Raw genomic sequence first — 144,179 nt, 5'->3', positions numbered from 1 at the left:
GCTTATTTAATTTAAAAAAAAAAAAAGTTAAATTTATTCCAATCTTAGCCAGTCCTGACTACATATAAAATTCCTTTCTAAAGATTCCTTTCTATAAACCTTCTACAACTTTTAAAATTTTGCCCTATGTTGTTTTTCCCTCTTTCTCATTTTGAAATAACCAATCTCATTTTAGGACAAAAATTTTTTTTTCTCAACAAAAATGTAGCTCCATTCTTCATATTTTATTTTATCAAAACACACATTCTATTTTGCTTATATGCAGAGTTGATTACCTTATTATTTCTAGTAGCTTTCACCACTTATACTAGGTAGAATATATAACCCTTAATGGGAAACCTTGGAAACCTTAATTTCTAGTGAAAACTAAGTGAAAACTGTTACATTAGTATTCTTTATATTGGCAAATTTATGAATACATTTCATAATTTTTAGAAACATATACTTATTCACAGTACAATCTTTCAACATGCACACGTTTGCTAACAGGCCCAAATATCCCCAATTCTCCTAATAAGAAGTCAAAAGTAGATAAACCTATGTTCAGTAATTAATGTTTCATTATATTATCTTATTCAGAAATGATCTGGATAGTCAATGAATTTAACTTAACTCAGCATTTAACTTAACTTAGGAAAACTTTAAGGTTTCAGGTTACCAAAACTATTTGAAGAAACTATTTTTTTTTAATTTACCTAAATTTTTTAAATCCTATTTACATCTATTTAATTTACTTGTTCTTAATATGTTTAGATTACCCAAAAAAACTTCATGAGACATTAGACAAAGTCAATCGCTGTCTCAAGCTTTTTTTTTTCCTGACAAATTTTTACATAACATTGACACATTTTAATTTTTGTAAGCCAAGGTAGAATAAAAGTTGCATGTCTGCACTATTTTTAATGTTGATAGCTCTGAAGATATGTCTATTTTTATTAAACCAACAAGCTTTATTTTTTTTAAGTTCATTTATTTATTTGAGAGAGACAGAGACAGTCCGAGTGGGGAAGGGGCAGAGAGAGAGAATCCTAAGCAGGCTCACATTGCCAGCACAGAGCCTGACGTGCAGCTCGAAACCCACAAAGCCATGAGTTCATGACCTGAGCTGAAACCAAGATTCAGACGCTTAACTGACTAGGCTAACCAGGCGCCCCTAAACAAACTTTATATTAGCTTTAATACCAAATATTTTCCCTGAAATTCATTTGGGTTAGTCTCTATTACATTTTTGAGAATTTACTTTATATAAGCACTTAATATTCTTTAAGCCAATTAAATAGGGCTCTTTCATAAATTAGTTTTTGCAATTCCTTCTGGAGGTAGAAAATACTATCACACATCTAAAACCCTATATATAGACACACATGAACATGCAGACACAAACAGAGACCTTATAGTTTTTGTGACTGAAGCTTTTTATTGCTAATATTTGTGGAGAAAACTCTTAAGATTTGTATTTGTCCTTCAAAAGTAATCTTATGGAGGCTGTGAAGCAGTTTGTATTTTTCTTAATTCTTTTTTTTTAATGTTTATTTAATTTTGAAGGAGAGACAGACAATCTCGAGCAGGGCAGGGGCACAGAGAGAGGGGGAGACACAGAATCTGAAGCAGGCTCCAGGCTCTGAGCCGTCAGCACAGAGCCCTATGCGGGGCTCGAACCCACAAACCATGAGATCATGACCTGAGCTGAAGTCGATGCTTAATCGACTGAGTCACCCAGGCATCCCATGTATTTTTTTTTAATAAATAAAAAATAGTCCCTACATCTCACCTTTTTTCTTTTTTAGTCTTAGGAATTGGGGATGGTCTAGATAAGGGTTCTCACAGGGATCAGATAGAAAGAATGCAAGTTTCTCTAAGAAGAACTTTGGTTTCCCAAGGCCAACAAGCCTGTTGAGATAAAAAGGGGAGGTTTGGGGAATGGTAAAAAGGAATAGGCCAACTTTGAATCACCTCTAAAGCCACATTTCAGGGAGCCTGGGTGGCTCAGTCGGTTAAGCGTCCGAATTTGGCTCAGGTCATGATCTCACAGTCTGTGGGTTCAAGCCCCGCATCGGGCTCTGTGCTGACAGCTCAGAGCCTGGAGCCGGCTTTGGATTCTGTGTCTCCCTCCCTCTCTGCCCCTCCCCTGCTCGTGCTCTGTCTCTCTCTGTCGCAAAAATAAATAAAAACATTAAAATAAATAAATAAAGCTACGTTTCTAGTTTGGCAGAGATTTTTTGAGATAAGAACAGTTGCTCTCAATCCTTCAAAGAATTCAGCTGCACCTTAAATGATGTCACAGGTTGAGCAGCCCACCTAATTACGTTATCTGTTTTAGTAAATACTGGTACAAAGACTTCAGATTTTCTTTTCTCTCTGGGCACATAGTTTCATTTTAAGTTAGGGGAGGAGGCCTAACAAAATTCCTATTAGTCTCTGAATGCCAGCTTCCTAGTTGGCTGACTGTTGACTACAGAGCTACTTAAAAATTTCCCATAAATACCGGGGCACCTGGGTGGCTCAGTCGGGTAAGCATCCAACTTCAGCTCAGGTCATGATCTTGCAGTTTGTGAGTTCATGATCTCACAGTTTTTGAGTTCGAGCCCCGCATCCGGCTCCGTGCTGACAGCTCAGAGCCTGGAGCCTGCCTCAGATTCTGTATCTCCCCCTCTCTCTGCCCCTTCCCTGCTCATGTTCAGTGTCTCTCTGTCTCTCAATAATAAATAAATGTTAAAAAAAAATTTTTTTTCTTGTAAATACCTTGTCAGTTCTCAGCCCAGACAAACAGCAAACATTTCTGGCAGTATTGAATACTTCCCGCCTCGGATGTAAGAAGGCTCCCCAAAAGGGTGCAAAAGATAATTTATTTTTATCTCTCCCCTGGGTATTATCGGCAGAGATCTGGGAGAGCTGACTCTGGAAGAATCCTCACCTTTAGCTGACTTCTGACAGTTTTTCCAGAATCCCATCTTGTATAGGTTCTGAGTGGATTTGAAGCAGAGTGTAGCTTCAATATTTACCTGAATTTGCAAAGTTTTGTGTTTTTTTTTTTTTAATTTTAATTTTTGTTTCCCCTTGGCTGTTTAAGGGAATAATACAGTAGTTTACCAGAAAATTCCTCAGGGTCTTTTCAACTCTGGGTGGGCTCCCTTTGGGGGCACTCCCTTGAAAGTAGATATGGGGGTATCTGTGAGGCCTCAGTGGACTTTTATTTATGGTATAAAGTTGATTCAAATAGGGGATTGCTAGAATGAGAGCTCAGATAAAGGAGGATAGAGAGGAGAAGCAGGAGTTGGGTCCATCTTATAGTTTTATGTTTTAGGTACCCTTTGTGTCTTTACTAATCCTTTGCAGTGAATCTTTAATAAAGCTATTTTTGAATTTTGAAGCCTTTTTGGGGCTTCTGCATGTCAATTAAAGTAGGCATGTCCATCCTGTTTGCTTAATTTGGGAACTGTTACTTCTTTCAAGTGCGCTTCTCAAATGACCTTATCTTAATTGAAATGGTTTCCATTGTGGTCACTATAGCTCGCTGAGGGCTGGCAACAGTTTGGGAAGACACTTAGGTGGGAATGGGATTTAACCCACATTTCTGTACAGCCATCTCTGGCCTCAAATGGGGTGGCACCCCACATTTCTGTTCAGCTATATTTTGGGGCCCCCAACCTGATGATTACCAAGCTAAGTTCTCAGGACACAAAACAACAATCTCATCTAATTTCAGGCTATTTTTAGTAAGATTTTGCCATTTGTATAGATGTCTACAGCTTCTAGGACTACAGTTTTGGGACATAAAATGAGCAGGTGTGCTAAAAGGTGGCATGCTTAACTTGTTGGATTTTAAGGATCCCATTTTTTTTATGTTTATTTATTTTTGAGAAAGAGAGCGCAAGCAGGGGAGGAGCAGAGAGAGAGGGAGACACAGAATCCGAAGCAGGCTCCAGGCTGAGCTGTCAGCACAGAACCCAATGTGGGGCTCAAACTCACAGACCACAAGATCATGACCTGAGCTGAAGTCGGACGCTTAACCAACTGAGCCACCCAGGTGCCCCTTAAAAATCCCATTTTTATTATTATTCTTTTTGGGTGTTTTCAAGTTAAGAGTCTCAGTCTCTTGGAGCCAAACAAATACCTAAAAGGGATGTGCCCTTAACATACCAGCAGTAAACAAGAGATATTACTGAGACTGGCCAAAAGAAGGATGTATGCACCACCAGGAATTCCCAGCATGAACTAAACCCGGTAAGTGAAGACTTAAGACTGGAACCGAGGAAAGAGACTCCAAATAACCAAGGAATTGCAGACTGAACCAAGGGCTAGGGACTCAGGTTTCAGAGGGAACCGTCTATCAGTTCAAGCTGGCTCACTAAGCCCTAGACTAGAAAGCCAATTAGATTGGGAGCTCAGTGAAAAGACAGTGGAGCTCAGAACAAAGAGGAACAGTGAGAAACAATGAGAAAGACGATGAACTGAAAAAGGGGTTCACCAGTACTACACCTGGGTTTCTCATTGTCCCCAAGTGTCATCAAAATTTCACTTCAGATCCCATACAATTATGAGAGAAAATTATGAAAAACAATATGTCAACAAATTAGACAACCTAGAAGAAATGGATACATTCCTAGAAACATATAAGCTACCAAACTGAAACAGGAAGAAATAGAAAATTTGAACAGACCACTAACCAGCAAAGAAATTGAATCGGTTATCAAAAACTCCCCAAAGCAGAAGTCCAGGGCCAGATGGCCTCACAAGCAAATTCTACCAAAAAGTACCTATTCTTCTCCAACTGTTCGAAAAAATATAAGAGGAAGGAAAACTTCCAAACTCATCCTATGAGGCCAGCATTACTCTGATACCAAAACTAGATAGAGACTCCACAGAAAAAAAAAAAAAAAAAGGGAACTATAAGCCAATATCCCTAATAAACAGGGATGCAAAAATTCTCAATAAAATACTAGCAAATGAAATCCAACAATACCTTTAAAAAATCATTCAGGGCGCCTGGGTGGCTTGGTCGGTTGAATGTCTGACTTCGGCTCAGGTCATGATCTCACAGTCCGTGGGTTCGAGCCCCGCGTCGGGCTCTGTGCTGACAGCTCAGAGCCTGGAGCCTGTTTCAGATTCTGTGTCTCCCTCTCTCTCTGCCCCTCCCCTGTTCATGCTCTGTCTCTCTCTGTCTCAAAAATAAATAAACGTTAAAAAAAAAATTAAAAAAAAAATCATTCACTACGATCAAGTAAAATTTATTCCAAGGTTGCAAGTGTGGTTCAATATTCACAAATCATGGGGCGCCTGGGTGGCTCAGTTGGTTAAGCGTCTGACTTGGACTCAGGTTGTGGTCACTCCACCTGTGAGTTCGAGCCCTGCATCGGGCTCTGTGCTGACTGCTGGGAGCCTGAAGCCTGCTTTGGATTCTGTGTCTCCCTCTCTCTCTGTCCCTCCCCTGCTCACATTCTGTCTCTCTCTCTCTCTCTCTCTCTCTCAAAATAATAAACACTAAAAAAAAAAATTTTAACAAATCAATCTACATGATACATCACATTAATAAAAGAAAGGATAAGAAACATATGATCATTTCAATAGATGTAGGAAAAGTGTTTGATGAAGTACAACATCCATTCATGATAAAAAAAAAAACTCTCAACAAAGTAGGTTTAGAGGGAACATATCTCAACCTAATACAAGCCATCTATGAAAAACCCATAGCTAATATCATCCTAAATTGGGGAAAAACTGAGGGTTTCTCCCCTAAGTTCAGAAACAAGATAGGGATATCCACTCCCACCACTTCTAGTACTAGAAGTCCTAGCCACAGCCATCAGACAACTAAAAGAAATAAAGTGCATCCAAACTGGCAAGGAAGAAGTCAAACTTTCATTATTTGCAGATGACATGATATTAAATACAGGAAACCCAAAGACTCCACCAAAGAATCAATCCCATTTACAATTGCACCAAAAACAGTAAGACATCTAGGAATAAACCTAACCAAAGAGGTGAAAGACCCGTACTCTGAAAACTATAAAACACGGATGAAAGAAACTGAAGAGGGCACAAAGAAATGGAAAGATATTCCATGCTCATGGATTGAAGGACAAATAATGTTAAAATGGCTACCCCAAACAATCTACATATTTAATGCAATCCCTATCAAAATACCAACAGCATTTTTCACAGAGCCAGAACAAACAATCCTCAAATTTATATGGAACCACAAGAGACCCTGAATAGCCAAAGCAACCCTGAAAAAGAAAAGCAAAATTGGAAGCATCACAATTCCAGACTTCAAGTTCCATTACAGGGACGCCTGCCTGGGCATGCAACTCTTGATTTCAGGATTGTGGGTTCGAGTCCCACATTGGGTGTAGAGATTACTTAGAAATAAAATATTTTTTAAGTTATATTACAAAGCCATCGTGATTAAAACAGTATGGTACTGGCACAAAAATAGATGCATGGATCAATAGAACAGAATAGAAAACCCAGAAATGAACCCATAATTAATTAATCTTTGACAAAGCAGGAAAGAATATCCAATGGGAAGAAGACAGTCTCTTTTAACAACCGGTGTTGGGAAAACTGGACAGCAACTTGCAAAAGAATAAAATTGGACCACTTTCTTACACCATACACAAAAATAGATTCAAAATGGATGTAAGACCTAAATGTGAGACCTGAAACCATAAAAATCCTAGAGGAGAAAATAGGCAGTAACTTCTTTGACATCGGCCGTAGCAACTTCTTTCTAGATATGTCTCCTGATGCAAGGGAAACAAAAGCAAAAATAAACTATTGGGACCTCATCAAAATAAAAAGCTTCTGCACAGTGAAGGAAACAATCAACAAAGCTAAAATGCAACCTACAGAATGGGAGAAGATATTTGCAAATGACATATCTGATAAAGGTATGATAAAGGGTTAGTATCCAAAATGTTTTAAAACTTGACACCCCCAAAAATGAATAATCCAATTTAAAAATGGGCAGAAAACATGAATACACATTTTTCCAAAGAAAACATACAGATAGCCAGCAGACACATGAAAAGATGCTTACCATCACTGATCACCAGGGAAATACAAATCAAAACTACAATAAGATGTCACCTCACACCTGTCAGAATGGCTAAAATCAAAAACACAAGGAACAATGGGTGCTGGTGAGCACATGGGGAAGGAGGAACCCTCTTGCAGTGTTGGTGGGAATGCAAACAGGTGCAGCCACTCTGGAAAACAGGATGGAGTTTCTTCAAAAAGTTAAAAATAGAACTACCCTAAGATCCAGCAATTGCACTACTATTTACCCAAAGGATACAAAAATACTGATTCAAAGGGATACATGCACCCTGATGTTTATAGCAGTATTATCAATAGCCAGATTATGGAAACGGCCCAAGTGTCCATCAATTGATAAACGGATAAAGAAGACGTGGTATATATACACAGTGGAATATTATTCAGCCATAAAAAAAAGAAGGAAATCTTGCCATTGGCAATGACATGGATAGAGCTAGAGTGTATTGTGCTAAGCAAAATAAGTCAGTCAGAGAAAGAAAAAGACCATATGATTTCACTCATATGTGGAATTTAAGAAATAAAGCAAATGGGCAAAGGGAAAAGGAGAGAGAGGCAAACCTAGAAATGGACTCTTAACTACAGAGAACAAACAGATGATTACCAGAGGGGAGGGGAGTGAGGGAAATGGGTTAAATAGGTGATGGAGATTAAGGAGTGCACTTGTGATCAGCACCAGGTGATGTTTGGAAGTGTTGAATCACTATATTGTACACCTGAAACCAATATTACACTGTATGTTAACGAACTGGAATTTAAATAAAAACTTTTTTTTTTAAGTTCACTTCAGATCCCAGCAGGGCCATCAAGTCTGTTAAACAACAAAATTCAGCTGAGTACATTTAAAGATCAGATTGGCTTTATCCCAGGATTGATGAATTGGACAGCAACCCACCTAGCAAACAGAAATGAGTTCTGCCAAGCTGTAGAAAGGGAAAAGTTTTTAAAGGCAGAAAGGGGGCAGAAAAAGGAAATTATTAGCAAGAATGCATTGCTTCAGGCAAGATCACCCTCCTGAGGGGAACAGAAGTATCTGTCAGATGGATTACCTCACTAGTGCTGACCAGGTAATTCCATGTTGACTGGTTAAAGGTCACATTTCTAGGGGGGTTGACACTGTAATTGGAGTTGGTATTAAGTCTTGGTTTGCTGACATGGTATTTAGCACAAGCGATTCCATTTGGGGCCTGCTGTCTCCTTTTTAACATTATAAAGCAATAAATTGGCATTTGAGTGTCTATCTCAAACTTTCTGGGAGTCAGGGAAGGATTGAGGCAACGTGAGGACTGATGAGATAGAAGTGAGGCAATCAGCCACCAAAGAGAGATGTGGGGGTAGGAGAGAGGTGACCAAGGGGTGTTTGACTGTAGTCTGTTTTGCAGTTTACAGAATTAGCCCCCACCCCATGGTTTCACCAACTCATCAGTAAAAGCCGTATCACTTGCTAATCATCTGGGGAGTCCTACTGACTTTTGGGGGAGGTGACCAAATGCGGTGTCCTGCTCCAGGGTGTACCTAGACAAGATTCAGTCGGGGTTCTCACCTAAAGTTTAATGTGCTCCATTCAAAGGGCTGCCTTTATTCTTAGATTGTGTCCTTCCTATCTTTCATGATGATGGGATATTGTTTTCATGTCCTTACTTGAAAAAATATACATTTTAACCTAGTGTTAAATATACACATTTAACCTAGTGTTAATAGAAAAGAAGACTTTTCTATTGGTCCTTGAAATCCTAATATCCGACCTAAAGTCACACTCTGAAGGTCCTGTGTCTCACACAAATCTTACTGAGGTCAGAAGTGCCTCTTCCAATGGGAGTGATCTCTCTTGCATAAAGCTTCTGGCTGCTTCTGCATCAGCAGGTGCGGCTTTACTACTCACTGTAACATCAGGAAGGCCGTTGCAGTCTTTGAATCAATGAAAACAGCCCTTGCAAACAACAAATGAAGGTTTTAAGGACACTTTATGTCCTTGGGCAAACTTCTTGGTTTTTTCCTGAATAGGCATTAGACTTTGAAGGCACACATATTTTAATGTTCAGTTCACAATATCAAAATTTTTCCTCAGTCGTGCTTAAATACTGGTTCATCTTTATTATGCATCATGAGGGAAAAAAACTTTCCAGGGTCTCTTGTAGTCTTTCTATATCCCTGTCATGAAGTTTGGTGGCCGTGATCACTCCTCATCCTACAAACGTGTCCGTGTCCCCAGGCTCCACCTGCTCCTGGGATCTCCTCCTTCCTCTCTGACTACACCCTGATGAAGTGCTTCTTGCATGGTTTGCCCTTGACTCTGTTCTCTTTATTCACCAGAGGTCCTCAAAGTGTCATCCGGACCCAGATTCAATCCACCTCCTGTGGGGCTGAGGGGACTGAGAACAGGCTCAAGCAGACTTAAATGACACAAAGCCACCCGGTGACCAATTTCCCCCTGCTAGGTCAGACCAAGGTTTAGTGGGTGACCATCTAGGACAGGGTTTCTAGTGGCACATCTCTCCTAGGTTTCCTATCACGATCTTTTAGGAAGGCTCCTACCAGCCAATATGTGCCGTGCCCTCTGTTCCCTTCTCCCTCCTCTACGATCAGTGACATCATCTCTCTGCATGGTTGGCCTTGACCTTCACAGCTCTTAGGTATTTAGGCACCTGTGCCCCAAGGTCACCGGGAAGGAACACACGGCCCCACCTCTCTGTGTCTGCGGGCAGAGAGTGAACATGGGGTCAGGTGGGCCAACACTCACCAGTGATGACCATCCTACCGCTCTCTCATTCTTGCCAACACTTAGTATTACTCACCTTCTCTTTTGGCCAATGGACCATGTATGCAGTAATTTTTCATTGTTGTTCTAATTTGCATATCTTTGATTACTAATGTGGTTCGAGCATCCTCTCAAACACTCCTTAGTGCAAAACAAAAAGTTTTCTACTCAGTAAATTGTCTGGTCATTGTCCTTTGCCCATTCTTCAGTGGGCTGCATCTTAGCTGCTTGACTTGGCCCAGGGGCCCTGGGGAGGGGAAAATCAGCCCAGCCCAGAGTTACCTCCACCCACAAAAACAGCTTCCATCGGAGGGAGCTGCAGCCCTGTTTGGACACTCGGCTTCCTGAACTTTCTCACCCACATGTGCTTAGAAAAGTAAGTAGCTCTAAGCCAGGATAAAGGATATTTAAGACCCAGAAGCTCGATAACCAAGGTACTACATTAGGGAACAGTTTCTCTGGTGGGTGGGCTTCCTGGGAGGAAAGAGGCCAAATTCCAGAGTTTATTTAGCCCCTGTCAGGAAAGGCTTAAGGATTATTCTGGGAGACACCAAGGTGGGAGTGGAAAGGGTCGTAGAAAGGCCTTGAGTACCAAAGGCTCCTTGTGTCTGCACAGGCCCCTCACCTATGGAATGAGGTGGATTATGAGAGGATATTTACCACCCTGCAGAATACAGGCTACACTTCCCTTACCTGTGCTGGCAGGATTGAACCTTCAAAGATGGAGCTTCCACACCAAGGAGGATCAGGGACTGTGAAGCCTTTCACACAAAACCCATAGCTGTTCCTCTGCACTTTTGGAGCACAAACAATGCACATGTGCACAGGCATGCCTCATTCTAGTATGCTTTGCTTAATTACACTTTGCAGATGTGGCAATTTCTACAAATGGAAGGTTTGCAGCAACCCTACTGCTGTTTTTCCAACAGCATTTGCTAACTTTGTGTCTCTGTGTCACATCTTGGTAACTCACAAAATTCCACTTTCTGATCATTATTCTATTTGTTATGGTGATCTGTGGTCAGTGATTACAACTTGCTGAAAGTTCAGATGATGGTTAGCGTTTTGAACAATGAAGTATTTTTTAATTAAGTCATGTGCATTCTCTTTTTAGACATAATGCTATTGCGTGCTTAATAGACGACAGCACAGTGTAAACATAACTTATATGCACTGAGAAACTGAAAACCTCATTCAACTCACTTTATTGCTATGTTTACTTTATTGCCATGGTCTGGAACCGAACCCACAATATTTCTGAGATATGCCTATAGACGTGTGTGTTTTGTGGGACATTTAATGTTAATTATCTTATGTGTGTGTATACCCCCATGTACTTGTGTGTGGATTAGTGTGTGTGTGTGTGTGTGTGTGTGTGTGTGTGTGTATCTGCTAATATACACATAAGTGTCTGAGTGAACATGATTGAGCACAAGTGCTAGTGTGCACATGTATGCACAATTCTTATACAGGACATAGCCTCGAGGCACAACGTACTGTGAAAAATGAAGAATAAAGAGAGTTCTCAAGAAAAAAAAGAAAAAGGGGCACCTGGGTGGCTCAGTAGGTTAAGCATCGGACTTCAACTCAGGTCATGATCTCATGGTTCATGAGTTTGAGCCCCACATCAGGCTTGCTGCTGTCAGCACAGAGCCCCCTTCAGATCCTCTGTCTCCCTCTCTCTCTGCCCCTCCCCTGCTGGTTCTCTCTCTCTCTCTGCCTCTCAAAATACATAAATAAACTTTAAAAGAAAAAAAAGGAATTGCTACGGGCCAAAAGTTTGTGTCCCCCATAATTCATATGTTGAAATCTGACCCTCCAAAGGGATGATATTAGGATATGAGACCTCTGGGGTGATTCGATCATGAGGGTGGAACCCTCATGAATGGGATTAGTGCCTTATCCAAGAGACCGCAAAGAGATCCCTTGCACCTTCCACCATGTGAGGACACAGAGAAAAGATGGTTGTCTTTGAACCAGGAAGCAGGCCCTCACCAGATCAGGTGGATCTCGGACTTCCCAGCCTCCAGAACCATGAGAAATAGTTGTTGTTTAAGCCATTCAACCTATGGTATTTTTGTCATAGCAGCCAGAGCTAGGACAGGAACTGAAAGAATTAAAATTGGGTCTCTGCTTTCTCCTCTTCTTCAGTGGTTCCTTCTCTGACTTTCAGCACATGGGAACTCAAGAAGCTTTGAAAAATCTCAGAGTTGGAAAGAGCCATCTAATATTGGAAGCCCTTCTGCAGTATCCCCAGCAAGAAACTGTCGTCTCTCTAAACACTCCTGATGCGGTCCTGGGCTCACTGCCACACCAGGGAATACAATCTCATCACCAGGTAGCTCTGGTCACTGGAAATACCTTCCTCATATCACCTGAAATCAGTATCCCTGTAAGTCCCACTCACTGATACAGCTTCTCTCTGACAGGTTTCTCAAAGTAAGTCTCTCTTCTCTGCGCCAGCCCTAGCGTGGTCTCTTGAAATACGAGCCCCGGGGCTGAACATGATTCTCCAGACTCAGCCAGAGCAGAGTAGGCAGGACAGATGAGAAGTATTTACCATGCCCAAAACGAGATAGAGATAGGAACTGATATCTAGAAAATTCTGAGAACCCCTGCAAATCAATACTATATATAGATAGATAGATATAGATAGATATAGTTATATAGATATATATAGTTATATAGATATATAGTTACATATAGTTATATAGATATATAGTTATATAGTTATATTACTATATACATATATTACTATATATCACAATAATAGAATAGGCAAAGGATAACAAGCAGACAACTCAGGAGGCTAGGGAATATTTGAAAAGATTTGCAACCCACATGAGTAATCAAATAAATACAAATTCAAATGACAATGCAAGATTACTTTATATGTGTTAGACTGGCAAAAAGAGAAGCTGAGTAACACCAAGTGGCAGCAGAGCTGTGGGAATGGTAGCTCGCCACTGGTAAGCATGTCAAACACTGAGCCCAGGTCAGATGCGGCCACGCTGCCCTCTGAGCCAGCAGACCCTTGCCTGGGTATACATCCCAAATGCATTCTCATACAGGTCTTTAGGTACACGTGCAGGGGCATTTATATAGTTGTTTTGTGATTGCAGGCAACGGGAGAGTGTGTTTCAGGTAGAGGACGCCACATACACAAAGCTCCCAAGGCTCCAGAGGGGGCTTGGCCTCTGCTCCTACAGTCTGGCCATTATTTTGAAGATAATGAAGAAAATGGCAAGTCCTGGAAAATGCAGCATATCCACCTCTGTGTGTGTTGGCTGTGAGTCCCCAGGAGGGCCCCGGAAGAGACGGAACGTGGCCAGCATACAAGGGACCGGCCATGGGAACTAACAAAAGCCAGAGGTATTTTCTTGTCAACCTTGAGCGGCAAGACAGCAGACATAGCAGAGAATAGCTAAAGCCGTTGCAAGAACGAATTTCCTTTGAAACAGCACAAATGAAAAACAAAATCCTCTTAACCCAGTGACGGCTCCTGATGGAATAAAGCGCTTTCTCTGAAACGACCCCCAAATTAGCAAAACCATAATTAGGATTACTAAATGAATACATCAGAATTCCATAGAGAAAATATTTACTCAGGCAAAACCTCCTCAATTCAATAGCTCTTTCAATTAATTTTTTTCTAAAGTTTTGGATTTCCACAGACTAATCTGCGGGTATTTAGAAGGATTTGTCAACCACTTGCCAAGTAGTTAAAAAGTGTGAAAAGTCTTTGCCAGGAAGCTCTTTGGGGACCTTTGCAAGAACATACAGAGGGGCGTGAGGTGTCCGAAAAGGCCTCCCTGCAGCCAGAAGGACACTTCTCTCTCCACCGCTGGTTCACCCCCCACTGGAATAGACCTGACTAACGGTCCTGAGTAGCCTAGGATTGTCCAACGCCTTGGAGGACGTGACAGCCCAAGTGCTGGTTGCCCCTGCAGGAGCCTTCCTGGCTATAGAACCTGGGGCTCCATTGGAGGGAGCTAATGAATGATTGGAGCTTACAGGGATTACACGATGAAGACGGACAGAGCTACGTTGCATTGAACATGATACTCAGTCAAGCCTGGGCCACATGCAGCACTGAGATCTACTGGATTACCCTAAGATTTTGATCAGAATATCTGGGAGAACCTCTGGTGTGGGAGGTAAGGAAGGCCCTACCCAGAGCCCTAACCCACTTACCAGCATCATCTCCCACCTCTCTGTTCCTCACCCCTCCCAACATCTCAGACATATTCCCCACCCACACGGGTCTCTCCCTCCCCTTCCAAACACATCTTTTGCCCTGGTTGTGCCCTTACTTTAAATGTTCTTTTCCTTAAAGAAGGGAATGGCCAGAATGGAGACCACAGCGTAGAGGTACCCAGGGCTCCCCGTAACCCTGAACCTGGGCCTGGCGCTCTCCCACTGGGAGCCTGTGGCCCACCCCTCACCAACCTTGCGTCACTCTCTCTCCAAAGAAAATCCACTGCACAAAGCATTGGAGTCACAAAGGCATTTTGTTCTGAAGTTTTGACAAGGGAGACAGAGGATCACATGACAGAGCACACAGCAAACTCGATGAAAATTTTAGTTAGACATGTCCACTCTCCCTGCAAGTTTCTTCTCGGCCACACACATTCCTCCCACCCACCACCGCACTTGACCTTTCTCCAGGAAGCTTCTGTCTCTGCTCCCACCACCTCCTATATGTACATATTTCCTTTTCTTTCTGCAGAGCAATTTAACCCGTCCCTGACTTGCTTCCAGTTTTGCAGGCCCCCTCCCGGGACCCCCTTGACAGTCTTTGTGCTCTATCTCCTTTTAGAAGGCAGGGGGCAGTTGTAAATAAAAAATGATACTTTCCCACATCACGCCTTTTCCCCTTGTGAACAAGTACCAGAACTCCATGAGGAGCACAGTTCGAGGCCTGGCTAAGGATGAGTGAACAGCTTTAGTGGGCTCTCGGGCCACGAGATCTTCCCAGAGCCAGCGGAGCTTTGCTCTCCAGGCAGACATGAAGCCGCCCTGAGGTCCTTCTGAAAACCTTAGCAGGGGCAGTTCTACCCAGAAGTGGGCTCATGCCTCACCAGACCATCAGAATCAGAGGCCCAGACTAAAGTAAGAAAGTGAAATGATTGATCTTCACAGGAAAAGATGCCCGTATGGCAATCACCTGAGGGCAGTTTCTGTAAAATCTAAAGTCACAGGACATTCCAACTGGGGGGTCACTGGGCTCCCACATGCCTTGGGAAAAGGAGACAACCACATCCTTCCTCTCCTCGTCAAGGTTTGCCTACCCATTTCCAGCTGGGAAAGCTGGGGTTGCCATGCCAATCCAAGTCAGGTTACACATTCCCCCCAAAATAGCTGTTTTCCACAGGGGTGGGCCTGAAAGCTGTCAGCGGTAGAACTGAGCTGAGTCTTCAGTATCTGTTTGTACCCACACGTGTTCCTGGGCAGGGGGATGGAAATAATTATCCCTCTCACTCGATGGAGCAAAGTAAAAAAAGCACATCCAATGCACTGGGGAAGCCCCAGCCAGATGTCTCATTTCAAAACCCCTAGGAGAGGCTCACCTTAATGGCACACGAATCTAAACCTGTGACTTGGGGTCCCCTGGGGCTGGGATGGGGGTGGGGAGCACTGGTTAGTGTCCTGGCTGGTGGGGAGTGGCTGTATTTCTGATGTGCCAGCAAGGGGCAGCAGTAAGCAGGAACCAGGAGTAGTTTGTAGGCTGCCTGCATCCCTGGAAACTGGAAACACCAACAGTGAAACCCTTGGAAGGATTGGACTTCCTGCTACTCAGATTGGTGGGGGTGTAGAGCCTTCATACATTGAGATATTTTTCTTTGGGAGCATTTTACCTGCAGACTCCACCAAGTGGGATGTTGTCAGATATGTATATAGATACTTACACTGATTAGGATATGCAGCTGACAGGTTGTACTTTCCAAAGATGGCCACCTCAATATCCCCCATCCCACACGTCCTTCTGTGGAGTAACCCTGCCACACCCCTATCAGGAGGTGGAGATTTTTTCCGTCTTGTATCTGAGCTGTCCAATGTCTGCCTCAACCAACAGAATACAGCAGAAGTGATGCCGTACCAGTTCTGGGCATAGCTTTTAACTGTCCTTGTAGTTTCTGCTTCCTGCCTCTCAGGACCATCACTCTTGAGATTATCCCTTTCAGAATGCAGCTTCTATATTGATTGTATTTTCTCGTTTTCTATATTCTGAATGCTCTGGCATTTGATCCTGGAGGGACTGCCCCTCCTAGGATTAGTTCATTTCTAGAGCCTCCATCATGAGTGTGGCTTTGATATACAAACCAAACTATCCAGAGCCCACACTTCCCCAACCACCCCATTTATCAAATTCCCACACACCAAGCCAATATTCCCCCTGCCCTAAGTCACCACAGAGCCAAGTATCAGACAACAAAGGACCACCCTTATAGCCAGAGACCGAAATTATTCAAAGTATCCAATCCTAAACTTACTCAGCATATCTACCCTGCCTTCCCGTGAAAGTCCCAGGAAAGGCTCTGGACCACACTCTCCTCTCCCTCCTTTCTGTCTCCCCACTGACCCTGGTGCTTTTTTGTGACTTTGCATGGCATGCTGTGCCTCCTGTTTCTAGGGATCTAGAGTGAGTGTAAACTCTTTCTTCCATGACAGTCATTTCCGTGTCTGCATGTCCTACCATATCTGACTAACACAAATCCTGGGTACGTTTTAGAATAGCCACCATTGCTGGGAGAAGCCCAAGCCACATGGAGAGGGCACGCAAAGGCCCCACCTGAGCTCCCTGACAAAAGCCTGTGTCGGCTGCCAACCACGTTAAGTGAGCCCTCTTGGACATTCAGCACAGAAAACCACAGCTCCAGCCAACTTCTGGCGGCAACTACAAAAGAGACCCCCAGTGGGAACCACTGAGCTGAGTCCAATCAACCCACAGAATGGTAAATGGTGTTTTGGATCACTCCGTTTTGAGGGTGATTTGATACATAGCAGTAGAGAACCAGGACATGCATGATACTCCTTCACCGAAGGATCAGTTCCTATAATAAGAAGTTCCCACGAATGGTACTGTAGCTCATTGCTACTCAGAGCTTGGGCACCGCCTAGAAGCCCATTACAAATGCAGAATTTCAACCCCATCTCAAATTTATGAAGCCAGAGTCTGCATTTTAACAAGAGCCCCTGATGAATCAAATGCACATTAAAGCTTAAGAAGCACTGCTGTGGCCAGTATTGACTATACTCTGCCTAGCTCTCCTTAAATCCTTTAAATAGTTCTCTGTGCCCTTCTCCCACCTTTCGTCTAGGTGTTTTTATTCCAAGACCTTGCTCTTGTGATCTTTAGACTATAGCCCTTGGGTTACTGCGGTTGCTTTGCCTATACATGCAGACAGCCAGAAGAGCCTGAGAATTTATGCCCCTGGATAGCCCACACAATGACTGACTAGTATGGCAGTATGAAAGCTCAGCTCTTTTGCCTCAAGGTGGAAAAAACTTTAAGGTATCATTTTCTCCAGAGCTGTCCGGGATTAGTATGGGACTTGGACTCTGCCTGAAATGTCAACCTTGCTCCACTTGCCCCTCTTCCTGTGCTGCTTCCCCCACTCCTTTTCCGATTTCTCTTAAGGACTCTTCCTTGATAAATCTTCTGCACGTGAACCCTCCTCTAGGATCTGCAACGGGTATCTAAGACAGCATTGCCCTATCACATCCTCGTCACACAGACAGTAGACATTGGCTAACGTATCAGGATAGGATTAGGTGGAGGGGAAAGGAAGGAAAAGGAGATGATGAGTATAGACAACTCTCTTGAAAAGCTTTGTGATAGAGAGGAACTAAAAAATGATGCTGTAATTGGAGAGATACGGAAGTTGTGTTAATTATATTTCTATATATATAACCATTATTCCAAAACTTAGCAGCTTAAAACAACAAACATTTGTTATCTCACACAGTTTCAGAGAGTCAGGAATTCCTCAGGGTGGTCCCACTCAGAGTCCATCATGAGACTGCAGTCATGATGTCGACGAGGGCTGCAGCCTCATCCGAAGGTTTGGTGAGGGCTGAAGGACCTGCTTCCAAACTCATTCACGTGGCTGCTGGCCAGTGGCTTCAATTCCTCTCTGCTTGGGCCCCTCCATAGAGTTGCTTATGGCATTGCTTCCCCTAGGGGGAGTGATGAGAGAGACAGGTATTTGTAAATGCACAGCACGGCTTGGCAAGGGCACACTGTTAACAGCTGGCAAAAATCCTTAACTCTTAGGAGGAGGATGGAGGAGCATAGGACTGTAGGGATGGTGAATACAGACTTCCACTTTATATATTTCTGAATTCCTTTTGTAATCTTAAAACATTAAAGGAGAAAGCTTAAGTGAATCACCAGTAGCTTGTAATGCATATAACTAAGCCTGTTGCAAAAATATCTACAAGAAGGAGAAATGAAAAGGAGAGAAAATTTGAACTGAGTCATAAAAAATATGTAAGTGGTAAAAAAAAATACAGATAATTTTAGAGGCATGTATCTGTCCTATGTAGGATTGCTGGAAGTGTGTAATAAGCTCTGGAATTGCTGCTGACCCCAGGTGGGTGGGAGTTCCTACCTCCACTAAGAAAGCCCAGAGCATTCTGGAAACCTTCTTTCCCTTTCCATTTGCTCTGCCCACCGTAGTGGGACAACAACTCTGACCGGCTCTACATGGCCCTCTTTCACCAGCTGCCTATCTGGGGCCTGACAATAGGCTTTCTGGTCTGATCTTAATGAACATTTCAAAATCAGTTATCTCCTGCTTCCTACAACATGCATGACCATTTGCTGTGGATGCAGCATCCTGACTCCTCCAGCAGAGACAAGTGAAACAATTCATCCCCGGTTCTAGCATCAGCCCCTAAGAGGAAGGACAGGTGAGCAGATTTCTTAACCCCAGAAATGCACCCGCCATGTGCAGGTGGCCCTGCCAGAGAAGTAGCCGTATCCTCCCAGTTCAAGGGGCAAATGAGCCTGACTCCCTCTCCCAACAGTCTCTGGAGCTGGAGAGGTCCTGGCTGTGTCAAATGCAACATCACACTCTCAGCACTGCCCTTGGCTCAGAAGCCTCTGCTCTAAGTATGTCTTTCAAGGTCCCTCATCATAAACCGATGGGGGTGACTCAGGGAGAAGCAGGGGCTGCAGAGGCTTGTGGAGGTGGAGAAACCCTTGGGGATCTGCACATGCGTCGGGACAATGAGAGAACAGAGGACTTGATGGCCTAACACGAGAGCCGCATGACAGAGGGGGAAGTACTCAAACCAAGGCTGAAAAAGACAGTGGGGTAGGATTCAGGCTGGTGGTTTCTGGTACCTTCTTAGAGGCCAGAGGGGTCCCTACCCCAGCTTCTGGGACTTTGAGCAGCGCGGTAAGAAGTGTGGTCTGTGGACTAGTGCCAGTCCACAAATGGTCTGTTACTGGAGTCTTAATGAGTTACACACAGAAACCGAGAGTAATTTTATATCTGTCGAATCTTTAAAACTTTAGCCTTGTATTTCGTATGGATTTTTTAAAATTCATTTTTCTAGTGATTTGTTTTTATTGGATTCGTACAAAAGAATTGGTCTGGATTGGATCGGAAAATTGAAAACCAATCATGCACCACAGCAAATTTGTGAAGTCCTCCCATAGAAGGTCCCACATATCATGAATACTCCAAAAATAAATTGATTAAGGAGCACACAGGATCTGTTGCTCAGCACTGGCTTAATGCAGCCTGCAGTCTAAACACCGGCTCCAGTGACGACACCGTTCAGGCCCTAGTGAAACACCACTCCTGGTCTTTTGCCCCATGCCCTCAACACAAAAAGCAACTGTTGTCTGAATGTCACAAAGGTTTCTGAGCTGTGCTTCTGCCAACAGTGGAGACAGACACAGCTTCAGAGTAAGAGGAAGGTTTGAGTGGCAGAAGCACTTAAGTAAGAAAAAAGACAAATTAATTAACTTGTCAAATCCTTTTTCTCAGATAGCATGAATGCAATAGTTTCTTAGAGAGTGCAGTAGCATTTCCCAGTAGGGTACACGTCCATTTTCATGCTTCTCTGTGTGTTCCAGTTCATGGTCCAGAGCGTACTCACAAATTAGTGTGGTATTGACAGGTGCATATGGTGGCTGAGGAACGTCTTGCCATATTAACACTTTACCTCTGTATAAACATAAATTTGGATATAGCGTGTGTAACTAATTCTTCACATCACAGCATCAATCTGGATATTACTTTAAGACCTGGTGAAATTTACAGTATAGGAGGTAGAAATTTATATTGTGAAATTTAAATATTTTGTGAGATTTGGGGCAATCGTGATCAATTGACCTTATGGAACTCCATTAACACATTGGAACAGGCTATGTACAATTCATGATTCGTTTCCAAATTTAAATGCTGGTTTTAAGATTTTTTTTTTTTTTTGGTGACAATATCCCACTTCTTTCTGAAGCTTTCTCTAAATAGAAATTAATTTTTTTAATTACCTAAGAATTATGACTCAGAAAAGATAATCTAATTTGGCCTCATCATCAAAGAACACAAATGGTGCAAAAATCTTGATTGTAACAATGTTGCAATAAGGAAGGCAAGAAAAATCAAGTTAATAAACGGATACATAATAATTTGTGAATTACGTGGATCTTGATTTTATTGCTCATTTACACATCAGCAGCCAATCAACAGAATATCAAAATATGTTCAAAAATAATTAAATTCTATCTCCTTTACTGCTTTGCCTACTTTTATTTATATAAAAATCATAATGTTACATTAAAAAATGTTTTCTTTTTTTTTTTTTTATCTCACGAGGGCATGTTTTTTAAGGCAGGAGGATAAAATATTTTTACCTAAGAGTTTATTGGCTTGGCTTATAACTTTAAATATTGACACACCGACTATGTGGGCCTCCATTTAGGGTAGAGGTCTGTTTAGAGCTGCCTTCCTAAGGTAAGCCAGGGCCCGTCCCGCCCTCCCCCCGACAGCTTACTGGAGTTTAGCAAGTTTCCCCCACATTTAAAAAAAATTTTTTTTAACATTTATTTATTATTAAGAGACAGAGCGTGGGCAGGGAAGGGCAGACAGAATCTGAAGCGGCTCCAGGCTCTGAGCTGTCAGCAGAGAGCCCCACGTGGAGCTCGAACTCACACACCGTCGTGATATAATGACCTGAGCCGAAGTCGGACGCTTAACCGACTGAGCCACCCAGGCGCCCCTCCCCCACATCTTAATTCACTTAAGACAGAGAGCCTCAGGTGGATGGAGATGTGGCTTGACCACAAACATCAGAAAGGAGACATGGTTTTTAGAAATAATTATTTGCAATTGATCCCTTCAATTAGTAGGAAATTTTTGCCAGACTTTGGCTTTAAAAAGCTACCGTAGGTGTGACTGGCAGCGAATGTAAGAGCCACCCTCGTGGTCCTCCTTTGTTGGTGTCCCTTCTTTGATCCTGAAGGCCCTGCCAAGAGGGGCTGTAGGAATGCCTCTGTCCCAGGTGATCACTTCTCCGAATTCTGCTGTGTAATCAGTGCTGCTGGCTACAGGCAGGAGGAACAGGGCTTCTAATCGTCCACAACTGCCTCCCAGTCCAGTGTCCCAGGTGGAGACATCCTATGGACTGAAAAGATTGCAGTTTACCCCAGGCCTCTGGACTATGAGCCCTAAGGGAGAGCACAGTCATTTACACCATTTCCTGCTGAGAAGCATTTGCTTTGTTTCCGGGCTGAGTGTCTGTGTGCGCACGTGTGTGTGTGTGTGTGTGTGTGTATCTGCACGCACACGCATCATGCATGCACCTCTACGATCAATGCTGCAATAAACACCCTTGTACACGAGCCTTTAGGTAGATGCTTTTATTTCTCTGGAATAGATTCCCAGGAGTGGGATTGCAAGGTCAAAGGGCATATGTATTTTTAATTTTAATGGATTTTTCCAGATTGATTTCCAAAATGGCTGTAATAATTTACATCTCCACCAGCAATGATTAAGAGCACACTTTTTCCCCCACATAAAATAGATGTAGAAGCTCTTTTTAATTTTTCCAGCCTGGAGGGTGCAAACTGGTATCTTATTATTACTTTAATTTACATTCTCCTGAATTCTAATGAATTTGAGCATCTTTCTATACAGTTGGATATTTTCCTTCTCTGAATTGCCTATTCATATCATTTTGTCTACTTCTCTATTGGGTTGTTTATCTTATCAATTGATAGCTCTTTGCATATTACAGCTTTTAACCTTTGTCTATCATCTGCATTGCAAATATTTCTTTGCCAAATCTATTGCTTGTCTTTTGACATTGCTTGAAGTATCTTTTGCCATAAAAATGCTTCCATATATATACGGAAACATCTATCACTTAGATCTCCAAAATTTCCAACTTTGGCTGAGAAGGTCTACAACCTTGTTTATATGAGACCTATCTGCCAAAATTTTTTATTGAAGTATAACATACTTATGAAATAGTGCCTATATTTTTATGGATCCATGATTTTTCACAACGATGAACACACTCATGTAGCCAGGACCCAGATCAAGAAACATAACATCTCCGGCATCCTAAGAGCTCCTTTGTGTCTCCTTCCAGTCACTCCCCTTCCAAAAAATTAACCTCTACCCTGACCTCTAACATCATAGGTTAATGTTTAAACTTTATTCAAATGAATCATCCGTATGTACCCATTTGTGTCTAGCTTCAACTCATATTATGTTTGTGAGATTCATTCATGTAATTCATTCATTCTCATTGCTCTGCTGTATTCCTTTATATAAGTATACCACACTTTGTTTTACTGGGTTGTTTGTTTTTTTTTTGTTTCACTATTTTTTAAATTTGTTTTGGGCATGTGGTTTGCTTCCAATTTGGGGCTATTACAAATACTGCTGCTATGAACATCCTCGCACATATTTTTGGTGAATTTATGTCTGTATTTCTGTTATATGGAATTTATGTCCATATTTCTGTTGTATATTTACCCAAGAGCATAATTTTGGGGACACAGGGTATGTGTATGCTCAGGTTTGTAGACACTGCCAGTTTTCCAAAGTGGATGTACCAATTACACTCACATCATAACGTAAGAAACATCTAGTTGCTCTATATCCACCCAGTACTTGGTAGCATCTGACTTTTTCACCAGGTATATGATAGTATTGCATCATGATTTGTCTTGCCAAATTTTTTAATATTTTATTTTTTACATTTTAAGCCCTTAGCCCATCTGGAATTTTATTTTTGTATATGATACAGTAGGAGTCCACTTTGACTCTCTCTATTCCAGACAATAGGCAGATATGTCAGATTAGATAATACATCCTTTGCCCTGATAACGCCTTGAGGTATAAGTAGTCAGGTGGAGAGTGGAGTGGGGCAAGCACTCCAGGCTGATGGAGCCATGTGAACAAAGGCACAAGGCATGAAGGAGCATAGATGTGGTTAAAATTAAAAGTGAAAGTGCCTGGCTGGCTCAGTCAGTAGAGCATGCGACTCTTGATCCCAAAGTTGTAAGTTCAAGCCCCATGTTGGGTGTAGAGATTACTTAAAAACACAATCTTCAAAAAAAGTGTATAGCAGCGAGTGACACAGGAGGGTAGGCAGAGCCAGATCTTACCATTCTCACACGAGTACATGGGTACAAGGTTGCTGTTGAATGGGCACACCAAAGGAAGAATGACCCTCTCGATTCTCATGTTTGGGGATGTTCTTTGAGATGTTCATTCTGAAAAGTGTGATTCTCAAACTCTTACTTTCAGGGGGATGTTGACTGAGGTACTTATTAAGATCCATTACATATATTATTTAATTTAATCCTCACAATAACGTCACAAGGTGGCCACCATTAACCTCGATTTATAGATGAGGGCATGAGGCTCAGAGAAATCAAGTGACTGGCCCTCAACCACACAGCTACTAAGTGGCAGAGCTCAGTTTGGAACCCAGGTCCGTCTCTTTCCTGAGTTCCTTCTCTTTCTCCCAGATCCACTGCTGGTGCTGCCAGTGGACAGTGAATCAAGCTTCCAGCCACTTCCTAAACAATGGAGCAGGTTACAAAGCAAAGACTTATCGTTACTTCAGCCTCGGCCAACAGAACCTGCTGGTGGCTGTTTTCTCTTCCCCAGTCATGCTGAGTGGTGGTTTCTTGAGAAACAGAGTCACTGTTCCAGGCAACAACGGCCTCTTCTGCTGAAAGGTTTGCAGAGTCAGACCAGGGTGGCTACTTTGGGGCCCATGGACAAGTTCATGGGTCTGTGGAGAGGAAGGGAGTAGCACCCCAGCAAAAGCAGATAGGGCAGGAGAGACAGAGAGTACGAGGTTGCTACTGTCCTCAATCCTTTTCTCATTAGCAGTGCTAGAAGGTCCAGCTGCTCTTCTTCTCCAACTGGGAGAGACCTCTGTGTCCCACATGAATCTCCTGGAAACCTGTGCCATTGTGAGCTCTCTGCTCCCCCTGCAGCCAAGGAGACATGAACACTCACCGGCATGGACACACGGGCACTCAAACATCTTGCACACAGACACACAGAAGGAACACACAAGCTCCACACTGACATAGAGCACAAACACCCACTTCCATAGAATCTGCCTCCTGGAATGTGAGATCCTGGGGAACCAAGCTAGCTCAAGAGTTTTCAAATTATGCCATGTGACTTACTCTGCAGAGGAAGGTCACATAAATAGTGAAGCAATTTCTCATCAAGGGGAAGATTTTTAACTGCTAGAGATAATTGTAGAAAAGCACACTGAAATGATGAGGGGCCATTTCCCTCTATCAGATCGACAAAGATTTAAAAGTCTGATAATACCCACTCCTGGTGGAGATGTAAAGATACGCCATTTGGCAGGGAAAAAATAAATGATTACAACTTTGGGGGAAGGTAACTTGGCAATATATATCAAAATGTTTAAATGCACCTGTCCTTCAACGCAGTGATTCCACTCCTAAAATTTTATAGACCAATAGATAGATATAGCTATATCAGGGCACCTGGGTGGCTTAGTTGGTTAAGTGTCCGACTTCGGCCCAGGTCATGATCTCATGGTTCATGAGTTCGAGCCCTGCATCGGGCTCTGTGCTAACAGCTCAGAGCCAGGAGCCCGCTTCGGATTCTGTGTGCCCCTCTCTCTCTGCCCCTCCCCTGCTCATGCCCTGTCTCTCTCTGTCTAAAAAAAAAAAAAAAAAAAAAAAAGATATAGATGTATCACCACACAAAAATACTGATTAAGGAAGCTCATGGAAGCATTTGTTTATAATACCAAAAAACTGGAAACAACTAAAAAATATCCATTAATAGAAAGCAGGCCAAATAAGTTGAAGGTAACTATACCATGGAATACTACTAAGCCACTTAAAATGATTAGGTGGGCCTCTATGTCCACAGTATACTTTTACTTGAAAAAAAAAAAAAAAAAGAAAAGAAAGTACAGAAGAGCAAATTGTTTTTATCTCATCTGTGTTTTAAAAACCACGTGTTTGTATATGTGAAGAGGGTGTCTTCTGAGGTATGCAAAAATCCTTCATAGCAGGTAGCTCTGGAATTGAAAGGAGAGAGGGAAAAGGGAGAAGAGAAGGAAGACTAATTTTTATTTAGTAACCTTCTGTACTTCCCCACAATTTTACAATGAGCATGTATTAACTGTATAGTAAAGGATTTTAACTGAGATTTAAAATGTATACATATACATGGCACAAAAACAGACACTAAGATCAATGGAACAGAATAGAGAACACAGGAATAGACCCAGAAACATATGGCCAGCTAATCTTTGACAAAGCAGGAAAGAATATCCAATGGAATAAAGACAGTCTCTTCAGCAACTGGTGCTGGGAAAACTGGAGAGCGACATGCACAAGAATGAACCTGGACCACTTTCTTACATCATACACAAAAATAAAATGCATAAAAGACCTGAACGTAAGACAGAAAGTCATCAAAATCCTTAAGGAGAAAGCAGGCAAAAACCTCTTTGACCTTGGCCTCAGCAACTTCTTACTCAACACGTCTCCGGAGGCAAGGGAAACCAAAGCAAAAATGAACTATTGGGACCTCATCAAAATAAAAAACTTCTGCACAGCAAAGGAAACAATCAGCAAAACTAAAAGGCAACTGACAGAATGGGAGAAGATATTTACAAACGACATATCAGATAAAGGGTTAATATCCAAAATCTATAAAGAATTTATCAAACTCAACACCCAAAAAACAAATAACCCAGTGAAGAAATGGGCAAAAGACATGAATAGACACTTCTCCAAAGAAGACATCCAGATGGCCAACCGACACATGAAAAAATGCTCAACATCACTCATCATCCAGGAAATACAAATCAAAACCACAATGAGATAGCGCCTCACACCTGTCAGAATGGCTAACATTAACAAGTCAGGCAACAACAGATGTTGGCGAGGATGCGGAGAAAGAGGATCTCTTTTGTGTTGCTGGTGGGAATGCAAACTGGTGCAGCCACTCTGGAAAACAGTATGGAGGTTCCTCAAAAAAACTAAAAATAGAACTACCCTATGACCCAGCAATTGCACTACTAGGTATTTATCCAAGGGATACAGGTATGCTGTTTTGAAGGGACACATGCACCCCAATGTTTATAGCAGCACTGTCAGCAATAGCCAAAGTATGGAAAGAGCCCAAATGTCCATCGATGGATGAATGGATAAAGAAGATGTGGTATATATATACACAATGGAGTATCACTCGACAATCATAAAGAATGCAGTCTTGCCATTTTGCAACTACATGGTTGGAACTAGAGGGTATTACGCTAAGCAAAATTAGAGAAAGACAAATATCATACGACTTCACTCATATGGGGACTTTAAGAGACAAAACAGATGAATATAAGAAAAGGGAAGCAAAAATAATATAAAAACAGAGAGGTGACAAAACATGAGACTTAAATATAGAGAACAAACAGGGTTGCTGGAGGGGATGTGGGTGGGGGGATGGGCTAAATGGGTAAGGGGCACTAAGGAATCTACTCCTGAAATCATTGTTGCACCATTTGCAAATTAACTTTAATGTAAATTATAAAAAATAAATTCTAGAAAGTAAAATATATATATATATACACATATATACATAAACACACACACACACACACACACACACACATGGATTTCCTGCAAGATTTCACTTAGAAAAAGAGCTGCACTTAGAAAAAGAGCTACTAAAAACTTTGAAACATATTTATGCAACCCAACCCTATTGTACAAATTGCCAGGAAAAAGTGTGAGAGATTTTTGAAATGGGGGTGGGGGAGGGGGAAATGCCCTGGTGAATACTGGGCTAGTGTGTCCTTCCAGGCTACCATCTCATTGTCTATGAGTCTATAAATTGTAGAAAACTGAAACTAATACAAATGATTCATGTTCATCGCAATGCAAATAAATTTTGTCCGGTGGAGGTGTAATTGATCCCCCGCCCCAGGGAAGGAGCCAATTTTGTATCAATTAACAAATTCGTTTCGTTATTCCTGATTGATGGTATGTGTGTCCGGCCTTTGTATTGTCCTTTGAACTGATTTTTCAACATACTATTCTCTCACTAACTAAGGAGTTAAAATCTGACACATGGTCATTTCATACTTTTATGAGAGATTTTCCATTTAAACCATTATCTTTTACCAAAGTGGCAATGAAGACCAGTTAAGGAAGAGATTTGCCCAAGGTTAGATGCCTATGGTTGCGAATATAGTATTAACCCCCAGCCCTCAGATTTCTTGGCTATTTTACCTATATCCTCAAGTAACAAGGATTAGAATCTTTTCCAGTTCCACTTGAATACTTACTCCATACATTGAGTTAATTTAGAAGATGCTTTCTCACAGTACGTGTACAGTCACACCGGCACAAACACGCAGCCGACAGGCTGCACAAACTCCCACAAAGACGCACAACGATTCCTCCCCCCCCCCCCCCCAACACACACGCACAATTGGCACGCCCCAATTGGGACCTTTAGCAAATTGGCTAAAGGGTGGGAGGTGCAGCATATACCCCTTCCGAGAACCTTTGCGCTCTGCGGGGAGAAGAGGTGGCTCCTTCGCTTCCAACGATGGGCCCGAGGCGAGTGGCGCTTGCGTGAGGCAATAAGGGGATCGAGTCCCGGTAGGGAAGCAAAGCGCCCATCCCCAGAGACAGCCAAACGCAGGAAGTGGTCCGCACACTCGCGGAAGCAGGCGCCGCCCGGGGCGCCACGCCTTTTGAGCCCTGGGGGAGTCCAGCAAGGCTCCCTGGAGGCGAAGCCTCCCCGCGGAGGTTTGAAAACCCTGGAGCCAAGACTTGGAGCTCAGGACCGCTGGACTGAGCGGGGAGGGGAAAAGCCAAGCGAGGACCTGTTAGGCTGCTGGCGTTTTTGTTGCACGGGAAAAGAAATCCCCCGAGATGAAGACCCAGCGTGGGTCCCGGCCGAACGCCGGGCGGCGCGTTCCTCCCTGGTGGCTCGGCGGCCCCGCCCCCCGCCGCTGCAGCTCGGGCAGTGGGCTCGCGGCGCCCCCTGCAGGCCCGGAGCCGTTCTCCCGGCGTGGCGTGGCTCCCTGGCCCTCGGCCTCCTGCAGGCGCCGGGGCGCTCCCGCAGGCGGGGCTCGGTTTTGTGCACCCCGGAGGCGCCGCATCCACGCGTCTCCATCACCAAGGGAATCCATCCCCGTTCCGCAGATGAGGAAATCAAGGTTCAAAGACAGAGCCTGTGCCACGCAGGGACAAGAGGTGACTCCTTCCATAGGCCCACCCTCATTCGTGCTCTCTTCTCCTGGGGACACCTCCCTTTGCCCTAGAGGGCTTAGATGGGACCACAGACTCAACGGCTTGCTGTGCACGCTACGCGCGCTCTACCCCAGGTTCCTCGGAGCCAGAACAGTTGTCTGGCGCGTACTTCCCGAAGCTGGCTGGGTGGGCTGCGGTGTGGATAGGAGTGCGTGTGGCATGGGGTTACTCAAGGGAAGCCTGAGAACTGCATCGGGCGTGCCCTTGGCTGTAGCCTTTCCACTTGTGTGACTGTCCTTAAGGAGACAAGTAAAGAAACAGAGATTTTGTGATGAGCATGTTCATCTCTCATTGTTTGTAATAGCCAAAACTCGTAACAGCCTCTCTACCCATAGGTTAAATAGTCTATGCAGCCATGAAAAATCATGTTAGATAAAAAATGTTGGTGATATATCCAAATGTTCAACTGTATTGTTTTTAGAAAGTTACCAGACAACATATATAATAATAAAATAACATTTCTGTGAAGATGTGTGTCTATGTGCACACATTAAAAAAAATCTGAAAGGGGCGCCTGGGTGGCTCTGTCGGTTAAGCGGCCGACTTCGGCTCAGGTCCGTGAGTTCGAGCCCCCCCGTGGGACTCTGTGCTGACAGCTCAGAGCCTGGAGCCTGCTTCACATTCTGTGTCTCCCTCTCTCTGACCCTCCCCCGTTCATGCTCTGTCTCTCTCTGTCTCAAAAATAAATAAAACGTTAAAAAAAAAAATTAAAAATAAATAAATAAATAAATAAAATCTGAAAGATGTACACCAAAAAACTAACATTGACCAGTAGGATCAAGGGTGATTTTTTTTTCTGAAGTTCACTTATTTTGAGAGAGAGAGAGAGAAAGCGTGCATTCACAAGTTGGGGAGGGGCAGAGAGAGAGGGAGAGAGAATCCCACGCAGGCTCCGCTGAGCGTGCAGAGATCCCATGACCCTGAGACCATGACCTGAACCAAAATCAGGGGTCGGAGGCTTAACCAACTTAGCCACCCAGGTGCCCAAAGGGTGATTTTTAAAACACTTCTATCTTTCTGTATTTTTTAAATGATACATACACACTGATCATGTCTTGTTTTTATGGTGTTGTTTTTTTTTTTTTTTAAAGCAGAAAAGGCCCAGTGTTCACTTATCCACCCCAGAAAGGACAGAGCAGCTTAAAAAGTTGGCTCAAGGCAGTAGGAAAGGGGATTTATTGGGGCTTTTCTTTTCCCTAACCCCACAGGAATCATGCTTCTGAAGAATAGGACAGTGATGATACATTTTCCAAAGTGTTGATTATAACACAAAGTTTGCAACATGACCCAACTGACGGATCATACATTTGGCTACGGATCAGAAGCTCTGGAAGAAAGATTGCTACTGGGTACTCACATCGTAATGGATAAAGTAACCGACTGATGTGCCAGATTTTTCTTCCAGAAAGTTCACAGACGTAAGTGATGTGGTTCCTTTCTTGTGCTAGCTTCATGCAAATTGACTGCAGCACATAAAGCAACACCTGAAATCCACAGCTCCATCGAAGAGGCAGGGGATTTATCTACTCCAACCAGGATTTGCAGCTCTAGGCTGTGCGTGGCGAGTAGGTGAAGCCATCATGTTGACAGATTCAGCTGTGACTGGGAGCAGCGATGACAAAGTAGGCTGTCAGAAAGGAGCACGTCCTCCAGACTCTCCCAGGCAAGGAGACAACATGGAAAACTCTGTTAGGCTTTTTCCTTTCGAAACTTGGCAAAGCAGAATTTGCTGAAAAGTAAGCAGTGCCGTCTGTTTTTAATTTCATTTCTCAAGAAAATCCAGCTAACTTTCATCATGATTTCTTAAGCTTGTGTCTTTTTGGAAATTAACTTGTTAATATAGCTTAACTAAAAATATGTAGATTTGGGGCATAAAAGTAAAATCTGTTTCTTGGAATAGTTTTTCAGTGAAGTGCTATCCACTTTTTATTTTAAAAGTTGCTCTCTATTGTTCTAAATGATAAATAGTGCCAAAAAAAACTAAAAATAAACAAACAAACCAAAAAATCATGCATTACAGTTTCAACATCAGAACTGACTTGTTTAAAGAAATCCATTTGCAATAAATGGTGATGAACTCTAATGCCCCTTTAAAAAAAGATTTAGAAATAAATGCTAGAAGTATTAATTCGTTTAAAAAAAAAAAACATAAGCATGAATGGGGATGGGGGAAATTAGTTGCCTGTTCTTTCTAGGAAGTAGGGAAGTACATGCTGGGACTTGTAAGCCCTGCCACTGCTGCTGGGACCAGTGACCCCAAGGGCTGACCACTTGGGATGTTAGCTGTCACTGGCCTGGGCACTGTGGTCGGAGTCTATGGTGTAAACAAGGACTACTGCTATAGAAGAACATAGAGATAACCAGCTTCATTCTGCCCTGCTTCCTGTCTCAGAATTTTTTAAAAACAGGGTGTCTTTATAAATCAGAGATTCACATCTCAGCACCCAATATCCCCCCCCACCACTACTACAAACTATGGAGTTTAGGGCATGCCACTTTATCTTTCCCAACCCAGTTTTTCATCTGTAAAATAGAGAGAACAATATCCATGTTATGCAGTTGCTGGGAGATTTAGTATTTTATTATTCAACAATGATTTGTTGATGCCAGGCTGTATTCTAGTCACTGACTAGGAACAGACAAGGGCTCTGTTTTCACGGAATTCATATTCTAATAGGGTGAGATCACAATACAGAAATTAATAAACAAATGAGAAAAATCAGCTGTTAGTAAGTTCTAGGCAGAAAATAACAGAGGGAGAGGTGGTAGAGACCCACCAGCTGGTGAGATTATATTGTTTGGTCAGAGCAGGCTGTATTTGAGCAGACATATTAGTGACAGAAAGTACCCAGGCATGCAAAGATCGAGGAGGAGAAACTGGGTAAAGGGTACAGGGAAACTCTGAACTATTTTTGCAACTTCCTGTGAATATGTAACTATTTCAAAATAAAAAGACTTTTCTAAAAAGCAACTATGGATACACACTGTAGCCTAAATGAATCAAAACAGTTATGCTAAGTGAAAAGAAACCAGATCAAAAAGAGTACATACTACATGATTTAATTTATATCATATTCTGAGAAGTGTAAACTGGTCTAGAGTGACAGAAAGCCAGTTATTGATTGCTTGGGTACAGAGGAGACAGGGGGGATGTTTGGGAAGGAAGGATTACAAAGGGACATGAGGAGTCTTTTGGGGGTGATGCATATATTTATTATCTTGATTGTAGTGATGGTCTCGGGTGTATATGGTAAACTTACCAAGTCATACGCTATAAATATTATACAGTTATTGTATGTCAACCTTACCTCTATAGAGGTATTAAGAAATATTATGTGGCTAGAAATAAGTCATGCTAAAGATGTGCAAAGCCTCTATACTAAAGTTGAATATGTTACTGTGAAACATTTAGGTGGATCTAAATATGAAGAGATCTACCATAGTCTTATATTGGACAACTCAGTTCTGTAAAGATGGCAATCCTCCCCAAACCGAAACGGATCAAAATCCTAACTGGTTTGTTTGTATATGATAAGTCAATTTGAAAATGTGTATGGGAATGGAAAAAGGCCAAGGATAGCCAAGACGCTCTTGAAAAATAAGGTAGATAGGGCACCTGGGTGGCTTAGTCGGTTGAGCATCTGACTTCAGCTCAGATCATGAGCTCGCAGTTAGTGAGTTCAAGTCCCACGTCAGGCTTGCTGCTGTCAGCCTGTCAGTGCAGAGCCGGCTTCAGATCCTCTGTTCCCCTCTCTCGCTGGCCCTCCCCCACTTGCATGCACATGCGTGAGTGTGTGTGTGTGTGTGTGTGTGTGTGTGTGTCTGTGCTCTCTCTCTCTCAAAAAATAAAACATTTTTTAAAAAGAAAGAAAAATAAGATACAAAGAACCTACATTATCAGATATCAAGATAACGAGGTGCTGGTACAAGGATGAATAAATAGATCCATGAAAGAGAATAAAGAGCCCCTAAAACCAGTCCAAACATATCTGGACACTTGATATTGGACAGAGATAGGAATGCAGGTCATTGAGAAATGGCTAGTAAAATACACCGGGTCAACTGAGTATCTATAAGGATTCCTCCCGTGATACACAAAAATCAACTCCAAAGTGGATTAACTCCCTAAACATGAAATGCAAAATCATACAGCTCTGAGAAGTATAAAGCTTCTCTAGTATAGTATAGGAGGATAGTATAGGAGAAGATCTTCATGACCCTGGGTAGGGAAAGATTTTTTTTTTTAAGCAAGTAACACAAAGCACTAATGATAATGGAAAAGGCAGCAAGAAAAAGGAACAAGTTACTAACAGCATTAAAATTAAGAACTTTATTCACTAAAGGTATTATAAGGAGAATGAAAACACAAGGGACAGGGGTAGAAGACAAAATATTTGCAACTAACAAAAATGTTGTCAAGACCACAATGAGACACCACTACACATCTTACAGAATGGCAAAGCTTTAAGAACCTGTTGGTGTGTATTGTGGAGCAACAGCCAGTCTCATATGCTGTGAGCTGGTGAGTGAGCTGGCATACCATTTTGGAAGGATGTCTGACATTATCTAGTAAAGTTGAGGACAGGTGTTTCATATGACCCAGAAATTTCACTCTTGGTGAACCTCTTTGACACCCTGATGAAAGTTAACATGCATGTGTGCAAGCAGTATGTACATAGCAATGTTGTACGTAACAGTAAAAACTTGGGGAAATTCCAAGTGTTCTACTTAGCATAAACTGGGCAAATAAATTATAGTATTTTTATTCAATGGAATATTACATAGATGCTGAACAACCAAAAAATAGAAAAGGCCACTGCACAGTGATCTATGTGGAGATGACTGTCCTCTTTATAGTGAGAAAATGGCAGACCAGCAGGGCTGAGAAGAAAATTAAATAGACTTCTTAGGAACCAATTGTAGCAATGGGAGGGAATGTTCTGTCATGTAGCAACATGTAGCAGACACTGTGCTAGGCTCTTTTAAGATATGTCTATCTCTCACAACCATTTGGTATGGTAGGAATTATTTTGCAGGCAAGGAAACTGAAGGTCAGAAAGGTTAAATGACTTGCCTGAGATGCACAGAGACTGGGTGGCAGAAATATTTAAAAACAGGCATCAAATCCCACATTCCTTCCACTGGAGTAGAGGTATTAATTGGCTTGCAACGGCTGTGGGTCAACTCTCCTTTCTTTCAGAACCCCGATTTTATCATGGCACACCCTCCCCTCTATGCCATCACCCTACAGATGGCAGAGCAAAAGATGGAGCAAGCCTGGGCCCCCGGTGGCTCCAGAGCAGCCCAGACATGCCATACCACTTGCATGTTTTTGCTTCCTTTTATTTTCTCCTTTATTTATTTTTGGAAAACAACTACTGGACTAAGTGGTCCTAGAATTGTTAGGGTTAGGGTTGCTGGGTGGCTCAGTAGGTTCAGCTCAGGTCATGATGTCATGAGTCGTGGGTTCAAGCCCCACGTCGGGCTCTGTGCTGACAGCTCAGAGCCTGGAGCCTGCTTCGGATTGTGTCTCCCTCTCTCTCTGTCCCTTCCCTGCTCACGCTCTGTCTCTCTGTCTCAAAAATAAATAAGCATTAATATGTATAGAATTGTTAGGGTTCTTGAAACAAGAAGGAAATATAGTTACGGGCGCTTGGGTGGCTCAGTTGGTTAAGCATCCAACTCTTGATTTCAGCTCAGGTCATGATCTCATGGTTTATGAGTTCCAGCACTGGGTATCAGCACAGAGCCTGCTTGGGATTCTCCCTGCCCCTCTCCCACTCTCTCTCTGAAAACAAATAAATAAACATTTTTTAAAAAGAGAGGAGATTCTTAAAAACTGAGAACAAACTGAGGATTGATGGGGGGTGGGAGGGAGGGGAGGGTGGGTGATGGGTATTGAGGAGGGCACCTTTTGGGATGAGCACTGGGTGTTGTATGGAAACCAATTTGACAATAAATTTCATATATTGAAAAAAAATAAAAAAATAAATGTTAAAAGAATTATAAATAAATAAATAAATAAATAAATAAAAAATAAAAAGAGAGGAAATGCAGTTAAAAGGCAAACTTTCCATTTCCTTCTAAACATACACGGCAAATATTACAGAACCCAGATCTGATGGCTGTATCATCCTCCAGGACCTACAGCAGGGCTGGTTTATACAGCCTGCAGAGGAGCACCAAGCTGGAGGGTCCCTAGTGTGAACAGGCTACAGCAGCCAGTGTGACAGCTATGTTCCAGAAGCATGCCTCACACGGCCCCCTTACACATTTGCCCTGTGAAGCTCATAGGCCCCTGCCAGATAGAAGCCCAGGCAGCTCTGCCCCTCCCACTTTCCCACGCTCAGCACTTCTTCCTGGCCCAGAGCAGTTAATCCCAAAGCCCAAAGAAATCCAGCGCCACCACACTGTTGCATCCCCACAAACTAAGAAGTTCTTTGCCCTAATCTATGCAGGAGGTCCTATTAATGTCCATGAGCTATCATGATTTGCAGCTGACATCATGTCACCTGGCTCCTATGCCTTTAACACTCTGCCTTTCCTTGTTCAGCAACCTATCCTCCTAGCTCTTCTAGTGCCCTCCTGATGGCAGATCAGGGAGGAGGGTGTCTGATTGCCCAGGGCTATGGCTGCAGACATAAAACTTTCTCTTTTCAGATCCTAGGATCCTTTATCCCTTCTCTTTTGTCTCCTTAGAGTTTTCTACAATCTTCAAAGCTGAGCTCTCACTCTGGCCTTTGGGTGTGGCCTGTGGTGGTCTGTGTCTCTGGCTTGAGCAAAGGCCTTGACACAGTGTGGACTTCGGAGAGCAGCTTGGATGAAACTCCACAGGCCTGCAACTGTGGAAAAGTGGGTTAGCCCAGCTTACATAAGGACTATTTGGTACCACTTTAGTTTCTGTTCCAGTGTGGGAACAAACTTGCTCCTTAAAACCCCTCTGATCACATGGGTGGTGTTGACTTGTGTTGTTGTCAAAGCCGAAGCTTCAGGCTAATTTGGGAACTGATAGCACTCTGCCAATTCCTTGTAGAAATATGGGATCTGCACCTTGGCCTTCCAGGTCAGGGTCTTGGGGGGGACACCTGGGGCCTCCATTTGCCTCTGAATTTTCTGGAACCAAATTGCTTTTTTTTTCTCATTTCAAGATCCTAAGAGAGAACCAACTGCAATAGGCCATGTCTGGAAGCAATTTGAGTGGGGGGAAGGGGTGTCTTGAGGCCTGCCCAGCCCCTTTTTCTTTGTTCAGCCTAGAGAATGGAGCCATGGCTGCCCATTCTGGGCTCTTTTGTATGATTGCCCCCAGAAATCTAACCTCTAGAAAAATTGCTTGCAATGCATTGCAGACTCTCTAAACAGATAAGATTATCAGAATCCAAAATGACTATTTTTCATTAAGGAAATATTTTAAGCGGGGTCGTAGCACCAAAAAATAGCTGAATGCTCACCCCCGAGCTCCTGATAAGTGAGAGGGAATTTAAGGCCACTGTGATTGTACAGGTGACCAGAAGTCACATCAGACTCTGCCACGACTGGCAAATGTAACTGGTATTCTTCCTATAGCTCCTGCTGCTGTTCTCAGTTGGAACTGAGGTCCACACTCTGGGCTCTTTGTCCAGCCCTGCCATCACCCACAACACAAACCTACACTGAGCGACCAACCAGCAAGAGCCCCAGAGCAGCCTCAACAATGGACAGATGGCTGCAGCCCACAGAGTACCGGCACCCCATGTGGACTTTTACATGAGAAATAAATCTCCATTTTATTCAAGCTGCTGTAGTTTTGTTTCTGTGGCTAAATCCAAAGTTCTAGTATAATGTATTTTTTTCTTTTTAATTTTTAACATGTATTTACTTTTGAGAGACAGAGAATGAGCAGGGAGGGGCACAGAGAGAGAGAGAGAGAGATAGAATCAATCTGAAGAAGATCCAGGCTCTGGGGTGTCAGCACAGAGCCCGACATGGGCTCAAACTCATGAACTGTGAGTTCATGACCTGAGCAGAAGTCAGATGCTGAGTGGACTGGGCCACCCAGGTGCCCCTAGTATCATGTATTTTAAAGCTGCTAAGAGAGTACAACTTAAATACAAAGAAACAAATGTTGTAACTATGCGAGGTAGTGATGTTAACTAAACTTATTATAATCATGGTGCAGTATATACATGTATCAAATCATTATGTTGGACACCTTACTTATACAGTGTTATAACTGACATGTCAATTATATCTTAATAAAACTGAGGGGTTAAGGGGGCAGGGGTAGTTCTGGCAAGCCTGGAAAGAAGCAGAAGCATTAGTTTCAAAGTGCTGGCAGTTCAGCAGCTACCTTGGGAGCCAGAAGGTAAAGCCCCAGGCAGCTTTTTTTCCACATGACTCTGGTGTGGAGCATTTCCCTGTATCTCTAGGACTGTCTGCTCCATGGTCCTCCCACAGTTTCCTGAGCGCCCCCAAAACTTCATCTTGGAAATATATTTAACTAACTCTATCTGACCATCAAGCCTATGTGACCTTGCGGGTCCAGAAAAGGAAAAGAAAAACAAACAAACACACCTAGCCACGGACTCTTGACTCTTGGTCCAAATTCTCAGTAGAGAGAAGTGTTCTGTGAGCTTTGTGCAGGGGCAGTATCATAGCCAATGAGGTTTATCTGAGGCAAAATTATTGCTAATTGAGAAGTGTTCTCTGCCATTGGTGGATTCCCTGCTTTTGAGTTAGGTGCTGGTCCAGTCATCTCTGGGATGGTAGGGAAACATGCCCACTGTGGGCCATGAGAGGGAATAGTTTCTCTAGGAACTGATTTGACACATCTCAGGAGAGAGAAGGGACAGGCAACTCTAGAGAAGACCGTTTTGTGGCTCCACGCAAATCTTACTGGCTCCTTGGCTTCTTTCTTTTCCTATAGCAGCCCAAATCTCTTCCTGTGTGAACATCTCCTTTGAAAAGGCTGCTACGATCAGGGATCAGGTGGGCTGGATGGGGTGAGCTAGAAGGTAGATGGCCAGGAGGGGGAAGAGCAGGTGATGTGGGGGTTGGGGAGTGTGGGAGGTGGGGGAATAAACCCTATAGCCCAAGATCAAAGCTAGGGAAATTAAGTTTCATTGCCAAGTCCAAAGGTCAGAGGCAGAGTGGAAAGTCGGACACAAAGCCAGTAAGGAGAAAAAATGGCAACAGGCCAGGGAAGAAGATCAGGAGGTACATGGTGGCCACTGAGAAGGAACTGGCAACAAGCCTAGCTTCACTGGTTTCAATGTGGGCTCGTAGAAAGAGGGCCCCAACGAGGAAGACAGGGCCTACCTGGGTTGAAGCCCTACTACCAAGGGAAAAGAAGAGAAACCAGTCTTTCTTAACCCAAGTCCATAACCTCCCTAACACAAGATTGTGTGCCTGTGTGCGTTTTTTCTGATATTGTTAAAGGGAACAGCGCCCCCCAGAGGGTTATCTTAAGGCTTGAATGTGATCATCCGTAGAGGAGGAACACTGCTGGCTCTCCCGTCTTGGAATGGGCCTCGAGTGGCCGAAGGCCTCGGCTACCCTCTAAAGGAGCAGAATCCCCTGCCACGCGCGCCCCAGGGGCTCGCTGCGGCGCTGCTGCCCTCTTAGCTAATTCCCCCCGGGAGGAAGAGGAATTGTTAAATCAGCGGTGGAGGATGGACACACGCGGAGGGATGGCTTAAAAGACGGGGAGTGTAACTGGTGTCCTTCCCGGCAAACGCAGGCGCTGCTCAAGCGGGGACACTGACCGGCTCAAAGATTAACGTGAGGTTGGCCCGCTTCTTCATAATCCGTCTGTTCCCTCGTATTGGAAAAACAAACGTGCCCTCGCCCCTCTGGTTTCGGGTCCGGGATGGCGCTGGGAGGTGGGGGGGACGCGCGGGGCCTGCCTGCCGGCTCCGCGTTCGGGCCTTTGTCCAACCTCCTACAGGGCCTCGCAACCGCGCCCCCCAGCGCCAGAGTTGGCACCAGCGGAGAGGCGCGGAGCCCCGCCCCCAGCCCGCCCCCGGGGGCCGCGGCGCACTGGCGTGACGTGGCGCGTGTGGACGTCGGCGCACGCCGAGACGGAAGAGGCGCGGGCCGGGAAAGGAGCTGTCTGGACGCTGCGGCGCCTCGGTCCCCATGGCGCTGTGGCGCGGCTCTGCGTACGCCGGCTTCCTGGCGCTGGCGGTGGGCTGTGTCCTCCTGCTGGAGCCGCAGCTGCCCGGCTCGGCGCTGCGCTCGCTGTGGAGCTCGCTACAGCTGGCGCCCGCGCCCCCGGGACCCGGCTCCCCTGAGGGCCGCTTGGCGGCCGCCTGGGACGCGCTCATTGTACGGCCGGCCCGGCGTTGGCGCCGCGTGGCCGTGGGGTGAGTGCCTGCGGGGCCTGAGTCTCAGGGTCTCTCCAAGGAGGTGCGGGCGCTCCGGGCCTCTTAGGGCCACATTGGCGGAGTTCGGGCGGCTGGGGAGCTGGGAGGTAGAGCCGCGCGGAAACAGGGGTTCCTAGATGTCTCCGGGAGGCCCCTCGGCGCTGGTGTCCACGCTGCCTCCTTGACGAGAAGCGTCAGACGTCTAGGACGAGCCCCGTTCGTCGCTGCTGCAAGGACTCACCAGACTGCTTTTTGCTCTCGGCTAGCCTCTGCATCCTTCTCTCGTCTTGGTAGGACCAGCCTAATAGCTTCTTGCAAATCCCGCGCAGCCTGACACCCTCATGTTCCAGTCTCTTTCATTCCTGTTTCGGCTCGTCTGCCTTTTTGCGGTCAAAGACACCTGGTCTTACGGCGCTCATCCTCTTGCTTCTGAACTTCTTGAGTGGCCTGGTCGCTGCCTTTAACTGCTGACTTTATTTCCCTTATTTTCGCTTCCTGAACGTCCGGGAGACCCCCACTCTACTGAAACTACTCTCTCAAAACTCACTGGTGACTTGTTGATTTTCCAGTTCAACTGCCTTTTTTTTTTTTTTTTTTTAAGTCTTCACTGCCAACTGTCTGCAGTCTTGCACGCGCTAAAGAGTTTCCCTTTTTGAAACTTTTTTCTTCCCTTGACTTCAGTGACATGGCATATATAAGGTTCTCCCAGCTCACAGCGCCTCCTTTCTTTGTGTTCCTCTCCAAAAAAAATGTATTTGTTCTCCTCACACAAACTTTAAACCCTGTCTCAGTTCGACTTAAATATCTTGTCTTCACCTTTAAAGCACCATACAAAAGCAGGCCATCTATGAAATATTCTGCTGGTTTTTGTGAGTGCTGGGGGAAGGCTAAGGTAGAGCCAAGTTATCCTGAAGGTTAGACAAAATAATCGTGTAATCTAGCATGCCTTCTGCTGTAAAGAGCACTCAAACGTTAGCTAGTTTTTTCGTTTTGTTTTGTTTTTTAATACCAGTGTATTGTTCCTTCAGATATATCCCCTTTTATCTCTTCTTTCAAGTTCAGGCCCTTTCACCAACTTCCTTATCAGCTTCTTAATTGTCCTCCCTGGTTTTATGCACATTCAACAAAAATCATCAACTGCATGGTATGTGTCAGGTCTGTGCTAGGTTCTGAGAATACAGAAATGGGTGAAGCAAGATCCCCGCCTCATTTGTTGAAAAGAGATATATTTATTATTAGTGCTCATGCTGCCATAACAGTATACCACAGACTGAGTGGCTCAAACAACAGAAATTTATTTTCTCAACAGTTCTAGATGCTGATAGTCTCAGATCAAGGTGAGGTGCTGGCAAGATTGGTTTCTACTGAGTCCTCTCTTTCTGACTTGCAGATGCCCCTTTCTCACCGTGTACCGATCTGGCCTTTTCTCTGTGCATGCACACTCCTGGTGTCTCTTAGCCCTGTTAGATTAAATAGTCCCTATCTCCAAAAACAGTCACATTTGTGGTAAATGCTTCAGCATATGAATTGGTGGGGGACAGGGGCACACAGCGCTCTCTGTAACAGTTATCAGAAGTGCTTTGCAGAACTAGGGCTAAAAACAAGGTAGCCTTGTGTCTCAAAGGATTACTAATTCTTCCCAGGATGAGGCTTTGGAAAATGCTCTGAGAAGGTGATGTTACATTTACTAAATCACAGATCACCCCAAAACTTGGTAGCTTTAGCACATGGTCATTTTATTATCTTTTCTGATTCTCAGGTTCAGTTAGGCTCTGCTAGGCAGTTCTCACTGGAGGGGCAGCTTCAGTCAGATGGTGTCTGGGACTGGAATCCTCTTGAAAGGTTGATTGTGGTTGTCAGCTACAGCCTCAGCTACATCCTGAGCACCTACAGGCGTTCTGTGCAGCTAGCTATGTAGGTTTCTCATAGCAGAGTAAATAGTATGTTCCAAGACGACCAGGCAGAAGCCTTAATGCCTTTTACGACCTAATCTTAAAAGCACAGCGTTACTTCTACCACAGTCCTAAGTCCAACTGGTTTCAAATGGATGGGACTTAGAGCACATCTTGATGGAAGGAGTGTCAACATCACATTGTAAAAAGGATGGAACATCTTGTGACCATCTTGGACAATATAATCTGCTATAGTGACTGCATGGGATAGGCCCTAGAGAAAAAATGGGATTTCTTCACAGAAGTGGGGTGGGGTGGGGTGGGGGGATAAGACCACCTAAGCAGAGAGAACCAAATGTGAAGTACACAGTTTAGGAACAGCAAGTTGGCCCTGTTTTGAGGGCAAGGACCTTATGGTAGAGAGAGGTGAGTAAATGATGCTGAGAAGGGCCTTTCATATCAGGGTAGGTGGTAGGAGGGCAGTAAAGGTTTATAAGCAGGTAAATAAGACTAAGTTCTTTGCTGAGAATAACTGGTAGGAACGTAAAGGGTGGGTTTTGAGCCATGGCTGTAACCTGATTGACAGTTTCACATCACTTTTGTGGGTAACAGACATCCGTTGGTAACATTTTTCATTATCCAAAGGGATTTTAGCCCTAAAGATGGTGATGTGCAAGGAGTAGGTGAGAGAAGTTGCAGTACTTGTCCTAGAATTTCATTTGGGGGAGGGGATGTTGTAGTTTGACTTCTCAGGAGAACACACACTTTCACTTGCACTCTGGATGCACAATGTAGTGTGGTTAATAAGGAGGAAAGTCTTGACATCCTGACCTTAGTTAAGAGGCCGTTGTAGGGTCTGGGTGAAGGGAGAGAAGAGCCTTTTTTCATTTGCAGTGTACTAAATGTGAAATTTGTTAACAGGTTGAGTGTGGTAAAGAAAGGCAGTCCAGAATGACAAGTTTTTAGCATCGGGCATTTTATAACCTTATGTACATAGATACAAATATTGTCATCCAGTTTTCATAGATAAGTAAACCAAAGCTTTAGAAATGTTGATTGGCCCAAGATTACACAGCTGTTAACTACCAGAGTCACAAGGTAAGCCGGTCTCTGGCTCCGATCTTGTTCATGCCACATTATTGCTATGAGACTAAGAAAAGAGATCAAGTTTGTGTTGAAAAGTAACAGGTTGGATTTCAGAGGAGGGGGCACTGTGCCTGCTTGTGGGATTTCAAATGAAACTGAGCCTTCAGCTGACAGGCTGAAGTTTAGGAGCATATTGAGGAGCAGGCTTGCAGGCTTTGGAGATGCCAATGGTTAAGTTGAGGTCAGAGACTGGATAGGATTGCCCTGGAAGAGAGCAAGAAAGGAAAGTAAATGGCAAGGGTGGAATTCTGGGAGGCACCAGCATGTAGGGGGCTGGTGGAAAGGACCCAGAGAAAAAACGGATAGGACATGTTTCAAGAAAGATGGTCAGTGGTGGGCACGCTACCACACCTTTCTAAAATGTGCCACCTCCTCTGCTCCAAAATCGGACTCTGGTGCCTGAGACCCATTGAGTGAATCATGAACCTAGTGTTCATTCCGCAATACCTGGCTTTTCCCTGACCTTTGAAGCCTGTCATACTCCACTCCTCTCTAACTAGATCCACATTCTTACTGTATCCACACGTAAAGTTAATCTCTTCATCTGCACCTGTGCTTGTGCACACTGCCTGCAAGGGCTTCAGTATCGGATAAATCTGGGTTTGAATTTAGCCTCCTCCATTTGTGGCCTTTGGAATGTCAGTCAGCCTCCAGCCTCAGCTTTTCTCAGCTGAAAGCAGTGAGAACTACTTGCCTATCTTACCGTGTTTTGCAAACTGGTGTGATCTCTCTGAAAACACCTGCCTCACATGCATTGCTTCAGAAATACCAGCCTTCTCTCTCTGACCAGAGCACCATCCAGAGTTCAGCGCAGGGACCACTGCCCCTGCACCTTTGGATCTCTCTTCTCTGCAGTTCTGCATCTTCTGGTGATTATGATTACCCATTGTAAATATCTCAGGTATAGGGTTAAGCTAGGAAGAACTTCAGGAAACATTTTACGGATAATGAAACAGAAGGGAGGTGATGAGAACCACCATCCTTGCCTTTAAAGAATTTACAGTCTAGAAGGGGAACTGTGCCCCCTTCCCCAGCCCCCCAACAAACCTCTGGCAGTAGGGCACGGAAGCCGAGGCTTCCCTGTCCTTCTAGTCCTTCCTCTTGTTTGGACATTCAGTATCTGTTGCCTTGCTTTAGTTTCCAGTTATTGCATCTGTGTCTTCCTTCAAACTCACATTACAATCTTTTATACCTTCTGTACTCAACTGTGAAATTCTGCCTGAAGTCAAACGAGCATAATTTTGTCTTCTGGTTCTTTTGCTCCCTCCCTCTCATTCCGCTGGTAATAAAGCGACGTAGGTAATGTGCTTGTTTACATTTTCAGATGCTGTTGAATTGAGGTAAGTGCAGAGGAAGATTCTTGCTCTGGTTAAAGGGTGACTAGAAAGCACATGGAGAAGTACTTAGTTTGGTGTCTGGCACAGAGATGTTCAATGATCCCTTTTTACTAAAAGCTACTGAATAAAATGTTTTCCTTTTATAAGATTTTTTCCCCTTTGTAGTCATGGCATGATTAAGTTGGGAGGTGGAAAATGTTCCTATGGTAGTTACATTTTTTTAAGTCAAAATTCTGTTGAGTTTTGTCTTGTATTGCAAAGTATGCTGAACATTGTTCCTTTTGGTTTTTTTGTAACTTTTGCAAACTTCCCCCATTCCCATCTTTAAAGAATCAAACTCTATTCAAGGTCTCAGCACATCACTGGATATGAAGGCGATGTGTTAAGAGTCTACCCTTTAGATATATAATGTTGCATACAGTAGAAATAAAGAACACCCTGTATGAGGTGGAGTTGAGACTGGTTGATAAGGTTTGCTTGGTTTATGATCATGCAGGGCTGTGAAAGGGATGTTTTTTAAACACCGTTAAGTTCCTGCCACATGAATGTCAGTGTGTTTTATGCACTGAAGGGCATAGTAACTCTTAGATTATGCCTTTCCAGTTGACCAGAGTATGTATGTATCTTTAATTTTAAAAGAATAAGTAAATTTGAATATTTAAATGCTGATTGGTAGGCAGAAATCTTTTTTAAAGCATGGGATCCATAGGGGAAAAATAAAGCATCCTTATGAAGAGGGTGTAGTCAGTTTGTATCACTAGGAGAGATGTGTCTCTTCCTTGCCATTGTAAACCTTATATGTAGTCTGCATATGAACCTTTTAAAAATTATAGTGCTTTTCAGTTATAAACATAATACATGCTTATAAAAATTAGAAATCTAATGAAAAACTAAATTCCTCTCCCTTACCCAATCTCATTCCTCTTAGGGTTTACCACCATTAATGACTTTGTTAATTTCCAGATCCAGAGGATTTTTTTTTTTTTTTTAAGAGACTAGAAGGGAAACATTGTAGCCATATTCCACACTAGAATCCAGTCCTTCAGGTCCTTCTTTATTGATGGTTATACTTCCTGGTTTGAAGCTGCTTGGATTTCACCTGGAAGCCCAGCCCCCTTCTCACCAGGAGCTATTTATTGGCCTTCTGTGGGCCTAGGTTCTCTCAGAGGCTTACAAGCTGTCTGTGTGGTCATCTAGCCCCATTGGCAAGAATGACATCCCCAATAGAAGCAAAAATAAAGGTGACTATGGGTTGGGGGGCAGAAGGTCCTCATCTAGCTACCCAAATTATTTCACCCTTCTCTTTTAAGGGGTGGCTTTTTAACATTAAAAATATAAGCCAGAACTTTTCTGTGCACACACAGGAGAGAGGCCATGCCAGACAACCATAACTGTTTATAATTTGATTCCACAGAGCCAACCAGGTGATGCAGCATTGATTTCTTAGGAGCCCTTTAAGGTCATGGATTGGTCCAGTGAACACCTGCCAAGTGATGAGTCGTTACAAGACTGCAGGTGTGCCTGAGTCTTTAAGATACCACTTAACTCTTAAGAGTTTCAGCTGGGAGTATTTACACATTTAGGTATTTAGTGTTTTACCACCTTCCACATGTGTCTTTGGAGGTAGGCTATCAGATACTTGACTTTTGACCAAAACTTACATTTTGCTTACTTTGCACCAGTGTTCCTAAGCATATATTAACTTAATCTTTGAAACAGTTCTATAAGTTAAATACCCATATTATGCCATTTTATAAATAAGGAAACTGAGACACAGAAATTTGACTTGCCCAAGTCACAAAGCCAGTGTGAATCCAGACAGTTTGGCTCTGCCAGCATTTTCCCGGAAATGCTGTATTTGTGTTATCATGATATCTTTATTCTAAAATGCTGAGCAGTTGTCTTCTCTTTGTAGCTCGCAAAGGTTTGCCAACCTATTGAAAAGAATCCTGTGTTCCAATCCTCAGAAATATTCTGGCATACGTCCAGATAAAAGACTCTTCCTTCTGCCATATGCTGTGTACTTCCCAGTTAAGGTTTCAGATCCACTTCATCTGTTTTTCTGTTTGACTATGTTCCCGGAAACACTTCTCTGTTGTTAAATGCAGAATAGGTACTTCTGGTTTTTTCTTTCACACTGCCTCTTCCTTCCTTCCTTCCTTCCAGAGTCAATGCCTGTGTGGATGTAGTGCTCTCAGGAGTGAAGCTCTTGGAGGCGCTTGGTCTGAGTCCTGGGAATGGGAAAGATCACACCATTCTGCATTCAAGGAATGATCTGGAAGAAGCTTTCATTCATTTCATGGGGAAGGGAGTGGCAGCTGAGCGCTTCTTCAGTGATAAGGAAGCTTTCCATGACATTGCCCAAATTGCATCAGAGCTCCCAGGAGCCCAGGTCTGTTTGGTTCACCAGCAGTAAATTAAGAGAAGGTGGGGAAAGATACCTTTTTGTATCTTCCTAGAAGCAACTGATAAACTTTGTCTTCATTCTCTCCCAAATGTGATTGTTGGGAATCCAGTTCTGCAGTGTTATCCCTTTTTGTAGGACTGTGTATCTGAACTTCCATTAACTCCACTGTTTCCAGTCAGTTAAATTCAGCCAGTATTTATGAAGCATAGTTACTAAGAGTTTGGTTCTGGTTCATCCCTTAAATTGCTCTTTTTTCATATTACCCAACTTTAAGGTGGGAAAGATACCTACCTCTTAACTTGTTGGGTATTGCTTGTGGCTGACAACATGGAATAATTGTAGTATGACTGAGTCCTTCCTGAGCAGAATAAGGCCAAATGCACAGAGAACTAGTTGTAGCTTTTGCATGGCAAGGGAGAGCTGGATCCTCACCTCTGCTCTAGTGTTCCAGAGCCAGGCTCCTTACCTCAGCATTACTGACACTTAGGGTTGGTTAATACTTTGTTGTAGGGGCTGTCCTGCCCATTGTGAGATGTTCAGCAGCGTCTCTGGCATCTACTCATTGGATGACAGTAGCATTCCCTTCCCTCCCTGGGTGTGACAGTTAAAAATGTCTCCAGACATGGTCAGTTTCCAGGGTTAGGGAGAGGAGAGAAGCAGACTGGTTGAGAATTGCTGGTTTAGATTAGTGGTTCTCAGACATGAAACACAGAATCACTCAGAGGGGGTATTGAAACAGTTTCCTGGGCTCCACTCCCAGAGTTTCTGATTCAGTAGATGTATGGGACTCAAGAATTTACTTCCCTTCTGGGAAGTTTCCTGGTTACATGATGCTGTTGTTTTGAAGACATTGTTTTGAGAATCCCCAGTCTACAGGGTAGAACCTGTCAGAGATGGAGAGAGCTTAGAGGGCCCACATGGTCCAGATACTTTCTTGAGGTTCGCATGGAGTAAGAGGCAGTGGTGGGCCCAGAGACCTCAGACTATCACCCCAGCATACCAAAGGTCAGATTTGATCTACAGTTACGACAGTTATATTGATTTTTATGGTTGGCATATTTGGGTTTTTTTTTTTCACCTTTGCTTCTAACTCATTGTTAACCTATGAGGTTAATGATCTTATGAACCTCATCTGTGTGGCATTGTTATAAGGTAGCCTCAAAATGTTTTGGGGAAAAAATGGATTATGAATTCAATAAATTAAAAAATTATTAAGCTTGGGTAACATAGTTGTGCTAAAATATTGTCTGATAACTTTGAACTATCTTACAGCACTATGTAGGAGGAAATGCAGCTTTAATTGGACAGAAATTTGCAGCCAACTCAGATTTAAAGGTAGGTCAAATTCCCAGTGTAAAACTTCTATCTTTCACTGGTGTTTTCAATAAATTTAGGGGTAGGAGTGAATATTCAGTTTATGGGCCACCTAGTATGTGCCAGAGCCTAGGTGTCTTGTTAGGAGGCAATATAGTAATGGTAGTGTAATAGCTAATGTTTTTTCAGTGCTTACTGAGTGCCTGACAGAGCTTTACATAGGTTAGTTCAGTCCTGGCAACAGCTGAGACCAGTTGGTACTCTTGTTGGTACTTTAATTGTCTTGCTTTCCACATAAAGCTTGAGGCATAGAGAAGTCACAGCTAATCAGAAATGGAACTATTCTAACCTAGGACCCTACAGCCCACATTCTTAAATAGTATATCTTGTGATGGTTAAGAGCCTGTGGGCTCTGGAATCAGGACCTACGACTGGGGAATATTCAGTGATGAGAGAAGATGTAGATGACTATATTGATAAGCCTGGATCCAGAGTGTTGGGAAATGAAGTCCTCAGGTGAAGGTCAGTAAGGAGGTGTCTTCAAGTCTTAAAACATTTGGTTTAAATAGAATTAAAAATTACTGCTCTGTTCAAAATAACGTGAGTCAGTGAGTTCTCTGTTATGAGTGGAATAGGTCTGGTGGGAGGGGGAGGCCAGCAAGGTTATCGCTGTTGTCCTACTGTAAAATGATTAAGGTTTGGATTAGAGCAGCCAGAAGGGGAGAAACGACATATCTAAAGCTTACTGAAATGGAATCACTTCTATGTGAGGACACAGAAGATAGACTTAACAATGATGATTCTGGAGTAAACAAACTTGAGAAGTGCAAAATAGATATGGCTATTGATGATGGGGGGTTGGGGGGGTACTGTAAACAGTCCTCAAGTTTGGGAGAACCAGCCTGAAAATAGAAATATGGGTCAGGGGCACAGAATCAAGACTCCAGGGATATATTCAGAAATACAGATAATCAGCTATTTGAGGGGAAAAAATTTCATCTGGAGCCACACTGTACACCAAGAGATGGATGTGCAAAGATGTGGAGAGCATGTTAAAGTGTGAACGTTGGCATTTAAAATTTTTTTTTAACGTTTATTCATTTTTTGATAGAGATAAAGCCTGAGTGGGGGAGGGGCAGAGAGAGAAGGGGACACAGAATCCGAAGCAAGCTCCAGGCTCTGAACTGACAGCACAGAGCCCGACACGGGGCTCGAACTCACGGACTGTGAGATCATGACCCAAGCTGAAGTCGGACGCTTAACCGACTGAGCTACTCAGGTGCCCCGAACACTGGCATTTTAATAAGAATTAAAGTTCTCATGAAATATGAGGGTGAAAATACAGATTTTTTGCAGCTACTTGTCTTTGTGGGTAGTAATTAACTCCCAAATAGAGATGACAAATTCCAAAGATGACTTACAGAAACATCACCAGTTAATAGAAGAAAAGATCAATTATAAGCTCATTAGGGCCCAGGCTCTTCCCATCAGAATCTTGGTTCCTAAAAGGCCACCCTCCTGACCCTGACATGTCATTCTGGCCTCTGGGAGGACAACACCCTAGAAGTCCTGGGTGAATACAAGATTGACCTTTCAACATTGACCTCTTCAGAGAAGAGCATTTACTGTTGGTTTCTGGAATACCTGGGCCTAAACCCAGTCCAGCTGGAAGGCATCCTGGTAAAATAAGCCTGGCCTTAGTAGGAGATTGAGGCCAGAAAAGAGACATCTACATAATCATCACAACAATCTGAAGAAATAAAGTACTATTACCCTTCTACACATGACAAAAGAGGTCCAGAGGGGTTAAGCAATGTGCCCCAGGACACCTAGCCAGTAAATGATTGAGCCAGGATTCACATTCTAGCTCTGCCATGACCTCACTGCTCACACTGCACTCTCAGATTTACTTTAAACTGCTGAAATGCTTCTCAGCATGGACAGAGTGATCATCTGAGAACAACCAGAGATTAAGTGCTAGGTATTTTCCAAAGGTAACAATAATAGCTAACACTTACATAGTTCTTACTAAATGCCATTCACTGTTGTGCTTTGGATATATATTAACTCATTTAATCTCATAACTCCCTATAAGGGAAGTCTTACTATTATCTTCATTTTGTATATAGGAAAAATGAGGCATGGAGAAATTACAGCTGTTCAGGGTCACACACCTGGTAAGGGACAGAGCTGGGATTTGAACCCAAGTAGTATAGCTCCAGAGTCCACACTCTTTAATCACCATGCTATATTGTGTTTCAGAAGTAGACCCTGGTGAATTTAGTAAAGGCATATTTAGTGGAATGGTGGAATAGAAACCAGACTGCAAGGAGAAAGAGTGCGTTTAGTAAGTGTATTTATGTTATTTAGCCAAGAATAGGGAATAGATGTTGGATTTTTTCAAATGCTGCTTCTGCATTTATTGAGATGATTGTATGGTTTTCTTTTTCTAGTTTGGTATGTGGTAATTACACTGGTTTTCAAATGTTAAACTGACCTTGTGTCCTTAGGATAAACTGCACCTGGTTCTGATGTATTTTCCTTTTTATATATTGCTAGATTCAGTTTACTAAAATTTTGCTTAAAAATTTTACATCAATTTCCATGAGGGATATTGGTCTGTATTTTTCTTGTGTATCTGCCTGGTTTTGGTATTTGGGTAATACTGAATGAGATGGGAGATACTTCAATGTTTTTTAAAAACACTTTAAATGGATTTGGTATGATAACCTTCCTTAAATGTTTGTAGAATTCACCAGTGAAACTCTCTGAGCCTGGAGTTTTTGATGTGGAAAGGTTTTTCACAACACATTTGATTTCTTTAATAGATACAGAGAAATTCAGAATTTGTATTTCTGGTATTTGATAGTTTTATCTTTGAAGGAATTTATGTCATCTAAATTGTTGAATTTATTGGCATAAAATTATCTCTTATCCTTTTAAGGTCTGTAGAATCTGTAGTGATCTTATCTCTCTCATTCTCCATATTGGTAATTTATGTTGTCTTTTTTGGGGAGAAGTTCATCTTTTTTTTTTTTTAATTTATTTATATATTTTGAAAGAGAGAGGAAGATAGAGCACGTGCATGAGTGGGGGAGAGGCAGAGAGAGGGAGAGAGAATCCGAAGCAGGCTCCATGCCCAACACAGCCTGACACGGGGCTCAATTCCACGACTGTGAGATCATGACATGAGCTGAAATCAAGTCACTTGCTTAACAGACTGAGCCACCCAGGCATCCCATCTTGGTTTGTTTTTTTTGTGTGTGTGTGTTTTTTTTTTTTAATTAAAGTATAGTTGACAGAAAATAATACTACAGCAAACATTGAATTAGTGTTTTCATTTTCTTTGGGTCAGTAGCCAGAAGTAGAATTACTGGATCATGTGGTATTTCTATTTTTAATTTTTTAAGGCATCTCTGTACTGTTTTCCACAGTAGCTGCACCTGTTTACATTCCTATCAGTGGTGCCCAAGTTCCTTTATCTCCATATCCTCATCAGTACTTTTTATTTCTTATCTTTTTGATCCTGGCCATTCTGAGATGCATGAGATGATCTCATGTAATTTTGATTTATGTTGCATTTCCCTGATGTTTAGTGATGTAGAGCACCTTTTCATGTGTCTGTTCCAGTCCTCTGCCCATTTTTTTTTTTTTTTTTTATCGAACGTTTATTTTTGAGACAGAGAGAGACAGAACATGAACGGGGGAGGGTCAGAGAGAGGGAGACACAGAATCCGAAACAGGCTCCAGGCTCTGAGCTGTCAGCACACAGCCCAACGCGGGGCTCGAACTCACGGACCGTGAGATCATGACCTGAGCCGAAGTCGGACGCTTAACCGACTGAGCCACTCAGGCACCCCCCTCTGCCCATTTTTTAAATCAGATTTTTTTTTTTTTTTTTTTTGGTGTGAGTTGTAGGAGGTCTTTTTTTTTCATTTTCTTTTTTTTTTTTTAACATTCATTTTTGAGAGAAAGAGCATGAGCAGGGAAGGGGCAGAGAGAGGGAGACACAGATTCCGAAGCAGGCTCCACACTCTGAGCTGTCAGCACAGAGCCTGATGCGGGGCTTGAACTCACAAACTGAGATCATGACCTGAGCCGAAGTTAGAACGCTCAACTGAATGAGCCACCCAGGTGCCCCTGAGTTCTTTATATATTTTGGATATTAATCTTTTATCAGATAATCACTTGCAGATATCTTCTCCCATTCAGTAGGTTGCCTTTTCATTCTTTTGATTTCCTTTACTATGCAAAAATTTTTATTTATTTATTTTTTTTAAAAAATGTTTTGTTTTTTTTTTTTTTACATTTATTCATTTTTGAGAGACAGAGCTTGCACAAGTGGGGGAGAGGCAGAGAGAGAGGGAGACACAGAATCTGAAGCAGGCTCCAGGCTCTGAGCTGTCAGCACAGAGCCTGACACGGGGCTCAAACCCACAAACCAGGGGCTTGATAGTTGATCTTACTATTTTACTATTATTGTCTTTTGCATTTACACTAGCTTTATAAGTGGCTGATCGACTACCTTTACTGTCTGTTTGTTTTTACCAGTGAGGTTTTTTTCTTTCATAATTTTCTTCTAGTTACGGCCTTTTCTTTTCCACTTAAAGAAGTCCTTTAACGTTTCTTGGAAGGTCAGTTTAGTGGTAGTGAACTCCTTCTGTTTGGGAAACTATCTTCTTCAGTTCTGAATGATAATTCTCCTGAGTAGAATATCCTTGGTTGTAGGTTTTTTCCTTTTAGCTCTTCAAATATATCATGTCACTCCCTTTTGGCCTGCAGTTTCTGCTGAAAAAATCAGCTGATATTCTTATAGATGTTCCTTTGTGCTTAACTTGTTGCTTTTCTCCTGCTGCTTCTAAGATTCTCTCTTTATCTTTAATTTTTGGCATTTTAATTATTATGCTTCTTGGTGTGGACCTCCTTGGCTTCTTCATCTTGTCTGAGGCTGTCTGTGCTTTCTGGACCTGGATGTCTGTTTCCTCTCCCAGGTTGGGGAAGTTTTCAGTTGTTATTTCTTCAAATAGGTTTTCTGCCCCTTTGTCTCTTCTGAGATTGATCAGTTCTGTGATCTCCAAGCTGCTGTTGATTCCCTCTAGTGTATGTTTCATCACAGCTGTTGTTGAGTTCTGATTAGTTCTTTTTTCTATTTTCTGTCTCTTTGTTGAAATTTGCACTGAGTTCATCTACTCTTCTCTCAAGTTCAGTGAACATCTGTATGACCATTACATTGAACTCTTGTATCAGGTAGATTGCTTGTTTCTGTTTCACTTAGTTTTTTTCTGAGGTCTTCTTTCTTCGGAACATATTTCTCTGTCTCATTTTCTGTCTCTCTGTATTTGTTCCTATATATTAGGTAGTTCAGCCACATCTTATGCTCTTGAAGGTGGTGGCCTTATGTGGAAGGTATCCTTCGGGGCCCACAAGTACAGTCACCCCTGGTCAAGCAGAGGCACTCTGGAGCTTTGCCTTGTGGGCTGCACACATCCACCCGTTGTGTCTGGGATGCAACTGCTGTAGGCACCCTGGTGGGTGGGCTTTGCCTAGCTATTTCAGAGGCCTAGCCTATGAGGGGTACTGGTGGTTGGGGTGGCCTGCCCCTACCTGGGGCAGGAGTCGCTTTGGAGGGTCGCAGATCCCAGCTGAGGCTGCCTACCAGGTGTGGTGGGCAAGAGCCACTTCAGACAGGTGCCTGCCAGGGTGGGCAGGCTGGGCAGAAGAGGTCTGCAGGAGAATGTGGGAACAGGGTGAGCAGTTGTAGTAAAGTAGATATATAGTGTTAGAACTTTTGCTCCTTAGTGTCAGGCCAGCTAGGCTGAAGGAGGGCAAAAAAATGGTACCTGCTAAGCTTCTGTTCCCAGAGAAAGTTCCTGCAGATCCCTGTCCTTCCAGCACATGTCCTAAAATTAGTAAGTGTCTTCTCAGGTGCTTCTCAAACCGCTGCCTCTGCACTGGGTCTTAGAGTGATTGAGATTCTGTGCAGGCCCTTTAATAGTGAAGTCTCCATTTACTATAACCTTCCTGCTCCCCCAGAGTTAAGCCCCTCTGATTTTCAAAGCCAGATACTACGGAGGCTTCTCTTTCCCATGCAGATGCATAGGGCAAGGAGTGTCCAGTGTAGGGTTTGAACCCCTCACTCCTCAGGGAAGACCTCCACATCCGTGATATCCCTCCCACTTGCGGGTCAGCACATCGATGATTTGGTTCACGACCAGGCTGTGTCTCTTTCCCTTCTGCCCTTCTCAGTATGTCTTTTTCTTTATGTCTTTAATGTGGAAGAGTTGTTCCTGCTGCTCTTCAGGTCATTCTCAGGAAGAGTTGTTCTATATGCAGTTGCAGCCTCGGTGTATCTGTGGGAGGAGGTGAGCTCAGGATCTTTATACTTTGCAAGTTCCCCTCATGATCCTTCCCCCCCCCCCCCCCCCCCCCCCCCCCCCCCCCCCGTTGATCAATTTGCTTAGAGGTTTATCAGTTTTATTGATCTTTTTAATCAATAATGAGCTTTAGGTTTTATCAGTTTTTCTCTATTATTTTTTTCTTTTGTATTTCATTAGTTTTTATGTTGTTTAACTTGCTCTTCTCTTTCTACTTTAAGGTAGAAGCCCAGGTCATTGATCTGAGACTTTTCCTGTTGTCTGATACAGGGATTTAGTGCTATAAATTTCCCCTTAAATACTTCTTTAACTGCATCCTCAGCTGTCCATACAGTGTGTTTTTCTTTTCATTCAGTTCATAGTGCTTTCTAATACCCCTGTGATTTCTTGAGATGGGCTGTTTGATAGCCCATCCATGAACTATTAAAAGTGTGTGATTTCATTTCTAAACATTTTGGGGTGTTTCCAGATATCTTTCTTTTATTGATTTCTATTTTAATTACATTCTGGTCAGAGAATGTGCTCCTCTGATTCCTGTTAAATTTATTGAGACTTTTTCATGGCCTAGAAAATGGTCTATCTTGGTGAAGTCTCATGTGCACTTAAAAGCATGTATATTCTGCTATCGTTGAATGGAATGTTCTATAAATGTCAGACCAAGTTGGTTGGGAATGTTGTTCAGGTCTTCTGTATTTTTATTGATTTTGTGTCTGTTTGATTTATTAATTATTGTGGGGCAGGTATTGACATCTACATGTGTACTTGTAGACTTTTTTCCTTCACAGTTCTATACCTTTTTGCTCTGTATTTTTAAGCTCTGTCGTTAAGTGTATAACTATTTATGATTGTTATATCCTCTTCATGAATTGACTCCCTTTATCAGTGCCAAGCATAAAGAAAGTCATTTTATGTTCTTTGAAATATTCTTTGAAATCCATTTTGATTAAAGTTTGCTATCATAGCTTTCTTTTGATTAGTGTTAGTGTGATATATCTTTTCCCATTTTTCTCTTTTTTCCCTATTGATGTCTTTATTTCAAATGTATTGCTTGGGCAGTGAGAGGATGGGCAAAATGGGTGAAGTGGAGTGGTAGGTACAGGCCTCCAGTTATGGAATGAAAAAGTCATGGGGATGAAAGGTATAGCATAGGGAATCTAGTTGATGGTATTGTTACAGCGTCGTCTGGATGAGGTATGGTAGCTAGCTGCACTTGTGGTGAGCATAGCAAAACACATAGACTTGTTGAATCACTGTATTGTACACTTGAAGCTAATGTAACATTGTATGTCAACCAAACTTCAATAAAAAATAATAGTAATAATGTAACCAGATAAAAACACCATACTAGTAGTTGCAAAGTATATAAAATGATGACTTAGATTTCATAGTTTAGTTAATAAATAATATATTTCTTGTAGGCAACATGTATTTGGGGCTTGCTTTTTTTTTTTTTTTAATTTTTTTTTTTCAACGTTTTTAATTTATTTTTGGGACAGAGAGAGACAGAGCATGAACGGGGGAGGGGCAGAGAGAGAGGGAGACACAGAATCGGAAACAGGCTCCAGGCTCCGAGCCATCAGCCCAGAGCCCGACGCGGGGCTCGAACTCACGGACCGCGAGATCGTGACCTGGCCGAAGTCGGACGCTTAACCGACTGCGCCACCCAGGCGCCCCTGGGGCTTGCTTTTTAATTTTTTTTTAATGTTTATTTATTTTTGAGAGACTGAGTGTGAGCAGGGGAGGGAGCAGAGAGAGAGGGAGACACAGAATCTGAAGTAGGCTCCAGGTTCTAAGCTATTAGCACAGAGCCTGACATAGGGCTTGAAACTACAGACCATGAGATCAAGACCTGAGCCAAAGTCAGCTACTTATTAACCAACTGAGCCACCCAGGCACTACATGGGGCTTGGTTTTTAATCCACTTTGACAGTCTCTCTGAATTGGACTGTTTAGGCCATTTGCATTTAATATATTTCTTAATAGATTAGATAACTTTAAATCTAACATCTTGCTATTTATTTTCTGTCCAAGCTCTTTATCTTCCCTTTTTCCTCTTTTTCTGCACTCTTTTGAATTATTTTCTAGCTTTCATATTATCTTCTTTGGCTTATTAGTTATAATTCCTTGTTATTACAGTGGTTGCCTTAAGATTTATAGTGTATGTTTTTAGCTGTCACAGTCTGTTGTCAGTGATATCATACTTCATGTATAATGTAAATACTTTATAGTAAATAGGTGCTTCCATTTCTCCCCTCCGGTCTTTATAGTGCTATTGTCATGTGGTTTACTTCTGTGTATATTGTAAACCTCATTCTATGTTGTTAGTATTGCTCTTTAAGCAGTTGATTATCTTTTGAAGAGGTTTAAATAATAAGAAAAAGGTCTTATGTGCTTATCCAGAGTCACCATTTCTGGTGCTCTTCATTCCTTTGTTTAGGTCTTTATTTCCATCTGGTATCATTTTCCTTCTGCGTGAAGGATTTCCTTTAACGTTTCTTGTAGTGCAGGTCTGCTGGTAATGAATTCTTTCAGAATGTGTATATCTGGAAATTCTTTTAAGGTTATTGATGGGGCATTTGTACGTTTTACTCTGCTTTGGGTTTATTTTTCTTTCCTGTTATGGCTCATTGTCCTTTGTTGCTAAATGTTTAAGTGTTTTTGAAAACCATTGTTTCCAAGTATTTTGTCTGTTTTTTGTGGTTGTTTTGGGCGGGAGGGTAAATTTGGCCCTTGTTGCCTCATCTTGGAGGCTGAAGTTCTGGCCAGGAATTAGAGAAAAGAAGTAAAGCGGTAGTTGTACCAACAAGCAGTTAATTAGCAAGTAAATGCCTTTTGAAGCTTCTGGGTGGAGCATATTAAATCTGAAGTGGTGTTGATCATCTCTGAGGACTTTCCTTTACATCCCTGTGCAAGCCCTCGTTGTTTGGTGGTTTTGAGCCTGTTGGTCTGGCTGGGAGTGGGGTCCAGACCTGTCAGGGCAGGAGCAGCAGCTTATGGGAACTGAGGAAGAGCAGCAGATGTGAAATGACTTCTTGAAGGAATAGCCAGGGAGAGGCCCAGGTTAGAGTTGAAGAAAAGGTTTGGGGAATGTTGCAGAGCACCTTCCCCCCAGCTTGCTGAATTGAGGTGCTCTTTAATTCCCATCTCTGGAAGGCTAGCCCACTCACATAACAGCTGAGTGCAATAAAGAGCCCGATTCCACAAATTGGCTCCTGTGATTAGGGAGGCTCTTTTCTATATTGTGTAAAAGTCAAACAATTGCTTTTATCTGGCAGCTTTGAGCAGACAACATCCCGTATCAGTTTGCTGATACAGGACGTGAGTAAAGAAAGTGGAGGTGGGGTGGGTCTTAGGTTGCTTGGACAGCCATAGCAACAAAATGGCATTGACTGGGCAGCTTAAACAACAGAAATTTATTTTGTCACAGTTCTGAGGCTGGAAAGTCCAAGATCAAGGTTCCAACAGGATCCAGTTTCTGAGGGCTGCTTTCTTGGCTTGTGGCCACCTTCTTGCTGTGTCCTCACATGGCCTTTCTTCAGTGGGTATGCTGGAAAGAGAGCTCTGTCTCCCGCTTCCCGTTCTTAGGAGGCCACCAATCTACTGGATTAGGACCCCACCCATATGACTTCATTTGACCTTACTTACCTCTTAAAAGCTCTGTCTCCAAATACTATCACATTGGCAGTTATGCTTCAACATAGGAATTTGGGGGAGGACACAATTATTTAGTCCCTAGCAGGGTGTAGGAGATTCAGCAGCTACATAGGTACCTAACCTGTATTACTTGGGTCTTTTGCCAGCCCCTCATTTCTGGTGGCCATTCCTTCCAGAGGCCTAAGTCCTGGTAATAGCCCCTCCAGACCAAAAACTTTGGAATTTAGATTTGGATTCTAGTTTTTTGTTGAAATGAATAGAAGTGGTCTGGATGTACCTTTTCTGTTACTGTGTAGATTCCATGGGAACAGGGACAGGTCTTCTGATAGGTTTCCTATTTCTTGTCTCCAGGTTCTTCTTTGCGGTCCAGTTGGCCCAAAGCTACATGAACTTCTTGATGATAATGTATTTGTTCCACCAGAGTCCTTGCAGGAAGTGGATGAGTTCCACCTTATTTTAGAGTATCAAGCAGGTAAGAGAAATGACTAAGTAATGGTGTGAGACCGGACAGGGAACCGTGTGTTGTCAGATTGGGGTGTGACTATGCTGGAAATTTATCTTTGTAAATTGGTGGGACCCTTTCTTGCTTTACCGAAAGTTTCCTAACCTCTTGCTTCTGCTGAGCTGATACTGGCCATTGTCTCAAGAATGATGGAGCATTCCAATATTGAAGAAAATTCTCAGATCTACAAACAACTGATCTAAACCCAAGAGAAATCAGGCTATAGGAAAGTAGGCATCTTGAGCGAAAATGTGTTAAACATAAATATACAAAGTTTTTCTTTATTACTAAGGAAAGAGAAGGGCAAGTAACATCTGTTCAACACTGTGCTGGATTGTGCCCTAGGCTTTTCTGGCCAACTGTTCCAAGCTGCTTAGGATTGATTAATTCCAAGCCTCTGGCAAACGTCTTTTGAAGCATTTTATTTTCCCTTGGGTGTGTAAGTGGAAGTGTTTGTATTTCACAACACTTATATTATTTCCCATTATATAATATTCCAGTGTTTTATCAGTCCAAATCCAGCTCATCTGGTGTCATTCCCAGATTTTGCGTATTACATAAACTACAGATCAGATTCTCAGAGAATCCTAAATACCTAAACATATTTTAACTGTATTTAATTCTGTGTATTTGCTGTTGGATCTTTTCTCTGCTCGGTATTCAGACTCTTGAATTTCTGATTCAACACATTATTAAGTTAAAGACTCAAGCATATAAACAGACTAATTGGTCCCTTAAAGCAGTACTTAATAAGCTTCAGTGAAGTGCTTCCAAGTCAATTAAGAGAACCTCACCTTCTAGAGTAATTAACTTTAAGATATGAAATAGAGTGTTTCTTAAAAATTGGTTTTTTCCTCCATGTATGAAAAAAGGAATTGTTTCTGGTTCTCTCTTGGGTGCTTATTGGGAGCAGGAAGCTTCCTAACTTTAGGAAGGGTAAGATCTGAACATTATGGACAAGGTGTTGCAGTGGGCAGTTCACATTTAATCATATACAAGTTTTGAGTTTCTCAGAAACTCAGAATGATCATTCTTACTGCCTGAAGATTGTGGTAAAGATTAAGAGGTTACTGTGTATGTGACCTCCTTCAGTGGAAGGCACGAACAGGACTGTTGACTTGGAAGGGTCTAGAAGAGCTAACAATGCCTTTGAGGTGCTGCTGCTGCTGCCAGTTCCGGGGTCCTGTCACTTGCACCCTGCTGGCGCTCACATGGTGAACTGGGGACCTTTCTAGTTCCTGGTTTCTGTCATGTTCCCTGTTGACCGCAGGGTGGGGAGACTGCTCTCTTCAGTATGATTTTGCTGTTGGATTTGACAGCTATGCCTCGTGTGGAGGTAAGAAGATGGCACAGCTTGTCTTGAAAGGAGACTATCTCCATCCTTGGGTTTATGAACCCCACACTTCAGTTTTTCTTTTCTGGGTCTTATTTTCTTAGAACAAAGCAGGGCCTCCCATTGAACTTCATATGAAGTTACAGTCTACTGGCCCTGGAGGGAACCTAGTCTGGTGGCAGAAGCCCTCGGGTCACTTCTCTTACAGAAGTCCGTCCCCAGCTTCTCTCAAATTTCGATGAATAAATTCCCAGAGAGGATTTGTCACCTTTCATTTCCTCCTCCTCCTCTGCCAGACTTGCCCAGAGAAGCTTGTTTCCAGGCTTTGGCCCGGGACCCACTGAGTCACTGCACAGGTTTTGCTGACTTCGTGGCCGAAGGGCAGGAGGGTAAATTGAGTGAAGGGCTCCCTTAGAGAAACACGTTCGGAGCTCTGTGAGAACAGGGGGGCATAGAGGTTCCCGGCTCACCCTGTCTGCGTTCCAGTCGTTCTGTCTCTCTCGGGCCACTCCATCAGTCCTGTGTCCTGTGGGAACAGCCAGGGAGCAGCTCTCCACTTCCCTCCTTGTCTTTGCCTTGCAGAGGCCTGTGTGTTTTGCCTCTCTCCCTTTTTCCCTGGGGAACTTACTTTGAATGTTAAGTTGCTTTTTCTCTGGGGGTAAGTTAGGCAGTGCCTCTCAGAAGCCTCGCTCCTTAAGGGTCAGTTCCAGGTCTTGCCCTCTGCAGGACGCTGGTGTGGATTTCTCCCCTTGTTCAGAGTCTTGTCAGTTGGGGGATGGTGGTTGGGATTTGGAGTCATATCCATATTTTTTGTTGTCATGGGCATTGAAGTCCTCAGTCTTTCCTCTCATTTGCTTGTTCCTTTGCTCATTCATTTGTTCACAAGCTGCATGCGGGGCAGTGTGAGGCCGGAGGGGCTGGTGACAGACATGGGCCCTGTGCTCAGCTCACAGCTCATGACAGCGCATGGGCTCCTGAGCAGATGATTACAAAATCATGTGCCACATCCTGAAGCGGTTATAGCAGTGGCTCAGGGGCCGAAGCGGCCGAGTCTACTGGGATCGGCAGAGTTAGGACAGACTTTGCAGGGGAGGCCGCGCTTGCTCTGGGTCTTTGAAGATGAGGCAGGATGAGAGTGTTGCACTCAGCTGTGTGGACCATTATTGGGTATGTTCTTTGGACAAATAGTAAGCTGGGGGCCAGGAATTGAAAAGCATGTGGCATTTTAACGGACATAACCGTTGTGTTGGGGTTTAGTAAATAGGAAATGTCTTTTTCTGCTTTCGTAGATTTTTATACACCTAGAATATGTTTTTCAGAGGAATGGATTCAGTAAAGCTGAACTCAAAGCAAAGGAAGGATGGGCTCTCCCCACCTTGGCACCCGCCCCAGAGTCAGCCCTGCACACTCATGCACACTCCCCATGGAGAGGCAAGGCTTCTGTTTGGGGAGGCCTGTTGTAGAAAGGAGGAAGCAGTTTGCTGACTGGAGTCCGTTAATCAGCCTGCAGTAGGAGGAAACCCTCTGCTGGGTCTGCCTGCCTTGGGGAAGAACTTTCTAAAGGAACATCCAGGAAACATGTTAGAACCAGTATGAAACCAGGCTTCAGCGTATGGACTCTAATTTTGTAAATGGGATGAATCCTTCATTTGGAGGAAAAGCTGTATAAGCCTAGATAATAAATCCTTGCCCCTGGAGTCTCTAGAAGTACCTCCATGCTGGCAGGGGCTCATTTAGGAATTGCCCTAAGCAGTAGCAAGCCTAGTAGCAGTGGCCCTTGGCTTGACTGAGTTTCCAGATTTTCTATCAAGTCTTGAGAGAAGAAAGAGCGCTGTGCTCCAGTTGTGAGGCTTCACAGGTGAGCCTGAGGAGGGCCCCTGTCGCCTGTCCTGCTTCAGGACTCCCAGCCATAGCGCACTCCTCAAACGCTTGGCAGCTGTGGGGTCCTAATAGGTAGCTCTCCACTCACCTACACGTCAGGATCTCCAGCGGTGGGCCTCACCACCTGACATTTAAAACTCAGCTCCCCAGGAGATTCTGATGTGTGGCAGGTGCTGAGAGCCACTCCCGTGGGTAGGCCCAGATCCTAAGCTCCTTCCCCCCACCGGAAGACCCAGCCAACTGTGGATCTGGCCTCCCTCTGCTGGAGTCAGTTCAGCAGATGCTGAGTGGCACTCTCCGCAGGGGCCTGTGACAAGTACTGCGAGAATCAGAGGCATGCAGTCTGGCATTCCATTTGGGGAGATGTGGCACAAATGTGTAAGAAGTTAAGGGATGGTATAAGTTTGAGTACTAGTTCAGAACAGCAGAAGTAGAAGAGATAGCTCAAAGCAAAATGCTATTCAAACCATGTAGAGGGGGAAATCTCTGTGGATACACCTCAGGCTGGAGGAGTCAGCAGCCACTTAGGGAGGAAGTAGCATTTAACCTTGGTCTGGAGCAGGCATTATTCCAAAGCAGCTCACTCACAGGAAGCTAGAGCAGCCAGATACTCTTGCCTTCTGGATCAAGTGCAGGGAAACCACCCGTGACAGCAGGGAGGAAAGGCTGCAGTCAGCCTGACTCTTGGAATTTCAGCCTCTGTAGGTCCTGGCTAACTGAAAGGTGGTCGGGGTACAGCTGCAAGTCGGCAAGTGCTTCAGGAAAGACAGCATGTCCCGTAGGCAGAGACACAGGTATCCTGTATGTGAGAGCTCAGCGGGCAGTGGAGCCTTCCCGGGACTAACTGCCAGCCCCTTGCCAAAGGCATAGAGCACCCAGGACATGTGTGTTGTTTTGTGGGGTTGGGGTTGGGTTTGGTTTGTTTCGTTACTGGCCACGGTCCTCCTGGATGCAGCGCCGTGCTTGGCCGGGCCCTTGTAGCTGGGCTGCACTCAGCCAGCAGCCAGCGGCCAGCATGCCCAGAGCCAGGGCTCCAGTGAGGCCCCTGCTAGCCCCCCACAGCTAGGAGACTTAAAGCCTCTTCCTTTTCTTCCCATTGTGTTGACTGGGCTTTTCTAGGGGAGGAGTGGGGCCGGTTAAAAGCTCCCCATGCCAACCGCTTCATCTTCTCCCACGACCTTTCCAACGGGGCCATGAATATGCTGGAGGTGTTTGTGTCTAGCCTGGAGGAGTTTCAGCCAGACCTGGTGGTCCTCTCTGGATTGCACATGATGGAGGGACAAAGCAAGGAGCTCCAGAGGAAGAGGCTCTTGGAGGTAATAGCACTGTCACAGAATCTCACGGATCTCAGCTGGCGTTTTTCCTCAGGTTCCTGCCTCTCTCCGCCTCTGCAGCTTGCACTGCCTGGTCCTCGGTCCTGGCCTCCGCAGGACCCTTCGTGGCAGCCGGCTCTGAGGCCTGCCTCCTGGTGCTCTTTTCAGGCACACGGACGGCAGCTTGAGTAGGACAGGGCAGGACCTCTTGCCTGAGCCTCTGCACCCTGCGCTACGCTGGACGTGGCTGCTGCGGTGTTTGTGGTCTGCGTCCTCTGTGTCGTGTGTGTCATCTGTTCACATCAGCTGTGCCGCGGCTCCTGCAGGCTCTGCAGCGGTTGGAGCCAGCCGCTCCATGTAGGCCCCCAGGAATAGGCTGGCTCTGTGAGCAGACAGGGGCGGTTCTCAGTGCCCTGAGTCTGTGACCCCAGCGCCTCCCTGTTGGGAACAGTATCCCCTCTCTGGAGGCTATGGTGACTCCCAAGGCTTAGAGCTTTCATGATGATGCAAAGAAGGCAGTGACCCGAGGCACCGCCTCTCGGCCTTGACCCTTTCTTCCCTCTTGCATGACTTCTGTCTTTAATGGCACCGCTGCCCTCTTCTGTTCGCAGGTTGTGACCTCCATTTCTGACATCCCCACTGGTATTCCAGTTCACCTAGAGCTGGCCAGTATGACCAACAGGGAGCTCATGAGGAGCATTGTGCATCAGGTAACCACATGGGCAGCACGTGAGGCCCTCTGGCGCCCTCACCCTCGTGGGCCTTGCTGAGAAGCGCCGTTGTCCAGTGGGGCCAGCTCTTTGGGCTCAGGGGCCAGCTTACTGAGGTGTGGATGTTCTGTCATGCAGTCCTGGGGCCATGGAGATCCAGATAAGGAGTCATGACCATTCTGGGACAGGATCTCTTACTAGGTTAGAAGTATGGCAGCGTAACGGATGGATTTGTGGGTCCTGTTTCTCCCGGAGTGGAGAAGTTGAAAGTGAATGGTTTTTGCGGTAGAACTCCAAGGAGAAAACCACAGGTCCAGCTCAGCTGCTTTCAGTTGAAACTCCAGAAGCTCAGAGGAGAAGAACTTTGGGGGAGCTTCACTCCCTTACCACCAGGCACCAAGGTATTCATCTCCTGCCTCTGGACAACAGCAGTGCTTAGGTAGATCTGGGAGTGTGGTGCTTGAACACAGACTTCGGAAGCCGGGGTTGGGATGCCAGTTTGCCGCTCTCTAGCTTTATCAACTTAGGCAAGTTACTTAACCTTTCATTGTTTTAGTATTTAACCTATTTAATGGGTAATATATTCATGTGGTTCAAAACCCAAAAAATACTAAGATACAGTGAAGTCTCCCTGCCACCATTAGTAACGTTCTTGGTTTTATCTGTATACTACCAGAGTCACTGTGTACAAGTATAAGCAAATGTGGGAATATATCCTTATTTTTTTGTCCTTTTTTTACCCCAAAAGATAGCACAGCACACCGAACACAGACCATTATGCACTTTGCTTTTTCTCACTGATGGGACTTTGGAGACCTTTTCTCCACCATCCCCTGGGAAGCATCCTGTCTTTTCACAGCCAGGCAGTGAAAGGGAGCCCAGGTTGCTTAGCCTGCACCATCTTGGGCATCTTGGTTTCTGTCCTTCGCTGGCCCGTCAGGAGGTACAGGGGAGAAACTTGTACAGGATTTTCATTTCCCCGAGAGCAAGTAGGTACATATGTTGAATTCTCAGAAGAGCTGTTAGGCGGAGCAGAGAAGGTCTTTGTAAATTTAATGCTGCCAAGACACTCTTCGTGAGAGCTGTGCCCATTTCCTGCTGCTAGAAATCTTTACAAGTGTTTATTCCCTCTTTTCCTTGCCACGAGAATGTGATTAGAAACTTCTATTCTTTACCAATCTGATAGGTGAAAAATACTTGAATATTTGTGTCTTCTTTTAATAGACTTTACTTTTTAGGGCAGTTTTAGTTCATAGCAACAGTGAGTAGCACGTGGTGCATTCCCATATACCTGCCACACACAAGCCCACCACCTCCCCCGTCGGCACCTCGCTGCCCTGCAGTGTCACACCTGTGAGTGCCTGACCCTACACTCAGGTCGCCACAGCCCACGGTTTACGTTGGGTTTCACACTTGCTATTTCTCAGTAGAGTTTTTAATTTGCATTTCTCTTTTGAGGTTATCTTTTCACTTAAAAAAAAGCCAGTTTTATTTCATTTTCTGTGTGTCTGTTTAACCTTTCTGAGCCTCAGTTCCCTTATCTGTAAAACAGAGGCGATCCCTCCTTTGAGAGGGTTACAGCAAGAATGGAATGAAATAAAGCCATCCACTCAGGGCCCGGCACACAACATGCCATAAATGGAGGTGCTATTACATTGGCAAAGGTACAGGCCATTGGTTTTTTGTTTCTTTTTGTTGTTTTGTGTTTTTTTAATTTTTTTTTTTTTTTAAATGTTTGAGAGAGAGACCGACAGAGTGTGAGCAGGGGAGGGGCAGAGAGAGAGGGAGACACAGAATCCGAAGCAGGCTCCAGGCTCTGAGCTGTCAGCACAGAGCCCTACATGGGGCCCGAACTCACAGACTGTGAGATCATGACCTGAGCTGAAGTCGGACGCTCAACCGACTGAGCCACCCAGGCGCCCCTAGACCATTGGTTTTTAAATAATAAATATATTCACATGCACCCACACATACCCCTCCCCCTCCCGCCCTCCCGCCAGGGGCTCCGAGCTTGCACAACCTTATGTGCAGTTCTCTGGCTCTAAGGAGAGAAGTGCTGAGTAAGAGATAGTGAGTTAGACACAGTGGTTCCCCTTGAGACAGAAACAGGCTTAGCAGCTTCCATTCAGTACCCTTTTGCACACGGTTATTACTGAATACAGTCTTCCCTACCCCACACCTGCTTAAAAAGCTTAGCTCTAACCTGAAACATTTCTTCTTGCTTCTTGGTGTTGTGTACACGGAACCATGTGACCCTGACTGTGTTGGTAGGGCCCTCATTTTACTGGTACAGCACCTGCTGGTGTTCAGGAACCAGGAAGCCAGTCCCACCAGTAGGAAGAGGGTCTGCTGTGTATGCAAAGGCAAAAGCGAGGCCCATGGAAAGCAATACGAAATATGTGTTCCCTCTGCCCTTTGTCTCAGATGAATATAACAAAAGACTGAGTCTAAAACGGTGTGACTGCAACTTTCTGGTCAAATCCCAAGTGATAATGAGGGTGTAGTTAGAGGTGCAATAGCCAGAGCAGCGACCTGTGGTCCGTCACTTCCCCAGCGTGTGCATCAGGGATGGGGAGTCCTGTGGTAGGAAGAAAGATGCCATACTGCCTGCCTTCCCTGACTTCAGTCATTGGCTGTGTCCTGAGGCATCTTGGGAGTTGGATGTTCATCAGGAAGAAACCTTCGTTTTGTTTCTGTTAGCAGGTCTTCCCCGCGGTGACTTCCCTTGGGCTGAACGAACAGGAGCTGTTATTTCTCAGCCAGGCGGCATCTGGACCTCACTCGTCCCTCTCTTCCTGGAATGGTGTCCCTGATGTGGGTATGGTCAGCGACATCCTCTTTTGGATCTTGAAGGAACATGGGAGGAGTAAAAGCAGAGCCTCAGACCTCACCAGGATCCATTTCCACACGCTGGTCTACCACATCCTGGCAACCGTAGATGGACACTGGGCCAACCAGCTGGCAGCTGTGGCTGCGGGAGCTCGCGTAGCCGGGACACAGGCCTGCGCGACAGAAACCATAGATGCCAGCCGAGTGTCCCTGAGGGCGCCCCGCGAGTTCGTGACTTCCCACTCAGAGGCCGGCTCCAGGATCGTGATAGACCCCAGCAAGCCGGTCGCAGAGTGGCACAGGGAGGGGGTATCCTTCCACTTCACACCGGTACTGGTGTGTAAAGATCCCGTTCGAACCGTGGGCCTCGGAGATGCCATTTCTGCCGAAGGCCTCTTCTATTCAGAGGTCCGCCCTCACTATTAGGGAGGTGGCTACGGGTCACTTCCCTGAGGAGAGCTAGCCGATGTAAGAACTACAGGCAAAATAGGATGGAGGGTGTCAGAACAGTTTCTAGATCTAATTGAAAGATAGCCAAAGAGACAACAGATTAAACTGTATCAGATACATTCCAGCCTGTTGAAGATTTCACAAAAACATTTCAGGTTTTAATCAAAATTTAGCTGTCTACTAACGAGACTGGATTTTTGGTTTTTTATGTTGTGTGTTACGGGGGTAAAACTTGATTCCCATATTCACATTTTACGCAGCCTTGCCAAGTATCTTAGGCCAGACTTTGCCCTGGAGAGCATGTCAGCTGGAGAAAGCACTTCCCCTGTTGCCCCCCGAGGAAGCGCATGCTCGTTCACCCGAACTCCCGGTCTCCAGTAAAGCCCAGCGTGAGGGTCCCGTGTTTTCTGGGCTCCGCGTTCACGGGCAGGATCTTGATTTCCATTCAGTGTTACAATGAAAATATTTAATGAGCACACCTTCTGAGTCTTCTCTCAACCTTAAGACAGAGCCGCAAATGAGGACAAAACAGTCACTCCCGTGCATCACAGTCACAGCAGAGGCCGGGAGCCCTGTGCAGCCTTTGCGGGGGCCTGTGTCCATCATTTGTTCAGAAGCCTGGCTGACCTGCAGAGCGGCCATGGGAGCTGCTGGGCCCTGTCTTCGTGCCCTGGCTCTGGAGGTTGTAGGCTGGCTGGTCAGAGGCCCCCAGCCTGGGCCTGATCCCCTCCCCCAGCTCTGGACACACTTTCCACAGTGGAGGACTGATCTTTGTCCGGATCCTTGAAGGAATTTGCTTTTACAACTGGAATATGCTTCTGTGTGTAACAGATCATGTTTGTTTTACATCGACGCACCACATCCATTAAAAAGTTTTACCTCATAAGAGCCCCAAGATCATGAATAAATCTGTCATGTATTTATTTTTTTATAAATCAAGGAGACTTCTGTGTGCTTTTAAATATATTAAAAATAATTTACATTTCAGGAATCCTAAGTCTGTGATTTTGTTTCTTTCCCCACCACTCTGGAGCCAGGTAAAGTATGAATCATTCTGACCTTGACTAAGGTGTGAGCTGTACGTTACTCTGCTCTTCAGGTGTTTGGTTATCTTGTCTTCCTTTCACTGGGCAGGCAGCCCCACACACTGAGCCTGAGCTATATATAGGTCTGTCCTCTGTTGGTTTAAGGCGACAGAAGACCGTAGTTTCAAGTAGCAAAGCCGCTGTGAAACAGTTTGAAAGTGTTTGGTGAGTCTTCTCAGTTGTTCAAAGAACAGTATAAATATGGCAGCGGGTGGCAGGCCCACTTAGGTCAGGGGTGACCATTTCATACCTGGCTCATAGCAGCTTCTAGAACTGCAAAGCTACCTCAGATTCTTCATTTATGACCTCTCCTTTCCCGCTTTGGATAAGAAGGAAAGGCTTGATTACTCCAAAGAAAATGTAAGCCTAGAGCTTGAAACTCAAAGCAAATAGCTTATTAAGGAAATCTCTGGCTGCTATTTCATCAGTCTCTGCTTCCAACCTAGGTTAAAAATAAACACCTACTTTCTAGCCTATTTGTATTAGAAAGGCTTAAGTGAGAAGAGATTTCTGTTTTCCCAAGAATTGGAATAACTCCTTGTTTACATTATAAACCTAAAACTTGGAGAGCACTGAGATGTTTTCCATGTGACTTTTTCTTACCATCTGTCTCTATAGAAGTTGTGTCTACTGGCCCCTGCCCTTGGTCTATGCGAGTTCAGTTTGCTCTGGTGTTGTCAATAAAGTGTAATCAGCGCGTAGCTTAGAGCAATATTTTTCAAAAGATGGGTCTTGAAGTATTGATAGTCACGAAATCAATTTGGTGGTTAACACAAAAGGTATCAAGATGCATCCTACTCGGGGGCAAGTACTCTTTTTGTGAATCTTTACATGTGCCTGAATGCATGTAGTCGGGAACATACATGCGCCCCTCTGAACGTCCACCCTTTAGAGGAGTCAGCTAATCTTTGGAAGGAAGACTGGACTTCTGACCTAGGACAGGCTTTGTGGAAGTGAGCTGGCAGGGCAGGATACAGGTAGGCCTCAGGCCTCTCAACCCTTCGCTCCGAACTGTATTTCACAAAAGTTTCCACATATGACTTGATATGAAGAAGGGTGAAGATCCACTGGACTAGGAAAGGGTGCCTGGTGAGAAATGAGCCTTCCTAAAAATGTTCTAACACTCTTATGTTTGCTTGAAATTGATTTAAAGCCAGGGAATAGTGCCAGCACACAAAACACTACTGAGATCAGAATCTGGCCAAAAATCGGTAAGCTCTACCTTGCAGATTGAGTTTGCATTTTATTGTCGAGTTTAGTGGGGAAAGGTAAGTCATCAGAAGAAATCCAAATTCTATGCGGGGTGTTGAGATGACAAGTGTATGACAGGGCATGTTACCTGCACTGAGCCTTACTTTTCCTCATCTGTAAAACGGGGTGTATAGTAGTCTGTATCCTTAGGGTTCTTGACGATTAAAGGAGAATGCTGTGCAAAATAGCATGGTACGTGGTGCATATTTAAAAGTTTAAGAATTGTCACTGTTACTAAACTGAACAGGTGATTTCCTGGGTCTCTTTAGAACTGTTTTTAAAACATTGAGAAGTTACCACAGTGATTTAACATTTCACTTTGGAGTCTTGTCATAGGTAAAGATTTGCATACAGTGAAGCTACACAAATTTCAAGGGTACCATTGAGTAGGTTTGACAAATGTATGTGCCCATCTAACCCACATGCCTATCCAGGTACAGAATGTTCCCATCACCCCAAAGTGGCTACACCATTTTACTCCCACTAATGATGTAGGACAGCTCTGGTGGCTTCTCAACGTCCCCAAGATTTGAATTGTCAGTTTAATTGTAGCCATTTTGGAGGGTACAGAGCAGCATTTCATTGCAGTTTTATTTTGCATCTATAACATTCTGTTTATTGGCCATTCATGTATCTTTGTGACATGTGCAAATGTCTACTCCCTGCCCCCCACAATTGGGTTATTTTATATATGCTGTTGATTGGGTGGTTCGTTTTGAGTTGTAGTTCTTTATATATCCTGGATATAAACCCTTTGTCAGATATATTTTGTGACTGTTTTCCCAGAATATATTCCCAGTCTGTAGTCTGATACTCGTTTTCTTCATGGCTTATTAGTCTGAAGCACTGGACTATTCCTGTCCTACCTGTAGTCTCATTATTTTCCTCTAGGAACTGTAAAATTTTAGGTTTTACATTTAGGTCCGTCATCTGAGTTACTTTTGTGGATGGTAACAGATTAGGATCAGATCCACTTTTTTCTACACCGCTGTCCAGTCGTTCTGGCACTGTTGAAAAGACCCACTGATCTATTTGCACCCTCACCTCCCCATGCCAGCACCATGTAATTGCTATTTTGGTCAAGTCTGGAAGTGAGGTAAGTCCTCCAACTTTGTTCAAGATTGCCTTGGATGTGCTGAGTCTTTTGTATTTCCCTCACATTGGAGAACCAGCTCTCAACTTCTACCCCAAAACCTGTTGGGCTTCTAGGAATCCACGAACCTATTTGGAAAGAATTTTGATCTCAACAAGAGTTAGTTTCCCAGTGTGTGAACATGGCCTATTTTGGTCTTTTTCACTACAGTGCTTTGTAGTTTTCAGGGTACAGGCCTTACATGTATTTTGTTAAATTCATCCCTATTTCATGTCAGTATCTGACAGTATTGTAAATGGATTTTTTTTTTAATTTCATTTTCAAACAGTTCCTTGGTGGAAAACAATTGATTTTTGTACACTGACCTTGCCAAATCCAGTTATCACTGGTGGCACCTTCATTTACTTGCTTTTAGGATTCCTTAAGTTTTTCTATATAAATAACCATGCCCTTTTCTACCTATGCCTTTTTATTTCTTGCCTTTAGAACACTGACCAGAACCTCTAGTATAATGTTGAACAAAAGTGGTAAAAGCGGACATCCTTACCTTGGTCCTCTTCTTGGGGGCAAAGTATTCAATATTTTACTGTTAAATGTGATACTGCACCTTTTTCCACAGATGCCATTTGTCAAGTTGTTGATGCCACCTTCTATTCCTGATTTGCTGGGGTTTTATGATGGCTTTTTAAAAGTTGCTTTTTCTGTATCTACTGAAATTGTGTGACTTTTCTATTTTGCTAACACATGAAACTACTTTGATTTTCAAATATTAAACCAAGAGTTTAACTTCCTGGGATAACCCCAACTCGGTCATGATGTATGTAGTTACCTTTTTATATATTGCTGGATTTGATGCACTAGTGCTGATTTGCTATTAAGGACTTTTGTACCTATGTTCATGCAGAATGGCCTGCAGTTTCCTTATTCTGTAATGTCTTTGTCCAGTTTTGATATCAGGGTTATACTGGCCTCATAAACAAGTTGGGAAGTTTTTGCTCCTATTTTCTAAAAATTTTTGTCAAGTTGGATTTAATACAATTTACCAGCTAAATCATCTGGGCCAAGAGTTTGCTTCAGGTAAGTTTTGATTTATAAATTCAGTTTCTTGAATAGGACTTAAAAAAAAATTATTTTTTTAATGTTTATTTTTGAGCCAGAGGGAGACAGAGCACGAGTGGGGGAGGGGCAGAGAGAGGGAGACACAGAATCTGAAACAGGCTCCAGACTCTGAGCTGTCAGCACAGAGCCCGATGCGAGGCTCGAACCCACGAACCGTGAGATCATGACCTGAGGGGAAGTTGGATGCCTAACCAACAGAGCCACCCAGGTGCCCCTTGAAATAGGACTTCTAAGGTTTTACATTTCCTCATTTCAATTTCGGTAAGTTATTTTTCAGATTTGGCTGTTGCATACAAGTTGTCCGTTTTGTTCTAAAATTGTTCATATTCCTTGATCTTTCTCTCATCCATACTATCTGTAATGCTGTTCCCTCTTATTGGTGATTTGTCTCTTTTCTTCCTTCATTAGTTTAGCTGCGGTTTTGTTGTTGTTGCTTTCTTATTTTTTGAGAGGGAGAGAGGGAGAGACAAAATTCCAAGCAGGCTCCATACTGTCATCGCAGAGCCCGACATGGGCTTGATCTCACAAACCATGAGATCATGAATTGAGCAGAGATCAAGTGTCTGTCACTTAACCGACTGAGCCACCCCAAGTGCCCCTTGTCATTTTTTTTCCCCACAAACTTTTGGCTTTTTAGATTTTTAATATTTGTCTACTCTTATTTTGGGTTTATTTTGCTCTTTTCCTAGCTTAAGGTAGGAACCTCTACCACTGATTTTCTACCTTTCTTCCAATAGCAGCATTTACAACTATAAGATTCCCTGTAAGCACTGCTTTTAGCTGAATCCCACAAATTGTGATTTGTTTTCATTGTCAAAGTATTTTCTCTTTTGATTTCTTTCTTGGCTTGTGAGTTATTAGTGTGTTTAGCTTCAAAATATTTAGGGGTTTTCTACACATCTTGTTAATTTCTAATAGGATTTCACTGTGGTCAACATATTGTGTAAATTTCAGTCTTTCGACTCTGAGACCTGTCATGTGGCCCAGCACATGCTCTGTCCTGCTGAATGCACTATGTGCAGGGTCTAGTGTTCTCTAAATGTCAGTTAGGTCAAGGTGGTTCGTGTGTACTTTTACACTTCCTAATTGTAACAACTGCAGAAAGAGGGAGTGCCAGCATATCCAACTATGACTGGGGATTTAATTCTGTCGGTTTTTACTTCATGTATTTTGAATCAATGCTGTTAAGTGCATATATTATATATGTTTCTTCTACTGAATTGAGCGGTTTTATGAAATGTCCCTCTTTATTTTTGGTAATGCTCCTGGTTTTGAAATCTACTTTATCTGGCATCAATATAGCACTCTGGACTTAGGCCTGTAGCTTGAGATACGACATTCTCCATCCTTTTGCTTTCAGTGGCAGATAGCTGGGTTTATCCTTTCTTTACTCTTCAACTGGAATGTTTAGTCCAAGTACTTTTTTTAGTCTAATTACATTTTAATGTAATTGTGGACATGATTGGATTTACATTTAACATTTTGCTATTTATTTTTTTCTTTGCTCCCTTTTTTGTTCCTCTATTCTTCCTTTCCTGCCCGTTAGTGGTGAGGAGGGTGTTAATTGAATATTTTTTAAAATATTTTTTCTCTCACCTTTTTAGCTATAATTCTTTGCATCTTTTTAACGGTTGCTCTAGGCATCCTTAACGTTTCACAAACTATTAGGAATAACTTTGTACCACATCATGTAAGATATAAAAACCTTTTTCACTCATTGAGTTCCATGTACCTGCCCTTCCTTTAGTTACATTTATTTATGTTAAACCTCACAATATAATTTTTTGCTTAGAACAGTCACAGTATTTTTTTTTAATGTTTACTTATTTAAGCAAGAGAGAGGGAGCGAGAGAATCCCAAGCAGGCTCCTGGCTGTCAGTGTGGAACCCGATGTGGGGCTTGATCTCATGATCCGTGAGATCATGACCTGAGCTGAAATAAAGAGTCGGATGCTTAACTGAGCCACTCAGCTGCCCCAGTCACAGTATTTTTAAAAAAATTAAACCAAGATAGTGCTTTATATTTACCCACTTGTTTACACTTGTTATCTGTGGAGGACTGATCAACATGAGCTACTCTGCCATTATCCGATAATGATTCTTCCTTAAAAACAAAATGACTGTAATCTTATATTCCAAAGTTTTGTACTAATACTATTCAGTAAAAAGGGCACTTTTCCCATTGCTATTTCATACCTATACTTTCAAGCCATCTAAAACCACATCTGTATTTTGTGACCATGTACTTTGCCTCATTTTCCTAATTCTGTGAAAAATTATGACAAGAGCAACTCCCACAACTAGAGATCGGAAAAGCTCCTTTCTCACAGAGAGAGAAACTGCAAACCCACATGCACAAAAGGTTGGGCAGGTGTAACCTAGTACAGCTGACCCCTGAACAACTTGAGTTTAAACTGCACAGGTCCACTTATATGTGATTTTTTTTTCAGTAAATACATTGGAAAAGTTTTTTTTTGAGGTTTGTGGCAATTTGAGAAAACTCAGATGAACCATGTAGCCTAGAAATATCAAAAAAAAAATAAGAAAAAGGTATGCCACGAAGGCATGGATAACACTTAAAAAAGCAGGAGCTCTGCATCGGAGTTCAAATCCTGATCCTGCCACTTACCTGGGAAAATTCATTTTGCATCTCCCAACCTCAACTTCCTCCTTTATGGAGTGGGGAGGACAGGATCTTGGAAGGGTTCCATGTGACCATTCCCTTCCTGAACCTTTTCTTACTTGGCCTTCCCCAACACCACTCTCCTGGCTTTGTCTCTTCTATCGCTGTCACTTGCTTCTGTCTCTTCTGTGGCCTCTTCTGCTTCTCCCTTTAAATACGGTTTCCCATCTCGGGTCCCCCATCCTCGCTTTCCCTGGGGGCTCCTTTCAAATCTGTGCTTTCAGCTAGAGCCCAAATTAAATTACTCCTGCACCTTGATCTTCAAGCCAGATTTCACATCTGAAATCTATTCCAGTGTCTAGTGTCACCATCTGGAGGTCTCGAAGATAAACACGTCTAAAACTAGACCCCATAAGCCTCCGCTGGTGTCCCCCGTATTCCTCTTCCCTGGTTTATGGAACTCTCCCAGCAGTGGATGCCCTTCTGACAGTCCTCTTAACCTGCTACATCCAGTCCCCAATAGTATTCTACTGATTTCACTTCCTAAACTCTAAGCCCCCTCACCTCTACTCCATCTCTCAGTTCATACCCTAATCATTTCTCACCAAGACCTTTTCATTCATGGGCACAAGAGACTACACACTGATATAAAAGTGAGCTTTCTCAGCTGCCCAGGGTATAAATCCTGGTTCTTCCACATACCAGCTGCGTGGGCCAGGGCATTGCTTCTGACACCTTGGTGTTTACTTGTGAGATATGAGAACTGAAGAGTTTCCCACTCACTTAGCCGCTGCTTCAATGTCAAAACAGACCGAGCCATAACATAAAAAACTCCATAGTTTGGTTTGGCAATAGGTGTCCTCACCTTTAAATTATGGTAATTATAGGACACTTCAAGTGCAAAATGGGGACTGGCCCTCAAGCAAATTGCTGGCGTACCATCCGTCGGGGCTGCTGCAGCAGAAGCTATGTTCGTACTACACAGGAACTTGTCCTCGAGGTTCCTTCTCTAGTTTCAAACTAGTTTTGGAAGTAAGACTGTGATCATAGGTTCTTTTAAGAAGTTTTTATTGTGATCTCTTATTTTTATACCTAAGTTAACAACTTTTCCCAAAGGGATGATGATACATAATCTTTATTCTAAAAAGGACATATAATGAATTGATAGCATCTGGCCAGTAGTATCATTGATGGTCTTAAATAAAAATTAGTTAAGAAGCTCTTCCTTTCCTTTTAATCGCTGGTGCTGATACCAGACCAGCCCTTCACTCTTACTTCTTATCACACTGACATGATCTGACTCCACACTCTGACCTCTCTCAAGGACAAGCACAGCTGGAATATTCAACCTCAATACACAGAGGGTTTTTTTCATCATTTTCCCCCTTAAATTTAGAGTGTTAGAGCTGGATTATTAATCCAAGATTTGTCTGCCTTGGAGGCTGCCATGCCCCCCAGTCTGAGGACCATCTCAGCTAAGCCAAGTCTTCATCATAACAGAGCTAATAAGTAGAGGTCTGTCTCAGACTTTCCTTCCGCAAAGGAAGGAGGAAGTCATCCAGGAGATGACAGTCATTTCAGAAGCAAACAGCATCACGTGCCCTGCTGGCTCTTGAAGCTACAAACACAGAGCCGTGAGCCCTGCTCTTAATTCTGAAAGGACCTGTCTGGTCCCGGCTGACGGGGCTGATGAGAGGCTGCTAGGCCTCAGGCTCCTTGGGGTCATCACAACACATCCTGCGGTCCTTGGTGCCCAGGGAACACACTGGCGTCCGTGCTGCCTGTGTCACGTGACCTTTCCTAATCTGCTACATCCTCACCAGAGAAACCTAAACTCCGGGGTCATCCTACTCCTATTTTTCTCTTATTTGTGCAGATGCTTCATTTGGATGTGCTCCCACAGTGGGCTGTGGCTCCAGAGGCAGAGATGGTGGCTTTGTGAGATGGGATGTTCCTCCAGCACCTAGCAACAAAACAAACAGCTTGAATTCTCAGTTCCACGGTTCCTGAAGAAATCACATTGTCAAATTTCAAAAAGAAACCCTTTGAGGTTTCTTGAGGTATCTTTGAGGATCAGCGGGGACTGTGACGTATCTTTGCCGCTATGAAGTTAGACCATCGCTAAGAAAGCAACGGTCAAGTTTGCCTTCAATGACTCACTGAAAAAATCTTTAATTACCTGCACCATGCTGACTTATGCGATCTTGCTTTAATTGTCACTGCTTTAGCAGAACAGAAGGTGCTGTCATGTAATTCTAAACTTGAATACTGTAAACCTCTGACTAAGCCTGTTCCCTCCGACACAACTTGCCTTAAGGAAGCAAGTGCCAATTTGGCCAGCATATGGCTTCTTCCCCTTCTAGGAATACTACTTGGACGTGTTCTGAGTCTGAGAAGTGTCAGCCTCACTTAAAGCTGTCATCTCTCGCTGGCACATGCAGCCTGTGCCCACGAGGATTCCATGGAGCTGTGCGTAGCCTCCTACCTGAGGGGAGCTTCCCGTATGCAGCTGCTGAAGACATTGCCTGTCCTAGGGCTTGATTAGAGCCCAGAGGCTGCTGGAGACTGGCAGCTTTGCTAGTTGAAGTGGTCCGGTGCTTTGACTTGGTGTCTTTAACTGGTTTCGTCCAGACCAGTGCCTCCCCGACCTGGAGGGCAGCTCCCAGCTTCTGGGCCATGTCCACCATCTTGTCCCCACATGGGAAGAAAAAAGAGTCACAGAGAGGACCGGCAGAGTGAAGCCTACCCACCTCTTCCACCAGGGAGTGCAGGTGGAATCCTATCTAACGGTACTAGTATTTGAGAGAGACAGTATTTATTGCAAGGAAATCATTCTCAAACAGCAGAGAATACAGACTGCCCTTAGTGGACGGCAAGGGGGCACATATAGGATCTCAAAACCTAACAATTCAAGCTTGGTGCCTTACAGAGCTCAACTCCTGCCTTTCCCACATGAGGAGAAGTGAGGAGAAACTGCAAAGAGACAGAGACCTCACATCAGTTGTATTATCAATAACGTAACTCCGTAAGCCTGAACTTCCTCTTACTATTTTCTTCTAGGGAAGTTTTTTCTCCGGATGTTCCTAATTGGAGATTTCATGCTGCCAGGAACATCAGAGCCAAAATGGCCATAAACCTATAGAATACCTGATATCTGGATTATTTGGGCTTCATTCAGAAGCCTCCCAGGAGCTAATAAAAGACATACCTCGGCGTCAAATTCCAGAGAGCTGCTGTCCTGCAGCAGGTGGACCTTCTTCTCCATCTCCTGATACTGAGCCAGGGCACCCTGCTTCTCGCCCTGGTTGTACAGCAGCACAGCATAGTTGAGGTTTACCAACGGGTTACACCTGTGGCAAACGGATTCCGTGGGGCTCAGGCTCTGCAACCAGTGGTCATTCAGAGATCCCTCTCGTTACACAAAAAACAAAAACTGGTTAGACATTTCTCTATTCCACAGCAAGGTAAGAACACACGTGCCGCGTGGACCTTTGGAGAAGCATCAAGGAAGTAACTGCCCAACCAGCAGAGCAAGAGGTATTGGGACCAAGTGTGATGTCTCAGCCCTCAACGGAGGCCACCAGGTCAGGTTGGAAAAGGGGATCCCTACCCTGCTGCCTGGCAGATGCCAGGAGAATAAATCCCAGGAGAGTTAAGTTGATCTTAAACTAAGTCCAGAGTCCTATCTGATATTCCAGCTAGCCCATGGCTATCAGCACCTGAAGCCCACTGCCAGCTCCTGGAAACATTTCCTCAGAAAGAGCCAGTGTCTGTTCCCGCTGAGCCACCGTGTGCTTAAGGACCACATCCTTCTGCAGTCAGGCCCTCCCACTGACCCCCAGAGCAGGCATCTGGGCCGCTGCTCAACCGCCCCGCGCGCCCCAACTGGGCTGTGGCGCCACCTGGTGGCTTCTGAGAGTCCGATCCGCCCCAGTACCACTCCTGACGGAGCAGCTTACTTATCCAGGCGGACGGCTTCCGCGTAGGCTCTCTTGGCGTTCTCTGGGTCTTCCAGATTGGTCAGAGCCACTGCAACAAAGAAAGTGGGCACTGTGACTGGGGAGCCCCGTGTGGAAAACAAAAGGAATGTTTCAAGACCACAGTTCATTCAGCCCCCAAACTGAACTCCTCCTTTGCCGTCTCGGCTCCTGGCATGACCGCCTTCGGTCACTCAGCTTAGATGCCCGGTGTCACCTGCTTCGATGGTGTCTCTCCACAGTCAGTAGCCAAGTCCTGCGAATCCTGTTTTTTGTACTTTTCTTTACTGACACTGCCCTTGTTCAGATGCAAATTCTTTCAGGCTTTCCATTTCTTCCCCACAGCAATGTCCCCACCTGCCTCCATCCACTTTGCCACCAAGCTGCCAGGAGTCTTCCTGCCTTACAAACAAATCTGACTGTGTCACACCACCCTACTTAAGAATCCATTACCCACAACCATGATCTTTATAAACGTTTGTATAGCAACAGAACATACTCTCCTTTGTAATCAGCATTTTCTGGAAACCTGATGTATAAAACAAAGAAAAACAGAGCTGTTTTGAAAACCAGGCCCACCCGACCTCCCCACCAAGCTACACACTTAGCTCTCCTGGACACTTAAGAGAAGATCTAGGAATACGGTTGGAAAACCTTGGCCTCTAGGATAAAAGGCCAGAGTCCCAGCATTCTTCTCCTGCCTGCCCCCCACTTCATGTGGCCCTTAGACCAGCTTTCCTGACTCCTCCCCCACTACACCGCACAACACGACCGCCCACTCGCCGCAGGACACACGGTGCGGCCACGGCTGCACGCCTTTGTTCCCACGACGGCCGAGCCAGTGAGTTCCAGCTTAGCCTTCAAACTGCAGTGTGAAGGCCAGCTCTAGTTTGGGAGTTAGAAGTGTGGCTCATGCCTTACAGTAGGGCTGTCTGTTCACAGAACTGAGCTCGCTTTGTATTCAGGCAACCCCCAATTAACCACCATTCAATTTGCTTTTGCAACCGTTCTCTAATAAATAAGCTCCCCCACAATAATAACGACCACCACCACCTGTCAACGGGAATAAGGAAACTGCTTTTGGGCTTACACTTAGTAAGGCCAGTGGAGAAATATCCCCAGAAAGAATATTATCAGTACTTCAACGTTATAGTAACACTCACATTAATAACAGGCCAATGATATAGTGACAACAAAACCAATAGCTACTAGTCACTGGTTATTTATTACATAATCTTCCCTCTCTACTAGAAATAATCCAGTAAGTAGTGGAAACGGGACCCTTCCCAAAGCCCAAGCTCTTAACACTAGATGGTATCTGGAATTTATAGCTAGACTCTCACTTTTTCTCCACTCCTCCTCTTTATATAAATGAATTGTCAGCCAAGGGAAAACCACTGGTAACAGATGAACTAGGGATGATCTTGATTTAACCTGTTGGTCTCTGAGTGAAATGCCTGCAGGCTAGAAGCAACTAGCTATTCTGTCATCTTTTTCAGGCTTTAGGACACTAATCTAGATTCCTGTGGGATCTGCGAGGCAGTGGCTTCTATGGGACATTTAACCACCGGCCTCTTATGATTCTAAGTCATTTTCCCTCCTCACAAACCACGGAGGGGGTTTTCCACCTAAGTGTCTCTTACCAGCCAAGAGCATGTAGAGCTCCCCCATCTTTGGCTGGAAGTTGATGGCCGCGCTGAGGAAATGGAAAGCTGACGCATACTGCTGCATTGTCAAGTGGACAAGGCCCAAGTTATACAGAATCTTCCAATCAAAGGGTGCCAAGTAGTTGGCTCGTTTCAGGCAGCTGATAGCCTGCAGGAGAGATGGGACACGAGATGAGAGGCCAGGGTAGGCCCGGCAGACCCAGTAACTTGCATGTATGAACACGAACAAGGAAGGTGGGGAGACACTCACTGCCACATATTTCTTCTTGCCAAAGAAACACATTCCGATGTTGTTCCAGAGTGGAGGACTTTCTGGAACGGCACAAGCTACAACTCTGTACTTGGTGAGGGCAACATCAAAGTCCCCGTGGGTCTGCATCATGCTGCCTGCTGCCAAAATGGCCTGCAAACACAGGACATGGACAACTTGTAATTCAGCCGTTCCCAAAAGGCTATAGTGGTGAAGCAGACATTCTGGGTGTAGGTACTCAACAGGGTACTTCTTCCAGGGACACAAAAGGTATATTTAAGCTACTGGGATAAATGCTGATGAGGAATGTCCCTGCACCTCACCGTGGCTTTCTCCAGCACAGTCCAGAAAAAGAAAAGAGAAAATGTCAGTGACCCTACCTGGCTCATTTGTTTCCTACTTCTGGTCAAGGAAGTCAACATCTCAGAGTCAAGGCCCTTTGAGGAAAAACAGCCTTTAATCTGCCCCCTGAACTCCCTACGTGGTACCCCAAGTGCTCTAGACAATTCAGAAACTCCTGTCTTTGACCACTGAAGGTACGGCTCCTTTGGCCACCAGACAGGGTGAGCAAGCTTCAGGCGTCATCAGGCTGGCCCTTGCATTTGTCCAAGGAAAGGTGTCAAGGTGGGGAGCTGACGGAGTTAACACGCCTTCTATGACTTCTCAGACAGGACGAGTCTGTGTCTGACATCAAACCCGTTCGGCTGCATCTCCCTCCATCATGTTCATCTTCTACACGATCTTCTCAGCTCCAGAGTCGTACCTGGACGAGAGTTGTCATCGCCAGTCCATTAAGAATCCAGAAGTTATGTCACCAGAATGACCTCTGATGGAAGTCGTGGAGGCTTTGCTCACTCCCTAAGCAGCACACAAACCTCACCAGCACTACGACCTCATTCTCTGCAGAAGTTACAGGCCTGTTATAACACGTGCTCTTTTAGAAAACAAAAGCAGAGCGCTAACGTTTTACAACATCTTCAGATAAGAAGGGCCATGTCTATTTAAAACTTTTCTAAGAAAAAGGTAATTTCTCAGGTATCCAAAATGCTCTCTAGGGCCAGATCGCCCCTGGCGGCAGTGGGAGCATCTGAGTAAAGGCTCTGGGGTTTGACGGCCTGCAATACCTTGTAGTTGGTAGGGTCATAGGTCAGTGCATTTCCAAGATGTTCGAATGCCTTCTGGTAAATGCCGAGCTTGGAGAAAAAGCAAACCAGAGAATTACATCAGGGGGAGATGGCAGTTAAGGAGTCTGGCCAACCACACCCTGAACAAAAACACACTGACGTTCTGAGTTCTCATGATTAAAAAAAAAAAAAAAAAGCAGCTACAGATACCAGATAAAAAAAGAAAACTAAAAATCCCCTTATTTGTTGATTTGTCCCCTGATAAGGTCAAAGTATCTATCTGCCAGGAACCACCTCTGCCACGCTTTGCACACTAATGCCTCTTGGCAGGAAAGGGGCTGGTTAGCCTCATTCCCCTGGGGCCAACCTCCCAAGCCAAAGCCAGGAAGGCCTAGGGTTAAGCTCCTGATTCCTTTTAAAGAAAAACAAAACAGCCAGAAAGGCCACCACAGAGGCATAGCTGGAGGAGCAGCTGAGCAGGGAACTTGGGGAGTTCATGGGGGCAGGGCAGGGACAGACCCTCAGGGATCCCTGGGCCTCGGATCCGCAGGCTGATACAGAGAAGTGGAGGCGCTCAAAAGATGCCATTTGTGCTCAGGAAAACACGGAGGGGACAGGAGACTTCTTATTCGAGACAGTGTTTTGCCTTCTCGTTCCTGTAAGATCCGGCTGGGAAGGAGGGGTGGAAACGGACTCCGCCCCAAAGCCCGTTGGCCAGCGCCAACCTGCATCAGGCTTTCTCCCCCCAGCAACACCATGCCGGCCCCACTGACCGGTCGTTTCTCATAAATGCTCTTTCCTTAAATGGGTAAGTAGCCTCAAGCAGGCTTATTTGCTTCTGATTTGAATGCAGAAAATTACTTCCTTTAGCAGATAAAAAATATCAGATGCAGAGAGTAAGGTTCACATGACCGTTAGGAAGATGCGTTAAAGTAAAATCAAAATTCAGGGAAACCACAATCCACACACATCCAAAAGCATTTCTAACACCAGTGCACGAATGAGGAAAGGGTTCTCATTACCTGTAAGTAGAGTAATCCCAAAGTCGTAAGAAGTTCTGTATTCTCTGGTGAGAACCTGCAACACAGATCGGTGCTCAGAGGGAAACCAGATGCGTGCAAGACACACAGGACACCTGCACACTGACGTGCCCTCACGAGCAGTGGTGGACACTTTTTGCCTCCTCCTCCCCATGACCATTCCCGAAGTCCTTTGGGAATTTCCTTCTAAAGTAGGTTATCTCAACCCTGGCTACAGGGTGAATTGCTCAGCAAGAAGAAATGGGACTTAGCATCCAGACTCCTTTCAGGATCTTTCTCCTTAGGGCCAAAGTCCTAAGAAGAACTTATAGAATATTCTCTGTGACGGTCCTGCTTATACTGATATAATTAAAGACCGATTCTCCATAAATCAAGTCAGTCTAGAAAACAACACAGCGACAGCCAGTTCCCTCTTGTAGGATTTTTTTTTTTTTTCTGGTCTCACTGTACTGACAATGCCAGCCAGCAGGGTTCTCTGTGTAATTTAGGATCCCAACGGCCCTAATGCTCTGCTCTCCATATTAAACAAAAACACATACTAAAGTGTTGGCTTTGGGGACTAAACACTGACTTAAGTAAAAGATTATTTGCTTTCCCAATCCCTCACTGACACTTGCCTTTATCCCAAAAGTTAAGCAACACTGAGCTGAGATGTTCTGTCTATAGGACCATCAGCAGCTTCAACAGTGAAAATGGCAAAAGGCAAGGAACTGTCTCCAGCACTGGTCCCATGGAGAGACCAGAACAAGAGGGGCCAAATCCCCCAACTAGAGGAAGGTTGAGCTGAACAGAGCTTACTCAGTTCAAATGGATATTTGCCCTTCACTTTCTGCCATAATAAATATCCATTTTGATCACCTCCCTCCCACAAACCAACTACATAACTTTCATGATTCTGGTGGCATCTCCCCCCGAACTCCCCACCAAAACATGACTACCATCTCCAAAGCTATGAGTCACAGACAATGGTCTCCATTCTCAGGTTCCAAACTCTCAAGCTGTCCCCTTATTCCCTTGGGAATTTTAGTGACTTCAGTCCTTGATGAGCCACTGGAAGAATATCACCCTTAAGATTTATGTGAGCTAATCTCAAAGAGCCAACTTTAAAAGGCAGAAGTCAGCGGGGCACGTTGGTGGTTCAGTTAAGCATCAACTTTGGTTCAGATCATGATCTCGTAGTTTGTGAGTTCGAGTCCCGAGTCGGGCTCTCTGCTGAAAGCTCAGAGCCTGGAGCCTTCTTTAGATTCTGTGTCTCCCTCTCTCTCTGCCCCTCCTCAACTCTCTCTCTTGAAAATAAATAAATATTTAAACAAAAAAATTTTTTAAGGCAGAAGTCAGGGATCAAGGCTTCCACCCTGCCCCACAGAAGCTTAAAATATGCTACATGGATTGGGGGGAGGGGTGCCTGGCTGGCTTAGTTGAATGTTGACTCTTGATTTTGGCCTAGGTCATGATCCTAAGGGTCATGGGATTGAGACCTGCAACGTGCTCTGCGCTGAGCATGGAGCCTGCTTGAGTTTTCTCTTCTCCCACTCTGCCCCTCTCCCCTGCTGGTGCTCTCTCTTAAAAAAAAAAAAAAAAAAAAAAAAGCTACATGGGCTCCTTCCTCTAATCCCTGTAAACTTAGCTTCTTGGTGACAAAAGTCTTTTGTAGCTTAAAAAACCAAGGGACTTTTATGTCTTTGTAGATAATGTGGTTGAAGACAATTCAGAGAGTGTTTAACTGATACAGCCAGAAAAGTGACTATCATGGTAGAAGGCAAAGGTAATTAACAGAAATCTAAGTTTAGTTCAGAGACTAATTATCAGGAATAATAGACTTTGTGGCCATGCTTCCTGTTAAGTGACAAAACAAACATGACATTTTGCTACATTTATCCTACTTAAAACAAACAAGACCCTATACAAAAAAGACAAGATAGTACATGTCCCTAGAGAAGAAATATGGAACAGCATCCTGAGAAAGCCAGTCAGTTCCATTATCAACAGGGGTTTGGCCTACCCTAATCATGTTTTTTTTTGTTTTGTTTTTGTTTTTTTTTTTTTTAATTTTTTTTTTTAAACGTTTTTTTTTATTTATTTTTGGGACAGAGAGAGACAGAGCATGAACGGGGGAGGGGCAGAGAGAGAGGGAGACACAGAATCGGAAACAGGCTCCAGGCTCCGAGCCATCAGCCCAGAGCCTGACGCGGGGCTCGAACTCACGGACCGCGAGATCGTGACCTGGCTGAAGTCGGACGCTTAACCGACTGCGCCACCCAGGCACCCCTACCCTAATCATGTTTTAAGAACACAAGATATTGGGGTGGGGGTAGGGAGAACGCCTGGGTGGCTCAGTTGGTTAAGCGTCTGACTCCTGGTTTTGGCTCAGGTCATGATCTCAGTTTATGGGGCCGAACCCCGTGTTGGGAGAACAGAGCCTGCTTGGGATTCTCTCCTTTTCCCTCTCCCCTACTCACTCTCTCTCTTTAAGAAACTTAAAAAAAAAAACACAAAAAACACCACAAAACATATTGGTTTCATGCTAATAAAGGCCAGATGTTTATTAGTGAGTCAGATTTCTGACCCCAATGTCCCCGGAAAAAGATCTGCTATAGGAGTGAAAACCACAATGGCAGAGTAGCAGCTGACTCCAAAATCTATGTGCTCCTTCCTCCTGAGCACATGTGTACCCACTTCCCTTGCAGCTAGTGGCCACCTCACCCTCACAAACCACCACCCCGCACCATAGCCTGAAACATGGATGCTACATTAAGTCAGCTTCACCAGCAGGTGAAGACAACAATGTAAGAAATGGTGGGTTAATAAAGAACCTGGATCCCTGACTGACCTTGGGGAGCAGAGCTGTCCAGCTAGGCTAGGCTGGCCATACTGACGGGGGAGAAGCACAAGTCTTTTTATGTAAGCAAGCCACAGGGAGCTTTTAACCTTGGCCTGAACTGTACTCTAACTCACACAACTAATAGTCACAGGAATCCATCTTAGGCTTGGGGGTTCATATGTCTGCTCCCATTTGTCTTCTCATTGCCTTAAAGAAAACAAACATACTTACTCCACTGCTTTCTTGTAGATTTCAATGGCCTTGTCCAAGTCTCCCTCCAGCAGGTGGATCTTCCCCAGCATTATGTAAGTCAAATCATGCCTGTTAAGATGTAGGGCATTGTGCAGCTGCTCTTGCGCCTAACAAGATTGATGGAGTAAAGAGAACCAAATCACTACAGGAAAGGATGATGTCTTCGTACGGCTAACGTAAAGACAGAGCTCCCCCTTTCTAACGCAGACACATCACATCTCAGCAAACAGCCCCCACTACCCAAAAAACTAAAACATACCAAAACTGCTTGCTGACAGGAGGGCTGGCAACATGAGGTGTCTGCCTCTGGAGCCACTTGGGAGAGTTTATACAAGATGATTAACCTTTTTGAGTGTTTTCTCCATGTTGGTATTCATACCCATGACTCATGCCTTCATAAGTCAAAGGGATGTCTTAGTACAGAAGACAGCACTGCCCTGAACTCAGTCCCAGCTGCACCACTGACCAATTGCATTACCTTCCCCAGGGTGGACTGCATTTTCCTCACCAATATTTTGATAAAAGAATGAATGGACTGTTCTCATTTATTCACTCAACATGTATCCACCAAGTATCTATTGTTCTAAGTACTAGGGATACCAGAGCTAACAAAACAAACCCCTTGCTCTGGAAGAGTTTATATGCTAACAGATATAAAGGGCTTCATTTAAGACATTCAACAAGTATTTACAGAAATGTCAAGTATTATATTTGCTCTGTTAGCTTTATAGTAAAATCTAAATATAATTCTCCTTCTCCTAAGTACAGGTCTGACCCAAGAACAATCCTATCTCTCCCTTGGCTCAGAATAATCTGATGAATAGAAATGTACTTGCTTGGAATATTCTCTGAGGAGAAAACTCTCCTAGCCAAGCATATAACACTGTAGCTCTGCCCAGGAAACCTGAAGAAACCCACTAAAAATAAAAGTACTCACATGGAAAATAACATTAAAAACAGAAACTCAAAAATCAGATCCACTTATGGGGCGCCTGGGTGGCGCAGTCGGTTAAGCGTCCGACTTCAGCCAGGTCACGATCTCACGGTCCGTGAGTTCGAGCCCCGCGTCGGGCTCTGGGCTGATGGCTCGGAGCCTGGAGCCTGTTTCCGATTCTGTGTCTCCCTCTCTCTCTGTCCCTCCCCCGTTCATGCTCTGTCTCTCTCTGTCCCAAAAATAAAAAAATAAACGTTGAAAAAAAAAAAAATTAAAAAAAAAAAAAATCAGATCCACTTAAAACTAAAATTCATTTCCAATGACCTCAAAAACTAAAATCAGTTGCTGTCAGAGCATAAGACTTTTAACACTTTTAACACTTCCAGACTTAAGGGTTCACTTTTTGGTATCTAAGTTTTATTGAACATTTGTTTCTATACTAGTAAATTAAACTGGGTGGAGAAGAAGAGAGAAAAGCAATTAGATTGCTATTCCCTCGTAACAGTTCTAGAGTTTCTCATTTTGTTGCTAAAATATGGGGGGGGGGGGGAAACAGATGGATGAAAAATAAGAATAAATATGGGGATAAATGTACATGGCACTTTGGATTTTTACTTCTCCAAATCTCTACAAGCACTTCCTAGAAATAATACAAAACCCTCAGCGAACCCTCAGTGAAGCCCCCAGCTGAGAACTCAACCACCACCACCATTTCCATCAATTACCTTTTTGAACTGTTTCAGATAAATGTAGCAAACTCCTAGGTTATGACAGATCTCCTACACATGAAAGAAAGTAAAATAGCATAGGTGTAAATTCCACAGTTAGCAGCAGAATGAAACATCAGGCATCTGGGGATTGTACTGTTCAGCAAAACTTACATTTTAAATGACACAACAGGATTTCATACCTAAATACATTTAAAAACCATTTTTTACGTTTATGAGAAAGAGAGTGTGTGCATGAGCAGGGGAGGGGCAGAGACAGGGAGAGAGAGAATCTCAAGCAGGCTCCATGCTGTCAGCACAGAGCCTGACATGGGGCTCAGTCTCACAAACCTTGAGATCATGACCTGAGCTGAAATCTAGAGTCAGACACTTAACCGACCGAGCCACCCAGGCATCCCCATACTTAAATACACTTAAATACACAAAATGGACTGTTTAGGGGCTCCTGGGCGGCTCGGTCAGTTAAGCGTCAGACTTCGGCTCAGGTCATGATCTCACGGTCCGTGAGTTCGAGCCCCGCGTCGGGCTCTGGGCTGATGGCTCAGAGCCTGGAGCCTGCTTCCGATTCTGTGTCTCCCTCTCTCTCTGCCCCTCCCCTGTTCATGCTCTGTCTCTCTCTGTCTCAAAAATAAATAAATGTTTAAAAAAAAAATGGACTGTTTAAAAACTCAGATTATAGGAGATAAAAGCAGAATAAACAGGTGATCTTCCTGGGTGTTTGACGTACATACCCAGGCCACTCACCCCAAGCTTTTCTTCTCAGAAGAGACTTGCCACAGCCCCTGCTCCACCCGAAGGAAATTTGTGTGTATGTATACATAAATAAATATATGTGTGTGTCAGAGTCCCTTTCCTCGTAATCCAGAATTGACTACATGACGTGGACTTGAGGACCAACAGCACCATCTGGAGGCCACTAAGATGGAATATATGTAATTGGAGCCTGACAGCTGTAGTCTACAAACCCTGGCCCACAGACCAAATGCATCCTCTGCCTTTTCTTGTAAATAAAGTTTGATTAGAACACAGCCACAATCACTCGTTACACATTGTCTACAGAACTTTCACACTAGAACTTCAGAGTTAAATAGTTCAAAAGAGACTATATGAAGCCACAAAGCTTAAAATATTCACTAGGCCTTTTACACAAACAGTCTGCCAACTGCTGATCTACAGAAAGAGAAAATGAAGCAGAAATGCGGAGTAGCCACTTTGGTCACTAAAAGTTTTCCAGTTCTAGTTCACTGTAACACAAGCCTGTGTTTCCCTGACCTCGAGTTTCATAAAATCGCTGAAGTTCCCTTATGCTGAATCCCCCTTTATTTACAGTAGCTTGAGAGAAAGGAGAAAGCAAAGGTGAGGACCTTCCTGTTAGTAGTGGAGAGATGCGGAAGCACATCCAGGCCCAGAAGCATCCCTGTCTGAAGAACCACGGACCCCAGAGCTCAGAGACAAATGGTTTAATAGGTTCCAAGTCTCTTAAAATAACAACAAGATAGGGAAAACTGATTGAGTACCTACTTCACATCAGGCTCTATGCCAGATGGTTTTCATATATGCATTACCATAATTTTCCCAGCAAATCTGAAATACAGGTGTAACGATTCTGATTTGAGAGATAAGAAAATTGAAGCTCAGAGAGGTTAAATAGTTTGCCTAACTTAAGCCAGGAGGTGTCAGCACTAGGATTTTTCTTTCTTTTTTTAGGTCTAAATCTTAAGAAGAATGTCAACCATGTATAAACGTAGACAGAATCGGGACACCTGGGTAGCTCAGTCAGTTGGGCGTCTCTGACTTCAGCTCAGGTCATGATCTCGCAGTCCGTGAGTTCAAGCCTCACATTGGGCTCTGTGCTGACAGCTCAGAGCTTGGAGCTTACTTCAGATTCTGTCTCCCTCTCTCTCTGCCCCTCCCCTGCTCACACTCTGTCTCTCTCTCAAAAATAAAATAAAGCATTAAAAAAAATTAAAAAAAAAAACAAACATAGAATCACCATGGACTCCTCATTCTGTCCCAACAACCATCCAACCCATTCTCCCATCTACCCCACTAGTTTATAAAATATCAGATAGCATAACATTTCATCTACAACCTTTCAGTATGTATTTCTTTTTTTTCTTTTTAATTTTATTTATTTTGAGAGAGAGAAAGCGAGCGAGCAAGCAGGGGAGGGGCAGAGAGGAAGAGAGAGGGAGAAACAGAATTCCAAGCAGGCTCTGCACTATCAGCACAGAGCCTGACACAGGGCTCGAACTCATGAACTGTGAGATCATGACCTGTGCTGAAACCAAGAGTCAGATGCTTAACTGACGGAGCCACCTAGGAGCCCCTCAACATGTATCTCTAAAGGATAAGGTTGTTTTTTGTTTTTTGTGTTTTTTTTTTGACTACCCACAATACCACTATCATACTTGGAAAATAATAACTGCTCATATCAGATACTGATTTATGTTTAATAAACATAAAACCCATAAATGTCTCACAAACACACAATTTTTCCCCTTAAATCACAATCCAAATAACGTCCACACACGGCAAAGCACTGGGACCGGAACTCAGGCTTGCCTACAAAACTTGCGTACTTTCCCCTTTATCACGTAACAATGTACACATGGAGCTAGAAAAAGGAGAAATGCATCTGTGCTTGTCTTCTAAATGTCCTGAAAGCTAACTAACCCCCAACTCTTTAAAATAATTTTCAGGGTGCCTCGGTGCTCAGTTGGTTAAGCATCTGACTCTTGATTTTGGCTCAGATCATTATCTTGTGGTTCATGAGTTCGAGCCCCCCACCGGGGCTGTACAGAGCCTGCTGGGATTCTCTCTCTCTCTCCCTCTCTCTCTCTCTCTCTCTGCCCCTCCCATGCTCTCTCTCAAAATAAGTAAAATGAACTTAAACAAAAGTAGAAAATCATTTGCCATAGATATTACTTGAGAAGGCAGCAGCAAAAGGCCTTAAACTGACAACAAAGGAAATTTGAGAAGGAAAACAGAACAAATAAGAGTTAAATCATGTGTTTCACAGAATGAGGGAATCCAGCAGACATCCTGCAAAAGGCAGCTGGTACAGTGGAAAAGTGATAGGCCTAAAGCGAGGAATCTCAGAGTCCAGGCCTGAATTCTAGCTCTGGTTCTGCCACCACCTCACTGTGCCCCCTTGAACAAGTCACTCCATCTAGCCAAAGCCTCAGCTTCTCACCTCCCTCAGCCCAATCGGGTAAATTCTCCCTATTTAACAAAGCTGTTCCAGAAGTCAAAGGAGGTAACAGCAGGAGGAACTATTATCCCCCTGTTGCAGCTGGACTGTGGTATAAAGTAGGGCCACAGGAACTCACATAGCAAGTAGGACACAGAGGAGCAGCTCGGGGCATGACTACCTCTACTGGTACCAATGGAATGGTCATCCCAAGTGGTCAGTAATACCAAATGAGCTCTTTCAACCAACTGGAAGGATTAGCAGATACTCTCCATTCCTCCTGTGTGACTCTGAGCTCTCGTTTCACTTCGTCCCGATCTTCCTCTATCAGTTCTTTTCAGCTCAGCCCTTCAACACTTTTCCCTGGGTTCCGCCCTCAGCTCTCCGAAGAGTGATCTCATCCAATTTCATGCTTGTAGTCATTACCTTTATACTCTTGACTCCAAAATGTACATCTCTAGCCCAGAACACTGGAGCTTCAGACTTCTATATCCAGCCATGCACTGGACATGTCTCCATTTAAATGCCCTACCGGAAGCAAAAACTCATCAAGTCCACAATGTTAAAGACAGGATTTAGCTCTGATTGGTTATCATCCTCCTCTCTTCCTTCCTGTATTTCCTATTCTAGCTGATTGTTCCATAACCCACCAATCCACCTTTGCGTCTCTGAGACCCAGCCCAGTGCCTGGCATGTAGCAAACATTCGTGTGTTGAAAGAACGACTAAATGAAGGAGTAAATGAATTATCCTTCATCTGCAGCTTCACTTTGGCCTTTAGCTATAAAATACTTGGTGGCATTTGTCTTCAGACCTATGGAAGTGACCAACAAACTGGAATTTTTTGAAAATAATGGTGCCATAAGAACTGCAGAGGAAATCTATGCTAACTCTCCGTACGAATCAATCTAATCCTTCACACATACATATTTCTTTCCAAGAATCATCACTATTGGGGAAAAAACCAACAGCACAAGAAAGAAGAACCAAAATAAAGAGAGGAAGCAAAAGGTAATTCTGGAAAGCAGAACAAAACTTCAAGAGTCAGAGACATGGAGAGGCTATTGCAAGAAGACAAAAGACAAAGTTCTTAGAAATTAAAAATATAATTACTGACATAAAAAATACTGAATGGATAAGATAATAACAGAATGTGAAGAGCTAACAACAAAAATGATCTGGAGAATAGGATTCAGGAAATGTCCCTGAATGTACAGCAAAAAGACAAAATGCGGGACTATGTGAGATGCAAGTGAAGAGACACAGAGAACAAGTACAGAACACCTTTAATACAGTGGAAAACAGTGTGGCAGATGCCACTCGTTAATACCCACTCTCCTCATTTTCGTTACTAACAGACCCTAATTTTGTTCAGAGTGTCAATGTGTCCAACGAAAAAACTATATTTCCCAGTCTTCCTTAAAAGGGGGATAGTTGATATGACACAAGTGGCAGTCTTTTGGGGATTTTTGGGAAAGCTGTGCTTTCCTAATACAGGGTATATCTTTTTCTCTTCGTTGCTTGTTTTTTCTCTCTGCCTGGAATGATGATGTGATGTTGGAGCTGCAGTAGACGTCTTATGACCATGAAGAAAAAACCTCAGCTTTGACGTCCTTGGACCACCCTGTCAATGTTGGCAACTACTTACCTGGTATATGTTTCGTGACAAAAAATAAACCCCTAATTGGCAAAGCCAATGTTCAATCAAAATTTCTGTTGCAGTTACAATCCCTAACAAAGAGACAATGGAGGAGAAGAAAATCAAAGAACTACTCAAAGAAAATGTCCCTGACCCAAAACAGAGCAAGGATCTTCAGAGTGAAAGCCAACTTAGTGTCCACAGATGGGGGTGGGGGGGGGGGGGGTGTGTAACACTTTTACACAAGTATTATTGATATTTCAGAACTCCAATGATAAAGAGAAAATCCTCGAAGCTTCTAGAGAGGAAAGTGGAGTTAATCAACAAGTAGCAGACTGGTAACAGACTGCCAGAAAACCATGCAGCAATGTCTGCTAAGTTATGAGGAAACATGGTTTGGTTTTTGATCTTATACTTAGCTAAATCATCAATCAAGTGTGAGGATAAAATAAAGACATTTGGGGCATGTAGGAATTCAGTAACAGTAACAAGACAGCCATATGACAAATGGAACCATCAGCAGGTCACTAGTAACAAAGAACTTTACAGTTCTCTACTTACCCAATCTGTCTGGTTAAGTTTAGCTGCTTCATTATATACTTCAATGGCAGCTTTATGTTTTCCCAAAAGAAATCTATGGGAGAAATACATTTTCTGTAATTGTTAACTAAAAGTTTTACAGGACTAACTCCACTACTCCCCCATTTGACTCATATTCCATCCAGCAGAGAAATCTGGAAGCCCCTGCCTTATTAGCTGGCTGTGCTGTTTTGGCCGGTGAGGCTGGTCTCTATCAGTCACAGAAGCTCTTTTGGTAGGGACTGCACTGATAGCTATTCCAGGGTCTTGGCCTCATTCTACACCACTTTTCGTGAAAGTCTTCTGTAATTTATTTTCCACAATGTACCACACATGTAGAACAAAAAAGAAACAAACTGGTATATATACCAGTTAAACAGGAGCTGCCATCATTTATTATCACCGTCTATTATAGGGACATGCCCTTCCCTTCCAAGACTAAATCTCTTTCCTCAACCTTGATTCTGGAGGGAGGCAAAGGCAAACCAGGCTCTATACAAAGGAAGTGCAAGTATGAATGACAATGTAGGTAAGAAAGTGGGGGTAGAAACCCCATGGGACACTTTACAGCTCCGGAGTAGAAAAACAGTGTACCCATCAGCTTAGAAAGACTTTGGAGGTTGCTTGCATGGAGGCACCATTAGGGCATTCACTCAACAAACACTTACTGAAACTTACTATGTCAAGTATTATACCAAGTGTTGGAACAGTACATGAAAAGCATTCCATGGGTTGCCAATAAGATTAGGGAACTGAGGGCACAAGATGTCCCTATTTATATGATAAACAGTATCAGTGTTCCCCCCATCAAACTAGACCATACAATGTTTAAAATACTCAACTTTATACTTGTTGACTTATTTTCTCAAGTTTCAAAATTAATCCACTCTTCAAAGGGGATCCCCATATATCTACTAAGCCACTCTCCCTCTACGTATCAGGTTGATCAGGCTGTCAGAAGCAGGCTCGGCCTGAGAACGCATTTTACATCATTCTCTGTGAGTGCCCAGGACTTCTGAGGCAACAAATACTCACAAAGATCTGGCCACCTGCTTGAGGTTATCAGCACACTGAGGGCTGAGAACAGCGCACGTCTGAAAGAGTTCCAGGGATTCTTGGATATTTCCTTCCAGGCGAAATATTAATGCTGCCAAGGATAGAAAACACAGAAAAAACTCATCACATTCTAGGAAGAACAGAGTCTGGTATCAGAAAAACTGAAGAAGGAGGAGTAAGAAATCATACCAAAGAAATCCTTTGGATAATTGTATCTTTAATACAATCAGCTCAGACCTCAGGTAGGCTGAAACAAGTAGCAGAGTTGCTGACAATCTAAAACCTTTTTAAATAAGGTATCTCAGGGGTGCCTGGGTGGCTCAGTCGGTTGAGCGGCCGACTTTGGCTCGGGTCATGATCTCGCAGTCCGTGAGTTCGAGCCCCGCGTCGGGCTCTGTGCTGACAGCTCAGAGCCTAGAGCCTGTTTCGGATTCTGTGTCTCCCTCTCTCTGACCCTCCCCTGTTCATGCTCTGTCTCTCTCTGTCTCAAAAAATAAATAAATATTTAAAAAAAAATTTTTTTTTAAAAGTAAAAAAAAATAAGGTATCTCAAACCTACCTGCCCCTCTACCCAGTACCCACCATGCAGATAGTCAGGTGCCTTGAAAGTTATCCCACAAATTCTTCATAATAAGAACATTCCTGGTCTTCCCTGTCAAACACTCTATTTATCATAATTCAGACTTCCATCTAGTAGTTTCCAGGACAAAGTGAAACAGGACAAGTGAAATCAAAAAGATTCTGGCCAAGAATGCACTAATATTTCAGACTTGATTTTCAGTAACGCAACCTACTAGAATCAGTAATTTTTCCCAGGCCTGAGTTTTCAGAAGAATTTTCGTGTTTAAGTATTATGAGGCACTGCGAGTCTGGCACCTGTAATACTGGGAATAAAAGAGCACTTTTCTTGCCATGATGTCCTAGATGTGTCAAGTATCCTGCAAATCATGTCATAAAATTACATATTAATCTGAAGACTACCAATCCACTGAGTGGTAAACAAAACTGTTCATTTATACCAAAGAGTCAGTGGTTCCTGTATTTGGTTTCTGATGAATTTCATCTACTTTCCACCTCATCCTGTATACCTCTAGGCTTCTTCTCTTCATCCTAATGCCCTTATAAAAAATCCTCAAGGCTTCCGTCATCTTCTGTAGTCTGACTACAAAGGACAGTTCCAAAAGCCCTTCTGGGCTTGAAGCTGCTGCCTGAGGCAGGGACCCTAACATCCATTCTGAAAACATGAGCCAGACACTGGAAAAGGGGGAAAGAAGAGCAGCAAATTTTTTCTAACAGAATTAGTCATTTCTCAGGTCAAATCCAGCATAAGAATTATGTTCTGATTTCAAAAAACATAATACTGAATAAGATCTTTGTAGAACATTTGAATTTAAAGTGTTTCGTAAGTTGTTTGCTCTTCTTTTGAAACCTAGGCCAAGAATGCATTTCTCTAGCAAGAAGAGAACTATGTCTTACCTTGGACATAGATAGCATATTCACATAACCCCTGAGTCTCCTGAAGCTGCTCTTTGATAACAGCCTGAAAGAGGAAGAAAAATACTTGTAAGTCATAGTTAGGTGTCCTGAAGTGGGTTTTTTGTTTTAACTTTTTTTTTAATGTTTATTTATTTTTGAGAGAGAAAGAGTGCAAGTTGGGGACGGGCAGAGAGAGAGGGAGACACAGAATGAATCCAAAGCAGGCTCCAGGCTCTGAGCTAATAGCACAGAGCCTGACGTGGGGCTCAAACCCACAAACTGTGAGATCATGACCTGAGCTGAAGTCAGATGCTTAACCAACTGAGCCACCCAGGTGCCCCAGTGTCCTAAAGTGTTTTTAAGAAAAGTAGAGGTGGACAAGGAGCATATATAAGAAATCTAGTATATAAATAATTACTAATAATGTTCACTTGGAATTTTTTTAAATCTCAACTCTTTTACGGTTACTTACTATAGAACAGGGGTCAGCAAACTATGGCCCACAGGCCAAATCTGAGCCAAACGGGCTATTTTTGTACGGCTCTCAAGCTAAGAGTATTTTCCTATTTTAAAGGGTTATAAAAAAAAGAGAGAGAGAGAGAGAGAGAAGATGAAGAATATGAAAGAGACTGTGGCCGACAAAGTCCAAAATATTTACTATCTGGCCCCTGCAGAAAAAGTCTGTCAACCCCTGTCTAGAATCTTACTAGGCAAGCTAAGGGGAATAGGAAGATTTCCAGGCACCATTATAGATGCTAGGGGCTCTCTGATGAGCAAAACACAGGTTCTTCCTTGCTCCCGTGACAGGCTAAGCTTGGGATGCTATAGGAGCACCTGAGTCTAACTTAGAGCATCAAAGAAGGCTTTCTGGAGTAAACAGTTTCAAATCCTGTGTTGGCAGCGGGTGGAGGAGAAGCCGAGATGACTAAGAGAGTCCGAGAGAGAAGGGCCTCAAACACCAGGCTAAAAATGTTGAGAGCAATGGGAGAATCTTGGTAAGTTTTAAACAGGAGGTAACCTGATTCAATTTGCTCTATAGAAAAGTCATTTTGGAAGCACTGATGAAAACAGATGGAAAGGAGGCAAGATCGGTATAAGAATTCCTGTGATAATTTAAACAAAAATTATGGGAATTAACTAAGGCATGGAGAGGGAATGAAGTGGACAATTTCAAGAGATAGTAAACAAGGATCATCAAAACTTAATGATTATCTATATTATATTAGGAAAAATGGGTCAGGGGAGCCTGACAGACAGATGAGTGAATGATGGTACCTAGCCCCGAGACAGGGTACAAGAGAAGGAATAGGTTTGGAGGAAAGCAGATAAATTCAGCTACAGAAGAGTTGAATTTGAAATACTTGTGAAGCATTAGTAGGTATCAGATTAGTTTGAAGATCAGGAAGAGGTATGTGAAATGAGCTGAGAAAGGGGCCAAGGATAGGACCTAGGAACATCTCCAATGCTTAAGAAATAAACAAGGAAGAGATGCCAAAAACAGGAAAGAGAAAGTTGTCAAAAAAGGAAAAGGGGGAGTGCCTAGGTAGCTCAGTGGATTAAGCATCTGACTCTTGATTTCAGCTCAGGTCAGGATCTCACAGTTCATGAGATTGAGCCCCAGGTCAGGCTCTGCACTGTAATCTACAAGGGATTGTCTCTCCCTCTCTCTCTCCCCCTCCTCTCCTGTCTCTCTCAAAATGGTCTCTCCTCTCTCTCTCAAAATAAATAAACTTAAAAAAAAAAACAACAGGAAAAGGGAAAAAAGAAAAGGATAGTAGTATCACAAAAGGAAAGAAAGAACCCTTTTAAGATTCATACTGGTACTAACCATTTCTAGTTCTGTACATTGCCATAGGTACAAATGCCATGGGTAAAACTTTAAAACTATAACCTTAGAAGCATGACAAAGTTCCAAATGCCATAAGACAGTTTCAAGGATATATTTTGCACGTTAATACTATTGTCTGCCAGCAAGTATATAACATGTATAGTATGTTTCCAAAGATATAGTTTAGAGAAAAAGGAAATACAAATTGTTTTTAAATATACAAATGATGATCAAGTTCATCAAAATAAGAGAATTATAAAACTCAATGAAATACCATTTTTCACCTATCCAGAGATGAGAAAGTTAAATACTACGCTGTGTTGAACACTGGCCATTCACCATGAGACCAACAAGTCCCAGAGAGCGGCTGCTCCTTTACCCTGGTCTTGAAATGAGAAGACACATGGAGCACACATGAATCTGACCCCCAGCCTGTAGTCAGACCCAACCAACCCACAGCCAATCTGGAGGCCCAAGAGCAATAATTAAATGTCTGCTGTTAGAAGCCACTGAAATTTTGAGGTTGTTAACAGCATTATCCTAGCAAAAGCTAACCAATATACACAGTGTGGGGAAACAGGAATTCATACATTATTAGTGGGATTTAAGAGCCACCATTGTTAGCTATCTAACAATGCCTGCCTCTCATGGTCTCTGTCATTACAATCTCTCACCTTGCATGCTTCATAATCCTTCCGTATATAGTGAAGATGTATCAACCAGTTCTGCTTCTCCAAAATAGGAAACTCTTGAGCTGGTGAGCATATTTTGACAAAACAAACATAATAGCCATTGTTAGATTTTCTCCTTTAGCATCGTGCTCACATTTAACCATAAGCCTATGGCAGTATTGCATTAAATTCTTCATGCTGTTGACCACAAGAATGTACAGGTTTTTAAACTAATAGATATTTGTCCTACTATTACACATTGAATATAGGCTTCTCAGTTTTTTGTGGCTCATAGTGTCAGTTTCTCAAATGGTAACTTGGCCTGAAAAAAATAAAATAATTCTTTTGTTACTTCTCTCTCTCTCCCTGGTTACTGAAGGTGAATACGAAGAATTTCTAAGAAATATTTCAGGAATGTTACCAACAAAAAAATACATAACACAGTTAACATCCCATCTGATAGATCAGAGGACCAAAAAGAGTTAGATATGGTCCTAGCAATAACAAGGTAATAAACCATAAAATGAGTTACTATCCTTCGAATTCAAAGGATTAAAAATATGGGTAAAAATTCATTAAGAAATTATTTTTCTATGAAAGAAAGAGAAGGATTCACACCAACCTCAGAATAGTTGTGAGGAAGGGGGTGGGAGGAAAGTTAAAAAGGAGGGACTTCAGCTCACTAATGCTTTCATTTCTCAAAAAAGAATAAAAATCTCTAAAGTATACATAACTACATTTTTTTAATTTGTTAAATCTGGCCAGTGAGTACACAGATGTTTGTATTTTTTAATGCACTTTAATATATATTTGAGATATTCCCTTTTAAAAACATAAAAGAAAGGAATAGCAGGAAACAAGATGGAAATGATTTCTAATTATTTGTAATCATTCTGTTCCAGAATCTTAGGAGATACATCAAGGCAAAAGCTAACACTTATAGGTCCATAATATAACAGGAAGGAAAAGAAGTTTCCTGTGACCCTGAGTTAATGGTGTCAGAACACAATAACAAAGTATTGCTGCTTAGTCCTTCCCAAGAACAGGGATTATCAATGGAATTTACAAGGTAAAATTGTGACAGAAAGAATGGGTATGGTTTCATATGCCAAAAGGAAAAGAAGGTAAAGTGTTCAACAGCACTATACTCTTCACCTTCCAAAAACCCACACTCTGAGTGGGGCTGCCCTTCTTCCTAGTTGAGATTCTCTGATGACTTCTGTTTCCTTCCTTCTTTCCTTAAGCTCCCTCAACTGTCAGATCTTAGCCTTTCATGTTCTGCCTAACCACTTCCAGAATTAAATTTCCTACAAAAGGCCATACTGATCACCAAGTTTAGAGATGGGTGTGGGTGCTCGTGCACACATGTCAAGTGGGTAAAGAAATACACCATGATGAATAGTTCTGGGGCAAGTGGCTAACTGAGTAATCTTGGGCCAAGTCTCATTTGTATGGCCTATTCCTCTGTCACATGCCCCCTGAAGGGAAAGAGTGAAAGGAGACACTGAACCCTTTGAGTTTAAAATATGACTAAGTATCATTGCTTCTACAGCTTCAGGCTATAGACAAAATTCATAAAATGTAAATCAGAGTTTTGCTATTTTTAAAATTTCACAATAAAAGATGAGTAATTTTTTGTTTTTCCTGGATAAAGAATGGAGGAAAAAAATATTCAATCTGTAAGATAATTTAAGAGCCCAGAGGCCCATGAAATGCAAACCTAGGGATTAAAAGAAGGGAAACCATCGCCAAATCTGGCTTAAAGGTCATTTCACACTCCTGGAGATATAATTTGTCTAAAAGCTAAGAGAATTCTAGCTTCATCAAAAACTGGAATTTCACTGTCCTATTTCTAACTGTGTGATCTTGGGAAATATAGTTTCCTCATCTATAAAATAGAGACTCATTCATTCATTCATTTAACAAATATTCACTGAGCACCTACCATGTGCCAGGTCCTATTCTAGGCATTGACAATACCAAAGTGAACCAAACTGACCTCCTGCCTTAAATCAGTGGGGACAGGATTGGGGGTAAGTCAGAGAGTGCTAACAGAAGGGACAGATGATAATAAAGTAAGTTTTATAGGAGTGATATTTTTCTACAAAAGCAGAGAAGGACAAGGAGTACAGGTAAGGGGTTACACATTCAAATAGGAAGGTCAAGGAATAAAATATCCTCACAGAGTTGTGAGGACTGAATGACAATATATATAAAGAGGTTCAAATTCTGGCATATAGTTAAGCTCTACAGAAGTGTTAGCTGTCGCTGCTATTATTTTTATTATCTGCATTATTATTTATTTTCTAAGATGAGGGAATTCTGGATGCCTTAGAAATCCCTAGACTCTGTAAGTCTTGAGTCTATGTTAGAATTTTACCTGTAAATGTGTAAGTTGAATTTCTTGTATCCCAAATCATTGCTCACTCCAATTCCCGCTACAAACAGGGGTACTGGTTCTTACATGCTTTCACCAAGTATTATGACAATTACCTATGTGAAAGATCCTCTAAAAAAAGATAGACATGTAAAGGCAAAGCACAGCCTCCTCTATTTTACAGCAGAGCAGGGCAGTCATCTCTGATGCTACACTTCAGGAGCCTCTATTATCACAGAGGTCAGGTGGCCAGCTGATGAGATGAAGACAAGGTAATGCCTTTCAGCCGCTGCACCTCATTCCTATCTCCAGTTCCCACCCTGCCCCTCCACCATCACTGAGGCAGTAGGGGTGGAAAACTGGCAACCTGGCAACCATACTCCCTTGGCCCTTCTATTCTCCTGCCCCCATTCTACTCTTTTGTGACATCTCTCCTCTTTCTTTCCCCTCTAAGGATACACCAGACTTCTATCTTAAACAATTACACAACCAAATAAACATAGCAATACAAGAATTCTTCTCCCTTGTAATTTGTCCTAGGGGCCAAAGTCTCTTAGTAATGGCCCTAACTCAAATTTTTATCTTAAACTTTGATCAGTGCTAGGGAATAACATACCAGAAAAATGAAAGCTGAGCAGAAAATTATTGTGCCTTGAATTTTTAGCTGAAGAATCTTCTAAAATAACTAAGACTTTTAGAAGTACATTATAAATGAACTCTTCTTTGGTAAAGGATCTCTTCCCGGATAAGCAGACACATCACGCATGGTTTTTATATGTAGAATTCCCGTCCTGATTCAATACCAGCCTTCTCTGGGACCTACAGCAAGTTATTTAACTTCTCTGGGCCTCCATTTTTCCCTCTATAATTTTCACTGGAAAACTATGAAAAATCTGAAAGTGGCCATTCAATAAATGTTAATTTCTTCATGTTATAACAGGACTTCTAACACTTTACTATCTCAATTTGGGACATCAAAAGATACAACAAGTCTTCTCCTGAGGTAAAGAAAACAAAAGTAAAAAGAAACTACTGGGACTACATCAAAATAAAAAAGCTTCTGGACAGCAAAGGAAATTAACAAAACTGAAAGACAATCTACTGAAATGGAGACGATATTTGCAAATCATATATCCAATAAGGGGTTAGTATCCAAAATACATAAAGAACTTATACAACTCAACACCAAAGAAATAATCCAATTTAAAAAATGGGCAAAAGACATGAACAGTCATTTCTCCAAGAAAGACATACATGTGGCCAACCAACACATGAAATAATGTTTAACTTCACTCATCATCAGGGAGATGCAAATCAAAACCACAATGAGATATCACCTCACACCTGTCAGAATCAACAACACAAGAAACAACAAAACAAGTGCTGATGAGGATGCAGAGAAAATGGAACCCTCATGCACTGTTCATGGGAATAAAAACTGGTGCAGCCACTGTAGGAGACAGTACAGAGGTTCCTCCAAAAATTAAAAATAGAACTACCATATGATTCAGTAACTGTACTAGTGGGTATTTACCCAAAGAATACAAAAAAGACTAATTTGAAGAGATAGGCATCCCTATGTTTATGGCAGCATTATTTACAATAGCTAAGATACGGAAGCAGCCCAAGTGTCCATCAATGGATAAAGAAGATGTGGTACATATACGCAATATTACTCAGCCATAAAAAAGATGAAATTTTACCATTTGTAACAACACGGATGGATATAGAAAGTATAATGCTAAGTGAAATAAGTCAGTCAGAAAAAGACAAATATCATATGATTTCACTCATATGTGGAATTTAAGAAACAAAACAAACCAAGGGAAAAAAAGAGAAACCAAAAAACAGACTCTTAACAGAGAGCAAATGGATAGACCAAAGGGGAGGGGGTGGGGGAATAGGGAAATAGGTAAAGAGTATTAACAGTACATTTATCTTGGGATGCCTGGGTGACCTAGCTGGTTAAGCATCTGACTCCTGATTTTGGCTCAGGTTATGATCTTTTGTGAAACAGAGCCCCACGTCAGGCTCTGAGCCCACTTGGGATTCTCTCTCTCCCTCTCTCTGACCCTCCCTGCTGACACTAACGCTCTCTCTCTAAATAAATAAATACTTTTAATTTTTGAAATGTCTATTTTTGAGAGCCAGGCAGTGAGAGTGGGGGAGGGGCAGAGAGAAAATGGGACAGAGGATCCAAAGCAGGCTCCACGCTGACAGCAGAGAGCCCAATTTGAGAGGCTCAAACCCACAAACTGCAAGATCATGACCTGAGCCAAAGTCAGACACAAGCGACTGAGCCACCCTGGTACACCAAGAGTACACTTGTTTTGTTGAGCACTGAGTAACATATGGAATTGTCCAATCGCTATATTGTACACCTGAAATTAACATTAACACTGTACATGCACACTGGAATTAAAAGAAAAGAAAGATGACACATCTTGAAACAAATGTAAATGTAAGACATTTTTTTTTACTATCAACTTGAGCTCTGTGATTATCAGTCAGGGTCTAACAAGGGACCATAAAAACCACTTGAGAATTTACAACAGAGGGACTTCAATGCAGTGAACAGGTTAAGGGGCACCTGGGTGGATCAGTCAGTTAAGCATCCGACTTCAGCTCAGGTCATGATTTTGCGGTCCATGAGTTCAAGCCCCACGTGAGGCTCTACGCTATCATAACAGCTCACAGCCTGGAGCCTGCTTCAGATTCTGTGTCTCCCTCTCTCTCTGCCCCTACCCCATGCTCGCCCAGGCTCGCTCACTCTCTCTCTCTCTCAAAAAATACAGAAACATTAAAATACAAATTTAAAAAAAATTAAAAATAAAAACAAGCAAAAACCTTAGTATTTCTTTCACAAAAGAAATGACAAGTATATGAAAAAGCATTCAACTCACTTAGTCATAAGGACAATGCAAATTAAAGTCATAATAAGATACTACAACATATCTACCAGCATGTCTAATATGAAAAGGACTGAGAGTAACAAATGTTAGTAAAAATTCAGGGCAATCAGAAATCTCATAATTGCTGGTGGGACAGTACAATTACACAACCACTTTGGCAGTCTCTCATAAAATTAAAATATACACTTTATATATGGCCCAGCAATTCCATTCCCTAGGTACTTACTGTAGAGAAATGAAAACACCTACCATACACACACACACACACACACACACACACACACACAAAGATGTGTAAATGAATGTTCATAGAAGCTTTTACATGATAGTCAAAATCTGGAAACAACACAAATGTTCACCAATAGGAGAATGGATAAAATGGTATATTCATTTATACAATGACACATTATACAGTACTTTAAAAAAATAAACTACTGATACATTATTGCAACGTGGATGAATCTCAAAAACACTATGTTGAGGAAAAGATACCAAAAGCTACATAGTACATATCATATGATTCCCTCTGTATGAAGTTCAAGCACACACAAAATTAATTTACAGGGACAGAAATCAGAATAGCCCCCTCTAGAGAACTGAAGGGAGGACTGACTGTAAAGGGGCACGAGGAAACTTTCTGGGTGATGAAAATGATCTGAGTGATGATTACATGAGTATATGTATGTGTCAAAATTCAATGGGGTGCCTGGCTGGCTCAGTTGGTTAAGCATCCAATTCTTGATTTCGGCTCAGGTCATTATCTCACAGGTTTGTTGAGTTTGAGCCCCATATCAGGCTCTGTGCACTGATAGTGCAGTACCTGCTTGGGATTCTCTCTCTCCCTCTCTCTCTCTCAAAATAAATAAATAAACTTTCAAAAAAATTCAAAATCTGGGCACTTAAGATTTGTAGATCTTATTAGCACTTCCATTTAAAACTTAGCATCGTTCCTCAAAAAAATCAAACAATAGTATATGGTCCAGCACCTCCACTCTGAGTAGATACCCAAAAGAAATGAAAGAAGGGAGCCTGTTTCTGCATTTGCTGCTAAGGTGCTTGGTCCTTCCAAGGAAGCTAAGGCCATGTTGGGGTAAAGCCCTCACTTCATCCTGTGAATAGCCTGGCCGCCAGCTGCCAGCCCAACACTTTCACCTGCATCTACTGGCCCCTCATCCTGCACAATGATGAGGTAACAGTTACAGAGATAAGATGAATGCTCTCATTAATGCAGCCAAAGTAAGTGCTGGACCTTTCTGACCAGGCTAGTTGTGTGCAGAGGCTCTCGCCATCGTCAACATGGAAGCCTCATCTGCAGTGAAAGGGTGGTGGACCTGCCCCAGCAGGAAACCCTGCCCCCTCCACTACTGCTGCCTCAGCTGAGAAGTGAAGCAAGGAGGGAAGAACCTGAGGAGTCTGGTAACATGGGCTTTGGTCTATTTGACTAAACCTTTTTGTAACATATTCAATAAAATGCTGGACTAAGGAAGGAAGGAAGAGAAAGAAGGAAGGAAAAGAAAGAAAGAAAGAAAGAAAGAAAGAAAGAAAGAAAGAAAGAAAGGGAAGGAAGGAAGGAAAAGAGAAAGAAAGAAAGAAAGATGAAATTAAAACAGGGATTCAAACAGACACTTGTACACCATGTTCATAGCAGTGTTACTGACAATAGCCAGAAAGTGGAAGCAACTCAAATATCAACAGCTGAATGGATAAACCAAATGTGGTATATACATACAATGGAATATTATTCAGCCTTAAAAAGGAATACAATTCCAACACCTGCTACAACATGGATGAACCTTGAAGGTATACATTGCTAAATATAATAAGCCAGACACAAAGGACAAATATTATATGATTCCACTTATATGAGGTATACCTAAGCAAATTCATAGAGACAGAAAATAGAATGGTGTTGAATAAAGAAAATGTGATACACATACACACACACACACACACACACATACACACACACCAGGAATATTATTCAGCCGTGAAAAAGAAGGAAAGTTCTTCCATTTGTGAAATAGATTGACCTTGTGCGCGTTAAGTCAAATAAAGTCATTGAGAAAGATAAATACTGCATGATCGCATTGATATGTGAAATCTAAAAAAAAAAAAAAATTGAACTCATAGAGTACAGATTGGTGGTTACCAGAGGTAGGAGTGGAGGGTGGGCAAAATGCATAAAGGGAGTCAAAAGGTGTAAATGTTCAGTTATATGACAAATAAGTTCTGGGATGTAATGTACAGCATAGTGACTCAAGTAACTCAACTGAAAGTTGCTAAGAGATGAGATCTTAAAAGCTCTCATCACACACAAATATACACAAAAATTCTGTAATTATACGAGGTGATAGATTTTAACTAAACTTATTGCGGTTATCATTTTGCAATATACGTATCTATCAAATCATCATATTGTATACCTAAAATCAATACAATGTTATATGTCAATTACAACTCAATAAAACTGGAAGGGGTACCTTGGTGGCTCAGTCAGTTAAGCATCTGACTTGCTTTTTTTTTTTTTTTTTTAATGTTTATTTTTGAGAGAGAGACAGAGCTAGGGAGGGGCAGAGAGAGAGGGAGACACAGACTCTGAAGCAGGCTCCAGGCTCTGAGCTGTCAGCACAGAGTCTGATGTGGGGCTTGAACTCACGAACTGTGAGATCATGACCTGAGCTGAAGTCAGCCGCTTAATCAAATAAGCCACCCAGGCGCCCCAAGCATCTGACTCTTAATTTTGGCTCGGGTTGTGATCCCGGGGTCGTGGGATAGAGCACTGTGCCAGGCTCCGCGCTGAGCATGGAGCCTGCTTGAGATATCCTTTCTCTCTCTCCCTCTGCCCCTCTCCCCTACTAGTGCTCTTGCTCTCTCTAAAATAAAAGAAAAAATTAAAAATTAAAAATTAAATAAAATTAAATAAATAAAATAAAATAAAATAAAACTGGAAAAAAAGAAAAAGAAAGTAGAATGGTGGCTGCCAGGTGTTGAGGGAAGGGAGTAATGGAGAGTTATTGTTTAATGGGTACAAAGTTCCAGTTGGAGAAGATGGAAAAGTTTGGAGATGGATGGTGGTGACAGCTGCAGAACAATGTGAACATACTTAATGCCACAGAACTGTATATTTAAAAATGGTTAAAATGATAAATTTTATGTTCTATATATTTTACCACAATAAAAAAGATGCCAATGCTCAGCTCAATTTAATCAGTGCAGTGGTAGCGCAAAAGCCAGATTACAATAGACTAGGAAAACAGGGTTGAATACACGGAGACAAGAGAACTATCCCTTCAAAAAGCAAAAAGCAAATCAATAAAAGTCATTCACTGTTACAGTAGAAACAGTAAAGTGAGAGAACTGTCAATGAAAGATGCTGTGAGAGCAATTTCATGCGGATTGTAAACTAAATTAGACAACATTGAAATAACCTTCTAACTCTACAACTCTCTATACACAAGAACTAAAACACAGAAAAAGGGAAATGTATTAATGAAGTCAAAAGCATGTATCTATATGGAGCACTTGGGTGGCTCAGTCGGTGTCCAACTTTGGCTCAGGTCATGATCTCATGGTTTGTGGGTTCAAGCCTTGCATTGGCCTCTGTGCTGACAATTCAGAGCCTGGAGCCTGCTTCAGATTCTGTGTCTCCCTCTCTCTCTACCTCTCCCCCACTTGCACTCTGACTCTCTCTCTCAAAAAAATAAATATTAATAAAAAAAATTTTTTAAAGCCTGTGTCTATAAAATCATTACTGAGAACCAAATATACAGATAGTAATTAGTCCGTAAAAGAAACTGTTACACATAGTATAGGAAATGACCTATTTCCAGAATATCTGTAACATTCCCAACCTCCACAACCTTTAAATTCCTTAAGGTTTTAAGAATTACTGACAACTTAAAAATACTCTATGGAAGCAACCCAAATATCCATCAACAAATAAATTGATAAACAAAATGTGGTATATATACACACAATGGAATATTATTCAGCCTTAAAAGGGAATGAAATTCTGTACAACATGGATGAACCCTGAGAACATAAAAAAGACACAAATAGACAAATATTGTATGATTTTGCTTATATGAAACATCTAGAAGGGGCAAATTCAGAGACACAAAGTAGAACAGAGGTTAGCAGGGGTTAGAGGTAAGGGGGAAATGGGAAGTTCTTATTTAACGGGTACATAGTTTCTGTTTGGGGTGATGAGAAAGGTTTTGAAATAGAAGCTGATGGTTGTACAACATAGTGAATATAATTAATGCCACCGAACTGTACACTTAAAAATGGTTACATATATCTTGCCACAATAAAAGGTTTTTTTTCTTCTATTAAAAAAATACTCTGAAAGCAAACCTCAAGCTGAGTTAAGTTTCTCACAAGTAAATATATTGCCTCAGGTTGTAGACAAAACTCATCCTGGGCTATAGCCACCCCAAGATGGAAAAGGTCTCCAATGGAGATTCCTCTAAGAAAGGAAATATACCCATGAAGGAAATCAATTCACTCACCTCAATGATGGATAAGGTCCTCAACTGAAAGCCAGAAGAAAGTCACCTGAGGTCATTCATAAGGAGAAATGAAGAGGACTGAAGTAGCCCCATGTAGGATATTATTTTCTCAGAACCATCAAGTACTTCTGATAAACAATTCCAAATAAGAAGTTGCTTGTTCTTGAAAAAGTCCAGATATATTTGGACAAAAATCCCAAATAGGAAGTTGTTTACCCTTTCCACAGTTGGCACTCACTACCCTCAAGACTAGAGTCAAACCAGGATATGAGCCTCTCAGGCTGAGGGGTGTGGTTGGGGGACAACATCCAAATCCAGACACAGAGCTTCTCAGTCAAAATGCCTTCAATTACTGCCTGGTCAGATGAAGTCTTTCTGCTTGTTAATCCAACTTCTGTGTGAATTCCTTATGTTAAAGTTATTAACTTCCTACCTTCTATTTTCAAGTGTCATACTATTTATTTAACCAGAGCAATGGTTTTCAACTAGGAACAATTTTGCACCCTAGAGACATACGGCAATACCTGGAGATGTTCAGTTGTCACATCTGGGCACCACTAACCTGCATTAGGTAGAGGATACGGATGCTGTTAACATCCTACAATATATAGGACCTCTCCCACAGTAAAGAACTCATCATGTGCAAAATGTCAATACTGCCAAGGTTGAGAATATCTGAACTACAGGTTAATAAGACATCTAAAGACTTCGCAGTGAAGTGTGAAAGCTTTTTGTTCAAAATACTACTTTAATTTTTAATTTGCCAATTAAAGTTCATTAAATCTTAAGGTTGACATTTTTCCTGTTTATACTTCCTTATATTTTCCAAATTTCTATGAGGAAGTTACACTGATTTTCTCATCAGAAAACCATAAACTTATATTTTAAAATAAAAACCAGGGTCCTGTCCTTTTTCTTTCATAGTCTATTTGCCTAAAAATAATTTTCCTTCAGGTGGGCTCTGTATATCCTTGCTACTTACATTTTATTCTTTATTGCTCTGTGTCTGGAGTAGGAGTGAACAAAACTTGAGTTTACTGTACCATCTTTACTGGCAGCCCAAGTTGACATCCGAATTCAAGAGAAATTACTGAGTAATAGTAAACCAAGTTTTATACAAAACAAACTATTTTCTGATATCCTATTCTTCACAATCGTTTCCCAAACCTGTACAATGTCAAATGTGTGATTCAGATATTTACACTATATAAAATGTTTTTATCATAAAAGGCAAAGGAAAGTAAAAGAGAAGTAATCAATAGCAGCACTACAAACAGAGAGTCAGAACAGACCCAAGAGAAAAACAGAGAGCAGACGATGACAGAAACAGAAGCAAGAAATCATAGCAGCTGATTTCTAAAAACATTGTGTTGGAGGGAGGAGTCTGACGGCTTCCTGTGCATTCGTGTTTGCTCCTGTATCCATACACCACTTAACTAATCTGAGCGTCTGTGCTCTGCAACCAGCACCGATTACCCCTGGACTCCTCAAAATTCACTCCCTATCAGCTGATTAGATTCAACTAATCAATGGTAATCCTATCTCCCTTGTCCAAGACTGGCAGGCCTATCAATCTGATCCAATGAAACGAGTATTCCTAAGAGGTTCTGGGGAAAGAAGGCCTTTCTTATTTTTAAAAGAGAACAATGGGAAGCCAGACCATATCTCTGGCAGTGGGAAAATGGATCCGGAATGCCACTGGCAGCTTTAACTTCAGGAAAATACAGGCACTGCACAGCAGAGTGGAGAGGCAGAAAGAACTCAGGGCTTCATATGTCACTGAACTGCTTGACCAGCCCTAGAGCCCATTCTAATTCTGGACTTCCTCTTATGTTAGCCGAAAAAATTCCTTATTGTTTAAGCCACTGAGTTGGATTTTCTGTTATTTACTGCTAAAAGCAACTCAGGTAAAACAAGGTCTGAAAAAGATGAGCACATCCCTCTTACAATCCTGTATTACATATTTTTTACTGTTACTATTTTGTGGACATCATAAAAATAATATGGAGAGATATGCTGTAGATACTCATGTTAACAGTAAAAATATAAATGGTAATTTTGTAGAGCAACTTGGCAGAATTATTAAAATTTTAAGTGTGCATACTTTTCCCAGATGGCCATTATACCAAATAGTGAAAAATTAAAAACAATTTAACTTTTTAATTTTTTTTAATGTTTATTTGTTCTTGAGAGAGAGACAGAGCACGAGTGGGGGAGGGGCACAGAGAGAGACTGAGAGATACAGAATCTGAAGCAGGCTCCAGGCTCTGAGCAGTCAGCACACAGCCCGACGTGGGGCTCGAACTCACAAACTGCGAGATCATGACCTGAGCTGAAGTCAGATGCTCAACCGACTGAGCCACCTAGGCGCCCCAGAAACAATTTAAATGCTATGAAAAGGAAAAGAAACTGTAATATATCTGTACTATGAACCAGTATATTTAAGAATAATGAGGGGCGCCTGGGTGGCGCAGTCGGTTGAGCGTCCGACTTTAGCCAGGTCACGATCTCACGGTCCGTGAGTTCGAGCCCCGCGTCGGGCTCTGGGCTGATGGCTCGGAGCCTGGAGCCTGTTTCCGATTCTGTGTCTCCCTCTCTCTCTGCCCCTCCCCCGTTCATGCTCTGTCTCTCTCTGTCTCAAAAATAAATAAAAAACGTTGAAAAAAAAAAAAAAAAAAGAATAATGAAGTGATCTTGACCTACTAACATGGAAAGCCCTCCAAGATATATCAACCTAGAAAAATACATGATAGTTACCATTTATATAAAACACTTACACAACAGTAAACTGTATACTTATACTGCTATACACATATACACATACACTGTATAAAAGTCTAAATAAAGCACATTAACTGAAAATAATGATTACCACCGGACTGGATGGTGATTTAAGGAGTATTTAGCTTTCTCGAAGTTGTTCCAACTTTTTACATTAAGAATAGATTCGGGGCACCTGGGTGGTTCAGTCAGTTAGACATCCAACTCTTGATTTTGGCTCAAGTCATGATCTCACGGTTCATGAGTTTGAGTACCATATCAGAATCTGGCTTGAGATTCTCCTCTCATTCTCTCTCTGCCCCTCCCCCAATCACACATGCTATCTCTCTCTCAAAATAATAAACCTTAAAAAATAAAAAAAACTTAAATAAAATCTTGGGGGTACATGGCTGGCTCAGTTGGCAGAGATGCAACTCCTGATTTGGGGGTCATGAGTTGAAGCCCCATGTTGAGTGTAGAGCTTCTTAAAAAAAAAAATCAAAATATTGAAACTTAGAAAAATTACATGCTCACTACAGAAGTTTTGAAAATATAGAAAGGAACAACAAAAAACCTCACATGTTCACATACTTACAGATAATCATGGTTATTAATTTACCATATTTCTTCCTAATCTTTTTATATGTGCATTTTAAGAGAGATATTTATCTACAATTTTAAATCTTTTTTTTAATGTTTATTTATTTTTGATAGATAGGGGGAGGGGGAGAGATCTGAAGCAGGCTCTGGACTGACAGCAGAGATCCCAATGCGGGGCTCAAATCCATGAACTCTGGGATCATGACCTGAGCCGAAGTCAGACACTTAACTAACTGAGCCACTTAGGAGCCCCTCAATGCTGCTTTTTAAAAATAAACATTAATTTAAATAGCTGGTTCGTATTTATTTGCATGAATAAATAATTACTTAGCTTTGTTTTATTGCTGAATGTGTAAGTTGTTTACAATAAATCACTGCTATAGTGCAATGAATACTTCTGTAATGAATATCTTTGCTTTATAAAAATCAAAAAATGTTGAGAATACTTTATTTGAACAGATTCTTAGAATACGAAGTACTAAGTTAAATAATATAAACTTTTATTTTTAAGTGTATGCATTTTGAGAGACAGAGAATGAGAGAGAGCTTGCACAAGCAGGGGAGGAGCAGAGAGAGAGGGAGAGACAGAATCCCAGGCAAGTTCTGCTCAGCATGAAGCCTAACAAGGAGCTCAGTCTCACAAAGGCAAGATCATGACCTGAGCTGATATCAACAGTCAGACATTCAACTGACTGAGCCACCCAGGCGCCCCTGAGCTTTTAAAGCTCCTGATATTTACTGACAAACTTTTACTCAAAAGCATTTGTGTCAATTCATACTTGCATATTTCTCTGCATACAAGAGTGCCCAGATGATTTTTAAGTATAAATAACTTACTCATCACTCTAGTTCTCTAAACCCTACAGAGGAAAAAGAGGATGATACCTAGCTAAAACTTTACCTCCAAAATTAAATCGATACCAGATTGATTCCTTTAAATCTGTCTTCCTTTTCAGACTAAAGACAGAGAAAAGAATGTTGAAAAAGTCTTGACTTTTTTTAAACTAAGTGCTGCTGAATAAGGTTCTCTGAATCAAATTTTTGAATAAAATCCTGAAATAACTGAAGCAAATATCTCTTAAAGGAAAAAAAAAAAGATAAGAATCAATCACTATTAAAACAGGCTTAACCTCAGGGCACCTGGGGGGCTCAGTTGGCTGAGAGTCCAACCTGATTATGCTCAGGTCATAATCTCACAGTTCATGAGTTCAAGCCCCACAGGAGCCCTGCTGCTGTCAGCCTGTCAGCACAGAGCCCACATAGGATCGTCTGTTCCCCTCTCTCTCTGCCCCTCCCCTGCTTATGCGCTCGTGTTCTCTCTCAAAAAATAAACAAAACATTTAAAAAATATTTATAGGGGCACTTGAGTGGCTCAGTTGGTTAAGCAGTGTACTCTTGATTTCAGCTCAGGTCATGATCTTGCAGTTCATGAGATCAAGCCCTGCGTTGGGCTCTGTGCTGACAGTGCAAGAAGCCTACCTCTGATTCTCGCTCTCTGCCCCTCTCCGCTCACACTTGCTCTCTCTCAAACTTAAAAAAAAGTTCTTAAAAAAAAAAAAAAAAAACACAGGGGCGCCTGGGTGGCTCAGTCGGTTAAGCGTCCGACTTCAGCTCAGGTCACGATCTCGCAGTCCGCGAGTTCGAGCCCCACGTCGGGCTCTGGGCTGATGGCTCAGAGCCTGGAGCTTGCTTCCGATTCTGTGTCTCCCTCTCTCTCTGCCCCTCCCCCGTTCATGCTGTGTCTCTCTCTGTCTCAAAAATAAATAAACGTTAAAAAAATTAAAAAAAAAAAAACAACACAAAATTTATAAAATAGGCCTAACCTCAACAAAGAAAGACAATCCAATGTAGAAATGGGCAGAGCATTTGAATAGACAGTTCTACAAAGAACATGTACAAATGACTAGTAAGAACATGAAAAGAGATGGCCAACAGCCCTCATCATTACAGAAATAGAAATCACAACTACAATGAGATACTACCTCATACCCACTAGGATAGCTATTTTTAAAAGAATAAAAAAGCAACAGCAGAAAATAACAGTGTTAGCAAGGATGTGCAGAAACCGGAGCCCCTGCATATGCAGGTGCTATAGAAGACAGTGTGGCATTTCCTCAAAAAACTAAACATAGAATTACCATATGATGCAGTAATTCCATTCCTAGATATATATGCAAAAGGAACGAAAGCAGGGACTCATAAAGAAATTTGTGCCCAATGTTCATTACGGCATTATTCACAAAGGCCAAAAGTTGGAAATGACCTGTGTCCATTAACAGAAAGAATGGATAAACAAAACGTGAGATACACATACAATGGCATGTTATTCAGTCTTAAAAAAATAATGAAATTCTGGGGGTGCCTGGGTAGCTCAGTCGGTTGAGCATCTGACTTCGGCTCAGGTCATGATCTCACATCTCGTGAGTTCGAGCCCCACATCAGACTCTGTGCTGACAGCTCAGAGCCTGGAGCCCGCTTCAGATTCTGTGTCTCCCTCTCTCTCTACCCCTCCCCCACTCAGTCTCTCTCTCAAAATAAACATTAAAAAAATTTTTTTTAATAATAATGAAATTCTGTATAACATGTTATAGCATAGATGAACCTTTAAAACATTAGGCTAAATGTAGTAAGCTAGACACAAAAGGACAAATATTGTATGATTCTGAGCATATAAAAATCTAGAATACACAAATTACATTGGGATAGAAAGTAGAAGAGAAGGTACTAGGGACTGGTAGGGGAAAGGAGCAATTATCGCTTAATGGGTACAGAGTTTCTATTTGGGGTGACGAAAGTTTTGGAGATAGTCGTGATGGTTGCACATTGTAAATGTAATTAACGCCACTGGATTGTACATTTAAAAATAGACCTGGCCAGCCAGATGCCCCTGAGTTGTATACTTTAACTGGGTGAACTGTATAGTTAAAAAAATAAAAGAGGCCAATTATATGTGAATGAAAATAAACAATCTGTTACATGCTTGTGGAGTTTTTTTGGAAATGTCATCTCCCATGAGAACTCCTTCCCCACCCCCCACCCGCCACCACATCCCAAATTCATTTATTCTTTCAGTACAGATATGTCAGATATTATAATGGATGCCAAAGATTAAATAAACAAGATTTAATCCCTGCCCTCAAGATGTTTTCAGTCTTGGTGGCTCAGTCAGTTAAGCGTCCGACTTCAGCTCAGGTCACAATCTCATGGTTTGTGGGTTCCAGCCCCGCATTGGGCTCTGTGCTGACAAGTCAGAGCCTGGAGCCTGTGTCAGATTCTGTGTCTCCCTCTCTCTCTGCCCCTCTCCTGCTCATACTTTCTCTCTCAAAAATAAATGAAAAAAAAAAAAAGTTCTGTCTTGTAAGGAAAACAAAGAAGCAACCAGAAGAGGGAGCATCTGGATGGCTCAGTTGGTTAAGAGTCTGAATTCGGCTCAGGTCATAATCTCCTAGTTTATGAGTTCAAGCCCTGTGCTGGGCTCTGTGCGAGCCTGGAGCTTGCTTCAGAGTCTGTGTCTCCCTCTCTCTCTTCCCCCTCCCCCACTTGTGCTCTTTCAAAAATAAATAAGCAAACAAACAAAAAAGAAGCAACCAAAAGAGCCATAAGGAAGGGTCTGCACAGCCAGAAACCCAGGACACACCTTTGACTCCCCATGTAATCAAAACACCCTATCAATAAGTTATCTCCCAGCTACTCTTCCTCTGTGCCTGGCGGACACTGAACATCCACTATCCAGGACTCATTCAACCCCCCCCCCCCCCCATCCTCTGAGTGCCATCCTTGACTCTCCTGACCCAATGAAAGTCTGTGATAGTATCCTGGGTTTCCTTTTTTTAATTCCAGTTGGTTAACATACGGTGTTATGTTAGTTTCAGGTGAACAATATAGTGATTCAACAATGCCATACATCACCTGGGTACTCATCACAACACAGGCATTCCTAATCCCCATCACCTATTTAACCCATCCCCCAACCACCTCCCCTCAGGTAACCATCTGTTTGTTCTGTGTACTTAAGAGTTTGTTTCTTGGTTTGTCTCTTTCTCTTTTTGCTTTCTTCATTTGTTTTGTTTCTTAAATTCCACGAGTGAAGTCATATGGTATTTTTCTTTCTCTGACTTATTTCACTTAGCATTATACCCTCTAGCTCCATCCATGTTGTTGTAAATGGCAGGATTTCATTCTTTTCTGTAGCTGAATAATATTCCATTGCATATACATATCAAATCTTTATCCATTCATAAATCGATGGATACTTGGGCTGCTTCCATATCATGGTTATTATAAATATTGCTGCTATAAACATAGGGGTACATGTATCCCTTTGAATTCGTGTTTTTGTATTCCTTGGGTAAATACTGGGTTTCTCTTTTATAACAACTCTCAATGCTTGAGATTTACTTGTCCAACATCTATCTTCCTACTGGATGGTAACTACCTTGTCTCTTGTTTACTGCTATGTCCCTAGCACCCTCGTTCTGGGCCTGATATAAAGCACACAGAGGGGCTCTCTCATGTTCTTTTTTCAGCTGATCTGGGGCAGGCTGGGGTGAGGTGACAACTGACATTCTGCAGTGACAAGGTATGGATGGTTGATGGGCTGATGATATGAGGAATCTGCTCATCTGCTGGGGGACATCTGCCACATGTGATATTCGGTGATACTCTGTTCTTTCTCCCAGTGCTGGTCACAGCCTTCTGTGTTGATTCAGTGACCTGACAGTGAGTTGCTACCCACAATTTGAAAAAATATAATTAGGAGGACTCATGATGAGAAGAGGGTCCAAAATAGAGCCCTGTGAGATTAAGGTTCAAGTAGAGGAGGTGGTGCCTACAAAGATAGAAAGGATCCAGTGGAGAAAGAAAAGGTGGAGAGGACCTAGAAGCCAGGGAGAGCTCTTGTTAACATTTGTGAGATGAACACAGCAGCTCTAAGAATCACAACCCGACCAGGTAATGTTCAGATCCAGGAAGTGGCAGGTCTCCACCTTGGGCTGCTTCATCAGAGTGAGAAAGCTCTTTCTCCATGGGAACTCCTTTTAAAAAACTTAGTTTAAATACGTTCAAGGCTGGAGAAAAGCTGGAAAAAAAACCTGGAAAGAATTCCTACAAAACCTTCACCCAGAGTCCCCAAATATGAAGATTTTACCCCAGTTTATCATTCTTTCTATATATTTGTTCTGAAATATTTTTCAGAAAGTTTCAGACATGAGGGACACCTGGGTGGCTCAGTTGATTAAGCATTCAACTCTTGATTTTGGCTCAGGTCATGGTCCCAGGGTCATGGGATCGAGGCCCGTGTCACACTCCACGCTCAGTGCAGAGATTTTCTTTCCCTTTCTCTCCCTTTGCCCTCTCCCCCACTCACACACACTCTCTCTCTTTCTCTAAAATTAAAAAAAAGCAAAAAGCAAAAGAAATCTAAAAAAAGAAAGTTGCAGGCATGATACCCCTTTACTCCTCAGTAAAATGATCAAAACTAACATCAATACAATACTATTATCTACCTTACCATCCTATCCAAATTTTAACAAATGTCTTAATAACTTCCTTCATAGCAAGAGTCTTTAATTTTAAAACATATAAAATTTTTTATTTAAAAGAATTTTTTTAATGTTTATTCATTTTTGAGAGACAAAGCATGAGAGGGCAGAGAGGGAGGGAGACAAAGAATCCAAAGCAGGCTCCAGGCTCTGAGCTGTCAGCACAGAGCCTGACGTGGGGCTCCAACCCACGGACTGCAAGATCATGACCTGAGCTGAAGTCAGACACTCAACCGACTAAGCCACCCACGTGCCCCAGGGTTTATCACACTTTTAATTGCCCAAAGGTCGGGGCGCCTGGGCGGCTCGGTTGGTTAAGCATCCGACTTCAGCTCAGGTCATGATCTCACATTCCGTGAGTTCGAACCCTGCGTCAGGCTCTGTGCTGACAGCTCAGAGCCTGGAGCCTGCTTCGGATTCTGTGTCTCCCCCACTCTCTGCCCTGCTCATGCTCTGTCTCTCTCTGTCTCAAACATAAATAAAAACATTTAAAAAAATATGCCCAAAGGTCATCCTTATATTGTGTGTGTGTTTGTGTGTGTGTGTGTATAAACTGTGATTATGTTTTATCAATTTTTCTATTAAGTGTTTGGTCTTTTATCCCCCACACCAAGTTTTAAGAGTTCTTGGGGCACCTGGGTGGCTCAGTTGGTTAAGCATCCGACTTCGGCTCAGGTCATGATCTCACAGTTCGTGGGTTCAAGCCCCGCATCCGGCTCTGTGCTGACCGCTTGCTCAGAGCCCTTCAAATTCTGTGTCTCCTTCTCTCTCTGCCCCTCCCCCACTCACGCTTTGTCTGTTTCTCAAAAATAAATAAACGTAAAAAAAATTTTTTTTAAAAAGAGTTCTTTATATATTAGGGATATTAGCCATCTATGTGATATATGTTGCAAATATATTCACCCGGTATATTATTTCTCTTTGTCTTTCTTTATTGTGCCTTTTGCCATGCAAAAAAAAAATTTGTGAGTTAATATTTTTATGAGATAATATTTATCAATTTTTATTGCCTCTGGCAATATCTTCATTTAGCACTTACATGGGTATGTATTTTAGATTAGATCTCTGACCCATTCAAAGTTTATTCTTGTGTATGATGTGAAGTATAAATCTAATTTTTTTCTTTATCAAAATGGTTATCCAGTTGTCCCAGAACCGTTTATTTAAAAAGCACATCTTTACTCCAGTAATTTGAGATACCATATATTTTATCATATACTAAATTGACAAACGTATTTGAGTCTCTTTCTGGACTTTCTCTGTTCTTTCCATTGGTTTCGCTTCTAATCGTGTACAAGTACTGTACTGTTTTAATTATAGAGGTTTCACAGTATTTTTAATATTTTTCTTTTCTTTTTTAAAATTTACATCCAAAGTAGTTACCATATAGTGCAACAATGATTTCAGGAGTAGATTCCTTAGTTCCCCTTACCCATTTAGCCCATCCCCCCTCCTACAACCACTCTAGTAACCCTCTGTTTGTTCTCCATATTCATGAGTCTCTTCTGTTTTGTCCCCCTCCCTGTTTTTAGATTATTTGTTTCCCTTTCCTTATGTTCATCTGTTTTGTCTCTTAAAGTCCTCATATGAGTGAAGTCATATGATTTTTGTCTTTCTCTGACTCACAAATTTCACTTAGCATAATACCCTCCAGTTCCATCCACGTAGTTGCAAATGGCAAAATTTCATTCTTTTTGATAGCCGAGTAATACTCCATTGTATATGTGTATATATATATATATATATATATATATACATATATATATACACCACATTTTCTTTATCCATTCATCCACCGATGGACATTTGGGCTCTTTCTATACTTTGGATATTGTTGATAGTGCTGCTATAAACATGGGGGTGCATGTGTCCCTTCGAAACAGCACACCTGTATCCCGTGGATAAATACCTAGTAGTGCAATTGCTGGGTCGTAGGGTAGTTCTATTTTAGTTTTTTGAGGAACCTCCATACTGTTTTCCAGAGTGGCTGCACCAGCTCACATTCCCAGTATTTTTAATATTTCTTAGGATAAATAGTGAACTTCAAAATTTGACAATTTAGATGAAGTGAAAAAAATTCCTTGAAAGACATAACCAGCAAAGCTCAATTAAGAAGAACTAGGTAACCTGTTTAGCTTTATCTCTATTGAAGAAATTGAATTTGTTGTTGAAAAAATTTCTACAAAGAAAACTCCAGACCCAGGTGGCTTCACAGAAACATTCCAACAAACGTTTAAGGATGAAATTAGTCCATTCTCCAGAAACCCTTCCAGAAAATAAAAAAGGAGAGACTATTTCCCCAAATCATTTATGATGTATAAGAAACACTCATACTTTGTAGAAGGAAATAGAAAATGGTTCAACTACTTTGGAAAACAGTTTGGCAATTTCTAATAAAACTAAACATATACTTATAATACTACCCAGAAATGCCACTCCAAAGCACTTGATAAGTGAAATAAAAACATGTTTACACAAAACCCTCTAGGCAAATGTTTATAGCAGCTGTATTTGTTTTTTTGATTTTGCGGTTGTTTTTCTGTCCCCCCGCCCCACTCCCTACAGCTGTATCTGTATTAGCCAAAAACTCATAAGTCCTTCAATTGGTAAATGGATGAATAAACTACAGTATAAACATACAATTGAATACTACTCAATAAAAGAAATTCAGACACACGACAACATGGATAAATCTTAAGAACATTATACTAGGTGAAAAAAGCCATTCAAAAGGTTACATAATGTATGATTAATTTAAATGACATTCTGGAAGAGACAGAACTATAAGAAGAAAACAATCAATGACTGCTAGCAATTGGAAGTAGAAGTTGGAATATTCACCAACATAGACCACATTCTTTACTACAAAGTCAAGGTGAATTTTTGAGGGTGATTAAGCTGTTCTATACCTTTTTTCCCCTTTTCTTTCTTCAAATGTTTATTTATTTAGAGAGAGCACAAGCAGGGGAGGTGAAAGAGAGAATCCCAAGCAGGCTCTGCACCATCAGCGCAGAACCCCATGTGGGGCTTGATCCCACAAAATATGAGATCATGACCTGAGCTGAAATCAAGAGTAGGATGTTAAACTGACTGAGCCACTCAGACACCCCTAGCTGTTCTATATCTTGATTGTGATGGTGGTGGTGGCTAATTTGACTAATTTCATTTATCAAAAGTCCCAGAACTTTATACTTAAATACAAGCTCTATTATCCTCAAAAACATTAGTCAAAGTTGACTTCAAAGAAAGAATATTATCAGGAATAAAAGAGGGACATTACATAATGATAAAAGAGTCACTTCACTCTTCTGAATGAATTGAGTGAATTTTCAATAATCCTAAATGTATACACATCCAACAACAGACCTTCAACAAAATATACAAAGTAAAGGTCTTGGACTAGAAAGAGACAAACCCATAATTACAGGTGCATAATTCAATATTTTTCTTCCATTACGAATATCAGTATCTTCTTTGTAAGGATATTAATATTTATATTAATAAGTACACAGAAGAACAATATTATCAAACTTGACCTGACATTTCTAGACTATTCCATCCAATAAGAGAATACACATTCTTTTCAAGGCACATGGAATATTCAGCAACACAGACCACATTCTGGGCCTTAAACCAAACCATATAAAGTATGGTCTCTAACCATAATTAGAATTAAACTAGAAACCAGTAAGAAAAAAAAATCTGGAAAAATCCTCAAATATATGGAAATTAATCAATACCTTTCTTAATTGTGCATGGGAAAGGAGAACACAAAGAAAATCTGAAAATATTTAGAATTGTATAAAAGTTAAAATATAACATTTGAAATGTGTATGAACCAGTTAAACACTGCTTAGAGGGAAATGTAAAGTACTAAATGCTTCTAACAGAAAAGAAGAAAAATCTCAAATGGATGATCTAAGTTTCTACCTTAAGAAACTGCAAAAAGAAACAAGAAACTTCAAATTAAACACAGTATTAGATAAGAGCAGAAATCAACAAAATTGAAACAGAAAAGTAATAGAGAAGAGAAAATACAATCAAAATCTGGTTTTTTGAAAAGATAATAAAATGGATAAGTTTCTAGTCAACCTGATCAAGAAAAAAAGATATTGAAAAAATCAATAAAATAGATAAATTTCTAGCCAAACTGAACAAGAAAAAAATGATAGACATAAATCAGCAAAATCAGGAACAGAGGGAGTATCACTACATATTCTACAGACATTAAAAGGAAACTATAGAAGTATTATGACTTTTATGCCAATAAATTTGATAACTGAGATGAAATGGATAAATTTCTTTGAAAGAAAAACAATACCTAAAACTCTCCCTAAAGAAGTATGTATAGCCTGAATAGCCAAGATCTGTTAAAGAAATTGAGTTTGTAGTTAAAAATCTTCCAACAAAGAAAAACCCAGACCTAGATTACTTCACTGTCACAATCTAGCAAACATTTAAGAAAGACATAACACCAATTCTATACAAAATCTCCAGGAAATAGAAGAGGGAAGAGTCCCAACTTGTTTTGAGACCAGCACAACCCTGATACCAAAAAACAAAACAAAACAAAAACCTATAGATCAACATCCTCATGAACAAAAGTAAAAATTCTTTTATTTTTTTTTTTTGTAAAAATTTTTTGAATATTTATTTGCTTTTGAGAGAGAGACACAGACAGACAGAGTGCAAGTGGAGGAGGGGTAGAGAGAGGGAGGCACAGAATCCAAAGCAGGCTCCAGGCTCCAAGCTGTCAACACAAAGCCTGACGCAGAGCTTGAACTCAAAAACTGAGATCATGACCTGAGCTGAAGTCGGACACTTAACTGACTGAGCCACCCAGGCACCCCCAAATGTAAAACCTTGTAACAAAAACTAGCAAGTTGAATCCAGCAACATAAAAAGGTTAATACATCATAACCATGTGGGGTCTATCCCAGGAATTCAAAGGTTGGTAACAACATTCCAAAATTCATCGATGGAATTCACCATATTGACAAAATAAAATTTGGGGTTGTGGAAGCTGGAAATTAAGGGCAGGTTAAGAGGTTATACCCTTAATATTATTTTAGGTCCCTGTGTCACCACTTTGCACAACTCCAAAGGTATCATTTATATTGTAGTCATTGTATTCTACATGAATGATACTCCTGAAATTATAAAATATAGTAGTATTATAAATGTGTAAAATAGTTGCCCAAAAGGCAATGTGACTTTGAGCTGGACTAAAAGAAATAAAAGATCTAGGTGAAGAGATTTTTATTTTCCAGATGTTTCACTTGGCCCTGTTCACACCTGATATATTCTATTTAGTCCTGAACTTCATATTTCCAAGGGGCCAATGAATTTCACCAGAGAACAAAAGCAATAATGGCAAAAGAGTTCTAGATATTTCACATAAAAAGAGTTGAAGAAACTGGAATGCATATACTATATTTCAATAATTTGCTTATATTCAGGGCGCCTGGGTGGCTCAGTCGGTTAAGCGTCCGACGTTGGCTCAGGCCATGATCTTGCAGTTCATGGGTTCAAGCCCCACATCGGGCTCGGTGCTGACAGCAGGTGGAGGCTGCTTCGGATTCTGTGTCTCCCTGTCTCTTTCAGCCCCTCCCTGCTCGTGCTTTGAATCTCTCAAAAAAAAAAAATAAACATTAAAAAAAATTTTTTTTAATAATTTGCTTATATTCTATATGCCCTGAAGACTGTCAATTCCTAAGGGCAGAATCTATGCCCTGTCTATCTTTGTATCCCAGATACCTATCACTGGTCCTGGAACTGAGTAAGTACTCATCTATGAGGCGTTCAAGAACAGGAAAAACTAAACTTTAGTAATAGGAACCAGAAAATGGGGAGAAAGGATTGCAAGGGACCCTATAGCACTGTCAAATGTGACACTCTGCCCCATAGTTATCAACTCATTAGCCTGAATTGGTTATGTACCAATTTTTGATTGGTATATACTAATTACAGCTCTCCTGGACTGGAAGTCAGTCAAACCATAGAATTTGACTCTGGAGGAAGCATGGAAAGAACACTGGAGAGACCATCACAATACCTACTAGCCCCACCTAACCAGCCAAATCACCCCTGCGATTAATCAAAGTGACAGACATCACAGCAATATGATTCTCATGTCCAGAAATGATGTAAAAAAAATTAGCAACTATGTTAGATATTAGAATAAACACCTAAATTTCACAAATAATCTAAACTACAGATGTACTGCCCTTTCAATGAAAGATGTATCCCTGAAAAACTCTTTGAAAACCAATTCTGAAGGCAATCACATTTTCCAACAATTTATATTATAATTTCAAAGAGGAACAGAAATGCCCCAAGTAAACTAAACAATATTGTGGTAAAATGAACTGTAAAATTCTTAGCAGACAAAAGGAAAACACTTTTTGCAAAAGGATGTATTGCCTGGTAGCCATAACTCATAATGCAGATAAGAACTATACCCATGACCCTGGGAAAGTCATGTCCCTTCCACTCAGCCTTGGTTTCCTCATCTAGAAAATAATAAACAAATGAGTAAATAATAAAATAGATGGTCTCTTCCGCTAAATAAAAAGATTGGGTATTTTCTAATGCCTGATGAGTTTGTTAGGCATTAGATATGTTTATTAAACATGAGAGAATATCCAATATAGTTAACTACAATCTGATGCAAACCTTCCTAAGACTGTAAGTTAATATATAAAGGAATTCTGTTCCTCTAAATAAAATATAACATACCTCTATCAGATTTTTAAATGCAGCTCTTTACAGTATATATACCCTTACTTCATCTTCACAGACTCAATTTTTATAAAACCTCATACTTATTTAACATATACATGAGATTATGTGAGGCCTGACAGGTACTCTGGGAACTTGAGAGTGGTTTTTCCACACGCAGAAAATTAATACACACTTACATAATAATAAGGTACCATTTAACACATTTTACAGGCAAAATCAATCCCATAATATCTAACAACTCCATAAAATAAAAGCTATATATGGCAGAATAGTTAAGACTATTACTGCTTTCCCCCAAAACTCATTTTTAAAAGCTCTAAGCATGTAGAAGAATCAATAGAAAATCTGTGCAAATATACACACACAGTGAAACTGCACACCAACCTTTTTTCAGTCGAGGTTTCTGAGATTCAGCAGATGCAGGAAACTGAGTTCTCTGAAAAGAAAGAAATCTATGTTAAAGCACCACCATAAACCTTGCTAACTTAAAAAAGCATTCAAATAACCATAATCAGTAGCTCTCCAATCATGCAATTAATCCATTAACTACATACAGGTACAAAGAATTTTTAACGCAGTTTAAAAAACAAATGTCAAGTCATAACTTTTGCTATCCAAACTATTAATAACACATATGCATATTTATAATGCATATTTAATGTGTAATGTATAATTATAATGCATAAAATGTGCACAAATAAATGTACTAAGCTCTGGACACTACACATTAGGATTATACTTAATGTCATATAGCTTAGCAACCAAAACAAAATAGTAGTAAATTTGACAAAAGGAAGTTTATGCGGTTATCAATACAGAAATTGCCTAGCACCCGATTCTAGGAGGAAGGTTTTTTTTTTCTTTTAAGTGACATTATTGAACATAATAAATACTGTCTTATACCATAACTTTGCAGAAAATATTCAGATGGATTTTTCTTCTATCTACCTCCTATATTATATATGATATAGTAAGATATAAGCAAAAACAATGGCTGAGAAAATTTCCAGAAGTAATGTTAGATACTAATCTTTAGATTCAGAATGCTCAACCAATCTTGACCAGGTTGAATGAAAATAAATCCACGCTTGTATACATCACAAGGACCTGCACTAGAGATAATAAGAAGTTCTTAAAAGCAACCAAAGGAAAAAAGTATCATGAGCTAACCTACACAGAAAGGACAATTAGATTGACAGCTGATGTCTCAACAACTAAAAATGGGAAATAATATCACATAAAGACATTATAAGAAAAATCACTCCCATGTTTCAGGTGCTAAGTAAAATGAATGTTAATCTAAATACAAGGTCAGCAAACTATGGCCCACAGGGCAAACAAATCCAGCCCATTTTTATATGGCCCACAAACTAAGAATTTTTTTTACATTTTTAATAGTTTTTAAATTTTTTAATATTTTGTAACACCTGAAAATTACATAAAATTCAAATTCATGTGTCTATAAGCAAAATTTTATCAGAATACAGCCACACACACATGTTTATATACAGTCTATGGTTGCTTCCACACTATAAATGCATAACTGAGTTAACTTGTGACAGAGCCTCGCCCACAAGCCCAAAATATTTATTACTGGCCCTTTACAAAAACAGTTTGCCAACTCAGATCTAAACTCTTACACCTCAAAACTAATTTTGGGGGTTCCTGTTTGGCTCAGTCGGAAGAGCATGTGGCTCTGGATCTCCGGGTCATGAGTTTGAGCCCCATGTTGGGTGTAGAGATTACTAAATAAATAAACTTAAAAAAAAACAACAACAACAACTCTCAAGAACAATGGCAAATAAAGACTTACAGACAAAGAAAATTTGAGAGTTTTAGACTCATTAAATAAACTTTAAGGGGTGCCTGGCTGGCTCAGTCGGTACAGCATGAGACTTCTGATCTTGGGGTTGTAAGTTTGAGCCCCATACTGGGTGTAGAGATTACTTAAAAAAAAAAACAAAATTTAAAAAAATTTTATAATTTTAGGAAAAAGGAAAATAACCCCATAATGAAAAGGTGGAAGGAGCAAAGGAATTGGTAAAATACATAAGTATTCTAAACATCTACTGACTGAATAAAGCAAACAAAAGTATAATCTGTGAACAACAATATCATGAACTGGCAGAAGGCAATGGGTAATAACGCATTTGATAATCCCTACATTATTCAGTTTTGAGTTTGAACTTTCAGTTAAATATGTATTTAAAAATGGGTACTCACTAAAGGAAGACTAAAGAATAGAGTATATAACCTACAAGTAATGAAATGAGAGAGACAAAAAGAAACTCAGCCAAAAAAAACAAACAAAAGAAAATGAAAGGAAAAAAATGAAATTCTCCAGTTAAATGATCAGGATGGATGTTTTTTAAAATCTTGATGAATGCTACTTCTATAAAGACACATCTAAAACATAAAGGCAAAGAAGGGACACTTGTTGGTTAGGCATCCAACTCACAGTTCGTGACTTCAAGCCCTGTGTCGGGCTCTACATTGACAGTGCAGAGCCTCTCTCTCTGCCCCTCCCCTGATCTCTCTCAAAATAAATAAACTTTAAAAAAAATTAAAAAATAAAACATAAAGGCAAGGAAAAAGTAAAAAGATACATTAGGAAAATAGAAACGAAAATAAAGCTAAAGTAGCAATATTAACATTAAACAAAACAGACTTCAAGAGAAAAAGTTTTAGGGGTGCCTGGGTGGTTCAGTTAGTTAAGTGTCCGACTCTTGACTTTGGCTCAGGTCATGATCTCGTGGTTGTGAGATAGAGCCCCCCTTTGGACTCCACACTGGGTATGGAGCCTGCTTGGGATTCTCTGTCTTCCTCTGTTCATCTCACCCCCCCCCCCCACCCAGAAAAGAGGAAAAGAATTCGCAGGAAAATGAAAATGAATTAAAATAGATGGAAGACTAAAATGGACAAGGCAAGGGGTGCCTAGGTATTGCAGTGTTGGTTAAGCATTTGACTCTTGATCTCGGCTCAGTTCATGATCTCATGATTTGTGAGATCAATCTCCACATCGGGCTCTGCACTGATGGTGTGGAGCCTACTTGAGATTCTGTCTCTTCTTCTCTCTGCCCCTCTCCGGCTTGTGCTCTCTCTCAAAATAAATTAAAACAAACAAACTTAAAATGGACAAGGCAAATTTAAAAACCTTTAGGAAAAAACCTCTAGAAAAAATGATAGGATAGGGAAGGATTACTTCAATAAGATATAAAAGCACAACCCAATTGAGAAAAGATCTAAATATTCACTACATTAAAATTAAGAAATCCTGTTTCAAAAAGGAAGTGATAATAGAAAACTAAGAGAAGATATATGCAATACAAAACCAAAAAAAAAAAAAAAAAAGACAAAGGATTAACAGCCAGAAACTACAAATAACTACCAAAAATAAATACATAAATAAAAGAGTAAAAAAAAAAATGAGAAAAACAGTGAAGTAGAAAAACAAGTAAAACATTTGAAAGAGGCACTGCAGAGAAAAGGAAAAGAGACAACCAATGATGCTCCACCTCATTAACAATCAGGTAAATGTCAGTTAAAATCACATTACGAGGCACCTGTGTGGCTCAGTCAGCTAAGCATCTGACTTTGGCTCAGGTCATGATCTTACAGTTTGTGAGCTTGAGCCCCACATTGGGCTCTCTGCTGTCATGCAGGGCCTACTTCGGATTCTCTCTCTCTCTCTCTCTCTCTGCCCCTCTCCCAGTCACGCTCTCCCTCTCTCTCAAAAATAAACAAACATTAAAATAAATAAATAGGGGCACCTGGGTGGCTCCGTCAGTTAAGCAGCTGACTTCGGCTCAGGTCATGATCTCGCGGTCCATGAGTTCGAGCCCCACGTCGGGCTCTGTGCTGACAGCTCAGAGCCTGGAGCCTGTTTCAGATTCTGTGTCTCCCTCTCTCTGACCCTCCCCCATTCATGCTCTGTATCTCTCTGTCTCAAAAATAAATAAACGTTAAAAAAATTTTTTTTAATAAATAAATCCTTTAAATAAAATAAAAAATAAAATAAAATCACATTAAGATTTAATTTCATATCCACTATACTGACAGAATTTAAAGCTATAACAATATCAAGGATGTAAGCAACAGGAACTGATGGTAGAAGCATAAATTGTTATAACCACCTGCGAGTTTCCCACAAGTAATGAAGTTGAAGATGTCCAATATACAATGTACAATTGCAGTGTACAATATAAATGAGCCTCAAAAGCACGCTAAGTGGGGGCGTCCTAGGTGGTTCAGTCAGTTAAGCATCCGACTTCAGCTCAAGTCATGATCTCACAACTCATGGGTTCAAGCCCCACATCAGGCTCTGGGCAGACAGCTCAGAGCCTGGAGCCTGCTTCAAATTCTGTGTCTCCCTCTCTCTCTCTGCCCCTCCCCTGCTTGTGTTCTCTTCCAAAAATAAATAAACTTAAAAAAAAAAAAAAAACATGCTAAGTGAAACTCAGATACATTAAGACTACATAGTGTGTGATTACATGAAACTGCAGAAAAGGCAAAACGTTGGAGACAGAAAGCAGATCAGCGGTCAACTGGGGTGAAGAGTAGAAAGTGGTTGCAAATGGACACAAGGGAATTTTCTGGAGTGATGGAGGTCAGTGGATTGTGGTGACAGTTGTACAAGTATATAAATTTACCAAAACTGATCAAACTGTACACTTAAAATGGGTAGATTTTATGGTATGTGTATTATACCTCAACAAAGCTGTTTTTATTTTTTTTCAACAAAGCTATTTTTACTTTTTGTTTTATTTTAAAGTTTATTTATTTCTTTTGAGAGAGAGCATGCACGTGCAAGTAGGGGAGGGACAGAGAGAGGGAGAGAATCCCAAGCAGGCTCTGTGCTGTCAGTGCTCAATCCCACTAACAGTGAGATCATGACCCGAGCAGAAATCAAGAGTTGGAGGCTCAACTGACTGAGCCACCGAGGCACCCCTAATCTTAAATAAAATACAAATGCCAGTCCCCAGTTTTCCTAAGGAACTAGTAATAATCTTTGGTAGTTTAGGTAGCATATTCGAAATTCTGTGTGTCCCACACTGGCCTAGTTTTACTCCATTTTAGTGGGATGTCTCCTGGCCTCAAGGCCTTTACAACAGCATTCTTAGATTTTTACTTATGCATTTGTTCAAACTTCTGTTAAGTCTTCCAGTCTTCTCTCCCTCACATCTATATATCTGTGTCTACAGATCTATGTAGTTTTTCTTTGTGTCACAAAATTAAGATCACACACTATACACCTGTTTAAAAAAAAAAAAAAAAGGCCCAAAATGGAGTTGTTTACGCTAAGTCCCATGTCAACAAACCAAGACTTAATTATTCTTTCTGCCTCTTCCAGGAACAGAATCCTAAACCAGTCAATCAGAAATCGCCCAATCAGTACTGGTGAGGTAATATGCCTGATAGACCCCCCCCCCCCCCCCCCGCCATCACCTAAAGGAAAGTGATCTTGCAATAACCAACCTTCTTGTCTAGTATAACCTCCTTATTCCCACTCCTTTCTACCTATGAAAACCTTTCATTTTGTACAGCTCTTCGGAGTTCCTGTCTGCTAGAATGAATGCCGCCTGATTCATGAATCACTGAATAAAGCCAATAGGAGGACCTTTGAAGTCTACTCAGTTAAATTTTGTTAACACTGCACTCCGCATCTAGCTTTTGAAAAATGTATAGCATCCATGTCAACATATATAGTTCTTTTTTTAGTTTTATTTATTTAAGTAATCTCTACACCCAACATGGGACTCAAACTCGGGACCCCGAGATCAAGATCTCATGGTTTGTGAGATTGAGCCCTTAATCAGGCTCCAAGCTGACAGCACAGAGCCTGCTTGGGATTCTCTCAAAAGAGCTGCACTCTCCTTTGAGTCAACCAGGTACCCGTATGGTTCTGACACTTTTTAATGCCTGCATAATACTCCTCAGGGGGCTGGGTGGCTCAGTCGGTTAAGCCTTGGACTCCTGGTTTCAACTTAGGTCATTATCTCACTGTTCCTGAGATGGAGCCCCACGTTGGGCTCCTTGCTGATGGTGCAGAGCCTGCTTGGGATTCTCTCTCTGCCCTCCCCCACTTGCACACTCACGCTCTGTCTCTCAAAATAAATAAACTTTAAAAACGTATATTCCTCAGAATGGAAGTATCAGAAGTCATCTATTACCCTATTTATGGGCATTCACCTTGTTTTCAGTATTTTGCCACTGTAAACAATACTGCAATGAATACCCTTATAGTTTATGCTTATGTTTTGCTTTTATTTCAATGGGTTACAGGTCTGTTGACTGAGTGAATGAGACTGTTGGGCCCTTTTAATTTTATTATAGCATATCAGATCACTTCCAAAAAGGCCAGAAATTCAAATTTCCATGCAGTGGTAACATGAAAAGATGAAATTAGTACAAATATGACACTGCTAGCAATAAACTTGACAATAATGAAAATAATCAGGCTAACTGATTATTAGTTAACCTAATAATCAGGTTAACTTCAGGCTCAAGTGCTACAGTCATGTTGAAACAGCCATTCTCTTTAAAACACTAATAGACTCTAAAATTCTAAATTCTAAAATCACAGAAATCAAGTTCATATTCTGTTTATGAACACCAATCTCTCTGCCTGCAACGAACACTGGAGAATAAACTCTATTTGTAGCAGTGTCATGTTACCATTACACCTTACATTTAAGATTATGTAGGTGAAGTATTTCCTTTGATGTTTCTAATATCTAAAACCTAGTAACACCTATCATGCTATTGAATTTTTTTTTCTTTTTAACTTGGGGCTTAACAAAAGTCTTTGCCTTGGGCCTCCCTCTCTGTACTGAGTTGTACGATTACACTAAAAATAATTTGACTTCTCTAGAAATGAGAACAGAAAACAAGTCCCCCTGACAGACAACATTGGTCTTGCTCCTCAAAAGCCAAAACCAAATCGTAAAACAGTCAGCCAAAACCTGCTGTGTTTGTCTCCCACGTTTTGTCTCCCATGTCTCCCAGGGCGTTTTTCAAAGGGCAGTAAATTCCAAAATAAATAAATAAAGTCATTCTAACAAATGCGAGGACCATGCTTTGAAACCCAACGCTAAAACAAAGTAGACAAGGTTTCACGCTAACTTTACAGAAATCAGATCCAATTATAAATATATACACCTCACAAACAACTACCACTGGGTGATCCCGCATTCATCTGGGTTACTTTGTAAGAGCAGCTCTGCGGAGTTTAATCAATGCCTTAACTCAAGCCTCAGCTGAATCCCCAAACAGCACTATTCCTAAACTTAATCACAACAGAGAAAACATGGTCCCGACCCACCGGCAGAAGGCAGTGACGCCGAAAGCTTCGAAGCTTGGTCATATTCAATCCCTAATCCAAGGGATTAACACAATTGTCTCTGCACAAATGGTAGTGCTTCCTTCCCAAACCTCGTGAGACAGAGAAGATGGGACTAGCAAAAGAGCCATTTCTGATGAATATCTCCCTTCTCCGTCCGGCGCACCCCAAGAAGGACTACAATCCTAGCCCAGGCCCAGCACTGCAAAGAATTCAGCCTTGCCCCAGGCGGACCAGCTCCCTTGAGGGAGTCCGTATCGCCCCGCGCACCCCGAGCAGCTCCAGAGCCGGCTCCGCACTTCCCCAGGGGCAGCTGCGTGGGACACGGGTCGCCCGCAAGCCTAACACGCCACTCTGCTCCGCCCGGCCCGGCCCTGCCCCGCCTAGCGGCCGGGACCCTAAGGAGAATCTCTACGCTCACCGTCGCGAGTCTCTCCTCAGCCATCTTGGCTCCGCCCACCACTTCCCGGCCGGAAATTGGCTGTCTCCCAGACAACCAGGCAAACGGAAATGGTAGGAGGGGCCTGAGCCGGGAAGGAAATAGATCGGGGGGCTGAACGTCTCGTTTGAGAGGGTTTTCGGGGAACCTGGAAAGGGTTGGGTCTCGCTCCACTGAAGTGGCGGTGATGGACCCGGTGAAGGAATGCCTAGGCAGTTCTCTTCATCCGGGGCAACCCCATCACCACTCCCACGCCGTTGTCTTGGAAACTGCTGGAGAAACCCGGGGCCTCGCTGGCTGGAACTGCCGGACACAGCTGGGAAGGCCGCGCAGTCCTCCCGGCGCCTAGCCCTGCCCAGTACCGACGCCACTTTGCGTTTATTTCAAGCCTTCCGGGAATTCCGGTCCCCAAACACTAGGGCAGAGAGCCCCGTTCTAGACATTCATAAAAATCTCCTTTCTTAGCTGTCACTGTCCAACTGAGGTATTCGCCTCATCAGGCTCCCCCTCTTGTTTACGCCAGAATTTGCAAACCCGCTGCCGGTAGGCTGTGTTGGAGCAAGTCTTGTTTTGATGGGAAATAATTTTTTTAAAAAGGAGATTTCGCAGGAAAGCCAGAAACCCGGCCTCGGGGGCATATAAACATCCGACAATGGGCTTCCATTCCTAAATGGCAATAAAACGGATCTGAAAAACGTTGCAACTGAAGATAGGTTCGCCATGTTGCCACAGTCCATGTCCTGGCACACTTCAGCAGTTTGACATTACCTATCTGGCCCCTGGTATGGTGAACTAAATGGTTAGTCTTTCTTGTGAGTGATCGTGGAAATAGGTGTGGGCTTTGGAGTCAAACATAGCTGTGAACTTGACTACTGCCTGACATGAGCCAATCATTTTGGGTTTCATTCATCCCTAGTACCTGGAACTAACTATGTAATGAACACAACTATAACAGGATCCCGGCACCCACAGCACCAACCTTAAAGTAGAGAGAGGAAGTCAGACAATAATACAAGCAAAATTTATGAACAAACAGTTCACTAAATAAGAAATACAAATGGCTGTTAAACATGAAAATACAACTTTGCAAGGAAGAAAGAACATGCGAATTAAAGTTTCCAAGAGATACTTTACACCTCTTACATTGGCAAAGAAAAAAATTTCACTAACATAGTTGTGAGGAAACATGCATTCTTCATCTGTGGCTAGTGAGAATGTGAATTGATACAACCTCCATTGAGAGCAGTTTGGAAATAACTACCAAAATTTAAAATGCGCATAAACTTTAATTCCCTTATTTCAATTCTAGGATTTTATTCTATAGGTATATTTGTGGGAAATGACTTTACATACAAAATTATTCAATGCAGCATTGTTTGTAGTAACCAAAGCCTGAAAACAACCTCAATGCCTAATGATTGAGGTTAAAAATTTATGGTAAGTCCATATTATCTGGCACATGAAAAAGAGGCAACTATTTACATATTGTCATAAAAGAATTGCCAAGATACATTATTAACAGATAAAACCAGAGTGCAAAAAATGTATATAATATCTGTTAAATGAGGAGAAGGAAAAAATCAAGAGGAATATTATGTATATAATTGCTTGTGTACTCAGAAAATATCTCTGGAAGTATATTCAAAATGCTAAACTTGTAAGGAGAACAACTGGAGAGCAAAGGGACAGGGAAGAGAAGAGACTTTTTGTTCTATACCTTGTGTACAATTTGAATTTTGTATCAAATGGATGTATTACCTATTCCAATTAGAGAAAAATAAAATTAAATGAAAAGAACTACATAACTATGTAATTAGAATCATGGTAAGTGCTAATAAGAAATATAGAATAGAAAAAGTAAATAACAGGGAGATCCAATATAGACTTGCTTGGACAGAGAAGTTTCCCTGGGTAAGAGATTTTAAAATGAAATCTAGGGGATAAGGCATTAGCTTGGGGAGGGGGCTGAGGAAGTGGGCAGGCCTGGGAAGAATCCTAAGGCAAAAGAAGAGTTTGTGCAAAGGCCCTGAGGATAGAAGAAGTTTGGCCAATTTGTAGCACAAAAAGACCAGTGTGGCTAGAAAGAAGAAAGGGGAAGGGAGTTGTTTACAAGAGGTGGAGAGGTAGGAGAGACTAGTGGTGTAGATCCACAGAGCTCACATGAGGGATTTTATTCTAAGGGGATTGGGAAGGCACTAGAGAGTTCCGAGCAAAGAGTGACATGGTCAGAATTAACATTTAAAGAGTTCCTGTTAGGGGCGCCTGGGTAGCTCAGTCTGTGGAGAAAGTGACTCTTGATCTCGGGGTTGTGAGTTTGAGCCCCATGTTAGATGCAGAGATACTAGAAATAATAATAAAGTTTAAAAAAATAGTTCATGTTAGCTAATGAGTGGAAAATGAATCAAGAGGAGGGACAAGAATCGATCATCTAGGAGAGACTAAAGGATATTGCAAACAAGATTTGATAAAATCATTCACTTGGACTAGAGTGATGACAAAAGAAAAGGAGAAAAAGTAAGTGGATGGTAGGAGGTAAAACAAATTTCCCATGGTGTAGAATTGGATATGGGAGAACGAGAGAAACGGGGATAGATATCACAGGAAAATCACTAGGTTTCTAAATTTAAAAGCAACTAGATGAATAGTACTACCAATTACTGAGATGGAGAGTCTTTGGGAAGCAGATGTTTTTAAGAAGCTCATGAACACACTTCCCAGTATATAAAATCTCCCTGAAAGGGGTCCTGTCAGGACTACCTGACATTCTTTATGCCTGTGTTACTAAGTAAACAGATGTTGTTATTGTCGTACGTTTTTATCTCTCTCCTTTGATCCCTTTCTCATAGGAGAAAGATGGAGCACTTTCTGTCCAATGGCCTTTTTCATAAGAAAGCATGTTGGTTTCTCAAATTGCAATAACTAAGCATAATGTGCTTTAATTACATAGGTAATTAGAAACAAATTCCTCAAAAAACATAACATCTTCCCAGGAAGATCCCAGAATCACATAGACACTCTTTCTTGTACAACAAATCAGGCTTCATTTCCCTTAGAAATCTTCCTTGGATGTAATTTTGCTTATCAGGATCATTTCAGTCATATAGCTCGTTAAAGCATTCCAAACAAAATGACATTCCTCTTTTTCTCCCCCATGGTGGGGCCTGGGGAGGCACGACAGGAATCCCTAATATATGTATAAGGAGTTATACCCCCCCCCCAAAAAAAAAGGAAAAGGAAAAGAGGAGGGAAGAAAGGACGGAAGAGAGGGAGGGAAGAAGGAAGACTGATAGGGTCTAACAGCAAGCTTTGTTCTGATGCCACCTACTAGGCAACCCTCTAGCACCTTATGCCTCTTGTATGATACTGGTCCTCCCAAAACTCATACCACCAACTCGTAAGGGCCCAGCCAACACCTGGGGAAACACTATAAAATAATATGGAGCCTTCATGAAGCACTTTTTTAAATGTTTATTTTTGAGAGAGAGAGAGAGAGAGAGAGAGAGAGAAAGAGAGAGAGAGAAAGAGAGAGAGAGAAAGAGAACAAAGGAGGGGGCAGAGACAGCAGGGGAGGCAGAGAATCCAACCTGTCAGCACAGAGCCCAACACGGGGCTTGAACCCACCAACTGTAAAACCATGACCCGAGCCAAAGTCCAACACTTAACCGACTGAGCCACCCAGGCACTCCATGAAGCACTTTAAATATACCCATTCCTATACATATACTCAACATCAAAAGAATATATACTGCATTGTGAGAAAAAATACTGGCAACAACTCAAATGTCCATCACCAGGGATTGTTTAAATAAACCAAAGTACATCCATGCTAACACATAATTATAGCCTGTAAAAGGCTTTAAGATGGTGAAATAGTTATATGGAAAGCAAAAAGTGTAAAAAATATAGTATGCTTCTATTTCTTCAAAATAAGGTGGCAAGTGGAATATTCACATTGTGTGAATAGAATTTTGAGAAGAAATCACAAGAAACTGGTAATGATGTTTGTCTCTGTAACATCTGTAACAGAGAGGGTGGAGGGGGAAATAGAATGGGAAGATGACTGTTTTTCATTGTTTACCATTCTATAAAATTCGAGTTTTTATTATCCATTTATTTTTAATTTTAAAAACCAGTTAATGAAATATGTAAATGAAACCATTTTGAAAACTCTCATTCCTGGAATTCACTTCTGATTTGGATGTTGAAAAACACAAGAGGATATAGCTCCCATCCTAGCAAACAAAAGGACAGTTTAGCTAGAAGACCAAAAAACTTTTAAACTCATCAGAAAGATAAGGACATAAACATAAATGAACCAACCTCCAGAAAGTGCTAAGTCCTTCAGAAGAGAGAAGAGCCCTATAGCAGCTCATATTCCTGGCTGAACTATGCTGGGAAGAGGAATCCACAATAGGGGAATAAAGAGAAACCAGTTGATATTTAACAAAATTTGAACAGACCCGTAGAGACTAGCATGACATAAGCATCTAGAGGACCCAAATCTACAGAGAAAGCCTACATCCATTCACCAATCTTAGCTTTTGGATCTTAACCAACTACAGGGAGGTAAGAGACTGAAAAGTGGGAGTAGGGTAGATAATAGGAATTGAGACAGATCAGTCCTGTGTTTGAGGTGAGTAGAGCCTCTCCCAAGTGCAAGATACCCTTTAAAAATGAATGAGCAAGGCAGGAGCACTGAGAAACCCTTCAGAGGCACTCTTGAAGGCTAAGAGTGGGGCAGGGATGCTGAGAGACCCATCCCTGAAGCACTGTGGACATTATTCTTCAAAAGACTAAGGGTAGGGCATGTATAGGAACTGACAGAAATACCTTCCCATGACCCATCCCAGTGACCAAAAAAACCTGGCAGCTATGTCAGTTTGTCCACAGTTTCCACGGGAAAGGGGAGATCTCTCACATTTCCAAAAATTGATAACTTGGCTGTGAAGCAAAGTTAGATCTCTGCAATTTTGCCAATGCCCCAAACTCAGAGCTTATTGAAGGGAAATTTCTGACTCTGTCTTCAAAATCGTTTGAAGCTAGTGGTGAACCAAATCAAACTAAAGCCACAATAAAGCCCAGATCTAGGTCAGATATACATTAGATTTACTGAGCCACTACTCAAGTAGGCTGAAAGAAAAATAGGCATGCCTCATCTTGAAGGTAAGAATATTTTCTTCAGTTTCTCCTGTTTTTTACACAAAATGTCCAGTATACAATCAAATCAAAGACATGTGCAAAAGCAAGAAAATGAGATCTACCATAACAGAAGAAAGGTTCAATAGAAGCAGCACTAGAGACAACCTAGATGTTGAATTATCAGGATCTTTAAAAATAACCAGGTGATTAGGGGCACCTGGTGGCTCAGTCAGTTAGGTGTCCAACTTCGGCTCAGGTCATGATCTCACAGTTTGTGGGTTCAAGCACCACATCAGGCTCTGTGCTGACAGCTCGAAGCCTGGAGCTTGCTTCGGATTCTGTGTCTCCTTCTCTCTCTCCCCCTCCCCTGTTCATCCTCTGTCTCTCCCATCTCAAAACTAAATAAACACTAAAACAAAACAAAAAAAACAAACAAAAAAAGACCTGTGATTAAAACGCTAAAAAAAAAAAATCTGGTGGGAGCCAAATACTGGAATTGATAAGAGTTTTTGAAATAGTTGTGATGAAAATTCTAAAAAAAAAAAAAATCTAGTGGGAATGTGGGCAACATCCATGAAGAAATGGGGGAAATTTTAACAGAAACATGTAACTGTACAAACATAATGAAATGCCAGAAACGAAAAATACAACATCAGGGGTGCCTGGCTGGCTCATGGAGTATGCAACTCTTGATCTGAGGGTCATGAGTTCAAGCCTCACACTGGGTGTAGAGTTTACTTAAAAAAAAAAGTTTATTAAAGAAAGAAAAGTATATCAGAAATAAAGAATTCCTTAGATGGAGTTAGCCGGAAAGCATTAGGGAATTTGCTAATGGAAAAGCTAAATGGAAAGTATCCAAACTGAGAACAAAAAGAGAAAAGAATGGGAGGAAAATCATCTGAGATCTGTAGGATAATATGAAATCATCTAATATATATATGTGTGTATATATATACATACACACACACACACACACACACACACACACACACACACACATATATGGAGTTTGAGTCCCAGAAGGAGAAAAGAGGCAAGAGAGTATGGAACAAAAGAAATATTTGAAGATAATGGCCAAGAAATATCCAATATTAGTCAAAAACATCAACACAGACCCAAGAGATTCAGTAAACTCCATACAAGGATAAACATACCTACTCAATCTGCTAATGACCAAAGATAAAGAACAGATATAATCATTGAGGGAGGGCAAGCCACATTATGCAAAGGTAAAGAAATAAAAATGATGACTTCTGACCAGAAACAAATGAGACCTGAGGACAAATAAATGACTTCTTTAAAGTACTGGAAGAAGAAAGAAAAGGTAAACATAGAATACTATATCCAACTAAAATACCCCTCAAAAATAAAAGTAAAATAAAAATATCCTCTGACAAATAAGTGTTGAGATAATTGATCTCTAGAGAAACTACAATATAAGAAATGCTGAAAGAAGTTCCTCAGACTAAAGAATAGTCTAGAGTAACCACACACACACACACACACACACACACACACACACACACACAGTCCATTGATTTTGAACCAAGATGCCAAGTCAACCTAATGGGTGAAGAAAAACCTTTTTAAAAAATGTTGCTGGAACTGGATATCCATGTTGAAATAAACCTCATTTTGAACACAAAAATTAATTTGAGATGGATCATATACCTAAATGTAAAACTCCAAACCATAGATGTAAGGCTTAAAACTACTGAGATGGATCATTGACCATCTGTGATCCATTGCAGACATAAAACCCCAAATGATAAAACTTTTAGAAGAAAATATGTTCTTTGTGACCTGGAGATCATAAAACCATAAAAGAAAAAAATGATAAAGTAGACTTTATCAAAATAAAAATTCCTGCTCATCAGAATATCCCAGTAAGAAAGTGGATAACCTTTGTCTACAAACCAAACAAAAAAATCACAGCACATATATCTGTTAAAGGACTTGTATCCAGAATTCACAGAATAAGAATCACAATAAAAAGACAATCCAATTTTAAAATGGGAAAAGACATGAATGATTTTGCGAAAGATATACAAATGTAAGATAAGCATATGAAAGTGCTCAACATCATTAATTACCAGGGAAATGTAATGCAAATTAAAATCACAGAATTATTTCATACCCACTAAATTGGCTAATAAAAAACACTAACAACAGCAAATGCTGACAAAGGTATGGAGCAACTAGAACTCTCATACATCATTGATGGGAGTACAAAATGGTAAATCACTTTGGAAAACAGGAATGCAGTTTCTTAAAAAGTTAAATACACACTTACCATATGACTCAGTAAGTTTCTACTCTTAGGCATTTATCCAAGAGAAATGAAAACATGTATCCACAAAACAAAATTTTAAAATTTACATAAGAATATACATAGCAGCCTTATTCATAATTGCCCCAAACTGGAAACAACCTAAAAGTCCATCAATAGGAGAATGAATAAACAAATTGTGGTATATTTATAGAATGAAATACTACTTAGCAATAAAGAATGATTTACCAATACATACAACAATATTGTTGAATCTTTAAAGCACTGTTAAGTGAAAGAAGAAGCCGGATGCAAAAGAATACGTATTATATGATTCCATTTATATAAACTCCAAAAGCAAGCAATATAAATCTTTAATGATAAAAATCAGCAAAAAGTTATTAGAGATGGGAATGGAGATTATTTGAAAGATGCACAAGAGAACTTTCTGGGTTGATGGTAATGTTTTATATCTTCTTTTGGGTTATCACACAGGTGTATACAACTGTCAAAACATCAAACTTAACATGTGTGCATTTTATGATATATTGATTTCTACATATCAATTTAAAACAAAGGTAGTGGAGGATTCCTATTCCAAGATCATCTGTCTCCAAACCTTTACTGACCTCTCTGATCTGTTCTCCTCAGTGTCTTTTCACACCTAGGCCCTTGATTATAGAATTTATCTTAAAGGACACACAATTGAGTGTCCCAAAGAAATAGCATTTAGAATCTGTGACACAATTTTGTTGAAACAGTAGTTTATTTCCATTGGTTAGTGAGCAACCATTTGACCATCGTAAGGCACTGACTTGTACTAATGTGATTTTAACATGAATAGATGGTACAAGAATTAACCTATTCTATTACAAGCTAGTAAAAAAAAAAAAAAAGTAAAAATCAATTCTTCAAAGGCATGTAGAACACTATCACTCTTCATTATGCCCATTCCCTGATATTTGCAGCCATGACCTTTACAATGCTCCAAACCAGTTGCAGGATTTTTAGATAAAAACTCATTTCCTATCCAAAGTAGACATCTTTGTTGGACACTCAGGTCATGCCTCCTTCTTTATTAGAAAACTTTAGTATTTGCTCTAGTAATGTAGAAATGAACCACAAGGCAGGGTCATATGGTAGGAATTTATTAATGAGCAAACAACTTTGTTCATACCAGTAAGACTAGCAAACAGGTTTTAAATGACTTGAGAGCATGTGCAAGAGCTTACAATTTTAGAGCATTCCATCAGAATGTCCACTGCCCCAGTAGGCCCACAAAAGGTGCTCCATGTATGCTATCATTTTATGCTGGACTCCCTCTGAACAAATGATGTGATCTGCAGAAGGAGAGTACACATAGGAGTCTCCCTTGCAAGGACAAGCTGGGAAATTCAATAGGTGGTGTTTTTAGGTTGGTTCCCTCAGGTAATTTAGGATGAAACCCTACCCTGTGTGTTCGCTCACTCCTCAGGAATCCTACCATGGCCTATTGATTCCAGAGAGCCAGCTCCTCACTGCACGATCCCTAGATTCACAATTCTAAGAAATAGCCGTTTAACGTGCACTGAAGTGGCTTCCAGAAAACAGCTTTATTATTATACATACAGAAACCAACTTCAGCTATCAGAAGGCAATCTGAAATCTACAAAGCAAGTTTTCAGCCTACAGAGCTCTCTGGAGAATTAACTGTCTACTATACAGAATTAGTTTTATATTCCTATGATCACCTTCAGAATTCCTACCCTGAAAGAAACTTAAATACTCCATGGCAAAAAGCAGGCAGCTTGAAAAGCAAATATTGCTGTTACACAGGTGTCAAATAAGACCCCAAGCCAAGAAATGTTACTTTGTGCACAGGAAACCAAATCATCAGCTCAGAATAGATAACATTGGCCTTCCGAAGAGGGTTTGAAAATATGGTGCTTGCTTTGCAACTCTCAATAAAACACTAGGTTGGCTCTCAAAAGTGAGGGAGAAAAGGCATACTTTGGGTCCTTCTCAGAGTATGAGGTTAATAACAAAATAAACATGTTTTGAATAGATAATAGCCCAAAATAGCAACTGGTCATTGAGTCTCCAGGGCAATCTAAGACTTGAAATCCCTTAACCAGTCTATGTAATTTTAGCAGGTACTTTTGGCAAGGCTCAGAAGCGACTAGTGTGATGAAATTACAGTGTAGTGGTCAAAATATGCTTCCAGCTCTGCCACCATCTGGGTGATGGTCGGCAATCCATTGAGTCTTTATGTAGAATCAGGATTAAGAGTTTAGGACAAACCAGCAGACCCTTTGTTCACTGCTGGGCCTCCAGTGCCTAGAACAGTGCTTGACACCGTGGGTGTTGACTGAAGGATCCTAGGTTAGAATTTTCTTTCTGCCATATACAAAAGGATTACTTTAGGAAAGTTCCCTGCCTTTTTTGAGCTTCTGTTTTCTTATTTAAAAAATGGGGATGGTAACTATTTCATAGGGTTGTATTTTATTTTTAAAGTACTTTCTACACCTAGCATGGGGCTTGCACTCATGACCCTCAGACCAAGAGTCACATGCTCTACGAACTGAGTCAGCCAGGCTTGTGAGTTTAAAAAGATGGACCTGAAGCAATTAGTGAACACTAAAAAAGTTAGCCATAATGGTCTACTATATACTAATTCCTTACATTTATTTGCAAAAGAAAAAATTCAGGGCATTTTGGTTGTGTTGAAGATGCCTTCTGTGATGTGCAGCTAGCAAACCATCATCTCCCAAGATCTGCCTCCTAATCCACAGGGGTAAGCTCTCAAGAGCCACATTTGTACCAATGATCCTGTTCCATGGTTGTTTGGTTCTGTTTCATGTGTCTGGCACAGTTAATATGTAACACCTGGGGTTACAGGGGAACTGCCTGGAAAAGCAGGAGCTGTTCGAATGACGTGGAGGTACAGAGGATAAACAATGCCAGTTTAGTTCCTGCATCCAATCTCATCCTGCCTTTGGGTGTCTAGGAGATAGCTGATTTTTTTTTTTCCTTAGTACTAGTATCCTTATTATTTATAACTAGGCTTTGTTTTCCAACTAATCTTCTTTGATCCTCATAATATCCCTGTACAACAGACAAAAGAACATGATAGAATGAACACATGGAATTAGACAAGCATGACCCTGCCATAAACTCTCTAATTTTGGGGTTAATTATGTATGAACCTGTTTTCTCATTTATAAGATAGGAATGCCTGCTCTGTTTTAGGGCTGCTTATAAGATACAGATAACATAAGGCATCCGGCAAGAAGCATTCAACAAGTTATAGCTCCTATTTGTATCCCCATTTTACAAAAGAAAAGCCCACAGAAAACTATGGCTGAGAAATATTGGTATTTTTTCCCACAATACTACACTGGGACTAAGAAACAGGAAAATCCACTGTTTTAACACCCAAGAATGACATCAACAGTGAGAAGCTTGAGAGTCTAAGGGCTCTGAATTGAACTCTCAGTGGTTAAGTAGAATTGTACATTGACCTGACACAAATAGCTTAATGACAGCTTTGCTTAGAACCACTCAACTACCTTTGCTCAAACCCTATGCTAATCTACTTCCCAGATAGATTTCTCCCCCTTGGGAAGAGAATAAATATACTGCCAATTGATGTGAACATTTTACTCTGCTCATCAGTTCTACAGTTCTTTTGGTTTTGTGAAATGAATTATTTTCTCCAAGGCAGACCAAATACCAGAAAACTGACAAAAAACAAAAATTGGGCTCTTCACACTAGACTCTTAAAAGGCAGCAATCCACAAAACCCCACTCAGCCATGGCCTCCAGTATAGCCCTTTCCTGAGCTTGTGAATTTGCCACAAATCCATTGTCCCTTATGACCTAGAGTGCTCACCTATACTCCTCTCTTGCAACCACACAAATGTCTAGACCAACTGTCCCCACCTTGTCTGCAGGTCTCAAACTGTGTTGTACAATCAGCAGGGATGGGGGTGGGAATAGGACTTTAAAAACTGACACCCATGATGTAACCCCCAATTAAATCATAATCTCTGGGGTGGGACCTAGGCATTAGGTTTTGTTCTTCTGAAGCTACTTGGTGATTCCAGTATGTCAGATGGTCCGTGGCATCAAGTTGCAACCCAAGATTAACACAAACTGAGAAATAATATGGCCCAAGTGTAATTTTTCTTTGACCTATACTTAAGAATATTGTAAATTACCAACATCTCAAAATTGAGAATTCACATGTGTATTTCACATGCTCCTCTCAGAGCCCACTTAACCCACTGTAATCTTTTATTAAAATATTCACCTGGCTCTTGCAGATACGAGTTCCTTGGGACCCCTTGATTTTTACTGTAATAAAGTTGTGCTTTTGACATTTTCAGAGCTGCTACATATCAATATGTGATTGATTTATACTAATTGGCTCCTACTCTGAAAATGGCCCTACCTAAACAAGCATATCTATGGTTTAATCATAGTCTAAAAACTCCCTTTCAAATGAATCTCATAGTATTTTTCCCACCCTGCCACTGCCTAGAGAAAGACCAACAGTTGCCTTAACGATTTAATTCCACAAAAAGCAAAAAATTAAAACTCAGAAGTTGTCTGTTTACTCCTATAATAGCCACTATTTATTTCCAGTTGAGCATTTCCAAGTTAGTGATTTCATCTTGGGTTATTAAGAAGCAAATTCCTTTAAAAGAACCAGAAATACACCAGCTTTATCGCTGAAGAAACCTGACAAAATCTGACAGTCCCATGCTTTTTCCTGTTCCCGAAGTCAAGATTTCCCCATAATGCTCACTACTTATCTTCTTAAAGCTCCATACATCATCCAGCTCTGAGATGCTGAGAACAAATAGATATCAGCTGTTTTGTACATTTTCAGTTATGTTATAAAACAAATTCTGTAACAAGTTCCAGTAGACTATCCAAAATTCATTTGAGCAAATAACCAGACCAGTAACTGTAAATCCCTTGGCCATTATATCAAACCAAATAAATGCTGAACCATTTACTCTCAACTATCTCATGTGAGTCTTCCCATGAGGATGGTCCTAATCAGCAAGGTGGGAAGGGCTATTCTTTCCTCATGGCTGGTTTCCTTTGATTGGGCAAAACACAGAGCCACATTAGTTGCATACTCTGCCTCAACAAATTAAAGATCAGGAAGAGTACATAACATTCCTCAAACAGGAGCAGTGACAGGCATTCATATGGTCTTTTATGCGGTTTAAAAGCACAATGCCATAGTTAAGAACCACCTTTCCTGGTACTGAATGATAGGTCATACTGAGACCAAACTAATAAACAAGGAGGTAGTACAAGGTTGACTGAGTGACAGAAGAAATTGTGAAATCCTGGGCAAGTTACTTAAATTTCGTCAAGCCTTATTTTCTTTTGTAAAACAGAGCAATTTCTACACCTCTGTAGACAGTAATAGAAGTTAAAGTGCTTTGAAGATAAAGTGATACATGAGCTCTCATTAAGTATAGATCTGAATAAAACCAAATCAAATTGTCCTAAAATTAGGACTTGGCTAGAATTTATCAGTGATGGAGATCTCCGACTTATGGGGACCTTCTTTAAGAAAGCTCTCCCTCCATCCCTACAGGAGATACTAGCTTTTAAGAGTGAACTAAATGGAAGCAATGTGAGGGAGTTTCAATGACTTTTAAAATATTTCATGCTTACAAAACTGACAAACTCTACTGAGCATCTAATATCACTGTTACAACACAAAAAGCAATTTAAATTCAATGTTCAAGACAGAAATTGGAAAGCTTTCAGAAAATGCTCTAAAGGCTTCATTAACCAAGGTAATTGTTGGGGATGGTCTCATTCACAGTTCCCTGCAAAGAAACTGAACCAAATCTCAACATTTTATATTAAGTAGGAACAGTGAATAAGGCACATAAAATAGGTGACTTGGGCCACCAATATGTCTTTTTTTTTTTAACTATAAAAATAAACATAAGTAACTAATGGAATAACAAAATAAAAGTTTATTTTATTAGAATTAGGAATGTTCTTTCCCTCTGGGCAACCTGAACAGTCCAGTTACAATGAAAATCTAAGAACAGTTATTTCCACAGCACAGGGTGCTCTATGCACAAAATTACAGGGTTAGGAGCATTTAATCAATTTACCGATCTGATTGTCTCACCAACCCGCCCCCTCCCTTCCCCCAAGTGCTCTATACCGGGATCTGTAGCTAAAAGATTTTGTTACATCAAGTCCTTTTCTCTCTTGTACTAAATTTCAGTTCCTAATCATGGCTGAATCATATTTTACACTGCAGATTCAACCATTTCAAATCAAGTCAGTTGTCTTGGATCTGTTATATATGTGTGTATGTATACACATGTGTATTTAATATATTTATTTAAACACACATAAAACACATACAATCTGGGTTGCAAATTACACAGAATTTAGGGTCTGATGATATTATATGCTACTCAATTTTACCACTGTGTGTATCCTGAGCTTTGGATCAAAATTTTATTGAAAATCATTTAAAGTCCATCTACTGCTCAATGAATTGTTCAAATGAAGCATCATGCACTTTCAAAAGACAATGTTAACTGCCCTCAAGAAGACAAGGAGACCCTGGTGCTTACCGTGAATAGAGCCCTCTGACTAAAAGACTTAGGTAGAAATAGGGAAGCTGTCATTCAATACGGCTTGCCTATCTCAGCTGGGGTCACTGAAGCTACTAACAATGAAAGCAATGAACTCAGGGAATTCTGTCAAACATGGAGATAGCTGTTAAAAGCTTGAAGTTCAGAAAAGGCCAGTTCACCTTGATCCATACAAATTAGGGAATGCACCCACAACTGCAATACCCTTAGGTAATATGCCAACACTGAAACTAAAAAGCATCTCTAAAAAGCACTGTTCCTCCATGGGTAGGGGCTGATATTATGAAGTGCACACACTGTTTCTGGATACCTGTTGCAAGGGGAGCATGTAAAGAGGATTTATGACACTGAAACCTAGATACTGCAGTTAACTGGTAAGAGTTTTTAAAACACCACACATACACAAAACGTTTTAAGG

The 144,179-nt window shown here is 41.8% G+C and overlaps 3 protein-coding genes and 1 pseudogene across 5 annotated transcripts in view; 2 read left to right on the top strand and 2 right to left on the bottom strand.

Moving 5' to 3' along the window:
- The first annotated feature begins 37,223 nt into the window (after positions 1-37,223).
- LOC125910427 (uncharacterized) lies at positions 37,224-37,304 on the top strand (annotated as a pseudogene).
- Positions 37,305-38,664: 1,360 nt separating this feature from the next.
- ADPGK (ADP dependent glucokinase) lies at positions 38,665-66,816 on the top strand. Of its 3 annotated transcripts, none has more exons than XM_049613832.1 (7): positions 38,665-38,956; positions 45,498-45,723; positions 47,011-47,073; positions 57,432-57,552; positions 61,916-62,112; positions 62,721-62,819; positions 65,523-66,816. In XM_049613832.1, the coding sequence occupies exons 1-7, from the start codon at positions 38,730-38,732 to the stop codon at positions 66,072-66,074; spliced, it is 1,485 nt and encodes a 494-aa protein (XP_049469789.1). In that variant the 5' UTR covers positions 38,665-38,729; the 3' UTR covers positions 66,075-66,816. The 3 variants fall into 3 exon arrangements, with proteins under 3 accessions (XP_049469789.1, XP_049469788.1, XP_049469790.1); XM_049613831.1 differs by having other exon boundaries at positions 65,520-66,816; XM_049613833.1 differs by lacking the exons at positions 45,498-45,723; positions 47,011-47,073 and having other exon boundaries at positions 38,874-38,956; positions 65,520-66,816.
- A 7,610-nt stretch (positions 66,817-74,426) lies between these two features.
- BBS4 (Bardet-Biedl syndrome 4) lies at positions 74,427-130,048 on the bottom strand. The gene is made up of 16 exons (XM_049613826.1): positions 129,707-130,048; positions 122,331-122,382; positions 96,506-96,585; positions 94,004-94,067; positions 92,507-92,618; positions 91,454-91,526; positions 86,059-86,112; positions 84,379-84,506; positions 81,309-81,363; positions 80,287-80,355; positions 79,163-79,315; positions 78,889-79,060; positions 77,228-77,297; positions 76,477-76,618; positions 75,754-75,955; positions 74,427-75,231 (listed from the first exon to the last, which is right to left on the bottom strand). Exons 1-16 carry the CDS (start codon positions 129,728-129,730, stop codon positions 75,122-75,124), a joined length of 1,560 nt encoding a protein of 519 aa, XP_049469783.1. The 5' UTR covers positions 129,731-130,048; the 3' UTR covers positions 74,427-75,121.
- Positions 130,049-141,867: 11,819 nt separating this feature from the next.
- Positions 141,868-144,179, bottom strand: part of ARIH1 (ariadne RBR E3 ubiquitin protein ligase 1) — a 121,511-nt gene continuing 119,199 nt past the window's right edge. Inside the window, exon 14 of the mRNA XM_049613825.1 lies at positions 141,868-144,179. This exon is cut by the window's right edge and continues 2,312 nt beyond it. The gene's annotated coding sequence lies outside the window, so the exon portion shown is untranslated.

The sequence above is a fragment of the Panthera uncia genome (genome assembly GCF_023721935.1).
Source record: "Panthera uncia isolate 11264 chromosome B3 unlocalized genomic scaffold, Puncia_PCG_1.0 HiC_scaffold_1, whole genome shotgun sequence".
Classification (NCBI taxonomy): Eukaryota; Metazoa; Chordata; class Mammalia; order Carnivora; family Felidae; genus Panthera; species Panthera uncia.
The sequence above is the reverse complement of the archived record's forward strand: the minus strand, read 5'-3'. Positions and strand labels throughout refer to the sequence as shown.

Excerpts from the sequence above, each read along its gene's own strand:
- ADPGK (XM_049613831.1), top strand. The coding sequence starts at position 38,730 with ATGGCGCTGTGGCGCGGCTCTGCGTACGCCGGCTTCCTGGCGCTGGCG. Across the intron at positions 57,553-61,915 it reads TATTTTAGAGTATCAAGCAG|GGGAGGAGTGGGGCCGGTTA; the intron begins GTAAGAGAAATG and ends GGGCTTTTCTAG. Across the intron at positions 62,113-62,720 it reads AGAGGAAGAGGCTCTTGGAG|GTTGTGACCTCCATTTCTGA; the intron begins GTAATAGCACTG and ends TTCTGTTCGCAG.
- BBS4 (XM_049613826.1), bottom strand. The coding sequence starts at position 129,730 with ATGGCTGAGGAGAGACTCGCGACG. Across the intron at positions 81,364-84,378 it reads ATCTACAAGAAAGCAGTGGA|GTTCTCACCAGAGAATACAG; the intron begins GTAAGTATGTTT and ends TCTGTGTTGCAG. Across the intron at positions 80,356-81,308 it reads TGGGATTACTCTACTTACAG|CTCGGCATTTACCAGAAGGC; the intron begins GTAATGAGAACC and ends TTTTTCTCCAAG.